We start from the raw sequence: 144,179 nt of genomic DNA on the forward strand, positions 1-144,179 counted from the left end.
CCTATTTCCCAATAAGGCCACACATGCACCAGGGCCAGGGTTAGGACTCTGGGAATATCTTACTGGAGGACACGATTCAAACCGTCACATGGGCCTTCCCCTCCTGGAAGCACCCCGTGCTTCCATTGCTTCCTGAGCAGCTCTGACGGTCATCACTAGGACAGCGGCAGCCACGACCACCAGCAGAATGAGACCAACAGCAGCTCCCGAGGATGACCTCGAGCAGCCTGATGTCGCTTTATTCCAGAGGTGCTCACGCTGAACAAGTTTGTCGCCAAGAGTGGAACCAGGAACAGATCTCTGCATCTTGATTTTATTAAGGTTATTAAAGTTAACAAATATGTCTTATGTAATGCAGCTACTTGCTGCAGAGGAAATAATCTAATATTCATTCAGACAGAAATTTCGGGGAATTGGTGTTTTTATCTAATGATGGGAAACCTTGCGGTAAAACGCTAGGTTGAGCAGCAGGGGGCTGGACGGGTGTTTCCAGCACCCACCTGGGAGTCTTTTTTTTTTTTTTTTTTTTAATAAACATATAATGTATTTTTATCCCCAGGGGTGCAGGTCTGCGAATTGCCAGGTTTACACACTTCACAGCAACCCACCTGGTGTTCTGCACGTGATGCCAGGAGGGGGTCCACTGTCCAATCTGCCCGTGGCCGGCGTCTGCTTTTGCAGTTCTTCTCTCCCAGCGGCTAGAGTCGGAGCAGAGCCAAACTCTGATTCCTCCCTTGTGAGACTCACCAGTTCCAGGTTCCCCAGCAAGCTCAGCTGGGGAGGTAAGATGGCTTTAGGTAGGCTCATTCTATGGGCCTGGGGTCCGTAGGCTCGCGTGAAGGCAGGGGTATTCACTGTTTATGTGTTCGATGGCATTGCTTTTAGAAGTTGAGAACCCAGAAGGAATAGGTGAGTGGATGTGTCTGAGCCCACCTCCCTCTCGGCTTCATCCGACAATCACGTAGACCTCGTCCACCACAGTCATACACCACCTTGTCCTGGCTCTCCTGGAGGGTCCCGGACGTGGGAACTTTCCATGTTAGCTGGCTTTTCACCCGTAATTAACAGGAAAATTTAGGAAGAAAACATTTTCTGTCCCTTTACAAAAATTCTGAACAGAAGTTAGCACTTTTTTAAAAAAAGAAGAGTCTAAAAGGTTGAGAGCATTACAATGGTCTGTAAAGATGCAGCCTGGACCCCCTTCTGGGGGAAAGCAGGGCCTAAGCCAGCCCAGGGAGGGTCAGGAGCAGGAACCCCCCGGCGGTCGCCGCACTACCGAGCCGAGTGGGGGATCGTGGCCAGGCTGATGCTGAAGACACGTGCATACGGGATCCGTCTATGGCACGGGGTGCGGGGCCGAGACAGCACGTCACGTCACCATTTCTGAGTTGAAACAGCTTACTGCTTTTGAAGGAGCGACCACAAGCATTGTAGGTTTTTAAATTGGGGGTTTATCTTGTTCGGTTTTTACCTATTTTCTCTGTGCAGGGAGAGGGCAAGCCAATTAATACATGAGAGAAGAACGTTTTGTCACCAATTCAATTCATTCATTCACGCGGTTGATGCCCATTTCAGGATGGACTGACAGATGACAGGCTGCCAAGGCCCCAGGCAGAGGAAGGCCACAGGAGCAGTGCGGGTGGTGTCCGCCTTCCAGGGGACCTCTCCAAGCCTTCCTCGTGTCTCATGACCACGGCCGCATCATGGGACCATCCCCAGATGCAGCAGGGCCCGGAGAGAGCCGCGGCTTCTGCTCCTACAGTTGAGGCAGGAAGCAGGCGTCGGGCGTCAGCAAAAGGGGCACTTCTAAGGGGGAGGTGCCTCAAACAGCCCCGGAAGGCCAGAAGGAAGCACCCACGGAAGATGGGGATGAAGAGAGTTCTAGGCAGAGGTCAAAGCAAGGACACAGGCCTGGCCTGGGACTGAGCGTGGCTGGATGGAGAAACACAGGGCAGCTGGGCTTAGTGACCACAGAGAGAGCGGCAGGAGCCGAGGTCCGACAGGTGGTCAGATGACCATCAGGAAGGGCTTTCGGGGTAAAGATTCTGGATTTTGTTTTTCTGAGTATAATGGGAGACAGCTGGAAGATTTTAAGGAGGGGGTAAGCTGATCGGCTCTGAGTCTGTGGAGGTCATATTGGCAAGCTGCTGAGTGGATCGGATTGTCAGGGAGCAGGACGGAGGAAGGGAAAGCGATTAGGAGCCTCTCTTAGGAGCCTGGCAGGAGATGATAATTCCACAGACTAGAGTAGAGAGAAGGTGAGGAGAGGTAGATGGATTTGGGACTTAATTTAGGGGCAAATCACAGAACTTGCTGGTGGAGTAGAGTGTGTAATTTATCGTCCAAACAGCAACAGTTTTGAGGGTGGAGGACGAGCACACCTAAGTGACTGTCCCAGGCAAACTGGGACAGGGCAGAGGTTGGGGGAGGGGATAGAGAACAGCTCCTGCTGGGGGAGGGGCGATGGCACTGGACACAGGGCAGGGGGTCAGCCAGGCTGTGAGGGTCTGAGCTAGGCTGACTCCGAAGTAGCCTTTTGTTAGTCAGGATTCTCCAGAGAACAGAGCAGAAGGAGGTAGACGGCTACATGAATGAATGGAGAGATACATAGACAGGTACATTTCTTTCAAGGAATTCAATCCATAGGGCAGGTTGGTGGGCTAAAAACTCAGGTAGAATTTCTATGGTACTATCTTGAGCAGAATTCTTGCTTTCCTGGAATCCTCAATTTCTTTTCTTCTGGACCTCAACTGATTAGACAAGGCCCACCCACAATATAGGCTTTACTTAAAGTCAACTGATTGTAACATGACATCTACAAAATCCTTTACAGTGCTGCCTATATAAATATTTGATTAAATAACTAGATACTATAGTCCAGCCACATTGATGTGTAAGACTGTCCCTTGAGTAGAGAGGTCGGATAGAGGGCTGGATGCGCCAGGAGCTAGCTCACAGGTAGAGATTCAGTGAAGATATCTAACCTCTCTTAAAGCAAGAGAAGAGCATTCGACCTTCTAGAGACAGGGAGTACAAATAGGAAAAAGAATGTAAGATGAGCCCTCCCACATTCGATGTTGGAGGCAAGAATCGTGAACCAGGGGATGGGATCGAACTAAAATGGAAACAGAAAGAAAAGCAAGAAAGTGGGATTTTGTGAAAATTGAAGTAGAAAGTGTTTTGAGAAGAAGGGGGTTGGGCCACCTTGTTAAACGGTGCTAAGAATGTCCCCTAAAATGGGAAACGGCACTAACCATTGGATTAGCGCCATGGAGGACTTAGAATGGGGATTTGTTTGAAGGGAAACAAGGAAGGAGCATATTATGGGAAGGAGAAGACCAGAGAGATTTTCATAACACGTTCATGATCACACACCTTAGCCCCTGGGCAGTGGGGACCTGGGGAAGAATGCTCGCTGTGGACAGGTTGGGGTTTTCACTGACTTGCTAGGGTGACCAGGGAAGTGGGGACCAGGGGCGGTGGGCTGCGGGTGAGGTAACCAAGCCTGTTTCCAAAGTAAGCAGAGATGCACCGCATTGGCCTGAAGGACACAGCGATGGGAACCCCCTTTCCGAGCTAAAACGATAGCGTGTGGTTAGACGAAGACAGTTTCACAGTTGGATATCGAACCCTGAGATTCTGGGGGTCATCTCAGCTCAAGTCACGTGCCTGAACAGGACCCATGGTACCACGGGGTCAATGATGCAATCCTGACTGGTAAGGACACAGCCCTGGCTACTTTGAGAGCCTCGGACGCTCGTGGGGAGTTTCTGATTCTCCGACGCAGACAGGGCTGCGTGAGATCCGGCTGATGGAGGCAGCTTTGCGGTTGATGGGAAAGGAACCCAGAGCGGAAAATGATTCCGCATCAGCCAACAGCTCGCATTTCTAACTCTTGGTCCCCCAGAGTTAACCAGTATGTGGCTCCTTTTTTATGTCTGGCCTCCTTGCTGCGAGTCTTAAGTGACTAGTAACCTGCCGCAGTTTCGATAGCGACCTCGACGCCAAGAGGGTTAGCGGCCGACTTTAATGGGTGGGGCGTTGCTGAAAGTCACCTACTAGCTACGGAAAGTGGGTCATCCGTTGACATGCTCATTTTGTGTTGCCAAACTAAGAGCAGCCAAGAGTTGAAAGAAAAGCCCAGAGATTTATCAGACGGCGTGTTGTTCCCTAACCTCAACCGAGGGGAAAAAACGAAGAGTTTTATTAAAGCGGCGAGTTGCTCTTAAGCCTTGGTTCTTAGCCTGCTGCATCCCTGGGGCTGCCTGGGAAAGCTTGCTGAGATGGCACCAGTGTCTAAAGCAAGGGGGTGCTCTCTTGGCACGGATCCCAGAATCTTCCTGCACAGTGTGCTTGGTGGGGAGGTTGGGAATGTGGCTTAATTTACACGGTTGGAAGAATGATGGGTAGAACAAGAATGAAATCATTTCTTCACTTGGGCCCTGGAGAAATACAGCTAACAACTCTTGATGTCTTTCACTTCAGTCTCTAAAAAGTGGCTGTGGATTTGGGGGTAAACACCGTGTAATTTGGGAATAAAGTATGGGTAGCTCTGAGGGTCGAGGTGAGGGCACGCTGACCGTGGGCTGGCCCTGACCGTGGGCTGAAGTCCTAAGGTTTCCAGCAATGGGAAAAAGGCAAGCCATAGGTTCCAGTGAACCAATATGAGCAAACTCTCCGATGACACCAAGATGAAAAGCTGCAATTCGGGAAAAAAACCTAACTGTCTACTTTGAAAGAACTACAGGTGGAAGAGACAACACAAAGGAAAGACACTATTACAAAAACGTGGAATTTCTGCACCTATACTAACTTGTCTTTTACATTAAAAAAAAAAAAAAACCCTCAGGAAGGTACACAAAAGAACAAAGCAAACACCAGTACGATTACTACCCAGATTCAATAAAAGCCAGCATTTGCTGGTTTTAGTTTTTTTTAGAGAACGTAATAAAACATTTGGATAATGAGAACTGTCCCTTCCCTCCTGCATCCCGAGTGCCGTCCACAACGCCCTCAAAGGTGGTCGCTATGGGGATCTGGTGTGTGTACTTCCCTCACGTTTTATACACACTCACATGCACACACACACGAAAGCACGAATTAGACGGTGTTGCTTTCCCAGTGTGCATATAGATAATATTGCTTTGTGCTGTAGAATTCTACACCTTGCTGACCGGGGTTCAGCGGTAGGTGTTTGAGATCCATGCACGGAAATACACAGCCATCCTATTCATTTCAGTGACTGTTGACCCGTTTCAATCTCATTGCATGAATGGACCAAATCGAGTTCTGTCATTTCAACCATTGCACATGCCTCTTAATTCCATGAGACGGATACGTGACAGGTGTGCCGTCCATCCGCGGTGCTGTGGGGAACCCCCTTGCTCCCATCTCGTTCTGAGCATCCGCCTGGATGGGTCTGGGACAGACACGTCACAGCCGAATATCAGTACCTGAGACTTCAACGGCAGTCACCAGTTTCTCTCTGAAAGTACTGAGTCATCCAGCTGCCCAACCGAACGCAGCAGTGGTTTTCGGAGCTCTCTGGGAATTCAAACATGCATCCGCTGAGCAGCAGTGCTTGCTACACTCCCACTCCGTATTAGTTCCAGTGAGGGTGAAGGGAGACGCAAAGGAAGGTAAACCACGGTGCCTGTCTTCCTGGACCTCAAATACACACGGGCAAAGTGGGTACAAACACGTGGAAAAGCATCTGGTGGCTCTGATAAAAATCAGGCGACAGGTACAGATGGAGAGGATTTCCGGGTGGCCGTGGGAGCCCATGGTCCTTGCACAAGGTCAGAGGGCAAGTGGCAGAGACCAGGATGGGGCCCGTGTTCTTCTAGCTCTCCAACACAGCTTGGAATTTCCAGATGCAAACAGGCAGCCTGGGGGCCATCTGCAACCCACAGACACATTTTCAGTGTTTTTCTTCCTTTTTTTTATGTCATAAATAATGAGGCAACATGCCTCATAGAAACATAGAAACCCAGAGGGTTTCTATGAAAATTCCTCTATCGGGCGACTCTGAGCATGGCATTCCCGGGGTCCCAGGGCTGGGGTGGGGGGAGCCAACAGCTGCAGGAGACGGAGTCTGTCCCGCCGCATTCGCCAGCCAGACTCACAGATGTGAGGACAGACAGGCTGTCGCTGCATGTCCTCACTGATGTTCCCGTCAGTCCTGGGGGCCCCTTTCTGACCGGCCAGCGTAGGGATCCCACACAGATGCCATCTGCATCCCGTATGCATGAAAGAAACACCCAATTGGATGCCTAATGCTATTTAGTTCCCAAACCGTCCAGTGTCCCCCGGCCGGCACCTGGATGCTGGGTCCGTGTCTCTGACCCCCTCTGCTACTGCTCTCCCTCCTCACCCTCAGCCTCTAATCTCTGTTTATCCTTCCCTTGTCATTCCCATTTGATGCATGATCCGCCTTCTCCTCTGTGGTGACCTCAGCTCTCCTGTGTCTCTGGCTTTCATCTCTCTCCTCCGACTCTTTGATAAAACAAACAACCTTCCCGTCAACACCCATCCCAGCCTGGCCCCTGGGACCCAGCTCCCATCAACAGGGGCTCACGGGCAGGAGGTCGCACCCACTCTGCTGCCACAGTTCAATTTGTATTACTTTATGACTACTTCACTGATTTACTTAATTTATTATTTTGGCTCACCGATTTTCAGTTATTTTCTGAAACAAAAATTCAGAAGAAATGCAGACGTCGTAAAATAATCGAAACAAGAAAAATAGAATAAAAATTAACAAATGAGGCGACTCGGGGATTATTGTATCCAAAAAACTAAGGCTAACCTGTAGTTATCCCGAAGACACTTCTAATAGTTCTGAGCTTTGTGGAAACCTTGGCAAAAACAAAGAACAACCAAAAAATAGCTACAAATTAATGCAAGTTATATGCCTTAATCATCAAATGAAAGAAGCCTATGAGTCCATTTGGAGAAGAGTTTTTCTGCAACTGCTAAGAAGTAATGAAAGAAGAAATTATTTTTTGAAACAATGAACCACTTCTCTGAGCATTAAACAAAGCAGACCCTTCCCTCTAAGGAAAATTTCAACCCACAAGAACAGAGCATTTGGATGAACTAAAAAAGTGAATTCCCCTTTTCAACCTAAAAGTGTTCTCTAGTGTTGTAAATATCAACTAGGCTGAAATGTTCTATCCCTGGGAATTGACACTCATCCTGACCCCTTCTGTGGGCTTTGACGTGATCTAATTTCACTGAATGCTACTATAACTTGCTAACTTTAATTACCACTTAGCACCTGAAAATTGATACTTTGAAGGCCACTAAGGAGAGCTTCCAAGTCTTCCTCGGAAGTGACACTATTTTTCTTGACAGGTCCATTGTGTGAAATAGACTCATCGTTTCATTACTTCTGGACCTCAGATTGCTGGGAGCTTGCGCTCAGCCCCCTGTCAGCGTGTCCAGGCCTGACAGCTCCTTCACAATGGTTTTGAAATTCCATTATCACCAGTGACCCCTCTGACCTGCCCTTTGCCGGGGCTGGCATCTCCCCTCTGCGGGTGTGGGGGCTACCTTAAACCTTTCCCTTTTGGAGCCTTTCAAATCTGTTCTTTTAGAAGCCAAACAAGCGTTGGGAGCCAACGAGTGATGTACAGAGAACATCTTCTTTCAACTTTCCCTAAATTGTCCAAGTAGACAAACCAGCTTCCCCCGGGGAAGAAGTCAGCAGAAAGAGCCAGGTTACCATCTAAGCCTTCCTCCACCCGGGAACGCGTCAGAACTGGAGTACGGAATAAAAGGCAGATTTTCAGTGGCCCCGGGCACATGCCAACCTCAGGCACGAGCCCCCCCTTGCCAACGTGAAGCTGGGGGTTCGCATGGCCGCGATGCTCCGATAGGGCTGATATCCTCAGAAGTATCAGCCAACCAGAGAAGGCACCTCCGAGTCCTGGGTGACGCTGCGGGCTGTCAATTATCACTCGGCTCTGGCCAGCCTGTCGGTTGGTGCCGAGGCCACCCGTCAGCCACCTCCAAGGGGCGACCCAGCCAGATCTGTGAAGAGACACAGCAGTTAACAGGAGAAGTTAGCATACGTGAATGAGAGCAGGGGACTGGGGAGCAGGGGCGGAGGGGCTCCAACGAGGCCAACCATCCCCCAGACTCCTGCCTCGGGGACAGATGGGATGTGGCAAAAATGTGAGAAGCAAGTTCAGATCTGACTTTTCGAGGAAAGTTGCAAGCTCTTCCTCCTGTGTCCCGATCTTGATCTTAGATGTGGTCTGGCTGCGCTTGCCCTGGATGTCTGTTTCTGGAAGGATCATGTGGACACCTTGATCGTTTGGGATCCGAGGCCAAATATATTTTAGACGAAGAAACACGTATGCATTATCAAAAAGAATAATGAACCTAACAATGCCGACATGATTCTCCTCAATTTTCATTTCCCGTGTTGCCTGGGAGACCTGACCAGATACACTTAAAGCTCCCCTTTCTTTAGGAAACTGGGAAGGACTCTTGTCACTGGTTATCAACGCACAGCGGAGGTTGCAAGTAATCCTCACTCATCCCATACAGAAAACACCTTTTCCTTGCAGGTGTGTGGGCAGGATTCACAGGTGCTTCTGGAAACCTAATCTGGGCCCAGGGCGTTCTCGGTGCGGGCACATGAAAGGCACAGGGCCCTTCACTTAGAGCCACCTGCCGGCAACAGGCCAGCCCTTGGCCCCGGCCCTGGCTAGGGAAGAGCCAAAACACGAGGGGATTTGCCTGCGGAGAGACCACGCTGATGGTGATCCCGGATCCCGCAGCAGCACCGAAGCCGGTCCCAGCTCAGTATGCGGAGAGACTCGTGTTTCTGACTCGGCACAAACGGGGCTTCTGAAACCCAGCCTTCACCGCTCAAGGAGACACGTTGTGCGGGCTGCCCCGCAGACACAGCCCTGAGGGGAGTGCAGGGGCTCCCCCCGTGACGGGGGTGAAGGAGAAGCTGGGATGGACGGAGGCTGCCCTGATCGCAGCTACGCACAAGTCCTTAGCTCCTCCTTTTGCGGACAGACTGAAGAGCTGAAAGGAAAAAGCCAGAAAGTTCAAGACGCGGAGTGTTTCTGAAGTTCACGCGAGCACTCCACTTGTGAGGCTTCAGATTTTCCCTCCAGATTCTACATACAAATACGTCCTTCATTTTTTTTTTCTTTCTTTCTTTCTTTCTTTCTTTTTCTTTTTTTTTTTGTCCTTTTTTTCTTTCAGAAACCCTCAACATGCAGAAAACAAGTCTCGGATTGACTGGCTTTTAGGTTCGTTTTTATTCTTTTGAAGAGGAGAGTGGCCAGAGCGTGGCCGGGCCTCGCCGGGCGGTCAGGCAGAGAAGCGGGACAGGTGCGGGGTAGGGGAGCCCAGACAGGTCAGGAAGCCAGAACTGAAGGCGGAACGGTGAGGACTATTGGCCAAGTTTTAGGGCGTCAGAGTTCATAGGACATAGGAAATACTGGAACAAAAGGAAAAATCAAAGAAGAATTTTTTTAAAATTTGTGTTATGTAACTTTTCACACACATTCGCAAATAGAACTGGGCCGTGAACCACCCCACCAACGCATCACGGAAATTTAATAATGATCAAGGTTCTGTCCTTTTCGCCTTCTCTGTACCTTTTTTTTTTTTTTTTCATTTTTTTCTTTGCTCAAGTATTTTATAGGAAATCCAGAAGCACACATCACTGCACTTTGAGTCCGACAAACACACTGATGCCTTTACGGGATGACAATGCCGTGAGGACCGCCAGAGTGCCCATGCCTGTTGCCCCATCTACCGCCACCCCTTCCACAAACAACTTCCGCCAGCTGTCCCCAAAATGTCCTTTTACAGTTGGGTTGTTCAAATCAAGCTCCAAACAAGGTCAATGCCTTATATTTGGCTGCGGTGACTAGTAAATCACATGCCATCTGGGGTATCTGCCCCATTTCTTCATTTGCTTGCTTCCTTCAAATTCTTGACTTATGTGGAATTCCCATTCTTTTGCCTTTAAAAGTCCCATATTTTGGATCTGTGATTGCTTCCTTGTGCTGTTTTTTGTTTTTTTTTTGGTTACAGCTTTGAGCCTAGATGATTTTGAGAATTTTAAATACACTGCCAGAAATAAAGGAAATTTCAAGGAGAATATTGTAGAACAAACCGTAACTTCTGTTTTGTTGTTTGTTCTTTATATAACTGTACTTAGTTTTAAAGATGTTATTTATTTGTTTGAGAGAGAGAGAGCGTGAGAGTGAGCATGAGCAGGGGAGTGTGGGGAAGGGCAGAGGGAGTGGCAGGGTCTCTGCTGAGCAGGGAATCTGATGCGGGACTCTGGGATCACAACCTGAGCCAAGGGCAGACGTTGAACTGACTGAGCCACGAAACTTTATTTTTTATACAGGTAGTTGTGGCTTCAGAGCAAATTTGAGGGGAAGGTGGAGGGATTTCCCAGGTAGTGGATAACGGGCCGGTATGAGATGTGCCTTTTGCAAATGTGTCCCCCGGACTGTGTCCCCCAGCCTGTGCCTTGTCTTTTCGGGCTCTTACACAAATCTGTGTCTTTCACAAACCAGAACTGTTTTTTTTTTTTTAATGACGTCCAGCTTGTCAATTATTCCTTTTATGAATCGTGCCTCACAGCCCCGACAAACCCAAAGCCACCCACCTGCTATGTCCGAGCAGTTTGTACTTTTGCCTTTTCCACGACGTCTCTGATCCATTCCAAGTAAATGTTTTAAGAGGCATAAGGCGTGTGTCTCGTTTCCTGCTCGAGGATGAGGATGTCCGGTGCTTCCCGCTCTTCATGGGAAGCCGGTCTTTCCTCTACTGTACTGTCTCTGTGCCATAGAAGTGAGGCTTTGAAAAGAGCCTTTTAGACCCAACCTCCAGAGTTACTAGATGGTGCCTGCAGATCCGAAGAAAATCTTCCCGATTTCAACAGCAAAGGAAACACAGGACCGGCTAAGATCCCCGGCCTCTGTCCGCGCCGCTGGTGAGCGCAGACGGCTCAGCCCCTCGGCTTTCGGAAAGCAGAAAGCTCTGTGGGGCAGGGGCCCCTCTCCGATTCATTCTCTCTGTTTGTGCCCAACTTTTTAACATGTTATGAATTGTTCTGAGGAAAGTCGGATGGAAACACTTCCGCTGTGAGTATGTCAAAGGGACTTGAAGCAGAAACGGTCAGCGCGGTTTCTTTGCAAGCGTCCCTTTCTCTATTTCCGCAGGAAATAGGTTCGTTGAAAAATCCAATTCCTCTTCCTTCCAGTCGTGCCGGTGACCCCCGCAGTTCTGTGGTGCTCTGTCCCCAAATATTTCAGCGCCTTCCCAGGATTTGGGGTCCTGCAGGCCCCGACCCTTCTCCGGTTGTTACCGGGGGTCCTTCCCCAGTTGGGGCCCGGTCCCTTCCTCAAAGGCTCTCTCTGTCTGCTTCCTAAAGGCCACCGACCCTCGCTGACGTCCTCACCGTGAATTCTCTAACACAGCTCGGCTAAGGCCACTTCTGCAGAGAAGCCACCTAGGAGTTCCTAAGCGAATTCTAACTCCCTTACCTTCTTGTTCCCTGGAGCCAGTGGACAGTTCCCTGAACTGCAGACAAGAAAGGGGTAAGACGGAGGGGTCCAGAGCAAGTGCTCAGCCACATGTCCGGCACCTCGCAGGCGGTCTCGGGCTCTCCTCGGAAGCCCCTCGGGGGTCTCTTATGCAGCAGCAGGAATGGAGGCCAGGGCTGGTGGGGCAGTTTCCCTTTCCGGGCACCGAGTGGGTGACCGAGCTAGGATTCCAGCAGCGGGTCTGATGGCGAAGCCCCACCTCGTACCCAAAACCATCAGTTCAAGCCATTTTTAATATTGCCACGTGGTAACTTCCCTCCTCAAAGTTTTTCATTTGGGAGCTGCGATGCTTGACTCTAAGTCAGGGAAGTCTCGCACGGGGACTCCGCAGCCTCTCCCCACGAGAACGCGCGGCCTAAGTGCTGCCAACAGGAAGGCACGCAGGCTTCTACCTCACGCCTGTATTTTCAGAACCAGATTTCAGGATATTTGGTTTCCTCTGATAACTTAATTTCACTATAATTGGTTTCTTGGGTGTCCTATGTATTTTATTTTATTTTCCAAATGCAAGATATTTACTCCCTGTGAATTTTTACAGCATCTGTCATTGGCAGGGGTGCATCCCCATGACTTTGATATTTTGGGGCTCTCTGTATTTTGTGTTATAGGCTTTACAATTCTGCTCCTTGTCAGGGCCCTTGGGCCTCACCAGATTGCCGAAGGAGTCCTCAGCTCAAAAATTGGTCAAGAACCCCTCTTTCAGGACGCCTGGGTGGCCCAGTTGGTTCAGCGTCTGCCTTCGGCCGGGGTCATGATCCTGGGGTCCTGGGATCAAGTGCTGTTTGGGGCTCCCCTACTCGGAGGGGAGTTTGCTTCTCCCTCCCCCTCTACCCTTTCCTCCAGCTCGTGTTCTCTGTCTCTCTCTCAATCTCTCTCTCTCTCTCATATACATAAAAAAAAATATTTTTAAATGAATAAAAAACTAACCCCTCTTTCACTGCCTCTCCTGGGCACAGAACTCGTGCCCCCAGCTGTGAGGCAGCCTTCTTGAGAACACGTACCTGGCTTCTCCCTCACAAAGCCGAGTACCTCTCACAGAGGTGAAGTTTGGCTTTGGGCCGCAGGGGTGAGGCCAGCAGTCTGCAATCCAGCTGCTGTCCCCTGGGAGGGCGGCCCTGCCTGGGCTGAGTCACTGAGCCCAGAGCCCCGGCAACTGACCAGGTGGGGACACTCGCTCCTCTTTACAGGCTCCTGGTGCTCTGCTCCAGGTCTCATCCTGACGTCTGGTTTCCCAGACTCTAATGGATTCCTGCCCCTTGTCCCCACTTCTTATCCTCGAGTTTCCTTCTCTGCTCTGACTCCTCTTCTGGGGCCTGACGCCTGGCCACCACAGCTCCTGTTCCCTGCTCCCTGACTTAGCCATCTCTCTGGAAATCACCTGCTGACCAAGCTGAGCCAACTCGGTAGAGAGTGGTGCTGGATTAGAGTCATCCTGGGAAGGGAGAGGTGCAGTCGATGATGAAAATGCTTCTGTCTGGGGGCGCCTGGGTGGCTCAGGGGGTTAAGCCTCTGCCTTTGACTCAGGTCATGATCTCAGGGTCCTGGGATTGAGCCCCGCATCGGGCTCCCTGCTCAGTGGGGAGCCTGCTTCTCCCTCTCCCTCTGCCTGCTGTTCTTCCTACTTGAGCGCTCTTTCTCTCTCTGCCAAATAAACAAAAATCCTTAAAAAAGAAAAAAAAAAGGAAAGAAAGGAAAAGAAAATGCTTCTGTTCGCACTGGGAGTTATTCTTTGTTTTGTTTTTTGTTTTTTATTGATCTCTTTCTCCCATTTCTCCCGCCCCAACCCTGGCCTCTGGCAACCACCGAGCTATCCTCGATGAGCTTGTTTTGTGTTTATTTTATTTCAAATGTAAGAGAGATTAGATGGTATAAAGGTATAGTTTTTGTTTGTTTGTTTGTTTCGTTTTCTGTTTAAGTTCACAGGTCCCTAAATAATGTCTATAAAACCAGCCTGGGTGTCAAACTCCAGCTGTAGGTGACAGGAAAGAGGACTCGTGTTGCTGGGATCGCTCATGGAGGGTGAAAGGGCTCCCGGCTATGCTCGTGACTCAGGGTTTCTCTAACAAGGCTACCTTCCTTTCAAGCTTCTTTAAATGCCCCTTAGTGAGTGTAGGAGTTCTCCAGGAGGGTCTGATGTGCACTGAACAAATTCCTCTAGATGACCAGGACACCATCACCATTTTCCTTCTTCTGCTCTGACCAACTATAAGACACGTTCTCCTGTTGCTAAGTGACCCAGTATCCACCAAGGTCCCCGCTTTGTGACAGCCTTGCCCATGGTGGGACCACTGTGGCCACTGCCTGAGAGGGTCCCCAGCATGGAAGTTTCCGCGGCTGGTGTCTGGTGGCTGGCCCGGCATTGGCAAAGCTGAGCCTTTGGAGGCAAGCCAGACCTGGTCCCTGGCTGGTGGTTGGCTTACTTGGATCTTTTCTGAACTGGAGTGAGATCTTGTGTTCTCACCAGACAGCAGAGATGTTGGTAAAATTCTTCTACTTTGTCCATTGCTTTGATAGTAGTCCCTTGGCCAGGAAGGACTCTGATGAGATCATGGGAGGGGTGGGCCAGGGGCTCTCTGGGGCAGTGTTATGTTCTGAGTCATGCGTCCCTTGGCATCCCGGAGCCTGAATCAAACTGGGGAGCCCAGTCTCCTTCTGGTTCTCCAGAGATCCTCTCCCAAGGAACTCTTCGGCTCCTCATAGACACAAGCATTGGGCAGGCCAGTGTCCGGGTCCCCTCTGTTTCCCCATCTTCTCATGTTGCCAGCAGATGGTACTGTCTGCTGTCTATTGTGCAGAGGGCCCCTCCTCTCGCGAGCTGGTTCCCCTCTCCTCTGCCCCTGTCATGGCCACTCATGAGCAAGACCAACAAAAGACCTTCAGTTGGGAAAAGAAAAATGCACCTAGGATGTAAGCCTGTCTTGGAAGGAGTTCAGCCTAGATCCCACCCATGTGTGAGTGGCAACGTACAGTCTCAGAACTGAGCCTCTAGCTGTCCCAGCAAAAGTGTTGATTGAGACTTCGGGGGAGATCTTCATAACAGAGATGGGGGTTTCTCTGAAATGAAGAAAGGCTTGTCAACATTCTTTCCCTGGGCACGTTGTCCTACTAATAGATTACTTGGAAATGGTGTCAATGGCAAGTCATTGGCAAAGATTATTAAGACAAACCCTGTGGGGGCCGCTCATTTTCTCTTATGCCTTATAATTGCAGTTTTTCATGCCTGCCCTAAAACGAGAAGTCAAAGGAAGCAAATTTCATTCTCAGCTATGGTTTTTAAGAAATTAAACAATTATTTTGAATACTGTAGGTTTTGCCGTATATGCAAATATAGAGTCGTTACCTTACATAGCCAAAACTAATACAATGTTACCTGTCAGTTATGTCCCAATAAAAGTAAATAAATAGAAACTGTATCTTTCCCTGGTCACTACATCTGCTTTACGTAAACACAACAGCAGCAACAGCGATAGAAGCTAACTGTCTTACCGTAGATGGTATTGTTTTATGTGCGTTATTAGTCCATCTAACCATCACAATGACCCTGCAAGATGGGCCCTCTTACTTCCCTCATTTACAGATAAGAACACTGAGGCACGGACTGTTAGAAAGCCGCACTCATCCTGAGGCAAGATTTAAAGAAGGGTAGCCATGCAGATGTAAGAATAGTGCTCACTTCATTAATTCCTTCAGGACTTTAACTTAATGTCCATATTACCCTCAGCTCCCCTGGGGAGTCCTACAACTCCTCTATCAGTGATTTTCAAATTGTGGGCTTTGACCCACAGGAAGTTGGAGGAAATCGTGAAATACTGTAATGAGTTAGATTTCTTTTTTAAGCATACAATAATGGTAATTGTTGTTCCGTGAAACTTTCAATTCGGTTGTACAGTGTGGGAGGACTGTGGGGGCATGCTAGGTGATGGCATAGTGTGGAACTGGGCTACCATCGAAAGACCTTGACAGCATCTCCAGGGCTGGCACTCTTGCTGAGCTAACTGGAGCCTGTCTGGAAATGCCCAGCTGCTTCCCGATCCCGGTCTGGGCGAAGGTATCACGTCCCCCTGCCTCTGGAGCACAGCAACAGCTCTCTGTCTGCTTCTTTCATGGTGATAGCAAAAGGAGCATATTATCTTCATGGCATGAGTTAGACACAGCCCCCGAGAGACGAAGCTGCACACACCTGTGAGTCACTTCTGATGGAATCGCGAGGCAGCCGTGGCAACAGGACATCCTCTCGCCCTCCTCCCTCAGATGGCTGGCTCCTCCTGATCGCACTGTGTCCACCATCACCTTCGCTAACCTGGGGGGGGGGAGGGGATGGGGATGGCAGCTGTGTGGGAGCCTCTGTAGGGGTAACTTCCGGGGGGATGTCACAGGAACAGCGGCTCTCACGGAGTCCCGACTGCACCGTCCCTTGGGCACCCAAGGACACCGACCAAGAGGTCTGAAGTCATGGGATGGGCTGAGCCATCTTCATCCTGTATCCCTCAGGCTTCTGGCTTAGATGTCCGCAGACTTGCAGGTCATTGTGCAATCTGTGGAGCTTGCTTTTGGTATGTGCAGACATTTTGAGGCAGAATTTGAACAGAACCATTTAAAAAATAAAATTAGGAGCATCTGGGTGCCTCAGGTCATGACCGCTGAGACCCAGGATCAAGCCCCACATGGGACTCCCTGCGCAGTGGAAAGTCTGCTTCTCCTTCTGTCTCAGCTCCTCCCCCCTGCCGGTGCTCTTTCTCTCATTGACTCTTTCAAATAAATAAATTCAATCTTTAAAAAATAAAAAATAAAAAAACAAAATTAATAATCGCTGCAAAGACAGGCATACAAAGTACCTAAGACCTAACTAGCGTGCTTTCAGACTGGGTGCATTCATAATCAGCAGAGATCTGAGCTAAGAAATCCAAAGCAACCCTAAAGAAGACAAAACTTCTGACTTCGTAAGCCCTATCGTTTCAGGCCACTGTCGCAATCTGACGCTCACACGCCTTCTGGACTCAGCAGTTCCTCCTGGTGTGCTGGGTGCGGCAGAAGCATGGCTTGTCCCCATCCCCAGCCCTTGGTGGGAACGGCTTTGTGACTGTGTGTTTTTGTTTCCAAGTTATCATAAAAATTGCAAGTATGAATCATTGGCAGAAAATTTGCAAGGAAATTCCCGGCTCTTATCAGGTTGGGAGATATGAAAATGTGAGGCTTTTGGCCAGGATGCCACTTTCCTGCCCACTGTCCTCTCCAGGGACGAGATGCTGCCACCCAGACAAATTTAGAGTAGGGTAAAGCTTTTTCTGGCTTTGTTGCACACACCCTCAAACTCTCTGTGTCTTCATTCTTGTCTTTATAATAATACCAGCCTGCATTTACTTAGCCAGCACGTGGTTTCTCCTGCTCTTAGAAAGTGCTGCATCTGTATTGAATCTTTCATGTGAATGGCTCGTATGATTTCTGGAACACTTCCCGAGGTAGGAACTACCATCACGCCCACCTTACGGTGAGAAAACTCAGGACAGCAGAGATTGCGGGAGCTGCCAAGGTCACCAAAATAGAAGGTTTCATCTGCAATGTGGGCCAAGATCATTGAGTTCCAGTCTCTTGTCACTTTGTTTGATTGCCCGTGTCCCTCTGGCACCCATCAACCCAGGACAAAGAAATAGCCCACTACATCAAAACTTGATTATTGGGGCACCTGGGTGGCTCCGTCACGTAAGCTTCTGACTCTTGATTTTAGCTCAGGTGGTGATCTCAGGTTCCTGAGATCCTGAGCCCAGTCGGGCTCTGTGCTGAGCGTGGAGCCTGCTTAAGATTCTCTCTCTCCCTCTCCCTCTGCTTCTCCTTCCTCCCTCTCTCCCCACCTCTTAAACAAACACAAAACAAACAATAGAAAAAAAAAAACTTCTTACTCACTGCTTCATACACTTGGGCTTCCCTGCATTTTTGTAGGACAAAAGAGCCAGAGTTTTTATCTGCCTGGATGACATAACCCCTTCACCAGGGTTAAAGCAATCGTTGTCTAAAAATGGGTCGAATCCTCACTCTGAAACCAATATGAAAATGGGCACACGTTAAAGATTACACTTAACGCGTTAATAAGGGAACTGGTAAGAGGCAACAAACGGCTTACCAAAGAAAACCAAGGACAGACACAATCTTATGTCAGGAATGTGGAATGAATGAATGTGCCGAGGAAGGCAAAACCAGCCTCTTCCACAACGGAGGAGGAAAGTCCACTGAACTCCCGCCAGAGGGAACTGATGGCCTTGTCTTCAGACGACACTGCATTGCCATCCGTCATCTAAGGCTTACAGGGTCGGAAGCCAGTCAAAGGCACAGAAAGGCATGAATGGGTTCAGCTGAATGCCGTGTTCTGCTCCAGGGGGCCGCAAATGCAGGCTCCCACCTGCTTCTGGAAAGTTTATTGGGACCCGGCCTCTCCCTCTTTGTTCCCTGACTGGTCCACAGCCACCTTCCCACGATGACAGCAGGATCGCGGGGCACAGCGGAGAGCTCACGGCCAGCAAGCTGAAGGTTTACTATCCGGCCTTTTACAGAAAACATGTGCCAGCCCCTGCCCAAGACCTTGTCTGGTTTTCTACTGAAGCATCTTTCTTCCTCATACCGGCGAAAGTTCACAGCTTCGTATGTTGTAGAAAGCAGGTGACGAGGCGTCCAGGAATTTCTTTCAGCCCAGTAACTAATTACAGCACATTTTTGGTGTACTTGCTGCTGGAGCTGATGTAACGAAATACCAGACACAGGGTGGCTAAGCAAGAGCTCCGTGTTTTCTCACAGCTCCGGAGGCTCAAGTCTGAGGTCAAGGTGTTGGCAGGGTTGGTTCGTTTTCAAGCGCTAGGAGGGAAGGTTCTGTTCCTGGCCTCTGTCCCTGACCTGCAGATGCCCGTCTTCTCCCTGCGTCTTCACATCGTCTTCCCTTTGTGCATGTCTGTGTCCAAATTCCCTCTTCTTAGGAGGACCAGTCCTATCCGCTCAGGCACCCCCCACCCAGTGGCTTCCCTTTAACTCGATCGCCTCTGTAAGGACCCTGTTTCCAAGTACAGTGCACCTGGAGGTGCTGGGGATTAGGACTCAAAATAGGAATTTGGAACAGGACACAGGCCAGCTGACAGCACGTAGTTGGAGCAGAATTTGCACCTTCACTACATGCGCTGTGAAGATGGCCGGGTCCTCTGGACCCTGGGAGGAGTCCACTCCTGTGGTTGTGTCCGGAAGCAAACCTACCACAAAGCCACTGATGCCGGAACTCAGTGGCTATTTGTCAACACCTCCCTCCCCCTTGTGTGCAGAAACATTCTGTGCTCCGGCCGCAGCCCCCAGCGTGGAATGCTGGTGGGGGAGCCGGAACATTAGCACTGAGACGCTCGATGCCCGAAGTGTATCTTTTCATTGTGAGAGGTCGACTCAGGTACAAACCAAGGAAGACAAGGTCTCCCTTCGGGTCTGAATCAGTAGCACTTTAATATAAAGCATACGTTGGCTTAAATAAAAGAGGCATAACCATGAGGGGCAAACAGAATTTGTTCTTTCATTATTCTGGGGAAAAAACTGCTAAGGGTTCTCCCTTTCGTTGAGACACATCTAAAGATGTTGTACGTGTGCATATGCTGCATAATGGCCATTAAGAGGTGTGGGCTGAAAAAATCAGCAACAAGGATCACGTGTGGTCAAAGCAAAATCTATCACAAAGCCAAGACTTCAGATCAGCCATGTGAAATACGGAAGCACTGTGCACAGATCATCACCGAGTGCCTATTATCTTCCAGGACTATTTACGCGTGCTATTTCCACTAATCTTCACAACAGCTCTTCAAGGTGGGTGTTAATAGACCTCTTTTCATTGATGAAGAAACCGGGGTCTCGGGAGGTTAAGTGGTCTTCTCAAGAAGCTTCGGGAAGAAGCGGCAGGAGCAGATTCCCACCGCCGTCCCTTTCCAATGCAAACTCGCGGGGTTCAGCTCTTTCAAAAAAGCGGTGGTGTACAATGAATTTTGGAGCACTGAAAAAAAAAAAGATAAATAAAATTATATTTTAAAAGAAAGAAAGAAAGCAAGCCAGCCATGGTGGGATGGCATGGCGTTTTTTTTGCAAGACCTTCTTCACATTTCAAACCCTGCATGGTTTGGATTGAGCAGGAGGGCGGCGGCTGGCGGATTTTGCCCAGGAAGTAGCGAAGATTTGATGAGCGATGTTGCTTGGAGCTGCATTCCGCCGGATTCTCAGCTCAGGGGGGGACGGCCCCGGCCGGGCCAAGCCTGCTCTTCCTTGCAATTTGATCTTTTTCTAATGTGTTTTGATAATGCTCAGTGTAAGCCTCCCGTGGCTCACGTCCTCAGGACACGAGCCCTGGGAGCTATTTCCCTGCCTGTGGAAATTGGCAAAAGAGAAAGGGGAGGAGCCTGAGAGAGAAGAGACAGATTCCATTTTCTCTCCTCTTGGTTCTCACCGTTGGCTACGGATGGTGTGCGTGCTGAACTAATTAACAGCCTCGCCCAGTTCTTCAATGCGTATAAGAAAAAAAATGGAAGTGTGCAGGGTGTGAAAAAGAGGAACGAAGAAAAGAAAAACAGATCCTGCTTGTCTTGTGCTCACGGGTCCGGGGAGCTGAGGCCCAAGCCAGCCTTATCTGGACAGGGAAGGCACAGGTTGAATGTTACAGAGAAGCTTTTATTGCCAAAAAAAGAGTTCTCTATTGACTTGCTCCAAGCTGACATTTTATTGGGAAAAACAAGAAAAATGAGCGTAGTCTTCAGAAGGCACGAGTTTAAATAAACCATGTGTTTCCTGAGCAAAGCCTTCCAGCCTCTAGAATCTGTTCATCAGAGTGGACGGTGGAAATGTGGCAGAGAGAAGCTGAGATACTAACCAGGTAGACCCCGGTGGGTGTGGTTCAAGCCAAAGCCGACTCTGCAGTGTGGCGCTGGGAGAAAGGGGTTCAGCCGGCAGGAATGCAAGCCCAGTTCCTGGGGGACACCCCAGGGCTCGAGGTCGGGATGGTGGGGAGGGAGGATGAAGCCAAGGGGCATGAAATCCAACCAAAACAACCGAACACTTCTCCGAAGGGCTCATCCATTTGCTAGCGCCTCGGCATCAAGTCCCTGGTGTGTTGGCCGCGTCTCTGTTTCTGACCCATCCTTCATATGCGCAGACAAGTGAGGCCCCGACGGGCATTGAGGAAGCTGAGAGAGCAGGTGTCTAACCAGGGATGCAGACCTTGGAGCCTCACGCAAGAACAGTGGACAGCCACACACACAGCCTGACCTAGGGTTCCAGCTCCAAATTTGAGTTCTAGCTCTAAGGAGTTTTTAATTATTGTCTAAGAAAAAAATATACTACATGCATATCTCCTCATATCCATTGCTCCTCCGTATCTGGCGGCCGGAATTATGGTAGAGCTTTTAAGCCTTCTCGCTGAACACACGGAGCCCGCGACAGAGAAAACATCAAGCTGTTATCAGCCGTATATTCGTCAGCGATCCTGCATACCTGTTGGGAAAAAAAGGATTCTTGGGCTCACTCAACAGTCATCATGGAATCTGGACCTCTGGCTTGGGGTACGGGAAATGCTGTTTTAAAATGGAAAATCAATGTTTCTGGAACTGCTTTAGTTGAGAGTCGTAATGCTTAGAACAACTCTTAGTTTTCCCCAAATTTTATTTCTCTTAATAAAAAAACTTTTTTTCTAAAAAAGAAGATGTTCCTCTTGAAAATTAAGGTTTAAGTACTAGGCTGCGAATGCTCCTTCAACAGAAGCTTTATCTTTGGTGCTTTCCATTTCTCCTTCTAAGCTTCCAGCATATTTTAGGCAAATGAGGAGTCATTTGAGGGAGTCGCTCAGTATATAATGCCCATGTCTTGCAATGTTTCCGTAGAACCTTCAACACAACCTCTGACTGGTTCTGGATCCCTGTCCACATGCACGTAGCAAAAACAAAGCCGTAACAAAGCAATTCATGAGGGAATGACTTGCCTAAATCTTACTAGTTGAAAGTTACATTATGTCCTGGATACTTAGTAATACAAGTTTGCTTTAGAGCAAGGCATCTGCTCTACAGGAAACGAAATAGAAGCCTGCATCATGATCTCAGCTCAAGACCAGTCTGGACGCGCCCCCGCACACACTGGGTCCCGCACACACTGGCCCCGTGTTAATTTCAAATACACTAACGAACACTGATGTATAGACAACACACCCTTCGGCTCTCCATCTTCCTCATCCCATTTCCCTCGTGCAAGTTTTAAAGGACATCACAGAGTAAAAATGCAAACAAACTGGAGAAAAGAGGCAGTGGAGTGGAGTGCAAGTTATAATTTAAACTAGAAAAAAAAAACTTAAGAGAAAATCAAAGGTAATCGAGCAGTATCTATCAGAACTCCAGATGTGCATTCCCTTTTATACAGCGACACCACCGCTAGGAATTCAGCTTATGGAAGGATACACTTGGGAAAATACCATAAGATGTTAAACACGTATAAATCACGGTGGGTAGGCACATGCTGTGATGGCAGACCATCCTCCCCATCTTCTGTCTCAACATGGAAATTCGAGCTCTCCTGCAGAGCATGGAAAGCAGCACAGATCAGCAGGGGGCTCTGCTCCACTTCCACTTGGGACCCCGGGCCCATAGAGTTCCCACCGTCTTTGAGCTGCACCCTCTGGACCTAATTGCAAGTGAGGCTGAGAAAAATAAGAGAGTATGCAAATTATCTGATGAGTTCTGCTGTCTCTGCCTCGAGATGTATTGTGTGTAGGAGCTTAAAAACCAAATTTTGCTAGTGGGCGACGATTTAAAAGAACTGTGGCATATTATATAGCTGTTAAAAAGGGGGGTTCTGAATGTACCAATGAAGGAAGATCTCCAAGACGCATTATTTATTTAAAAAGCATCATGTAGAATAATGTGTACCTTGTAATCTCTATAGAGATTTTTAAAATGCATATTTATTTTTGTATAAATGTATAAATTTTATAAATGTATAAATTTTTAAAAATTTATATGCAAGAATTATTTTTCTGAACGGATAAACTAGAACCTGTTTATGATGGTTATTTTGAGGGATGGAAAAGGGGCTTGGAAAGGAAACATATATATATATATATATGTTAAAATATGGAATTATATTTATATATCTCTATATACCATATATATCTATATATATGGAAACATATAGAAATATATATATGGAAATATATGTGTACATATGCACACACACATATATATATTTTTTAATTTTTACTTTGTTATTTTAAGGAAACATCATTTTTACCAGATGTAGGTATAGTACTATTTTTGTCCAAAATAAGAAAGCTAAAGAGATAAATTTAACAGACTAACTGATTATATCATGAAATTCTTGGGTTTTTTTTTCATCAAGCTTGATCATGGTATTATGGTTACATGAAGGGGATTCTTTTTTCTTAGATGTTAAGATGTGGGTCAGGAAGTCTGTGACTACTTTCCAATGCTTAGCTAAAGAATTGTGTGTGGGGGGCACCTGGGTGGCTCAGTGGGTTAAAGCCTCTGCCTTCGGCTCAGGTCATGATCCCAGGGTGCTGGGATCGAGCCCCGCATCGGGCTCTCTGCTCAGCATGAAGCCTGCTTCCCTTCCTCTCTCTCTCTGTCTGCCTGTCCGCCTACTTGTGATCTCTGTCAAATAAATAAATAAAATATTAAAAAAAAAAAGAATTGTGTGTGTGAGGGCGTGTGTATGTGTGTGCCGTGTGTACACAGAGCACGGACATAGGTACAAAAGGCTAACCGTCGCATTTACATGGTAGATGTATGCCAGCTTGTTGTTCTGGTCTTTCAGCTTGCACTCTATCTCTAAATTCCCCTAGTCAAAAGCTAAGGAAAATAAAGTGAAGCAAAGTGACAAAAAGCATACCACTTAAGAGCAGAGAGGCTCACGGATCTCCGGTCTTTCCACCTTAGGGTTCCTGTAGATGGAGTCCAGAAGTAGCCGTATTAAAATGTCAGAAATCAGACATCAAAATCTGAAATCAAGACACATCACAGAAAACAGTGGTGATGATGGTCTGCTGTGGGACGAGTTCTCCAAAAGAATTTCTGTGCAGGCCCATAAAAAGCCGGGCGACCTTATTAAGCAGAACCAGACTCTTTAAACTGCTTAATGACCAATAATCACAGTACCTGCTTGGCTGGTGATGTTGCTTAAAAATTTCTGTTGCCTTATTTGAAGCACTTTTCCAAAATCTGCTATTAAAGTCGGCAACAACGAGACTCTTAAAAAACAATGCACAGGGGGATGAAAGCCCTCGGACTCGAAGCCCTTCTCTCTTGAGTCCTGGAGGTAGTGCTGACTCAGGGAGGAGGCATGTCCCTGCACGTCGTTCTTCGGGAGGTGAGGTCCGCTGCCGTTCCGGTGAGTGCTCACCACACACAAAGCTGTATGAGCCCTGCTCGCTGCTTTTTGCACAGTCTACGATTGGTTTCCCGCACTCGGAATGCCCCGCAACCAAAACCCAGAGCCCTCGGTGCGGCGAGGGAGCGGTAGAGAAGGAGCCACCAAGGCGTGCTTGCCACTGCCATTGTCTGCCACAGGGAATCGTCGCTTCCTCTTTGGCAATGGGGACCAGTGTTTCGACCTCGTCTGGGAGACATTCCGAACAGACCTACCCGTGACTGCCATATACGCTATGAACCACGGACACATACGCTCCTGGAAAATGGTGTGTTCTAGTCTTTTCTTGACCCTTGGCCAGAAGGAGGGGAGGAATAAATTCTGTGACGTTGGAGTGAGATTAACACAGTCATTATTTTTATCTAAAATATTTAAGGGGGTTGGTAGGAGGAGCTTCTTATCTTTCCTCTCCCCTTCATGAGCAGGACACTTGAAAGGCAGACACCCGGGTTTCTGCAGGAGCAATCCTGTGTCTGGTCCTCTGAAGCGCTTACGTTGCACGTAACTTGTGGGTCACTCTGGCAACCAGCCCAGATGGTCAGACTGCATTTTTTTTTTTCCTGGCTGTTTTTGAGTTCAGTGCTAACTGCTGTTAGCAGACATAAAGCTCTCTGCAATTCTCTCCTCAGAACTGGCTACAAGAAACCTACCAATTATAGCCAAGAAACGGCCTTTCAAATACACATACGCATTGTAATGTGGGCTAGAAACCAATGGGAAATGTTTTGATTTGCCCTTTAAGGCCAGAGGCAGGCACTTCAGGCAAACTCCTAGGATGTTTGGAAGAGCAGTTATACTAAATTTAGCTTCCTAAGCAGCCCGTTGGCATATATGCAAGGAAAGATTTAAAAGGAACGAAATTTAACCCGCAGGAACAGAAGAGGCAGGTGGATGGAAAGAAGTCTACTAACAGACTCCACTTTTTTAGGCAGAATAAAACTTACAGTTTTATTTATACGGAATAAAACATACAGTCGCTAGAATCATTCTTCCTTCCTCTCCTACGCCCATGCGAGCTGTGTCACTGTTCTCCGTGCTGGAGCAGCGCTGCTGACCCGACTCGGAGCCTCTCCATAAGGAGGGATTTTGTCTTCCACGTCGCCAAGCCCCATTCTCAGTGCATAGCCCGTCACCCACGCCGTGCTAACTAGATGCACGTGGGATGCAACCGTGTGTGTACTCCCTGGGCAGAAGCTTCGAGGCTCGGAGATAAGCCCGAGTCTGCCCACGTGGGCTCCTGGTTGGAATCACTGGCCCAGTCTGAACGAAGGTCCCCTGCTGAGGCTGCTGGACGCCATGGTCTTCCGGCCCCTCCGCCGTCCGTGCTCACCCTCTGCTAACCTGTGCGCGCTCCCCGATGAACAGCCAGATAGTACTTTTTGACTTGTGTTTTTATAAGCTGCACTTCAGAACCGGGCACGTGTCATTGAGTCAAAGCCTAGGAAGTCCCCACATTCCGATGGTTGGCCTTGGTGCAGGGGCAGCGGTGGTTGGCCTGGGGACCTGCCAGGAGCCAGGAGTCCAGACAGAGGTGTCCCCGCTGCCTCGGGCTGTAGGCTTTCTCCACATCATCACAAGGATGCAGAGGAATCCGAACTGCACTACTTTACACATGTACAACATAGAGCCTGGGAGTAATGGTTAGAGACTCTCACGTCACGCTCAGCATCTTAAGTGACATGCGGAGTCGCCAGGTGATAAAGAACGGAGAGACCAGGTACGTAGGGACCCGAGTGACAGATGTAAGAAGCCAGGACCTCCTCCTGTAGCATTTGTTTTCACTTCGTTTTAAGTTCTCCGCTTCCTGGAGCTTAGAAGTAGACATGAATGCCTACCACTTTTTTGGGTCTTGTTGTAGGTTGTGTTAACGAAGCCACCAAACACAAATGCTACACCTGAAGGACGATCTTGTTGGGTCTGGCTTCAGATCTCAGGTGATTTTAAGCAATTTTCTTTGATGACATTTATCTCCCCTACTGTTCTTGGACGTTTTAAGATAGAGTCACCATGGATTTAAAAACAAAACACACACACACACACACATTTCTAGTCATTTTCTTAGGTATGAATGGCACTTGGAGAATAATAGCTCTGTTATCAACTAAAGGACATTTCTCCAGTCATACAACTCCTTGCCTGCAACAACAGAAGCAGAAGTATAAACTATAAAGGAGGTACACATAACAAGGATGTGTTCCAGGTACCAGCGTGAAAAGAATCAAACACCAAGCAAGTGCATCTCAAGCCTGGGAGGAAGATGAAGGAAGGTGGGCTTCCCTAGCCGGTGCAGAGACCACTGCCCACGCCTCACCCACTGCCTGGCCCGTGGTGGCTTCCCCCGAAGTATTTCGGTAGAAGCTGGGCCCCACTTGCAGTGGCCCGAAACTATCTGTAAAGGAAGAAAAAAAGATCTGCTCAGCGATTATAAATAAAAGGCTGAAACCACAAGAGCACGGCTCCCCGTTCCACCAGTATGTATACATTGCTAGTTATCGGACCTTTTTGAATTTTCTTTCCATGCCAGGAAGGAGTGGGGGGGGGGCAGCAGGGCCCAGAGCCCCACATGTGAACTTGTTGCAGGCGGTGGGGAGATGGTCAAGTGCAGCCCAAAGGCGGCGGGGTGTGACTGTGCACTCCCGTAACCCTTCAGAGCTCGACCCCAGGGGACCCCGGGATAAAGAGCTTACATCAAGGCACTTCTGTACAGCCTTTCAGCTGGCATCTTCACTTCAAATCCAGCTAAAGCTAAAAGTGACCTTCCGTGTGTCGGAGTCCGCCCTCTCCCTCTACAGGCGAGGCTGTACAGAACGTGATGGGATGTGCGGAAAGACCGCGGAGCCGTGGGCAGCAGAAAGAGCTGCGAGCGAGGTCTCACCTTCCCTGCAATGAACACATTCAGCGGCGTCTGTGACTGGTCATAAGCTCGGCCGGCATGATTTCTCTTGCGCTGTGTCCTTATACATAGGGGCATTTTTTTTTTTTTTTAATGAGGGTGTTGGTTGTTTTTTAAAACATTGTTAACTTCATGTGGAGAACTGGTTGGAAGAGACTTCGTTAATGATCGTATCACAGCATAAACATCTTGAGATGAATGCCTCTCTAGCTTCTGGGGCAGAGTATAATAACTAAAAAATTGATCCAACCTGGTATGCTACGTTTTATTACAGATAAATACATTATTTTAACCTCTCCCCCGTCGCCGATAAATGAAACCAAGAACAGGCAAGACTCTACCTAGAAAACCGAGAATAGGCAAGACTCTTCCATTCAGCATGGAAAAGTTGCCTTCAAGCACATCTAGAGTGTAAAGACCGCAAATGTCATCCCAGATCGACTGGAAATACAAAAGCAGCAGAACACGCAGGTTGGAGTCTTTTGGACAGTACCCACTGTGTGTCCTTTGATTCTCCTAAGACTCATTTACTACCCAAGCCAATCACCCTTTTGTACACCCATTAGGGAAGTGACTTTTCCTCCTCTGGGTGGTTTTTGCCTTTGATTGATCCTTCTCTGGGTCGGGTCCCGAGACCGACAGCAAGGTGTATGACAGCCACTACTGATACGTGTATGTATTTTTTTCTCCTTTCTACTGGGACTCTTTCTCCCAGTGTTTGAAAGGGCAACTCTTATACCAACAAGGAAAGTGACATTACAGGGGAGCGGACCGCAGACGGTGGGGAGAGCTCACGACCCAGGCAGGGACTCTCCCCGCAGGAGCAGGCTGGCCCTTCAGACAGAGAAATAAGAAGCATCTGAGTGTGACCTCCTCTGCGAGAAGTTTCCGTGTTTCCTTCTCACCCATTAGAAAAGGGTAATGGCTGGGGTGGGTTTTATTTCTTCATGGAGTTTGGCCGACCCAATTTGGAGAAGTTAGTTTCAAACACTAGGTGGGAACAATGACATGGTGTCTTTGGTCATTATTTTGCAATAAAGGCCACAGTGTCAGCTGAAAATGCAACACTTGGCTCTTCTTTTGTTTCAGTCCAGACCGCCCATTAGCGACCTGGGTCTGGAGGGTGGAGCCTCCCGCTTAGTCACTCGGCTGTAAACTGGGCCCAGGAGCTTGGATTTGCCGCGACAGGGCGGTTAGGTGCCGTGGAATGAAAAGATGGAGTAGATAGCATCACCTGAAACTGTGGGCTTTTGGAGACTTTCTTTTTTCTTTCTTTCTTTCTTTTTTTTTTGAAGAAAAGCATTTATTCCACAAACCTTTCTTTAGGACAAGTCTGCCAGGAAGGTGCCACCCAGATCGCGGCTTCCAAAACCAGCCTTTCATGGGAACCTCCTGGGACTTGGGGGGGGGGGCTTTTGAAACCTACAAATTCTTCACTGGGCTGGGGCTAGGATTGGCAGCAAGTCAGTCTGGCCTGCAGTATCTGGCTCCACGGATGGGGGTCTTTCTCATCCCCTCCCCCCAAGTACCTTTAGTACCCCCCTCCTAAGGGAAGGACTAGCCCAAGGTAATGCAGCCAGAGATCTGGGCACCTTTTAGTAACCAACAGCTGTTTCCACTTGGACTGTGGTTCTACCCTGCAGGCACCTGCGGGTGAGGAAGATCTCTTCTGGTGGGGGTGGGGGTCTGAAGATGGTCTCAGCCAGAGCAGGAGCAAGTCCTCACCTGCCCAGGCCACCTTCCCAGTGCAGACAGACCAGCATTGAAAATGTGGTTCCAGTCACCACTCTCTTGCTTGCTTGCACCAAGTTATCACAAAACACGATTTCACCGGTGTTAAAGTTTGACCGAGATCATCTGACTTTCTTTCCTTCCTCCTGGGACTTTTTCATGAAGACCAACGAAGCTGTCTATGGCTAACTGCTCTGCTTGAGTGGAACTAGATCAATCTGGAATTCGGCACTGAGATAACAAAGTGCATCTCCCTCCCTTTCCTCTCTCGCCTGAATGAGATCACGGCTCAGTTGCTGTGATCCAGGTGAAACTAGGGACGGTTTCTCGTGGGGATGCTCCGGACTTGATGAAAACTTACGATAAAATATTATTTGTGAAATGCGAGTTTGAGTTTTATGGGAAAACCAACGGGCTCATGGCCCTTTGTGAGATTAATAATCGCACTACGTGCATGTCCTGATTTGAAAAACGGGCACACAAATGCCCATGGGCAGAAGGCCCGGGGTAACTGTAATTATAAAGAAAACGGAGTAGAAAAGCAAATTAAAATAACAAGTGAAAAAGAAAGAAAAAAAAAAGAAAAAAGAGGGAAAGGAAAAGACTTTGAAGGCACTTTTTCCATAGGAAAAAAATATTTTATTTTTTTAAGAACAAATTCAGTTTGAAACAGACGTGGAATGTGACCTCACGGGTTTCATTTCTGGGGGCTGACTGCAATGTGGAAGTAAAGCAGACTGAGAACCTAGGACAGGCTAGTAAAATAAAACGAAGAAAGAAAAAAATATTTATAACTCAAGCATAATACTGTGTTACTTACAAATTGGACAACGAAATTTTAAATAAATATCCATGGTACATAATTACGGCACAAATATGCAGCAATTTGGCAACCTTTTATACCATTTTTTCCTCATTACAGTGCAAAGGGGAGAATGACACTGCCGTTTAACAAGCTGTAGCTAAATACATTGCAAAATTCAGATTTTATACAAAACATCTTGCTTAGACTTTATAAAAAACCAACATTGCTCTATGTACACAATCTGGGTAAGAAAAGCCATTTCTGTTTTGTTTTCATGTGTATTTTTATTAAAAAGGTGAATAAGGCTACTGTAACACCCCAAATCCATATACAGCAAAATCTGAACCTATTTACAGCATCTTCACTTAAACATTATGGTGCAAATTCCAAAGTCAGGTGACTAGGGATGATAATACAAGCAAGGCATTTACAGTAACTTTTCCAAAGCTGAACCAACTTCAAATAAAGGGACAGTTGGTAGATTGTCATATTCTGCACCAGACACAAAACAGACGCACAGAACACTTTTCAACTGGTTGCAGGTAACTCTTCATCAATTCTCTGATTTCACAGTTTAGCGTATAACCAAAATGTAGCCAACTGATGAGACACACATTTGATTTCATTAAAATCAGACTATTTCCCATTTTTCCCCTTCTTGCCCCTCTCCCCCATCCTCAAGGTTAATTTTTGATGGCTTACAAGAAACTCTTGTGTGGATGCACGAAAAGGAGAGGGTAGGGTGATGGAAAGAATCACATATGGACTGTGGCTGGTCGCCATGGCAACCCTGCACAGAACTCTGATAGAGATATATATAATATATATTGCAGATATATATTATACATATATGTACACACGTAAACCACTCACCCACTCAAACATACACACACGCACTTTGGACCAACATCATTTTCAGGTTCAGGAAATAGAGAAGGAATAATTTCTGTGACAACTCGTTTTTGCGGTATTCACTGGAGGTTTGAGAACCTTAAAATGCTGTTGCTACATTTTTTTTTTCTCCCAATTCAGAAAGCAAAGTGTTACCATGGTAACGGGACTATGTTAAAGATGTCTGTTTTGCATAGCACATAAAAAGTAGGTTTCCTGTTTACTCGTTTTGTTTCCCAGACGGGAGGGGACCAGGGGACTGGGGAGGAGGGTGGGGGGTGGGGCGGGGCCTGGAGCTGAACTTGCCGCCGCAGCCCCTCCACGTGACCAGGTGGGTTTCAGAGAACACTCAAGGTTGAGCCCCAAGGCAAGGGGAAACACGACACAGGGAAGAAATGCCCGGACATCTTGCCACTGTTCAAAATATGGTTCGGTCACATCCATTTCCTGGTGTTGGGGGCCTGCATTTCCTAGTCTAGGTTCCGTGAGATGCCTTCAGAGGACTGGGTTATTTTTGTGTTTACTCTTGTTATTGTTGTTTGGGGAGTGATGCTGTTTCTTCCCAGAAGTAGCTGTCGATTTTTCTTTTTTAAGCACTGGGCGTTGGGACCACGCAATTGCCACGAGTGAATTTCACATCCTCTAGCGTGATTTGTGTGCAATCTTAAATATATATTAGTAAAAATCTTTCATTTTCTACCCCTTGTGTTCTATATACCTATTATAAATACGTGCTATCTTCCTTCTCCCCCTCGACGTCATCACCGATTTCCCGCTTAAGGACCCCAAGGGGTTCCCCGTGTGCTTCGCCCAGGCACAGAGCAGCCTGGCTGTGGCCTCGCTCGGTACCCTCCCCTGGCCCACGCGGCAGACAGGACAGCACCGCCAAAAACCAACGTGTGGGGAGGCGCCAAAAACCAACGTGTGGGGAGGCTCCGTGGCGGAGGGGATGGGGGAGGGGCACTGGGGGGAGGGGGCGGGGATTCTGACCTACCTTTTACATAACAGAACTCCTCAATAACATCAATGATGATGGAATTACAGCCTGTTGACCTTTGGCTTTTCAACGTCTAGGTCAGATTTGGCTCTCTGCTATTCTCCTAAATGCTTTCCCTGTGTTTAATAAAATGTGATCAGGATAGCAGCTGAGTCCGCTCTAGACCTCATCCAAAGCAGACCGACTCTCCTACAGCTTCCAAGCGGTACCTCTTACTGCCGGCACCACAACAGTCCTGCCCGAATCCGTCATCAGCGCCCACGGCTCCCTTCCCTCCTGGCCTGTTCCTCCCCCAACAATGCCCCTTTGTTCTCCCCAGCGAAGAGGACTCTGGTTTTCCTGCACGTTGCCATGCGATCAGGGCGGATTCCTTCAAAGGCACCCTCCTCCACTGTGAGTGGTGTTGTGTCTCCTACTTGCCTCCTAAAATCTCAGCCAAACCAAAGTGCTGTGCTACTCACGGGGCTCCCCCCCACCGGACTCCGCTTTGGAGGCGGCAGCCTGGAATTGCATCTGCAGACAGCCCTTTTCCCCAGCCCGCCCCCTTCCGCGAACTCCGCGGCCCACAGCCCCGCCTGGGGCGCCTTATTAGCAAACACCATTTCTAGAAGTGTATTACCCATTCCGTGGTAGCCGTGGCTGCAGGTGCGCGGAGCAGGAGACCCCCAGACGTGAGTGTTCCAGCAGTGATGCAGAGTGCAGAGGGAGAGGGGCTCTCCCGGGAAGCACGGCAGAGCCCCGGAGATCGGGCAGGGGCGCTGGGGGGACGGGGTGCCATGGGGAGGACTGGAAGCTGGACCTCTCGGAAGCCTCCCCCAGCCCGAGGTCTGTGTGTCAAGTCCGGACGCTCCGCAGCAGGAGCGCCCGAGGCAGAGGACTGCAGGTCCAGGCGCGGCGGCCCGGGACTCCTGCCCTGCCCGGGAGGCTCGGTCTCCCCCGGCTCCCCGCAGGCCCGAGTGCCGGCAGCGCATGGCTTGGAGGTGGAGGGGTGGGAGGCGAGCGCCACAGTCCCAGCGGGGCCCCCTCTGCGCCCCCCGCTCCCCGCGGCCGGCGAGCATCTGTCTCGGCCGCGGCCGGGGCGCTCACACTAGAGAAGCTGTCCAACTCAACAGGGCTCTCCCGAGAAGCGGCGTTCCCTCTCCCCCGCTGCGCTCCAGTCCAGGCGACGCGCAGGGGGTCATCAAACCCTCCCCGGGCGGCCGCGGGCCAGGACGTTTCCTCCGGGAAAGCCAAGGCACCTCCGAGTCTCAGACCTTGTAGTAAATGTTCGCAGGGCTCTGGGGGGGCATCTCCTGGACTATGTACACGGGGTGCCCGTAGTCCCCGCTGACCTTCTCGTAGTGGGGGCAGAACACACTGTCCGCAGTCCGCAGCGGGATGATAATGTCACTGGGCTCCGAGCCGTTGTTGCCGCCGCCGCGCTTCGGGGTGGCCAGCGTGCTGAGCGACAGCGTGGCCGTGTGCTGCGGCGAGTGTTTCCGGTGTCTCCGCCGGTACTTGAGCAGGAGGACCACCAGCGTGATGATGATGACGATGAAGATGATGCATCCTGAAGCAATCCCCGCGAATAAGGCCACTTCGGAACCGAGGATATTGTTCCCGGAATGTCCGGCGCTGCTGCCGTCTGTGCTAGAACCTGACCGGCGGGGAGAGAGGGACACGGAGCAGAGGGGTTACTGCCGGGCCGAGCGCGGCCGGCGGGTTGCGAAGCCACACCAGCCGTGCGGGGGGCCGCCAGCCTCCCCCCCCCCCCCCGCCCCCGACCCCCCAGACCGCGCCCCTCGCGCCCCTCGCCGTCGCAGAGCCCAGCCCCAGCGGCCACCGCCACGCGGCTCCGGCATCCGCACGGGCGACCCAGGTCCGGCCGTGCCGGCTGCTCCCAGCCACCCGCGCCAGAGGCGAGCTTCGGCGGGGACACACGCAGGGGGAGGCCCCTAGTCCGGGCAAGTGATTCCTGCCCCCGCGCGCCCTGCTCTTCGCCTCGCTCCCGGGCACCGGCTTCGTGGGAACCTCACGCTGCCCGCGTTCTGGAGACGAGCCCTGCCCACTGGCACCGCGGCCGGGGAGCGCCCGGGGACTGCTGGGGCCTGGGAAGACGTTCAACTCCTAACTCGTTTGTATTATTTGATTTACACCTAAAATATATTTGGAAGGCGGCAGAAACTCTCACACGGAACAGGCTGCCAACCCAAATGTTAAGCACGAAAAAAATCGCCTGGCATCATTATATGATCCATTTATCAGTTTGTCACAAGAATTTGACACATCTTGTCATTGAAAGTTAGAAATAACAACTTCCCTCCTTGAGGCTCAGAAAGAGGGGGGACACGGCCGCAGATGCCGGATTCACACAACCACTAACCAGGCACACGCACCCCGGATGCGGCATGGCTGACGTCTGTCCAGCCACCGCTACACACAAATGTCATCCCCGTGCAGACAAACACGCAGCCAGCTGTCCAAGGACTGCGAAGAAAATGAAGTTCAATGACAGCCAGCTTTCCCTGTTATTCTACACTGTGGCCAGGGATCCCTTTGGTATTTTATTTTACACTGAAAACGCAAAAAAAAAAAAAAAATTCCAGCCATATAACCACCTGAAAAACACGGCATTATTCAATATTTTAAGATGCTGCCACCTAAAATGTAGAAGGAGATCAATCGGGCTCTTTGTGGATTAGATATAATTAGATGAGGGATTAGTACATTAATTACATATACATTAACATCGGCTCTAAGCTAGTGTTGCAACCGGCACAATTAAGTGTGACCAATAAAAATAACTTTGGTCTGAATGAGCGGCGCTCATAATTGGTCCCTACCTCTGATGAATTCTGCTCTTCTGAATGTGAACCTTTCGTGGGAATGAGTTCTTTTGTTCTAACTGCGTAATGAATAACAACCAACCGAGAACAAAGATTAGCGACTCTGGGAACTCCAAGTTCACCCCACTGGTGTCCAAGTGCTCAGACTCTGTTCTACCTCTTGGGCCCGGAGGCACCCGGGATGCACAGACCTATCCACACCCCCTCATGCTGCTATACCTGGATTTGGTTTGACAAAGGGACTTGTCGTTGAACTTCTTCCATTTGTACCGGCTTCTAGTTCTGGGCGTCGTGTTGGATCATGATGCCTGGTGGACCCAGCGGAACTCGCATCTATATGAGAAAGAATAGATTACTTACAGCCCAGGCGTCTAATGCGATCTAGCTCTAGGAGCTTCTGGATATATATCTCAAGAGGCATAAATAGCAACGAACGTTAAGATTCTTTATGCAAAGTGCTGTGACATACAAGAATATAATTTTCCTTTTAAAACAAAACGGTTATACTAGTTATTTCAGAGGTTTGGATTCTGAGGCCATCTGTGCAAACTATAGGGATTCTTGCATTTGGCAGGCAGAGCATTGCAGATGACATTTCAATTTAAACGAGCAAGTTGATTGACTACTATACCAATTTCTAATTAGAAGAATAATTCTGCACCATAGGTTATCTGTATGTGAAAAGGCTCAGGAGCTCAAGTCTTCTGTAGTCAAGAGGCAGAAATGGGCAAAATGGCAGAAACTTAGTTTTCGCTCTGGGTATCTTAATTTTTGGATCAAAGAGGTGTTTTGCTTTTAAGAAGGAAAAAGAGTGTATATATAAGTATATACGTTAGATGGCAATGGACATCGTAGCTGGCCGACCTTAACTTTTAGAGGAATCTCCAATAAAAGAAGTGTGTTACATTGACTTGAGGCAATCTGTCAGTGGCTCAAGGTATAGAGAAATGTTTGCTTTCAAAACTAAGCTACGAGGGAGTGAAGGCGGGCAGTAACGGCATTGGCGCCACACTTGCTGGGGGCCGAACCAGATTACAGTGGCTTCATGAAGCAGCAGATGGTCTTTACCTTGTCCAACTTTCATGAGGATCTTCATGGCTCTTGTCTGGCACACCCCTCCCTCCTGGTTATCCAGGCCCTCCAAAGACCCATTTGATGTAGCTGATTAAAAATAAAATGGACAAAACAAAAAAATAAAGAAAAAATCAGGAAATCAATAAGCCAAGTTTACATGAACATGAAATGTCTGAAAACAATTTGAAAAATAAGAATTCACTCTTAGTCACAAGTTTTCTGAAAGTATGGAATGCTGAAAGCCAAACATAAAAAAAAAAAGAAAAGAAAAGAAAGAAAAATGGAGACTGTCAACACATGCTATCTGGTTTCAAGTTTACTTAAGCGCTTCCTCCTTCCTTCAGAACCAACTGATTTAGTAGTAGTCCGTACATAAAAGGGACAGCATCATCCAAAAAGCTACTATTTCAGGGTCAAAGTCAAAAGAGCACGAGAGTTAATACACTCACTTTAAAATGTGGTAATCATCCCACAACACCTGCTTCCTCGACTACAGATTTCCTGCTTCAAGAACAATTAGCTTGATGCTCCTGTGTGCCAAGCACCCGAGTTCGGTAAACACTAAAAGAGGACACTCCCACACCCGCTTTCCTTCTTTCCCAGCCTTATTCGAGATGAAGAAGGAGGCTGAGACTCAGGCCTTTCAAATGCTGAAGTTTCTCTCTATCATTCTGTACTGGACCAGTAACAGCAAGTCTGTTCTTATTACCGAGAAGGACCTTGGGGAAACCCTTCCACCCAGCTACTTGCTAGAGGACAACTTGACCGACAGAGGGGACCACACATGTCCTCTGCTGGGTCAGGGCCCTGGGGCAACAACCCTGGGGGGTGTGAGAAGGGCGTCCTGCAGCCACTGGCCTCCTGCTGACCAGCTTGATTTGCTTCCCACTTCAAGAGGGGGGGAGGAGAAAGGATGGAGCATTTGGCCATTTTCAGTACTTTAAAAAAAACAGCCTATGGTCTACTGAAAAACATTGCTGTTCTGTCTTCTTAGGGTGGTGTGTCCTCTGATTAGCATTGTAACTAAAGCTGTGAAAAGACAGCCTGCCAGGGACTTTGCTGAGGAAGAGGATTTAAGTTACAGGTCAAGTTCCAGAAGAGAAAAGAAGGTGGAGAGCGCTAGACATTTCCATTCCTCCAAAGTTCAAGGGACAAGGAACAGAAGTGTTTCATATACATTTCTGCACTGTAAGTCATTCTCTACTTGGATTATCAAAGGCCTGTCTACTAACACTGTGCTTTTCAAGGCATGGAAGCAGGGACGGCATTTCTGGTAAAAATAAATCCAAAGACATGCTTTTAATGGGTTGTTTTCCAAATGGCAAACAAGGGCTACATGCCCGAAGAAATATGCACGCTACAGATAATTGTATTAGCTGCAAAATAAGACCGACTTATTTGTCTTTGTGTTCTTGAGTTACTGACTTTTACTTTCACTGTTTCCCTTAAAAACAATGGCTGCTTCTTGTGTGTATAAATATCTCTTTGCTTATGTGAGTGTTTCCTTAAAGTTTACAGTCTTAAAATCGTACCTCCCTCGTCTGCTGATGCTGGCACTGAGTTTCTCCTGGGAAAATGGGCAACACTGCCATCATAATTTGGGGGGTAAAAAATAGACAATGTAGATTGTTGAAAAAATATCTGGCAGAAGAGTTAAAACAAGTACCTATAATGAAACTTTATATGCCTCTGTGAATCTAATAAAATCTTTTTTTCTCCCAATTTCTCCATCTGCTTTCCCTTTTCCCTCCTCTAGGCAGGTTTCTAAATTTTGAAGTGTCTTTGCCTCCTAAAGGCATAAAACAGTGTGATTATCTATGACCAAGCACCCTTTTGAGGAGTGCTAGAATCTTCACTTAGTTCAAGTTCTTAGTTGATCTTTCTCAAAAATGAGGAAATGTTCTCATGTAGAAAAATGCAGAAAGCTGAGGTCTTTATTTGGCCAATGGCTTCAAAAGTTAAGTTTACTTAATTCAAATGGAATCTCCATGTTTTCTAAGTCATATGCACATAAATGTACCCACATGCAAAAGTGCACCCAAATGCAGTGAAATGACTAACTTTTTCCAGCTAAGGGCTTAACAAATATGTTAAAAATAAGATCTGAAGGGTCTTGCACAGAAAAGGGGGAGGCTATGGAGGTTTGTTTATTTTAACCTTGAAGTAATAAGGTCAGAGATTCAGATATAAAAGGAAAAAATAAATAAATAAAGGAATGAATACCAGAACCAAAAAGGATAAGACCAGGCAAAGAAGCTTCACCTGGGAACAGAATTCAAAAGTGCTGACTGCTTCTCCTTTGTAAGTTTGGAAGCAAGCACAGAGGAGCGCATCATTGGGTGATTTTTTTTTTCTTTTGATTTTAATTTGTAGTCAACGCCCTTTCTGAATATCAGTTCTTTCACGCGGAGCTCCTTTTGGTTTACCCTAAATGTTGTCCAAATAACCCCCCACATAAAGAACTCAAGTATTCAAATTAAATTGCAATCTATAACTTAGCATCTACAAACTAAGACGGGAGGAGAGAAATTGTGCAGCAGGAGAATGAACCTGCTTTGCATCTTCAACAGTTGAAACTTTTTTATTCTTTGGGGGCAGGGGTGGGGAGGGGGCTGGGAAGAAAGCCTTCTGGCCTGAGTTGCATAGAGGGAAATGGAAGCTTGTGCCTTTGCATGGTTCTTGGGGTTTCAGGACACCAGAGGCCGCTGCAGTTTTGGAGGGGTGGGGGTGAAGGGGGAGGGTCGGCCAGGAGGCAGACTGCTGTGATATGCATTCCAGACTCTGCTTTGAGTCAACTTGGGAGCAGCAAAGTTTACTGGAAGATATTGAAAAATTCATTACTAGTGTTAACATACCATCCCCAATACCTGGTTGTTTAAGAAGGGGATAAACTCCATAATAGAGTGAGATGTTCTGCCATGGAAAGATTTTTGCCCTGCCCTCTGTTAGGAATGACCCCAGTGGTCACAGAGAGCCCGGTTTTCAGACGTCAGCACCTAACTGAAACTTCAGAAAGTAAACTTCTGAGCATCTTTAAAATAACTTAGAGGGACTTGACCTTATTTTATTTTCGATACCACAGTGAAAATTAATCTCACTCTTCCTACCATACCACCGCATCAGGGAGTGTAGGGAGTGTGGTTCTCAGTGTTGAGGCCCCCCTGTCGCTGCCTTGACTAAGGACCCTGACAGGTGCCCCATCCTGACTGCACCTCCTTTGGGCAATGAGCTCTGAAATAAAGCCACAATTGATTTCTGGTTTCTTCCATAACATCCAGTCACCAGAAGCTTTACAAACAGGCATAGTAGCAGCCTGCTTGAAAAACGAGAAATTGCTCATGCTTGGGGAGAAAAATCTACTTGCATTTCAGGAGACAATGTTGCAATATTTTTACTGTTGATTTGAATGTATTAGGAATTTTTAACTTAGAGAAAGAGTAAAAATAAATTGTTACCTCATTATACTTAGTTTTTCTTTGGGTCTCTCTGCCGGTATTAGCTAATGCCACCACAATTACAGTATGACTAAATGGATGAAATTGCATTTAATCATTTAGAGACAGAAAAAACCAAAACAAAACAAAAAAACCAAAACACTGATACACCTAAGCTTTTAGTGCCCAGACATTTATCCCCCATGGCCTAGAGGGGGAAAAAAAAAAAAAAAGAGAGAGAGACTTTATAAAATTAAAAATTACTAGAAAAGTTTCTCCATCCAGTTAGAAAAATAGGTTTAATAAAGATACATGGGCATTTTATGGCCTGTTTTTAAAAGCCTCAGCTTTGGGGATCTAATTGCAATGCCGTAAGTATACTAAAATCACTAGATTGCTCCCCTGAGGCCTGATTTTCAGTGGGTGGAGATCATTGCTCAGCAAAAAAGTACCCTGAGTTCACACTGCCTGTGAGACGTTCTTCACATCTGAAAACGGCGCTGGCCACCATCTGTGGTTTCCCGTGAATGTGCACACGGACTTCCACTTTGCTGCAGTTCTGACTCGGGCAATCCTACGCTGGTTATCAGAGTATGGAAAAGAGAACCGGTGGATAAAACGGACTAAAGGGGTAAGAATCTTCCTGGCTGTGTTTTCTAGACTGTGCCCACGGAGAGGAAGTAATAGTGCATTTGAACATGGCTTCGTCTGATTGTTACTGCCCTGCACCCCGGGGGGCTGTTTTTAGTCTATCACATTGGGACCGCTGTGCTAATCAGATGGAGAATTCGCTGCTGGGTTTGTGCGGGTACACGGGCCTCATTCGCCAAGAGGTCAGGAATGAGGGCAGCACAAAAAAATTCTCCAGGATAATACACAGCTTCACTCTGAAGCTATGAAGAAAAATTCTTGGTTATGCAGGAGAAAATGAAAAACACACTCCTACACTCCTACTCTGGAAGATATTTCAAACTATTTTAAAATGTAGCTTGTTGGAATGGGGCACAGCGGGGGGCGGGGGGGGGCAGGGGGACGGCACAGGTGACAGACAGACACTCAAAGGCAAATATTTTTATCCAGTTCATCAAAGCACTCAACCCAAGAGAGACAGGTAATAAGCATATCGGGTGAGTAAAGCCAGAGTTCAGTTGACTGTTAAGAATAAAAACCAAAATTATCTAAAGCTACATGGGACATATTTACTCTTTTTTGATTATGAAACAAACAGCATTTTCTGACAACTCTCTCTCAGTGTCATTTTCCCTACACCACTCTCTTCTACCACGTCATGATACGCCGGCCCTCCTAATTTTGATTTCTTTGGGCCGGTCTTCCCATGCACATCGGTCTCTCCATCAGCTCAACCCCGACTCAGAAGAACCAGAAGCCTATCACCTGACAAACTAAGAACTGAAAGAAGCAGAATCAAGAGACACGCAAAGGGAAGCCACGAGATTCAAATAAACCCAGCGCACAAACTAGGTTCTTGCCTTGCACCAGGGCTAGGAACCCAGAGGGTCTAAAGGAAGAAAAAAACCAAAAAAGATGGAATGAGATCACGAGATCTGCAAGTAGGAAAACAGGGAGCCTGATGACAATGCAGTCGGTTACTGTGAACGCATAACCCAGGAAACATAAGACCTAGGTCCTTAACCCCTGGACACCAGCTCCTATTCCCAGTGGGGACTACGAAAGCAGGGACTCAGTCTCTAGATCTTAGGGCAGATTTTCATGCCTCGAGTATGAGTATCCTTTCAGATAATGACTGAGGAGAAAGAGTCCAAACATGGAGATCATAATGTTCACTGAATGCCAAAAATAAATACCTTTTTCTGTAATTAATAAAAACTTCTGAGACAGAAACTGCTGTATCATGTGCCAAAAGGAGGAAAAATTCACTTCTTCTAACTCCTTTTTTGTGTTTTTCTTTGTGGATTTAGAGTGTAAGAGATGAGGAATGTGTCATAAGTTTCCCAGGGCTCCATTATTTTTGTTTGGGAGGATGTTTAAAAAAAAAAAAATCAGCATTATTTCAAAGCACATGGCATTTCATTCCATAATATCAAATTTGCCTTATCTTTGCTGTAGAAATGCTTCTTAAAATGGCCTCAATTTGGAAAAGAAAAAATACAAAGGAAGGTATTTTCAAAGTGAAATAGAGATCCACAAAAAGGTTTTTTGTTTTGTTTTAATCTCTTCTTGATGAGATAGCCCTTGCTGGCATTGGATTAACTGATTTTAGTGTGTGGGGAACAGGTCACAGTTTAAACACTGTATAAGGGACTAGTGAGGTAGGATGTGTGGGTTTCTCAGCCAAGGAAACATTGTTCCAGTATGATAAGAAGAATCACTTGAATTAAAACCACATCACTATGGTTGTGTTTTGAAATTTTAAAGCAGTAAATCATGCATTAAGAATTAATAACTGGCTTAGCCCCAGTGACTTCTACACAACACAATTAATTAGTTTCTCTGCTAGACAGAATGATTTGGAAAAATGAATTTAAAAGTGGAGTCACAATTCAGCCCTTCCCTGTAGCATTCTAGCATTAAAACGTGAGTAAAGATACCAGGTATCAAATATAAATGGATGCTCTGGAGTGAGATAGTGTAATTTCATTTCCTCATTTTCAAAGTTTCATCTTCAACAATGATAGGATATTCTGCTGACAGCTTGGAAATAAGAGGAGGAGTAACAACCTTGAAACAGTTTAGTCAACTGTCTTTGTGCATTTACTAAAAGATTTAATGACATATATTACTTCGCCTCTTTGTATTAATTTTGGGGGAAGGAGGAGAAGACAACCGGCTACTCTATGGAATGCCCAGTATATTCACTGTATCTCCTGTTTCGTGGATCACGTAAGACTTGGGACATTGAGGGAGGCCAACCTATTGTGAGAATAGTAACAATATAAAGTGACAGTCACCACATCTAGAGCATAAAAAATTCTATCACTGCTTACTCATAAAATCTTTGAGCCATCAGGAACTGTATACAAAGATGCAGGTCGTGACCATCATTAAAGATGCTCAGAGCCACAGTTACCTTTGATAACATAGTCCTGAGGAGTCACTGATGACGTACAACCAGACTGCAAAGGAGGGGGTGGGAAGCAGTGAGTGTGCGCGTGCGCGTGGACACCCGGGGATACGGGGCAACAAAAGACCAAGCTCCAGCAGTGCAGTGACATTTTTCTGAGAAAGATCAAACAGTCCTAGCAATAAGTGACCAGTCTCTCTTTTCTTTCCCTAGAGGCACACGAACGGCAGGACACTGATTACAGAGTGGTTCACTCTATTTCCCCTGAAAATATTGCTTGCAACGCCTTAGAGTCTCAATTTTTAAGGAATTCTGCTGAGGGAAAACATCCCTTTCTAGGATTTTATGGTTAAAAGTGACGATGATTTATGCAGGTGGAATCTTTCATTAGGTAAAAAAAAAAAAAATTCAGTAAGATCTCATTTTAAAAAAAGTTTTCATCTAGTATGCTTTAAGGGAATTCATCTTATTGTTATAGCAATTCAGACAAAATTAACATCCTGACTATGTGATGGTCAACAGTGCATGAGAGTCGACCTTAATACGGGCCAAAATCTACTGAAAAGAATTACATTTTAAAAAACAGGTGGCCAGATGACCACTTCGATGGAATGACCAAACTCATGCCGAAAAGAAAGAAAAGAAATTTGGCAAGAACTATGTCAGAGTCCTAAAGATAAAACGTCATCCCCTATTGTCTACATCACCCTTACTTAAGTGTTCCGATTTGTAAAACGGAGATTTCCCGGTCAACAGGCTGTGACAATATGTCACTGAGACATCCTGAATCATGAAGAGGCAAGCGTCGGTGTGAATGGTTTCTAGCCCACAATCCACTGCCCACTCCTGGCTTTTTAACAGTCTTAATCATGAAAATATCTGTGTGGAGATACGGAAAGGTCCAGATAGCAAAGGGGGTCGGAGTAAAAAGTGGCTGGCGGGGAGGGCCCCCGTCCCACAACTTCTTGCTCATTCTACTGTCCCTAATCGCTGCAGTGATATTAATGGCCCAGTAATTGGGCGTCTGCAGCACTGACGTGGAAAATACCCATCTGAGGCAGGGTTCATCTCTGGGTGGTAAGACTTCACTACTGACTGAATTAATGTTTGCTGACAGTTTCGAATGGAACACTGCAGAGGAGAAAAGGCGCCGCTCTCCATGGCGGGAGAGTTTAGATGGACGGGACCTTATTGGCTTTGACCATCCAGAGACCGGGGTAACCCCAATAAATGCCTGGTCTGAATGGGCCCTACACGTGAACCCGATTCCATTCAGGGGACACATTCTATACTCTAGGAATCCAGAGCAATTTTCCACATGTTCGCTTCAATAAAAGAAAACCTTCATCTCCTGGCTGAACATCAGGAACAATGGAACTGGGCTACTTCACTCGTGCAAAAAGCCCTTTTCGAAGCAGAACCCTCGTTAGTAACACACGCCTGGTTCCCCTGTAACATCATCAAATACGCTCGTGCCCGATAGTGCTGCCCATCCGTGCATCTGTCCGTCCGTCCAGCCGTCCATCCCAAACGTAGCACTTGTATTTGACTAAGAAAATCGGAAGCCTCATCACCTCAGTTTGTGTATTTGAGAAATTTACAATTCTTACAATTTGGCTATTTAGCAACGTTCCACTGAGGCGCCTGAAGGACTTGATAACTTTTTACACACAGTAACAGAGTCTTATGAAGACACGGCCTTGGTGAAAAGATGGAAAAGCAGAGAGGAAATGCGGAAGACCCGACACGCTGCGGTTACAACCCCCTTTCCCCGCGGACCCCCCTCCCTTCCTGATCCTGACCCAGATCTCCTGGTTCAGCTCCAGGGACTACGCCCTGAGTCAGTTCCAGGCCACACGCTACAAACCAGCGTGCAGGCCCGACGCGTTCGGACAAGCACAGCGATCGCCGGTGTCTGAACCATGTGAACGTCTTCATGCTGCTCCGTATGTGCCGTGTGTACCCACGAGAGTCTTCACGTCACCACATGTGTGCGGGAGCGCCACGCACACTCCCTCTACTAAACCACGCACGGGACGGAACACGTATGTACGTGACCTTTCATGTCACGAGGGATGCCTGTGCACACTCGGTGACCCAGGGGCACCGTCACAGGCTGAAGATGCTGGTCTAAGGGTTCCCACGGTCCTGGCTGGAGCCTTGACCTTTGCATTTCATGGCAGGGTGAACCGTACGCGCCATTTAGGAACTCTCAGACTTTCTACGTTCTTGCTTTCTCACAGTGATAAAAACTTCTCTACCACCTGTTTCTGAGACTGCCAGGGGACACAGAGTATGTGAGGCCATAACACTTCCCTTTTGAAGTCATCAAACACCTAGCCTGGGATCTCAGAATTTTAGGAACAAATGTGTGACTCTTAAGAACTACACAAATAAGTTTTCTCAAAGTGATCTTTTTATGTCTGTCTGTGCCTCTTGGCTATTTTTTTTAAGTGCTTTATTTTGCTTTTAGTTTTCATCTTCAAGGTGAATATTAAAGGCTATTAAGAAAGAAACTATCTCTCGCTCATTCTCTAGTATTATTCCATTATTTATAAGGCTAAGTGAACTTTAAAAAAGCTATAAATACAGGCACTGGAGATATTAGCATGAATCTTATGAAACTGTAAAGGCAGTTTTACTCTGGGCAATTCACAAAGAATTCCTTTTTTTCCAAGTAATCCTCATTTCATAGGGTTTTCAGTCTTTCCCTCCCGTCTTCTCTTCGCTTCACGAAATCATTCTTCTTCTTTCCTTGGTGACTTTTGGGAATAAGGAAGAGCGTCGCAGGCCTCTCACTACTGCCCAGGGGACACCGTTGGGTGTGAACAGAGTCAGTCAGAAGCTTCTCAGTCCAAAGCAGTTAGGCAGAAACTGAGACTGTAACTTCCATGGAAAGAACGTAAGCTCTATTCGTAGGAAAATCAACCAGGAGACTTACTGTTACACTCGGAAAGAGCCCACAGTACCGTCAGAGGAGGATTTCACGTTATGTTTAAAATAACAGAAACAACACTTCTGATGATCAGACTAATGAAATGCTCTTCCCCAGCTAGCCTCAGTGACAAGGCGACCCTGACATAATTTTTTTTCCTCTGGGAAAATACACTACATTAGGAGGCCGCTGAAATTATCAATAAAAATACAGTGTTTCCTTTGTGTGCTGGGAAACGATGAAAATGCTCTGGCAGGGCTGGTGACAGGCCAAGCGGGGAAATGATCATACGCACAGAATACTCCTCCCGGTCTGTCTCTTTCGGGTCTTACGGAGGATCTGCTAACAAGCTCGGGCAATTCCACCAACAAAAAGATATATAAATGCAGGTTTCTTGGTCGAGGAAGCCCAGGGACAAAAGAACTTTTATAACACTCTAAGACAAAGAGCAGAGATCTTATAATTAAGTTATGCAGCCTTACTGAAACTTGTAAACTCTCTGGAGTTTCATTTTATGGATGGTTTGCAAATAAATTACACTTTGTGGGTACATCTTCGCCGCCCACTAGCTTGCAGGAAGGCATGGCTTTGCCCTTGGTCTTCTGACCTCACACGCTCTGCTCCAAGGGGACCCCGTGGTTGTACTCATTAGGAGCCAACCTTGGAAATGAGCACTTGACACGTAACACCCACTTAAGCTCATGTCGATCTGCGGAGGCAGGTCCCGACAGCTTGTCCAGTTCACAGATGAGGAGCTCCAGGCCGAGGCAGGAGGCGTCCCTTGTTGAAGGACACTCACGAACCCGTCTGTCGGACTCCGGACTCTCACCCACCGTGCTTGTCTGTCACCCAAAGCGGTGTGTGTAGACAAGGGTCCAGACACCCAAGAGTCTGACGGACACTCCATTACAAAGAGGACAGTTGTAGGTTAGAAATAGAAAGGTGTTTAATGCCGGAATTTGGCAATTCTATACAAGGTCTAAAACATAAATCCTCACCCCAAAGTCAGGGACGTAAGTAACAGGTTGATACTGTCCTATCATTAAATTTAAAGGAAATGAAGCTTTTGCTACGTTTATCATATAAATTAACTCATGACAGAAAACCCATAATCATTACACAGGCCACACGTTCTTATATATCTGAAGAGAAATCTACACGTGAAAGGTTATTCGAAAGCTCCCACAACTGTGCTGCCGGGGAGAGGTTACAGTACATCCCATATGTTTTCTGTCAGTTGTCAGACCTACTTCCTGAAATAAGCAAATCAGAAACATGAAAGGAAAACAAACCCAAGTAAATGAATATAAGTCTTAAAAAATATACATATACACATATATAGTTAACGAAAATGCAGGAAATGAAATCTGCTGTTCCTGTTTTGATTCGTGAAGAATAGCATTTTGTTATATTTGTATATCTGTATATTTGTATGCAAGCATTTTAATTTATTTTGCAATTTTGCTCAGAAGTGAACTTTTTAATGCCTAAGAAACAGCAAAGCGAAGCTGACTGTGGAGGCTTCCAATTTCATATGCTCTGATTTTTAGAAAATTGCTTTGGGGAACTAAACCAATGACCTAGGAAATCATAACTCAGTCAAGCTAGTTCAGCCTTCCCACGGCAAAGAAAGGGAGGGGCAGCTTGGGAAGGCCCACTGTCGGTACGGCAGGCATACATTAAAAAACAATCTTTAATCCAACAACTGTTAGAAATAGCGTTCAGACTTATTCCATACGTCCAAGACTCAGCTATGGGTTTGCGGTAAAATACCATAGAACTTACAGATGGCTAAACTGGGAGGGGCCTGTGCCCGTGGCCGCCTCTGTCACTGAGCTCAGCTGTGGCCACTGCTCACTTAGAAAGTACTGACACAAGCACTCATTTTCCATCCGTCTCTGACTCACACATCTCGGGAGAGTGAAGACAATGTCTTTGTTGGTATTTTGCAAGGTTCCGCGCTGAAGTCGCACAAGCGACCCTTCATAAGGTTGGATGTCGCAAAGGGCGGACAGACCAAAACTGCTGACTCATTCGGCCCAGTGCCACACACCGGAAGTGTCTACCAGAAAAGTCACTGACACAAACACGGACGAAGGCTGAGAACACAGTTGGATGCTCCCCTCCGCGAACTGGAGTGTTTACCGAGCTTCCCTTGAAAACGGGCCCTTAAGAACATATAGTTACTTCATAAACTTGTTGAAATCTTAAAGACAAACACAACTGTAGGTTATGTAAATGCTTACTATGCTCTTAAGGCAATTAAGAATGTGAAGGCCATAAAGAAAGGGGGAGGGGGGGTTTTTCAGACCAAATGGCACTAACATCCCTATTTCTGGATCATTTAAGATTAGGAGTTTGATGATGCAAATCAGGCCTAAGGCTAATTACTGAAATAGGTCACTTGAAAAAGTCAATTCTAAATATTAAGAAAACCCACATATATCATTTTGCCACATGTCAAAGCAAATAATCATCTATGAGAAGAGCTAATGAGGAAGCGCATCATTTTGTCATGTCATTTCCTAAGGGAATTTAGTGGATACTTGGTAGGTTTAAAAATATACCTGCAATTAAAAATTAATATTTACTTCCAAAACTCCAAAGCCTGATGACTATATTCTAAAAATCTGGTAACACTGTAAATCAAATTAAAGGTCTTAGAATTCACAGCAGATTCCATCCATTTCGACTGGAGAAGAGAAACACTAACAAGAGATCCTACGCGGGATATATTTATCCAACCATAGAATGGTTTGGAACTACAGGCCTCCATCACGGGCCTTAAAAAAAAACGACAAAAGAGCTTTCTAGAAAAGAAATCAAAATTCAAGAGATAAGGTGACGTTCTCCTCAAGTGCAGGCAAGGCATTCGACCCCAGGTCCCCAGGCTGCTGGCCCATTGCTTCTGGGATCAGTTTCCCTGGGGTGTTACCCAGCACCCGGGCTGACTACTGGCAAACTAGACTGTTCCCATTGGGGGCTAGCATGACCCCATACCGTCACTTCTCTGGTTCCTGCCCGCGACAAGGAGCCAGCTCACGGGGATGATGATGTTAATACGCATACTCTTAGTGATGAAGGTGCTTAGACAACGAAGATTCGGAGTTGGGATACAGGGTGTATAGCCGCATCTCCCAAACCCACATTATTAACGGTCTCCAAGTGAACTGAGGGCCTGAGGTGTTCGAGATACATTTGTGAGTCTGAGTGCTCTCCATTATGCGGTCCTGAATCGTCCTCTTTTTTTTTTTTTTTTAAAGATTTTATTTATTTATTTGACAGAGAGAGATCACAAGTAGGCAGAGAGGCAGGCAGAGAGAGAGAGGAGGAAGCAGGCTCCCTGCTGAGCAGAGAGCCCGATGCGGGGCTCGATCCCAGGACCCTGAGATCATGACCTGAGCCGAAGGCAGCGGCTTAACCCACTGAGCCACCCAGGCGCCCACTGAATCGTCCTCTTTTAAGTCGAGTGCGACTCCGGGGTGTATGGTGAGTGAGTGTGCGATGTGGAAATCAGAGACTTCTAAAAATCTTGGAATTCTCGCAGAAGCAACGGAAAGTCAGCATTAACTTTTTAAGCAATTGTAAAACGTGTCCCGTTCGTCTGTCATCTCCTTTCCGGGGAAAGCTGTCTATCAGTGAGTGAGCCCTGCTGGCTGGGGTCGGGCATGAGAAATGAGCTTCTGGCTTTTCCCAGGTACCTACAGTGTCTTCCTATGTCTGTGGCGTGGTGGGATCGCTCAAGGGTCTGGGAAGTGTCTCCCCTGGCTGTTGGCCAGCCTTCAGCCCTGGACACTCACCTGGCCGGCAGCCTTCCAACAGCCTCTCACTGTTTCACACTCTATTTTAAGAAAGATTCTCTTATCCCAACTACCGTGAGGTTTTACCTCGTAAATCGTCCCTCTGAGGCAAGTTCTCGAGGTCAGGGGGGCTCGGCTACCTGCCACTTAAACTCATGATGAGTTTTTACAGAAAGACTAAGAAGAGATGCCGCTACTGTATCGATTAATATTGGAACTATAAATTAAGTCCTGCCTCTAAATACACACCTGGCACATAATGATGCCTCGTAGTTACGCAGTGCTCGCTCTGTTACACACAAAGGTGATGCACCCCACCTCAGAAGCGTCCCAACACCCCACCTGCACTTGGGGGGATGCACACTGTATGAAGCCATCTTCATGAAGTCATAAATGAAAATAAGAGGACGGAGTCTGGGTCTGGGGCTTATCTGCAGGGAAGAGCTGGCTGGAGCACCAGGGCGGGACACACGGTTCTTGGGACAGATGCTGGGAACATCAGGTGTTGGGGGGCTCTAGAGCACCACCTGCCCCAAGGCACCATGGGAGCTCTCTCCCACCTGCCCGGGGGGCACAGCCTTCCTTGGGAATTCATCAGGTCCCTGCACTACACATCAGTGTCCTTGGCAGATAGTCTTGCTTAAAAGGTCTTTAAAATAAACAAAGAAGCAAGCCACTAGGCTTCCGATATCTTCATGGGTTTTACTCAATAGCTATCTTTAATTTTCAAAGATTTCTCTACTATTTTGTACACTTACCATCCCGCCTCCTTGTTTCATCCCTCAGAATGCTTTTATTTTCATTTTATGATAATTATTCCTTTAAATCTATAATTTCCCACTTTCCCTTTCTCTGTGGCACTGACTCTTGCTAAGCCACTCTCTCTGTGTCAAGTTGGCTTCCAAATAGGTTTTCAGGCCCTGGTGTTTCAGGTTTGCCACAACGATGAGATAATTAGACAGCTATGACCATCTTTGTCTTAACAACTCATGTAGTAAAAAACAGGGTATTATTGAGCACTAAGTAAGTATCCAGTGAATTCCTGACTTTGCCTTCTCAAGAGCGGCCAGAAGGCTTGAGAAAGCCATTTTCCACCGGATCACCAAGAGATGGTTTGGGATCCCAGGACAGAGCTCTGCACCCCCAATGAACCGATGCCGGGGTTCATCACGTGCGCACTCCTGCCCGGTTATGGGCATAGTTTTACACCAAAGAAAAAGAAAACCTATTTCATGGCTTGAGTGAGAATAATCATGCAGACTGCGCTCGGACAAAACCCTGGGCCTGGAACAACCCTCTCTTTGTGCCCACACATCGCGTGCTCCTGGCAGGCATGTGCTTGGATGCCTGTTCCCTTTGCCCTCCGTGTCATGAAGGGAGCAACAGCTCAGATATGACCCAAAGGGTATCTAGTACCTGTTTCCTGCAACAATGTGTCATATTATTGCGCAGATGGAAGGAGAAGGCAACTCACTGAACAAACCCAAGTCTTATACTTCTAAATCTGGTTTTAACATGCCAGTGTGTAACTCTGTTTTGCCTCTAACCCCCTATCCTTTGACTCTATGGGCTCCACAAGGAAAGGGCACCGCTACACCACCTTGTTCACCGTTCAATCCCTAGCACTTACACACAGCTTCTGTCATAGAGTAAATACTAAATGACTAAATGCGTGAGTGAACAGATGGACGGATGGACAGATGGATGGGTGAAGAGAAAAGTCATCGCATAAGATTTACCTATGAGATCTCACCAGTGGTCCTTAAAAATGTTTTGTCAGTAGAGATGCTGAGTATATTCATAAATATCCATTTATTTCAATACTATAAAAACTCTAGGAGGGTTTCTCCTCTTTGGGTATTTATATTATCGAATAATATTGGTACAGGGTCCTCATTCAATTAAGGTTTCTTAAAAAAAAATGGACAATTTTCAGCAAAGATTCTCACCAAATTATTTGCCACAGAAATAATTTAAAAAATTGATACAGACTTATTTAGCTTATTTTAATTTCTATAAGATAAATGAATAAAATTATACTTACATATAATGTAATAATCTCTGTTCTTCTGAAATTCTAGACCCCAGAGGTTAGGGCTGAACTCTTGAAACTTGATAGTGAATTTTACATCTTGGTCTGGTCTGGCACAGTTGAGAAGAGGGGTATTTTCCTTCTTAATAGTGCATCGGTCTGCCTGGTCTTTATCAACCATATAAACTTTATAATATTCATACTGGCCAACAGTTTTAGAGTCCACTTTGGGGCAAATAATATCCAATTTGTCTCCTATCTGTGGATATAGTACCAGTCCTTGTCCAGGTAGAAATCTAAAAAAGCATAAAAAAAAAGCCATTGAGTTGATAAAATTAACAATTTTTAACGATAATTACAACTTAGCCAATGTCAATAATTCCAAAATACAATTTCATAAATCCACATTTGTATTTGCCAAAAGTATCTTAGTTCAGATCAGCAGGGGATGAATGTATTTAGGAATTAGGCTCTGAGAAAGAAAGAAAAGAAAGAAGGAAGGAAAGAAAAAAAAGAAAAAAAGGAAAGAAAAGAAAGGGAAGAGAAAGGAAGGGAAGGGAAGAGAAGAGAAGAGATAAAAGAAAAGAAAGGAAAGGAAAAGAAGAGAAGAGAAGAGAAGAGAAAAAAGAAAAAAACCCTCTGTCTCCTTACTCTATGCCACAGGATCAGTCAACCTCCTGACACTCCTTTCTACCACCCCCTCGCTTGTAATATTTCAGTGCTCCTTTGTATAACTTCACAATAACTTTTCCTAGGTGGTGAGTCACACCTTCACACCTGTTTGTTATTTTTCTAGCCCTCGGCAGCTTTGCTTTATTGGACGCGCCACAGAAAGATGGCGTCAATTCCAAAGAAAGTGGGTGCACTAACACTTTGTTGTCCTGTTAGTTTCCATTTGCTGTTGATGTTAATTAACAGACAAGTTTCATCAAGAATGTTTCAAATTACTTATCGTAATTAGTCAGTCACTGATCAGACAATGGGTTTTTTATTACACCGAACAAAAGAAATGTCTTACAAACCCATAAAAGATAACCAGAAATAACTCCCTCTCCTATTGATTCAGCTGCAAGATGAGAAGTCCTCCCAGGGCAAGGACAGCATCCACTGTCCCTGCTCCACAAACCTTTTTTTTCCTGCCTTGAGATGTATTTGCTCCAATTAATTCTTAGAAGCAAATCTTTAGAACTAAGATGACGGATACAATATCCCCTTAATGCTTACAGCTAAAAGCTCCCCTCCTCTCCTTTCTCCTAGCTGCTTGCCATGCTGCTGAAAGATCTTTCCTAATGGGGAGTTTCTCTGAGTAACTGGAACAAGAGCTTTCTAATGAACATCCATCCACAAGTGCGAACACTAACAACACACTCAGAAACCCCATCTAGTCCCTCCCTCGGTCAGCAGCCAAGCCTGCAGGCTCATTAAAATATTAAAGCCCAAGAACAAAGCATCACATCTGAATCCTTCCAATCCAGTCCTTTATTTTATGGGGGAAGCCCACCAGCCATGACAATTAACGGGTCATCATTCACGAAGAGAGAGAGCAAGGGAGCTCCTGGAGGATAGGGCACCTCCAATTTCAAGCCCAGACTGAGGAAATGGGTTATGATTTATGCTAATGAATGTATTAATTTTCTGAAAAGTGCAGGAGGTTGTTATGAACCATCACAGAACATAACAAATTATAGTGTAGATTTATATTAAAAACCAATACTCTTTATGGCAGGAAAAATTCATGCCGCATGGTGGTTTGTCACCTTCTTTGGGAATGTGTCATTTATAATCCCAAAGAAAGTGTGGTTCCCCCCCCCCTTTTTTCCCCCAAGCTCCTTTAGCAAGGACATAAGACATTTCATTGACAGACAGAAAGAAGGGAAGGAAAGAAAAGTGAACAAGACACATTTAACAAAGTCTTTCTCAAAATGAAATAAGAATGACAGATTCCAAACAACCAAATGTGCACCCTTGAAGTCTATTTCTAAAACTTTTGACAAATGAGGACCACCACTCATGAGAGCCTCTCCGTGACGGTCTTGGCCATTCATACAGTTTTCTGGGGAGATGCTTTGAAAAGTCAACTCCCAGCCCCCACCTCCTGACTGCCCATGTCATCTCCGTAGGCCATTCTGTCTTTCTTGCAGGTAAAACACAACTCTGGGTTCTAGGAGAGGATCTGAAGGGCTGAACCAGAATGTTCGTGGATGAAGTTCTGTTGTCTTTACTTCTGCCCCTCACAGTGATTCTACGTGTCCTTTGGGTTAGGAAGTGGGGGCAGGTTGCCCAGAGGAGGGCATGAAGGAAGTGTGGTGACCATTACGCGGCTCACCTTCTGAACACAATGTTTTCCTCGTGTCTTATTCCTTGACATTATCAGGAAATCTTCATTGCATCCAAGAACCAGAGGCCGATCCCTGCTGGGGGCCCTCCCCACACAGCACACTTTTGATTCTCAATCTGCTCCTTTGGGAGCCGGCACAGCGTGAGCAGCGTGCAGTAGACTGTGTCAGAAGTGTCCCCAAGCCCCAGCCGAGGTCTGCGGGCCTGTGTCTGCCTCCTCTCAAAGCTCTGGCCTTCACACCCATCCACTTTTGCCCCAGGGCCACTTCTCCAGGGGCTTGCCCAGGCTTTAGAGATCAGGATCCTTGGCAGCCAGAAGGACCCATTTTCTTGTGCATCCAGTCAGTTTCCTTAAGGAAATGCACCAAATGCATCAGACCTGCCAGCCGCATGCGATGGCTGTGCATCTCAGAACTCTCCCACATCACACCCCGTGCGTCTGACGTCCGGCTCACCAAGCTCTTTCTTCATTCAGAATGCTCGCTAGAAACTGTTCCCTTCATGAAAGAGTTGGTTTTTTTGTTTTGTTTTGTTTTGTTCATGCTTAACCAAAGGATCACGGGAATTTCCAGCCAGCCATGTAAGTAACTGCCTATGGCTGTCTCTTCACTCACCAAATCTGAGTTATGGCTTCTGCTGATGGGGCTGAGGTCAAGAACCTCCGACCCCTGGGCTAGTCTGGCTAGGAGGACCACCATGTTTTAGACTGTATTTTCAGAAGGCACAAATCATGCAAAGAGTGGTAGCTGTCAGTGATGGGGAGTGACGGATGCGGAGGGTGAGTCATCTGATGGCTTGGCAAAATGAAAGGGGAGAGGAGAAATCTCGAATTTCAATAAGCATATTTGATATCTCCTAAGAAGTAAATCTCGATGAAACCCACTATTCCAAATGCTCCATAAAGTGTCTGTTTACTTTTCAGAATACATTTTGGCAAAGAGCAAGGCAAGGGTTTGATCCTTTTCCCTGAAAAAATAATTGTTTCAAGAATTCCTTAAAAAAAGACCCAGCACTTGAGTGCTTTAAAGGTTTACTTAACCATATGTATACACAGATACACAAGATACATATATAGAAATGTAGATATGCATATCTACATATAACCTGGTTTACATCTGATTTACACAGAACATGCTGTATATAAAAATCTGCAAACACGTATTTAAACTGGTTAGCGCACCAGTCATTCGATGGATGAGATTACAGTTTTCAGCAAAGAGTGTGGCTGAGTTGAGAGTCTGAATCAAGAATTTCTTGCCTACATTACCACTGCGCACAGTCAAGCCCCCCCAAACCCCTTTGCTCCCCAAGAACCCTGTTTCTAAGGCAACATGAGAGCAAAAAGAGTCAAGCCAGCGTAACGATGAAAGCATCTGTTTTGTGCTCGACGCCCGAGTGACAGAGGCCTAAGGTGCTCGTGGTCAAGAGCGTGTAGTCCAGCTCCCTGAGGGCAGGCAGAGCCCATGTGTCTGGTTCAATGTTGAATGTCTAAGGGCTGACAGATAGTAAATGCTCATAAATAATGCATTCATTGAAAAAATATGAAAGAGCAAATGGAAGGGAAGATATACACAAATTTAAGTCAAATTATGCGCCATAGATTTTGCAGATTTAGGCAAGGAAGAATTCTGCAGATGGGCCCAGCTAATGTTGGGAGGACAGGGGTGCGCTGAGGGCAGAGACGGAATTTCTAGGACGTCATTCCAGGCACGATGGGTATTTCTGAAGAGCAAGGAGCAGTGCAGACAGAGCCTCTGACCCGTTCTCTCTGGAAGGATGTGGGAGTGTGGCAGTCTTCTACGGTCCCTTCCCATTCAAAATGCAGTGCAGTTAGCCCCTCCAGAACCACTAATAACGAATACACAGCTGCTTTTGAGAACTTATTCTCCGCGAAGCACCGACAGAGGCCCCTTCCACCATATTATCTTGATTTAATCACTGCACACGTACGTAACAGGCAAAACAGATGAAGCCCTGCTGTGCCAAACAGGAGACACGACAGGAAAAGCCCCCTTTCTTTGCACACTTTTCAGTTCTCACTGCATCACATTAGAGCATAAATCTGGTTTTGTGAAATGCAATTTTTTTTCTAAACTGAGCTTTGCATAGATAAGCCACGAAGTTCAGGAAAACGAAGAGAAAGTGAAAGGCCATGCAGGCTTGCAATCATCCCATGGAGGCTAACTCCATGCCAAGCATGTGCCTGCTGTGGAGGCTGCTCCAGAAGCAGTCCCTTCAGACCATAGCTCACAAAGGCAGCCATCTGGTAACCCAGCCTTGCCCCAGGAGGCTGAGAACCCATAGGTGGGGAAGAAACCAGCCAACCATGTAAGATCTGTGTTTTAATTATAGTGCTACGGATGGTCTTCTGACAACTTAGGAGAATCCAAAATGTAAGTGAAAATGAAACGGGGGTGAATTTCTTAATAGCACCACTTCCGAGTGGAAAACGATTGTGTCCCATATGTTAAAAAGCAAGTCAGTAATCATAGGCTTAAAACATAGACAAAACCCTGTTTTTGAAGCTAGGTCCTTTCTATTGGGATTTGATTACCTCAAGATTGCCAAGAGATCTTAGTAAGTCAGACTACACAGTGTAACTATGCCCTGAATATTTTGTAATTGTTAGTAATTCACTTAATCCTGTTCGACCTAGGAAGTATTCAAAACAAGAGGACACCAAACAACACAAGGGGAGAATTACGGTGGTGACCACTGGCTAATTTCAGATTTCTAACCTGGCTCTCCACGGTGGAGGTCAAATACAGATTTCTTTCGATGTGATGAAATAACATTTGTCTTCTAACCAAAAGGAGCATAGAAATATATTACATGCCACACAGGTGAGGTTGTTTTTGTGAAACTCTACCCAAACAAAGAGTAGTGATGGGCATCATTTCATAAAGTCTGCTGGTGTGGAATCCCAAACAAAGACCAAAGAAGGCCTGCAGTGCTTCATGTCCTATAGAGGACAGAAAACAGAGCCAGGCCACTTTCCTTTCTGAGTCGGGCTACCAAGGGGCAGAGCAGTCACCCTGCGGCCGTCCTGGGAGAGAAGCCATACCCTCCTCTCCATCAGGAGACCTTGGCTGAGGGCTGCTTCCTGGAAGCCGGTGCTGGGTCCGTGCCGCTCACTGCAGGGCCCCCCAGAATGGTAGTAGAGGGGGCCTGCTGAATACAAACAGGCAACTCCTCTGTTTTCCCCAGTGAGTCACTTTCAAGCAGGACAATGGGTGTGAGTGCTCTGAATCAAATACAGAAACAATCTGGAATAAAACAGTTAACCCGCCTGAAATGAAATGATCTGATACCAGAATGTTTTTATCTTCTGATTACCTATCAAATGTAATCCAAGTTTTTTTTTGTTTTTTTTAAATTATTCACCACACCAGACTCTAACCCTTCCCACGGGGAATGCTCTGAATCAATCTAATAACCTAAATTAGACATTAATATTTAGTAATCTAAATTAGATCTCTAAGAATCTAAATTAGACATTCCAACTTCATATTCATTATTGTAGAAACTATTTATAATACAGTCCTTATGCGACATGATACTCTGTAATGTTTTAATCCGCACTAGGAATCCATGCTTTAAAAAACAAAAATAAATAAAAATAAAAACCCCTGCATGACGCACTTAAAGTACAAACCAACTACTTGGGAGCTCAGGTCCCAGCACGCAATTTTCTACGCCAGACCAGAACGTCACGCGTGCGAACGGAGGTCTGGGTTCCTTTGCTGACCAGCACCGTGTTACCAGGTCTGCCGAGGGCTTGTGAAATCAGATGGGGGCGGCGGGTGTCCCGTCCACTTCTCACCTGGGCCAGATGGAGGACGAGGGTCCACGGGAAGCCGGTGGCTGAGATTAGCCTAGGGATCACTGTGCAGGCGGAGCTCACAGCTGCACTCCCGACCCCTCCACAAATGGCCCATCTTCTCCCCTACCGGCTCTTGCCTTTGTCCCTGATTGGGACACCTACCCCTCAGGACAAACATGCCATGACTTCTTATGCTTTTCTTCGAAGTTGTCCAAAATGAACCTAGAAGAAAGGGCAACTCGCCGAGGGGCTCCCTTGATGCTGACAGGGTCTGTGAAGATACATACGAGCAACAGGAGGCCCTGAGGTTGGTTCCCCTGAGGGAAGCACTATATGGAGGTAGATGACGGAAAGACACGCCAGACCACCAGCTACTCCAGAGCAACTCGGTCAGCGGCACCGAGCGCGAAGCACCACGCTCTCAGAGAGCTAAGAGATGAGAAGAAGACACAGGCAGGAATGACCCAGGTCTTTGTCTAAACAAACAAGCGGGGCAGGTAAACCCCCTTTAACCAGACACCATGGCAGTGCTCCCATGTGAAAAAGTGTCAGTTGAGGTCCAGAGCCATTTCCATTTACTAGTTCCATAAAACCTCTTTCAGTATCTGGTATTTCCACCGAGAACAGGCCCCAGGGCTCTGTAACAGGACCAGGACCACCGCAAGTGCAGCCGCTATGTAACCTTGGGGGACCGGGGACCCCCACGGGATACTGCACTTCCGGAGAACCCTGCTGAGCAAAATAAGATTTGTAAACAACACAGACGCTCCTTTTTTCATGGGGATTTTAATCTTTCCTTTCTTCTCAAAGTTCCATTGGAGTAAATGATTATTGCAAGTACGTGGCTAATTTCAGTTGAAAACAAGCACAGAGACACAAGGCGTGGTAGGATTCTACTTGTTTGGCTGACGACACGGGAAACACACACAGATGATCAAACGTGGAGCCGGTACCTGCGACTGCGTTCAGATACTGGATGGTGATGGACCCAGGGCGATTTCTAGCTTTCTGTGTTTTTCAGAATTTTGTACCATAAACATTAAATGCTTTTGTGATCACATGGAACATTCTTTCCAGTGTACAGCTTCAAACAACAAACGATATCATGTTCTTGAGCCATCTTTCCTAATTCTGATTTTAAAAGCAGCATTTAAAACTTGTAGACATTTAAACTTTTTTGATGTATTTCCTTAGAAAGTAACTAAATAAAGTTATTGTGGTTGGAACTGTAGCCTGCGTAACAAATCAGCTCTCGAGTGCACCAAACCCTAGTAATTAATGTACGACCGGTTGATCCAAATAAATGAAAACTACGAGATGGATACAGTTTAGGCTTAATCACTGCACTGGAAAATTCTGGAAGTTGGCTAACGTTTCAGGGGATCTGAATGCCAACTTTAGGAGGAGGTCACCCTAGCAGTTGGCACCAAAAATCATTGTCCTTTCACAGGATAGGTTTCTTTGCAAGCCAGAGCTCTATACTAAGTACACTTGGAGTTTACTATATTTTGGAAAACATGTACTCTTCCCACAAAATGCTTCTATTTCATTTTAATTAAATCTCAAGGGCTGCAGAGAAAAGGAGCAGCCCGTTTGTAAATTAGTCCAACATTCTGGAAGACGAGCACGTGGCAGCTGATTGGGCTTTCTGGTCACTTCCTGACAAAAGACACAGGTTGCTCTGGGTAAGCCCAGACCCGTGACCCAGAACCACACCGTGCACTGGGGGCCTTCCATGGCTCTACGGGGCAAGAAGAGCATTAACACAGAAGCCCCAAGATTCCTTTCAGAAACACCCTGTGCTCCAAGGAATAGAAATAAGTCCAGAAGCTGGACTTAAGCTGGACTTATGTGAATTTCATAACTAAGCAGGAATCTCCGCTCATATCACTTCCGTGGAACGCTACGTTGCTGCCGCAGCTTAGTAAGATGGTCCCTCTCTCAGCAGCCCAAACAGAAGAGTTTGTTCCAAAGGGAATAAATAAAAAGCAGGGCCCACAATAGACATAGGCAATATCAACCCTGAGAAATATTTGGAGAAAGTTTCCTTCTTGTGGATAGCACTTTACTGCCCCCTTTTGCACTTTCCCATCAGAACAAGATTCTGCACAAACCTCTGAAACCAGAGAGAGAATGGGGCAAAGCTACAGGGTGTCAGCTTCATACAGAATTAGGTCACCAGATACCACTGCTTGGAGTAGCAAGTAATTACCTTAGAACTTGAAGCCACTGTACCACTACCTTCTCAGTGGCTTTAACCCTCCAAGAAATAAGGTAGTAATTGGAGGCTTTAACTGACATTTTCTGCTTTAATTCGAGGGTGCTGGAACAATCGCTGATTTTCACAGGTGCCCCTTTTTTCCACACTTGCCTCAAACAAATAACATCAGCAACATGAACCTGATTTATTCAAGGAAAAGAAAAGGGGCATAAAAGCAGGCTATACAATCTGGGACCATTAAAGTGTTATAAATCTGAGAACTAGGGGGTGGGTGGGGGGGCGGTGCATTTCAAGCTTCACGCCAATGACAAGCAAAATCTTTTCCAGAAAGATGAGAAGCACAGAAACGCAAAGTGCGCTGTAAGCCGATGGGCGCGCAGACCAGTTCAGCAACTTTTCAAGGTGAGGCGCGACCATGTTTGTGACTCTTCGTCTGTGCACACACGTGGAAAACGTTGTAATCTTCAGTCTAGAGGATAGTTTTATTAGTAGAATCCTAATCTGCAGAGCCAGAAGCCTCACTCTGGTCGATGACCTCGCCTTGCATCTGACAGTCTGTGTGTAGCTGGGGAGCACACTCGTATTTAAACTTAATCCGTTTCCGTGTTATTCTGCAATTACTGTACGAGTCAAAATAATATTAAGTTTCACAGCCTATGATGCTGCACAATTGAATGAAAACGGACTCCTTTTGATGTTAATCTTGTGTTTTATTTGTGACATAATCCTCAAACAGTGGTGGCTAAAGAAAGTTTTATTTTAAAACACTCAAAGGTAATATCCTGTAGTTTAAATTTTCATCGAGGAAAAGAACACAAGTTATTTAAGTTTTATCTGTTCCACTGAAATACAAACTTCCAGTTCACAGGAGAGCCCAGAGCCAAGCTGAGGTTGCGACAAGTGTGTCCATACCCCAGTCACGATGAGCACCGAGCCTGGTACAGAACCGCTGAGCCGCTATGTCATACACCCGAAACCAAGGACGACACTAAGTGAACTACACTAGAATTAAAATAAAAAACTTCATTAAAAAAGAGAAGCGATCTGCACGTTCACAAGTCAGAGACTTTTATGGTGTGTGACACAGAGACAGCACCATTTTCTTTGCTGGGTTCCAAGAGTCTAGTCCATCTCGGCTGTGGAATTAAAAACGAAAAGCAGCCACCCACCTCAAAACAAAACACAGAGGTTTTTATTTATGAAACTGATCTAAGCACCCCCTGTCCTCCTCAAAACTTTCCCCAAAAGTGAAGTTTGTAGCCAGAAAAGGCCGAACTGGGGAGCTGAAAGCGTAAGGCAGGGGCACCGGGAGGCCCAGTGGGAAACAAGAGGGAAGAAGTGAGTCAGTCCGGCCAGCTCTGTCTGTCGTGCCGGCCCATCCACGCCAGCCCCATTATCGAAACAGGGATTTCATAACCCGCGGAGGCAAGAGACGCTGCGAGCTTCTTTCCCAACTGTGATTTGTTTGCACCTGTACGGTCTTGTCCAAACCGCGCTTTCAGCAAGAGTCTGTAAAGGAAGGTGGAACTCTTGTTCTTTACAGGTGAGGCACTGAGAGAAAAGTGGCTTTCATATGGGAAGAAACTGAAGGGGCACTTCCAGCGGGCTGTCCCCTCGCCGTTCCAGGTAGATGCCTGCAGACCCATGTGCTCACGTGCCTGAGTGCGACGTCACAGAGCTGGCAGGTGCATGTAACTCACCGAGGGAGGGGGCTGGCTGGAAAGGAACGGAGCCGAGATCTCCATGCCCAGCCATGTCACAATCTAGTTTGGGCGTCTCTTCTTCTCGTGAGCCTTCCCATTCCTTTCGTTCCTATCATCACCCTTTTTTTTAATGCCAAAGAATCTCGCCCATTTAGAAAAACAATCCACCCGTGTTTTATGGGTGAACAAAACCTCTCCCCTTTGGTGAGGAATGCAACACCAAGAGAGAGAGGCACACTAAAGGGGTCCAGTTCCTGCTCCTCAAGTGGGACTGGGACCCTGGGACCGAGCGGGCTGTATTCCCTGCTGGACTCCAAGCCCCCCATCCCCTGCCTTGCACAGAACCGGTGCTCCTTGGGTGTCGGTGTCATTACAGAATGAACACTTCGATAAGGACAGCTGAAGAAGAGACAGAACTTTTAGTTCTCCCTGCCAACGGAGCACAAGCCTGCCAACCTAAGTTACACGGCTGTGTAATCATTTTACAACCACCACCTAAATGCCTGCCTCCTGCACACTTCCTTCTTCCCAGGCTTGGGAGCAGGGTCAGGGACAAATCTGCTCTGGGCCTATAACAAGAAACATTTTCCTGCACCTCTTGTGGCTTTGGGACAGCCCAGGGAGTAGGAGAGAGGAGAGGGAAAGAAATAAAGTGGGCATGACAACAGTCAGGTCTGCCCTGCTGACATCACAAAGACTCAAGCCTGACTTGCTAGAGACTTCCACACAGATCCCCCAAAGTGTCTAAGAAAAGTGCGTGGGGCGTCCTGTACCTGAGGACGGTTACATATAGTTCCCGCTCGGTCACCACAAGCAGTCTGGATAGAGCCTCACCAGGACACAAACATGTGCAGAAATGAAATACTCCTTAGTTATTCAAACAGGCAGCTACTAAATTAAATGGAAGGAAAACCTGGCTGAGACCTCCAGCTCGCTGCTTGGTCAACAGGGAAGCGGACACTCAGTCCCAGGAAGAGGCAAGCGGAGAGGCGCATTCTGGAGGCCAGAGGACCTCAGGCTGCCCGGCTTCCTCAAACAAACTGCTCCAAACTTGCAGAACATCAAAAGCCAGATGGGATATACTGAATGAATCCACAGGCAAGAAGCCAGAAGCCCAGTTTGCTGTAGAAATAGGCCTGGACTTGATTTGAGTCTTCTCAGCTCTGACAAGCTGGAAGCTGGCACGGATCCCAAAATCCAAAATAAAATGGCATTTAATTGTGACTAGACTCTAAAAAAGATGTCATACTATCTCCTTAGCTTGACACACGCTCAGCACCTAACCAAATGCAACTCTCTTCTAAAATCTGACCTCTTTCTCTCCCAGAGAAACCATCAAATATTTAAACACTTAAAAGGAAAATGTGAATGGTCAAAGGAATAATACTCACTAAATGCATGACTATTATATACTTTTATAACTATCAAGTTCCCATTGGGTAGAACCTTGTTATCAAAGATTCAAAGAACCCATCGAGAATAGCATATCCATCATTAGAAAAGTTATAAATAATGACTGACAAGGAACAAATTATACCTCAAACTTGTTTCTTTTTAACCCACCTTGTATGCATGGTTTTCCGTGAATGTATGTATGCTTAATTTAGTTCTTCGATTTCCAGTTACTCCATGCCATAGCGTAAGAGAGAGACAGAGCATTAAGAGGACGGGTTCCAGAACCAGAGTAATCAGGTTCAAATGCGGACCGTACCACTTATTAACTATAGGACTTTGGGCAAGTTAATTAATGTGCCTTCGTTTCCCCATCGATATTACAGGAATCATACAAGTAGCCCTCTCAGATGGTTACTATGAAGACTGAATGGGTCAGTATTTCTTGAACTGTTAGAGTAGCATCTGGCATTCAGTAAATGCTCCCTAAGTGTTGTTAAATAAACTGTGTCCAGCAGGTGAGTTAGTTTCTAAATAAGAAATAACATGTAACATTAACACAAGTGATGCTACTCTGCCCATCCCCGACACACTGCGGTCATGTTTCTGTTCGCTAACACGGTCCCCTCCTGTATCCAGTACTAGGTCACACAAAGTGGATTCAGCCCAGGCTCTCCTCAGTCCCTGGGGGATAAGGGGTTTTCTCTTATATGTTATAAATGTTACATCACGGGTAGCATCAAGGGTAGGGAGCAGAGGGGAGAGCATGGAATTTGCAGTAGAGGGAAAATAAAAGCAGAGGAGCCTTAAAGAGGAGTAGAAGCGCGGCAGGTGGACAAAGTACAATGCGGCAAACTCTAGAAGGTGAACCTGCTACGTTGTAATCTTCATTAACATGTCATTTTTATTTATTCTGCCTTTGTACATGGTAGGCAAAATGAACCATAGCCAGACACACAAATATTCAATTAATTTTATTAACAATAGGTGACATTTATTGCTTCATTGTGTCAAGCACAGAGCCAAGCTCTTTTAATCCTGACCACAACTTTATTACTCTTTTATTCAGCGCTATTAGACTATTGCCTCCATTTTAGAGATGGGATAACTGAGACATAGAGGGTACTCCCCCTGGTTACACAGTGGGAAAAAAACCAGCTACACTGGGATCAGGCTCAAACAGCCAGATTCCAAAGCAGGTACTCTTTGCTAAACTTGGTTGTCTTTGCTAAACCGAATTGTCTGACCTTTCCATGATCATCGTGTGCATCTTAAAAACCCCTTGGTACTGCTAATTCTCATAATCAGAAAAGTAGCTGAGATCACTGGGTTAGCTAACCCACAGGGTCTATCCGCCTCATTTGCGGGGTCTGCGCTATGCTCAGATGTATGAAATAATGCGGATGCCTACAGACGCACACTCCATACACACATACTGCTCTTAGCTGAAATGTTTCTACTGGCTTATTTACTGTGTTTTTCAGGTGACCACCAGGCCTGGGTCTTCCCTGCCCCCACCCTAGGACTTAAGTCACTTGAGGGTGGAGGCTCATCTTTCTATTATCTGAGCCTAGTAACGGGCCTCACAGTTAGCAAATGCTGGATGAACAAGTCAATGCTTTAGCAGCTCTCAGTGACCTAGACGATCTCTTGTGGCCTCCAACAGGGCAAGCACGGGGCAGAGCACAGCAAGGCAAGGACCACAGATTCCTTCAGAGATTCCAAAACAGCCTCAGTGGGTGATGAGCTAATGTTGAGCTGTTTCCAAGGTGGTGGTGGTGGGGTTAATTTAGAGCAATGGTTCTCAAGGTGTGTCTCAGTGTGGCACAGCATCAGCGGAGAGCTCCTTAGTAACTTCAAGTCAACTTCAAGTCCCACCCAGATCTCAGGAATCTGGAACTCGGGGGTGGGGCCCCGCAAAACCCTGTTTTAACAAGCCCTCCAGGTGATTCTGTGCCCTCAAATTCTAGAGCCACTGCTCTGGCAAGGAGTGGGGGATCTCTAGTAAGAGGTGACATGTTAATACACCAGAGGCAGCCATAAATCCACATCTAGACTGTGTTCACTGCACTGATTCCTACTGTAGGCCATCACCAGCTAGTACGCAGAGGTTGCCAAAATGCAACAGCTCTGTCCCTGCCTCTTAGGGACAGGGAGGGCAATGGCGCGGATTAAGGCTTGCATATGAACCACGATGGTGCAGTGTATAATGTTCTTTCTACACCCTAGGTATTTAACTAAAGTGCTGTGGGATTACAGAGAAAAGATTTAAAGAAATTATGTTTGATCTATGTCATCAAGAAGGCACTCATCTAAGGTAATTTGTAAACTTTATTAGACAGTCCATTATAATGAAGATCCATTTTCCCATAGACAATGGGGGACTCAGGGCTTCCAGGAGCTTATTTGCATCTAAAATGTACCCCAAATTGAGTTCCAGTAGTTACGTGAAAATTGGCCTTTTCTAACTTCTTTGGCAGGCCCATTCTGAGCCCGGCCCTGACCATGACTGGCCTGGCCCCACTCACACGGCAGTTCTGGTGCAGGACAAATGTTTTCAGGCCACAGTGAGCCAGGAAGAGCAAAGACCAAGACTCGGGAACATTTTGTCATGCTGGGCCTCAGGTCCTCGGTGGGAAGCTGGGAGGCCGAAAAGATGCTGCAAAGGGAAAGGTGCATTTGAGACCCTCTGATAGGGCAGAGGTTAGGGACCCTTAGAGCCAAAAGTAGGTGTTGGACTCGAGACACACACACACACACACCCTTCACATGCTCCAAACTAGCCAAAGCCTTAGGAACAACCACAGTCCCATTCCTCCAACGCACACACATTGACTCTGTTGGTTCCAAAGCCGCGAGCAGTACTCGTCAGTACCCTGGTGTGACCTGGAAGGAATCCGTACAGGAGAAGTACACGGAATGCCTTGGGGGCCAGAGGGACTTGCCCAGCAAGTACTGGGAAACCCATATACAAGGTCTGTAATTAAAGGAGACAGCTGAACTTAAACTGAGAAAACACACTGGATCATGTCATTGTGTTATACAGGAAACATGAAGAATCTATGGGACTGAGGGAAATGAAAAGTTTTCAAAGCAAAGTTGATCACCAGTCCTTCCTTCCGAGCATCCCGCATGTCTGCCCGCCACTGCGTGGTTAGAACCTTCACCTACCCATGCTTTTAGAGGAAGAAAACAGCAGACTACAAATACTTCACTACAGCCCTTTTTTTCTTCTTCATATTCTGCGTAGGGAATTACTAAAGGCAGAAACAGCTTGTTTTTCTTTAATGGAGCCTTCTCCTACTATGTTTTGCTTTCAGGTTTTTTGCTTGTTTGTTTTGTTTTGTTTTGTTTTAGCAAGTATGCTCCACCAGTCCCACTCCCAAAGTGCTTTCAACTAGAATTACACGTTTGAGTTTATACAGGAAAAGGGACATTAAGAGCCACTGCTGATTCTCTGCGGGAGCACGAGAAACAGGTTCACCTGGCATCCAGTGTGCATGGAAAACACTTCATCTCCAATCCCCTCCTGTTTCCCCTGGTGCACCCGATCCAACCATCCTTATCCTCCGGACCTCCGCACTCTTTTTCTGCAGGTAGACAGGGAAGCCGAAGGCTGCCGGATGGTCAGTAAACTGGAGGCTGGGCTCCCCTGCGTCTCTCTCTAATCACTTTAACCCTGTTCCTAGGAGAAAGCTGGAGGCCAGGGCAATTCAGCTTCTTCTTTTGTCATTTGCCTGCCATAAATATGCACCAGTCTGCATTTCAAAAGCTGAAGGAGGCCGCAAGCTTGCTGGACATTTATCATGCTCTGTTCCCTGTTAACAAGCAAATACTTTAGCTGAATGGGCCATTAGCAATCATTGTCAAATGTAGAATGCAAGGTGCTTGGATGTGACCAGCTTGTCAATTAGGGGGTGTCCCTTCTCCTTGGTGAATCTAGACAAATGCAACGGGTCTTTCCATAGAGATTACTGAATTAGGGGTACAGTCGCAGGCACGGGGTGTGGCAATCGTTTTTAAATGTTTTGGATCTATGAAGGCTACATACTAATGACCAGAAAAGTAGGTGACGAAGGTGATAAACGCCCACCCCAAACAGAGGGTCAAATGAGCTGCGAATGAGGAACCAAACCAAAGCAACGGGTCTGAAAGCGAATACGGGGGATTTGATGAAGATCTCAGACACAGAACTAGTCAGTCAAGAGAGGCCCCATGTTGCTGTTCAGAGAGCAGCCTGGGGAGCTCCCAATCCACTCCATCAAGAAAGACACTGGGGGTGTTTGCGGCTTTCAGTATTGTCCGTGTCTTAAGAGTTTTCAGACTTTCCCAAAGAAATGCTGAGACTTTTCTAAAACGCCAAATAGGAGGCAGGAAAGCAAATATTTCCTTTCTGGCTTGACCCAATTGCGGATGTCACTCTGCATGGAACCCAATCATGGTTTCAATGGCTCGTTTTGTGTCATGACTAAAAGGGAGAGTGCGGAAGGCCAAGACAAAAGTCCGGTTGATTCACAAGCTTGTTCAAGACAGAAAGCAGTAAGATTCCAAGGCATGGCGATGCTTTTTTTTGTTTTTTACTTGGAAGCGAGCAGTGCTAACATTTTCTAATCCTGACTTTACACGAAGGGCGCCCATCCCATTCAACTCCAAGGTTAAGACTCACGTTAAGGAGGAAAATATCATCTCGATAGAGCCCACTGGTTTGGTCATGTTGGATTACTGTTGATCGGAATGAAAACAAAATATCCTTCCCTTTTACTTATTTTATTATATATTCTTTTCCAGGGCAGGAAGGGCAAAACTCAGAGAAAGGCTCTCTGGCAGAGGGGGACAGACAATGGGTACTGTTTACCTTTGCTTCTCTCCCACACGGTGTGAGATGGCGCTGGGTCTGAAACAGGGCTGAAGTCCAAAGGTCTCTCTTTCTTTGCAGGGAGCTCCAGCCCTACCTTCCCCTCTGGTCTCTGTTCCTGCCCAGCATGGCCCTGCCTGAAGCCCAAACAGATTAAGGCGAGGACCGCCAAGTGCAGCTAATCCTACAGAATGGTTACCCCTGTCAGGCCAGGAGTTAAAAAGGAAAATCTTGCAGGCCTTAACAACTGCAGTGATCTAAAGTTTTAATCAGCCCCATATCTCAACCTCTAAAAAAGGCAGCCAATGAAATCTACCTTCACCATATTATCCGCCACCAATGAGCAAGAACTGAGCAGCTTTTCTTTCCTGCTTTCACCATCCCAGGCCACAAGTAGGGCTTTCATACTTTCTAATCCGAGTTTCCAAGTCTGTGTGGTTCTCACATAATAGCCAACAGCCTAGAGCAAGGGCCTTCGCTTCTACACCCTTTTCAGAGACGTGTCATTTCCAACATCAAGCTAATCTATATGTTGCCATGGCTTCCCCCTTTATCTGCCTTTCCATCTTATGAACTGCATGGATTTACCACATTATTTTTATCTGAAAGACAGAAAATGGTGGTTTTATTGCCATACAATCAGATTACTGCTGCTAGTTTCTCTATGCCTTTTTACCGTACTTCAATCAAAAGGGATCAGTTTCTTTATACTCTGCCCTTGATTTACATTACATCTGTAAAGACCTAGTCTGGGTTGTAATCCCCTTATTAACTATGACCAGGGTTGATTTGCCTAAAAATAAAAGCAAATTGTGTCAGACCCTTTCACTTTGTTTTTGATTCGGAACTACAAAATGGATTACTAAAGAAATCTTCAGAGTTCACACGGCTAGCGTAGCACTGAATTTAAAACAAGAATTAAACAAGTTAAACAGGGGGCCATGTCAACGGTTTACATTTTCCATCATGGGAGAAGGGCTGAGTTGCTTATGTCTTTGTATTCTTTGGCTTTACAGAGACAATGAAGCCACAGGAGTTTTTCCAAGCTGTTCGAACACTGTCCCATTTGCCATCCTTCCTTCTTTGCTTTTCTTACATCCTTCTCCCAGCCCCACTCTAATCCCACCCCTTAAAAAAAAAAAAAAAAAGTGGTGGTTGGGGCAGTGCTCTTCCCTGAAAGAGCTAATTCCTGACTAGAAGCTTATAGTTCTATGGGTTCTGCATATTTTAATCAAAATATTTTAAACAGTTGAACACTCCTATTTAAAGCTCTACTCCGCTACACAAAGGCTGAGCTCATAAGCAAATCTATGTAGATGAATGATAAGTGACCTGAAAAACAGGCTCTTTATGTCAGCAGCTAAGGAAAGCAGAGGCTAGGCAGACTGGAGGACCATTTTCATCATTATTTTCCTTACAAGAGTGCTGCTTTTTGTCTACTTTGGGATGGAACAGTTTAAGAATAAAGTTTTCGTAAAATCACCTTTCTAAAAAAAAAAAAAAAGAAAGAAAGAAAGAAATGTCCTTTTTGCTGAGGGTCTAGTCCGTATTTCCTTTCCCTGCCACTCCCATTCCTCTGACGCATCACTGCAGTCATGCTGGGCTCTCAGACCGTCTCCCATTAGGCGAGCGCTCTGGGAAACATCACGCTAAGGTAGGTGTCACACTCAACCTCTTGGGAGCCCAGAGCACTTCAGAGGAAGGCAAGGTACCACGGGTTTAGTTGCTCCAACTGCAAAGTCCCTCCGAGGATAACTATCGCACTGATCCACCAACCAAAGGATTTCCCTCAGTAAATTTACAGACAAGAGGTTTTACAATAAGTAATCCCAATATACTGACTGTGCCGCGGCTCACTCCATCTGGAGAGGCCATTCCAGTCTGCAGTTTTCAGCTGGTCCGGGGATGATGGTTAATTCACCTGTCCTTCTCCTTTGGCCTGGGAGAGTCAGAAACGTTCAGGAAATTTGCAGTCATTTGCATTTCTTTACATCCGTAGGACAAGTGTCAACAGCTGAGCTTTGTGAAAGATTTAGAACCAAGTGCTTAACAAATCATCTTAACCTCCAGCTCCCGTTTCTGAGGCTTGAAGCTCTAATTGCCGAGGTTAAAAAGTGCAGTCCCTAGACACACGATTCCCAAATAAATTCTCTTCTCGCCTGAAAAGAAGGCGACCAAGCATGTTGTGAGCTATCACTTCGGCTCCGTCTTTGTGTTCTCCCTGGCTGGGTTGTCCTGTGGAACACGACAGTCCATTACCTCTAGTTTATCATCCTGACAAAATGTGAGGAATGTGCTTGGGAAAGGACGAACAATCCCACCCCTGGTGCTTTGTGCTTTTTTCTCTCTATATTAAAACCGACAAGATTAACCCAAACGCAAACTGTGGAGCATAGTTCAAGGGGCTATTCAATCAGTGTTGAATGTGCATTTGTTTACCTACAAAAATAAGAATTTCAGACACAATGGAAGGCAGGCTGGCTTATATATGGTATTGAATGGACTGTTCAAACAGCACTATCCATTGTAGTTTATTTTATCAATCTCTGACAGGTCCGTATTTATTCAGAGCCTGACTGTGGTGGGGCCCACGTATTATAGGTTATCTGGATTTTATCCAGCCACTCTTTTGTATCAAGTCAATCAATATCAGGAATTCAGTATTAGGCAGGGAAAAAAATGACCTGGGAAAAGCAAAATGCTTTGTTAACTAACTAGTATATGGTGCAAAGGGAACAGTACCCCTAGACAGAAGGAATTACTGCTCGGCCGAAATTTCCGACAAAGTCCGTGTAATTCATTACAGAGCACCATATACCAACACAGCCTTGCTCACTCGAAAGTGGGTATTTTTTTTTGAAAAGGCAACTATTCATTGTGCCTGGAAAAATCATTCTACATCAGTTAATTGGAAATGAAAGCCAGGCTTTGCTATTCTCTGCCGAGTTGAAAGGGGAGAGGGGAAAAAAGCAGGGGGGGGGGCACTCAACAACCTAAGGGACCACAACTGAGGCCACACTGCCGGCGCCCGTGGCTGCAGTGGGAGTAATCCACCTGGCAGGGTAGTTGCTAACGTTTCAGACCCAGAACTTCTTCGGATGGCTGCCTAGAGTCTCAGGGATGGGGGCATCAGACAGTGTGATTAAAGGAGTTATGGAGACGGAGAATTTACAAAGGATTTTCTGGACCCTGCGTCCAAACAGCTGCTCCTGCTCCCTACGTCGACCACCTGCTAAAAAAGCTGACCTCCGAATGAAACAAATCTAATTACTGATGGCGGCTTCATTACAGATGAATTGTTCCACAGTTCGGATGAACTCGTGTGAAACCTCAGTTGCTCTGATCACCTTCCTGCCACATCATGTCCGTGGACTGAAACTTCTCACTGGAAACAAATATGCAACTTCCCCCAAGAAAACAAGCCCTTGGCACTAGGGGTTTTTATTCATTCTCCAACTTAGAAAAGGCTCTTTCATATCACTCCTCCAGGAAGAAATCTTTCTGATGTCTCAAGCTAGCGTTCAGCTGCATACTTTTTTAAGTAGACCTTTTCCAGGGGCAAATTATCCAGTCCTCCAGGCACGCCATTATCATGAGAATTTTAAAAGAAATTCTACTCTTGAGGACGGGAGCAATCATGGCAACAGAAACCTCATCTGTGCAGGCAGGCTTCTCCAAAACGCAGGCCTCCAGCAGGTCTCCAAGCCTGCGGCGGCAGCAGAGAAAAACCGAGGAACCCTCCTCATCGGGGCCGTGAGTAAAACAGCAGTCACCTCCCCCCACCGCAAACACCTTAGGAAAAGAGGATACTGATGTCTGTGGCGGGAACAGTTACTGCTGTACCTTTGCTTCCGAGTAGGTGTTTCTAACCTTCCTCCGGATCACACACCAAGTCATAAGCGGTTAACACGGAGTTGCACATGCTGAGTTGGCCAATGGATGGATTAATGGGAATGTCTTCAAACAAAATTCAAACGTAAATATTAAACCGGGGGGGGGGCGAGGGGGCGGCGGGAATCAGCCTCCCCAAACAATCCGTCGGCGAAAGTGTGAAGTGGAGCGGAGCCGACAGCCCCGGGGGGGAGAGGTGAGGGCTGGCGCCGCGAGCATTGCGCGTGGAAGAGTGACCTCTGTAGGCGCAAAGCGAGCACTGGCTGGCCTTTTCCCGGCCCGCCCAGCCGGGGCTCCCGGCCCGCCTAGCCCGGCCCGCCGCGGCCGCACGCAGGTCCAAGCCCGGCGCTTTCCCGCACCGCCTGGTGCCCCACCATTCCCGACCCACCGTGTAAGGCTGTCACTGCAACTGCTGTCTCGGCAAACACAAATCTAACCTCGAGGAAAGAGTGGCCCATACAAGACCGGGCTGCACGGAAGAAGGCTGCATTAAGCAACTTTTAAATGCGAGCCGTGTTGGAAAGTGCCATCCGGCATCATGCAAGAATGTGTTTAATCCGATTTACGGCTGTGACGTTTCTCGCCCTTATCCTGAGAAATCCTTGGTAAAACATGTTGGTGAATTTGAGATTTGCCACTTTTAAAAGAATGGATATAATTCTTTAATTAAAACGTGATCTGTAAATCAATTCCCCGTCTCTGTACGCCTAAATCCATGGCCAACTTGCTTGCCTTCAGTTAGGCCACTGGTTTTCCTTCTCATCTCAAACGCTTACTCCAGGAGCCAGCCAAGGTCTCCACACTTTTTCCAAGTTTCCCAAGGCTAAAAATTCCATGATTCTGTAAAATATTTTTGGATCTGACTAGAAATGTGTTCCAAGAAGGAGCTAAGATGCAAAACTGAATGCATAGGTAAGCAATGAGGCGTCATGGCCATACGTGCTTAGGGATGAGTCGCCTTTTCTAAATTCTCAGTGCATTCTATTTTGGTAGCTCACGCTGAAAGTTAATCTCCACAAGGCCTGGCTTTCTCCTGGCTACACAGTTTGGTAAAAACAATTCAGATTCAAGGATCCCATTCTTGCCCAGGCTCCAGGAGCTGTATGGACAGGGCAGGGACTTAAGCTTTTGAAGAAAGCGTCCTTAAAATCAAGTCAGCTATCAGGACCACAGAGTTCGGGGCCACAGGTTTAGAAACGAAAGGGGGAGACGACGTGCAAAGGTCTCTCCGGGAGAGACCTAAGGCCGGTCACCCCGGCTGGGAGGAGAGGGCTCGCCGCCCGAGTTCTCTGGCGAAGCTGGCGAGCTCCCCGCGCACACTCGGGCAGGCGGCGCGGAGGCGCGCGGGCTCCGGGGCGCTGCGGGCGGACGGGGACCGCAGGCTCCCTTCCCCGGGGTGCGCTCCTCTGCCCCGGGCTCACAGCCCCGGCCGGCCGGCAGGGATCCGACCGCGCTCCGGCGCTCCTCGAGAGCGCAGCATCCCTGCCTCCCTCCGCGGCCCGCCAGCGCCTGCGCGCCGGCCAGCCCTGTTTGTGGCCATGTTCTCCGTCCTCGAGAAGAAGTAGGGGTCAGGTATCGCCATCGGACACTTTCCCGAACGTGACACCCGAGCCGCCAGGGTATTTTTTTTTTTTTTTTTTTTTTTTTAGCGCCCGGGAGCTCGTGGGGAAAGGAAAGCGGGGGAGAGCGCCCCTAAGAACCGGCGCTCCGGCTGGAAAGCCGAGGGAAGAGTTCCATCAAGTAAAATGTGGCGAGGGTTGGGGACAGGGAACTTGGGGTGGGAGGAACCGGGGTTCCAGAAACAGAATCCGAGGCGCCGCGGCCCAGCCCTTCCTCCCGCCGGGACGGCGCGACGCGACGGACCCCAGGCGGGGACCGAGAGGGATCGCGGACGCCACTTACTTGGAGTTCGAGGAATTCCAATAGATGGGCTCTAAAACTATCGACCTGGAAATCGCAGTTCTGCATAAAACCATCAAAACTCCCCAGCAGTACTTCCACACGGAGTCCCTCCTGGCGGCCATGGCCAAGCCGCTCCCAGCTCCGCACACTCCGGACGACGGAGGCACTGGGCGCGGGCCGGAGCCCCAATCCTCCGGGCAGACAAGGGGGAGACCGCAGGCAGCTCCGGGGCGCGCCGAGCGGCTCCAGCCGTCGCCGAAGTCGGGGGCGCTCCGCTCGGAGCCCTCAGGGCGCGGGGCGGGAGCGCACGCGCAGGGCGCGGCGGCGCGGCGGGCTCGGGGCTCCGGAGCGCCGCGCCGGACGCAGCTCTGACGGCAGGCTCCCGTGCGGCTCCAGGGTGCCGGGCGCGGGCTGCAGGGAGGGCGCGCGGCCGGGACACAAAGGCAGAAAGACGACTCGCGCGGGCGACGGACGCTGCGCTCCGAGCGGACCGCCTCGCACTATAGATCCAGGGGGGCGGGCAGCGGCCCGAGCGCGCGGGCGCCGCGTCGGCGCGGTTCCATGTCCCGGGGCGCGGGGCGCGGAGCGGCGAGGGGCGCCTCCAGGCGCGCGGGACCCTCCTCTATCTTCGCAGCTCCCGGCCCGCGGAGCAGGCAGGAGGGGCTCGGTCCCCGCCACGGGCGCCGGACGCGCACGGGCCTTTGTGTGCGGGGAGGGCGCCGGGACCCTCTCTGCGCGCAGCTCCGAGCTCCGGCCGGCGTCGCCGTCCCCGCCGAGGAGAGTCAGCGCGACCGGCCCGCTGTCAGAGCACTATAAACGCGGGGCCCCGCCCCGCACCGCGCAGCCTATTGGCCCGCCGCCCAGCAGCCGCGCTCCGGTTGGGCGGCCGGCCCGTCCGTCATCCGCCCCCGCCCGGCATTGGGCGCCGCGAGGCGGGGCGCCGGCTGACAGGTGAGCCCCGCCCCCGGCCCCGGGCGGTGGCGCAAAGGGAGCTCAGCCTGGACAGCCAAAGAGGGGAGGGGGTGGCCAGCGCGTGCACCGGCGCCCCTCCAGCGGCGGGGCGGGGACACAGTTAGGGACGTCCGGGAGGGGAGCGGGAGCAGTCGGGGGCCACCTGTCCCCGCGCCCAGCACGCGCCGGCATTGCCCGGCAAGTGTTCTAACTTCGGCGGAGGGACGTCGAGGGCGAAACTTTCCCTGCGGAGCGGAAGGCCGTGGGTTTGCCGTGGGTCTTCCTCCGCTCGGCGGAGCGTCTCCGTCGCAAGCCGGGCTCACACCCCCGCACGCGCATCCCTTCGCTGCCCCTCGTAGGCCTCGGGGCGATGAGTTCCACACCTGATTTCGGTTCCTAACCTCAGCTGGGGCCTGACCAAAGTCGACGGGGCCGAAAGATGCGAGACGACTCCCGGCGACGTGGCTGCCGACAACGGGGCGCAGCCGTCCCGGCCCCGCACCCTCCGCTCCTCCGTCCCCGGGAAGGCGGCGCCTCCAGGCGCTCCCCGCGAGTGTCGCCGGCACACCCGGGCTCGCCGCGGGACCTTCTCCTTAATTGGTCTCTGGGGCACACTCACGCCATCCCAAGGTGACCGGGAGTTTAGGGGTGACGGTGACAAATAGCGCCCAAGTGGAGAGGTGGCAGGAATTCCTCACTGGTTCTCGGCAAGTGCTTGCCCAAAAGAACGCCTTGGACGCGCGCCACCGCTTCGACGGCTTCCACGGACCCACAGCGCCCACTAGCGGCCGGCTCGACCTCGCTGCGCGAGCGCGCCAAGGCCCGCCCACCCGCAACCAGAACCCCAGGAACACAACCGCACGGAACGTCCAAAGCGGAAGCTCGCAAACTCACCAGCAGCACGGAGAATTCGGCGGCAGTGAGGCAGAGTAGTAATGCACAATTCACGGTTTTGCAGGGGGGGAAAAAACCCGTATACCCACAACATGCTTAAAAAAATCCTGTCTACTCCAGGATTTAATGTTTCCAACCCAACGAAGCAGACGGCATTCCTACAAATTGTATTTCTTTAGCTATATTATCTACTAAGCTAAATTAAAGAATATACATTGTAAAACATGTCATTTAGATACCAGTGTTTCTCTCACTCTTCTTTATAACGTTTCCAGATTTTTACAACTTATTAAGTATTCCTTTTTGGAAATATTAAACATAAGCTAATGTACATTTCAACTGGAGTGCTGACATTTTGTTAGGACTAGTTTGCTAGCACGCTAAGGCATGGGAGTACTGAATACATTATTCGTATTATTCCAGGTAAATTTTTGAGAAGAAAACAACTTAATTTTCCCGAATTGCTATTTTAAAAAGCCTCCAACTTGAGAAAATCTTTAAGAAAGGCTCAAAGATTGCAAACCGATTTGAAGTCATGACCAGATTCTCATGAGGACTAAAACATCAGGAAGGGGCAGGTAGTATTATTTATAACTTTCTCACAAGGGTAAAAAGGAGTGGTTTTTAGTAAGCCTAAACATTTAAGGAATTCATTTGAAATGTAAAGGTAGCTTAATAATGTCCTACAAGAACTAAGATGGAGTATCTCAGTACTACATTTCATAGTTGGTGCACTTATTTTGTGAAGTTTAAGTTGTGACCTCTTAGCTCCTACATCCGCTCTCCAAGTAAACTAGAGGAAATAAAGGAAATTTGCATTGTCTGAAAATAACCCTGGTTTCCATTTTTAGTAGATCAGATATTCACACACCCAAAAAGCATTTTGCTTTGGGGAAAATGTAAATGTACATGTAAAAACGACCTTTCTTTTAAACAAACTGTGTATCTGACCAAAAAATAAAATCCCACACCAAGATTCCTCCTGTATAACTTGAGTGTGAATATTCATGAATTTACTTTCAGCAAATAAGGATTCATTTATCTGTAAAGAGTAGGTAAAAAATCAACAGTAGCAACTTCAAGATGATAAATGTTCCACTACTGTTGAGATGGTCAAGTTCAGTTCTGTTAACCCATTTATGAGCTAAGGAAAGAGTAAGAACTCCCACCACCCGGGTCAAAAATCCCTGTTTAACTTTGGACTCCCCCAAAACTTAACTATCCTGTTACAGAACTCTTACCAAAAATGCAAAATCAATCAACACATATTTTATTGTTATATGTGTATTCTGTATTCTTAAAGCTCAAGAAAATGTTAAGAAAATCTAAAGCAAATACACTTGCAGTACTGTATTATATTTATTGAAAAAATAATCTGTGTGTAAATGGAACCACACAGTTCAAACCCAAGTTGTTCAAGGAGCAACTGTAAAAGCCTCTCTTCAAGCCATTCTACTACTGTATACAGGCCAGGCAAAAACTGTTACATCAGCATGTACAAAGCAAAATTGAAATTTTAATGCATGCCAAACCAGAAAGAACCTATTACATTGGTTTAGTACATATTTGTATTTGGACTTCATTTTATGACTGAGTAGTCAGGAGAAACGTGCTAATTTCTGAAAATCCGTAATTTTACCAGCACAGCTTCACGCACACATTAAGAAAAAAATTGAAGTTTTATCTCAGCTAATTACTTCAACTGTTTCTAAAGTTAAGGAAATTTCTGAAAGTAAAAATTGGGGGAATTCCATATAGTCAATAAAAGTTGATTAAAATGTTTAAATATATAGTGAAGTAGCAAATGTAAATAAAGCTAGGTAATTTCAGTTGAAAAAATTAAGATGGCAACCAATTTTGCTCTAAGTGCACCTTACTAAAGTCACTCCTGTCACCCTTTGAATTCCTACGCATGCTTTGGTCTTTATGGCTGTTTCTTGCACAGTAATCCATTAATTCTTAGATGTACTTCAAAAGACATCTTTAACATAACTTGTGTAAAAACAAAGAACAGAAGCCTTATCTAAATGTAGCATTACAGAAAAATTACTGGAATTTGATTTCATGTTGAGTAAATGTTGTCCAAGCCATGAACTTTCTATGTAGCTAATGTTTCCTGGCATTGCATGCACTTTATTTTATAAGTCACTGAAATTTCTAGAACTCTTCTGCAAACGCACTGCTCAAATTCCTCAAAGGGAAGACCTTTTATTTTTTTACTTTTATTTTTTTTGACAGAGAGAGATACAGTGAGCGAGAGAGGGAACACAAGCAGGGGGAGTGGGAGAGGAAGAAGCAGGCTTCCCGCCGAGCAGGAAGCCCGATGCGGGGCTCGATCCCAGGACCCTGGGACCATGACTGGAGCCGAAGGCAGCTGCCCAACAACTGAGCCACCCAGGTGCCCCAGGGAAGACCTTTTAAAATGGAAGTCAAGTAAACCTGCTCTCAGTAAACCTTGCCGTACACTCTGGCACCACCTACTTCTACAATTTAGCTTCCCCACTGAAACACCTTAAATTAGCATCTACTTATATTTGTAAGTTTGGTAGGGACAGTATTAATTACTACACTGAACTCTCAGCCAAAAGAACATTTTTCCCTTTGGGAAGTTCGGTGACAACTGACCTTATCGACTGTAATAATACAGTCCTTATGGAACTAAAACACCACCATTTTCCACTACTGCAGTCATTTAAATCTCTACGTTATCATCGATCGTTGCTTTTATATTATGAATGCAAAAACGGCGTATGTGTAAAGAGTACAGTTATGGCTCCCGCTAACTTGAGCACTTGGCATGATATCTCATTTCCTTATTTACAAACTAACAGGTTTTAGAGAATGGGCCAAACTCCTGTCACCCTTCCAAATTGGTCTAGGTAGTTTAGAGATAAACAGGTTAACAGCTGTGCAGTTTTGGTTTTACCATTCATTACTACTAGTACTCTATAACCTCTCTGTGTAAGATTCCCACTTTCTGGACTGACAATATAGACACAGTATTATAAGAAGTTAAATTCTGCTTCAAACATATAAGGGATTCCGCTGACATATAAGGGATATCATGTAAGGGTATCACTGACAGCAATCATAAGATACATACAGTAAGATATTCAACAGCACTTAAAAGAGGCTGCAATTGTGTATTCCTGTTTAAACTCCTTGCTACTTGTTGTTTTTCAACCCATACATTTCCATAAGCCTGGAATATGAGGAAGAAAACAATCACCCAAACGTATACAAAATAATAAGCCTATTTTATTCTAATGCCTGTAAGCCAGGTTTAGAAATTACCAGCTGTACTGACACTCTTCAAAACACAACACACACTGTGTGCCCCCACCCCCATATTAGGAATTTCCTGAGTGAGAGTGAAACTGCTGGACCATTAAAAATTTTACTCTTTAACTTACTGGCTTCATAGTAATAGGCCCAAAGATATATGTAAAATACAACTATTCAAACATCCTCTGATCCAACCACTGCATGCTTTGGAAAAGAACAATCTTCTGCTTATCAGTTACTCTAGTAACTACAGATACACAATATATCCTAGATCAGACAATGTGATCCCACCATCTGAAAACCATCGACAAATCTGCTTCAAAACGTCCTGTGCAGTGCATTAGCGCATGCAAATCTCCCAGATTACTGAACCAGCAGCAACTCTGTAATTACAGACAACTGAACGTTTAAAAACGAAACAAAACAAACAGAACCAGGAGTAAACAAAAAGGCAGCAATAACAAAGATGATGAAGGCATCTAGGCTAAGTGGCCAATTCAACCAATGAGAAAGCAGACCTCCTGCACGGGCTTCAACACCCATCCGAGACTCTTAGATTGAGGCCCTTGTCCCTTTAGTGCTCCTTTCACTAATTAATAACATTTGAGTGTTCCTAAGACTCCTGGAGAGAACGGTTAAGTCTCCAGCATTAAGATATCCTGTCTTCAGAAAGTCTCATGGCTAGTAATCCGAAACAGAGGGGATGGTTCTGGGTGTAGAAGAGCAGAAAGTGAAGATCCCTGGAATCGGCAGGCAGCTCTAGTGAACAGTAACAGCTTTGGAGAAATTTTAGTCAAGTGACAAATGGAGGGTGCGTGATAGAAGATGAGGTATTCGAAATGATACATGGGAGTTCAACAAGCCGGCACTCTATGCTGATTTTACTCTGGAAAATTAAAAAGAGGTACAACATCACTGAAGAATTTTAAAATACTGGTGGCCATACAAAATAGCTGTAGACATAGCCTACGCACAACTACAAGACTGGGGTAGTTAACTGAAGACAGAGCCTACTTTGCTGCATCTTCATAAGGGAAACTGGAGAGTAAATCTTTACCCCTTCCCCTCTTTGCAAGCATTAAAGAGTCCTCACACCAAGCTAATTTAAAGGTTTTGTTTATACAACTGATAATTCTGCAAACTCCACAATAAAAATCCAGTAACTACATATTTTAAATACTGTAATAAAAATAAACAAAAGCCATTAGTTAATTCTATAATGCATTAAGAATAACCTAAAAAACAATTTGTGAATAAAGCATATTTAATAAATTAGGGAACATCTGAACTGCTAATAAATTGGGAGAGAATTTGAACTTTTATAATATGTACACAAAGGCAGTGGAAACAAATGAAGAAAACAAATTACTACACATTGTTGCAGCACAGAAAAGATTGGGTGTATTTTATTAACAATTACATCCTCTTTCCCGTAGCCTGGCACAGGAACAATTTCATTATCTGATGCGAGTCTCCAACAGCAGATACTGCGATGTCACTAAGCAACTTACTGCGATTTCACACCATATGTGGCAGTTAAGAGATTCTTTAAAAATTAAAAGGCACGCATAAGCTGATTTCAGATATTAAGTCCAGGCTACTCTCTTAGATACAATGTTTATAACACTTGTAGAGCAAAACATTTTTTAAATAAACATTTCCCAAAACTTGAATACACAGCCTAAGAACAATGGATCTGCACCAAAAAAAAAAAAAATAAGGTACATTAGGAAAAAAAAAAAAAATCAGGAAATAGAGCTAACCTCTATTTAAAGGTTAAAAAAAAGATTCATTAGCAACCTATATTCTTTAGGTAAATCAAGTGATTGTTTTAGAGTAATAGGTTATTGTGTTTATAAGGCAGTTCTCACTACAGTTCATGCCTACTTAAAATTCTACCTTTAAAGATATTTAAGCTGATAGTATTGTTCCTTACCACAATTAGACTCACTGAAGAGCTCAAACTAAAGCAACAGCATTTTTCTTAGCATGCACACACAAAATAATCTACCGTTAGTCATCTCATTAGCTTTTGTTTCACTTGGAAAGAGTGATCAAATGGTCTTAAAAATACTGGAGAACATTCTCTCTACTTTGATGACATGTTTATGCATCTCAGGTATATCTCTCTCTTCAATAAATGTTTTAATACCAGTAGACTTAAAACAAACATACGTAAAGATAAATGAGGCAGAGTCTAGTGTATAAGAGTCATCCATAAGGTATCACATGCAGAAACAAAACAAAAACTGGTAAGAAGTTTAAATGTGTTTGTCCTGAAAATAAACGTGCAGGCACCCTACAATGAAGAGGATTTGACTACCTTAGCCTTTCGTGAGAGTACAAAGCTAAGTTCTTTCTGATGGCCCACTTGGAAAATAATCTAAGATTCTATAAATTTTTAGAAGCATTTTTCTAGTCTTTTATTAAGTAATAATTTGTGGTAGTAATACTTATATCCTAAAACAGAGGCACAGGATTGAGAATTTAAATCTTCTGGGTGCTTCGTCTTTCTTACAGGTAATACTGAAGTCTTAATTGCCATAGCAGCATAAATTAGGTATTTGTAAAAATAGCCATTAAATACTAGTCCAGGAGTATATTTAATGTACATATAAATCCTACGTTAAAAGTATAAATGAGGAAATAGAGCATAGTTCTAGGATTTCTAAACTGTTGACCATCAAAAAGTAAACCACCCTCTTTAAGACTTAACAGAACTTTAAAAAAAATTGCTTCAACATATGAATTTAAGACTTTACTTTATTCAGCAAAATCATTTATTTACACAATGGGGAATGCTGGTTTGATTTTGTCAATGAAATAAAAACAAACTGAACAGAGACAATACTGAACTGTATATATATTTTGTACCAGAGCTGACCAACTGTTTCCTTACCTGTATCAGGAACATCAAGAGCAACAGTATCACAAGGACACTGGTTTAACAATACACCACAGAGGTCCAGTAACACCCTGGGAGCGTCCAATGTAATTCCCAACTTTTTCTTTTTTTATAAATATATAAAAAAACAAAAAGTCAGCAAAACCAGCATTATGATGTAATAGACAGAGTATAACTCTGAAGTCAATGGGTCAGTAAAAACCTTATCAGACCATCCAGTTTACAAAGTGATCTGCTCTTCTTCAGACCACTAATACAGAATCCAAACAGATGAAAAATAGATCACTTTCTAGAAGACAACAATGATCTGATAAGGATCTGACTTAATGGAAGTTTAAGGGGGGGGATAAAAAGGAATGCAGAGCATAGCCCCTATTAGAACAAGCTAACTTTTCCAGATTTTCCGAATTTAAAAAAAAACAAAAAACAAAAAAAACAAAAAACAAAAAAAAAAACAAAAACAAAACAAAAAAACCACTTCAACATGAAGCTACCATACAAAGTTTTTCCATTTTTCTTTGTAAAAAGTTCAGTTTGCGATTTAATCCTGGGTTTTTAGTGAGAAGGACAGTTTGGGCCTGGACTTCCCCTTGCCCAGGATAATTTTTTGTTCTTCTTTTTGTTGACGTTGTCGTTCTTGTTCTAGTTTCATCCTTTCCTCATGAATCTTTCTTTGTTCTTCAACAATTCTCAACTGCTCTTCAGCCTGAAAGTAAAAAGTAAACATTAGAACCTTCTGTGAATTTGTCTTCTAATAGTAATACTGGGAGACCATGTGACCGCTTACAAACAACAGTATATTGAATAAAACCCTCCTAAGGTCACACAAAAAGTGATCAAGGAAAAAACAACGAGGAATTAGAAAAGAACTCCTTATTAATTCTGCCTACATTTTCCGATTTTGTTATGAAAAATCGGGAAAAAAAGCACTTACCTATTTTGAAAATGGCAATTTCAAAATCATGTTTTAAGATCAGCATAGATTTTGTCCTACTGACACTTTCAGTGCATCAGATGAAGAGATTTTCAATCATGAATAAAGGCATCGATTTACCCAAAGAGCAGGTCATCTATCAATTACTACAGATTTATCATTAGAAAGACATAAAAGAGTTTTAAGAGAAAAATCTCTACTGGGGCTACATTACATTATCAATATACAACCAAGAAATACTAAAGACCCCTTTCTCTGGAGAGAAAAAACTTCAAGACCCTTTTCACGTAGGTGACTACGAAATGCTTTTCCCTTTCAAGCGGACACCGGCACCATGAACTTCTGCAGGGCTTCCACAACCAACTCTCTTCCTGTGCTGTGTTGTACACACATGTCCCGTCTTCACCAAAAAAAAAAAAAAAAAAATACAGGCAATTCTCCTTCTCCCTCCTCATCAAGTCTCTCCCTGCTGCCCCCACCAAACCCCACACCCACAGCCTTATTTCTCACCCCTCCCATCTCAAGGAACATTAGGCAACATGTGCTGGTGATTCTCGGTCACAAACGGTGTGCGGGGTATGTGTGAGGAGGTGGCGGGGTGGCTCCTGGCATCTAGCGGGCAGAGGACAGGCATGCTATTAAATATCTGACAATGCACAAGTCAGCCCCCCCCACCGCCGCCACCGCCACCAACAAGGAATTATCTAACCCAAAATGTTAATAGGCCTAAGGTTGAGAAAACCTGCTCTAATTTGGGGTTTTAAACCTCAGGAAAATCACTATCTGACCTTCACTTTAAAAACATCCACTGCATCCTCTGAATGCTTTCCTATTCCCAAAGTCAGATTTTAAAGTCATTGCTTCCATCTCCACTATTCTACTCAAATGATTTTCTAAATGGTCAGAACGACAATGCTTAATGACCTCTTTTTATTCATTCTTCTGTTCATTTGAACTTAGGTCTTTCAAAGATTTTCTCCCCTCCCACATTAACACGAAACATTGGTGACTCAAAACATAAGGCTCTCCACCCGTTCACTCGTGTTTATCTCCACTGATAGGCTTTTTGTTCAGAAACGGTAACATTCAATGTGACTGCATTACAGGCTTTATGGCAGAGGACAGGAAAGGTAACGGACTCTGGTATGCAACATAAAATGTTTGCCAAAAAAAAACAAACCAAAAACTTGACTTTTATATACCAACGTAACACAAAGAGGTCTGTTTTACTTTAAGATGGTGGGGATGTAGACAAAAAGGTAGACAGACAGTAAGGCAAATCCACTGTAACCAAGTAAAGGTCAAAGATAAAGATCCAAGTTTTTAAAAAACTGGGAATGTGGTCAGCTGGCAAGATGGAAAACCCAACAGACAGATGAAATAGATCTTCCATCTCTCAGATCCTGTCCCTAAGCTACAGCTGGCTAATAGGTGTAGCTACTGGACACACACCAGGGAGACCTCTGGGAACCTTCAAAGTTCAACATGTCCAAGATTCAAATGCCCTAACCCAAATTCCCTAACCCAAAACCTAACCACAGAATAAATTAGCCCTTTCTATGACCTTCCCTACCGCCACCCATATTCTGTAGCTGTCTTCTGTCTCCTCCTCCTCCCTGACACGAGCAAACAGCCACCCCGTCGGTTATTACCGCCTTCATGCTCTCACCTGGAGCTCCATCTGCACCGCCACCGCACCAGCGCGGGGCCCCACCTCCTTCAGAGACTTCACGCGATTTCTGTGTTCCCAGTCTCCTCATCCACCCTACAGAATATGCTACCAAGTCTCACCGTTTTGGAACATCATTTTGTTCCTACATGCCCTCAAGCTTCCAGCGACTTCCACCATGTGCAGTATATGGACTAACTTCCCAAACAAGCAAACTATTTAAGACTTTCTATAATCTGGCTCTCACTGTATATACACTATACACTGTTCTTTCTCAAATTATGCTTGGTTTCTATCTTGCCTCCCCCTCTCCTCTGCTCGTGCCGTTCCTCCCACCTACCGAAGCCTTACCTGTACACCCACTTCAAACCACCACTCTGGCACTCAGACTTCCACTGATAATTACAAGAGAAAAGAATTAACTGCCTTTGATCATCTTTAGGAATTCATATGCCAATTCCTTTATCCACTTGTAACAAATCATCAGACATTTGGGTAAGAGTTTGGCAAGTGCAATTAAATCAAGGTAAAGAATCTTAACTGTGTGTCCGTGTGCCTGAGAAACCCTTATGACTATGAACACTGAGACTCACTCTTCCCTACTCTTCCAACTCAGCCCTTAGAAAAGCAGGTTAGAACCTTGAGAAGGATCTGAACATCACACCTAACCCTTAAGAGAAATCTAAAATTACTACCACACTGACAAATTCCAGAGATACACACTGCTATCTCATGAAGAGTACTTCGGCACCACTTACCAAAGCTCTATCTTCATAATGCTTTTACCCAGCAAATGAATTTCCTGGAACAGAGCCTATAAATAACACTTGCATACATGCAAAATTGAACAACTTTTTTTTAAAGCAATGTAGCTTGCAAAAGACTGGAAACACCCAAATATTCCCCAACATGGGACTTCTAAACTATGGAAAAATCTATACAATAGAATACCGTGTAGTTAAAACAAACACAACAAAAAATAGGAATCACTACATACTGAAATGGAAAAATCCCCAAGTTACACTGTTAAGAAAAACAAAGTCCCAAACAGTCTATATATAGTATACTATTTCTCTGCAAAAAGGGGAGAATAAAAATACATGTATTTATATCTGCTAAAATATGCATTTTAAACTCTAAAAAAAGGACAAAAAACAATTGAATATACCCTTTAGACATGGTAATGAAAAGTAGGTGGATGGGGAAAAAGATATAACCGCTTATTTTTCTGAAAAATTAATTTGAATGATGCGATCCCATTACCTAAATTAAAAACAAGCAAGATTTTTAAAGCAAAATCATTTCCTTCATAGATAGGAAATACTAATTCTACACTGAAATTAACTTTAGGTTGGGTAAAGAAAAAGCAAGTTTCAATTTCACTGACGTCTACAAATACAGGAGATAAAAGAGTGTGTGTGTGTGTGTGTGTGTGTGTGTAAGGGCTGCCAGAATTTCTCTGGTTCTCCCTTAGTGTTAAGCATATAGTGCCTTTTGTAAGTACCTGATAATGAAATGATTTTTAAAAATGAAGAGAGCAGGTGAATATATCCTGTCTTTATGTATAAATATTTTGTTCCATTACAGCTTTAAACGAAGCATAAATGCTATTCAATTACACCACAGCAAAGACAGACTAGCTAAGCAAAACCCAAAGCCCATTTTAATATAGTGCTTTCTCAAATGATGAAAATCCACCTGTGAGGTCTGAACCTACACCTTCTCTGCTAAGTATTCTTCTAAACCTGAGCCTCCCTCTGTAATCTGACATGCCATTTCCTTCCTGATGACCCCACTTGCGAAACATGCACTCCTCTTCCTCTAGCCTTCTGTTGTTTCAAACGTATGCCAAAGCAAGCACTATTCCAGGGGTGGGGGTAATGTGTATGGGTCCTCATACAGACGGACAATACTAAGCTCTGTTACATGGATTCCATGATGGACATTACGGAGGCTCAAGAAAAAGCGAACATCCACCATACCAGAGCCACGAAATTAGGGTAGGCCTTCCTACACCATGAGTCCAGAACCCTCACAAAGGGGGCCTTCAACCTTGCACCTCCATTCCGAAGAGTGCCTGGTGAGATGAAATACCTGAGAGCAAAACAGACCATTCTAGCAGAAGGACCGATTTACTCTCCCAGTACCTTCTGCCCCACTCCCCCTTTACCCAGAGGGCCCAGTGCCTTTATTAAAATTACTCATTTCTGGGGCACCTGGGTGTCTCAGTTGGTTAAGTGTCTGTTTGCCTGACTCCGGGGTCATGATTCCAGGGTCCTGGCATTAAGCCTGCATTAGGGTCCCCGCTCAGAGAGGAGCCTGCTTCTCCCTTTCCTCCCCACTTGTGCTCTCTCTCTCTCACCATCTGTCTCTCTCAAAAAAATAAATTAAATCTTTAAAAAAATTACTCTTTCCTAAGCCTTTTCCTTCTCACATGTTCTAGAATACTGTGCATCAAGGTGATCCTTAGCAGCAGTTTCTCTCAGTAAATAAGCATGTGGAAAATCTACCCTCTATTCAAAATACATATGAAATTTTATCAAGTTTTAAAAATACAAAGAGAGAAGTATTTGGTATCAGAAGGAATTACAAAAACGATAGGAAAGAATGAAAAGTATTACAATTAGGAAATCCTGCCGCTACACAGAAATAGCAGTGGGTTTCTACATTTTAACCTTCCCAGACACATACCTATTCCACTCCGCCGTTTATAATTCTCTGATTCATCCTCCCCTCTATAACAAGAGTAATGTATATCCCACTTCAGGTAAGCAATGAAAAAATGTTAAAAAGAAATTTGATATAATTAATTCTGATCCTTAGCAAACTACAGATCAGTAGAATGTTCTAAACTTACTAATATACAAGGTTAAAAAAGTAACACACAAAAGGATTAAAAAAAGCAATCCCAACCCATGGCAACTTGGTTATTCTGACAGTTAACTCTTACAGTATATACTGTCATCATAAGATAGTAGCTACCATCTAAAAAGAATGCCTATCACCAGCCACTCTTCCTAGCCCCTTTCCTTCTCCATTTAATTGCCCAGTTATTAAATATATTTACGATCTTAAATATATTTTTGGAACTTCAACCCAGTGTGACATCTCCTGAGATTCAGTATTACCTGAAGTGGAGACAACGGCTTCAAGAACGAAAGGACAAGGAATGGACAACTGAGATTGACACGGGATCCTCGGTACAAGAATCCCTGTCCTCCAGAGGTCTGGAGACAGCTCTGGAAAATTGCCAAAAGAGCAATCTCAAACCTTCGGGATTTTATCATTTATGTCCTAAAATTTCACAAAAAATGATCTCATCCAGATGTGGCTCTTTTAATCTTTTATACCCCCAATTCTCTTTCAACTCAGTTCTTCCGTTTGTCTTGGTCGTTCTTTCCCTTTTGTGGAAGTTTCTAAAGTGCTTGCTGACACTTGGCTGTCAGCAAGATGACATCTTCTCTGGTTCCTATACCAGATTTTCTCCCCTTCCTTTTTCCTCCACTTCCTCCTTCCTCCTCCTCTCACTGTATCACTCACCAAGTTCATTCTCTCTTTAGTTGTTCCTACAGCCACATTACCAATCCAAGCCCCATCTTCGGATGGGTTTTTCAGTGGGTTTCTGGTTGACAATGTTTCAAGCCACCCTATACGACGCCAATACACTAACATCCAAAAGTTTTAAAAAAATTGTTGCCGAAAATACATTAAGGTAACCTTAAATGAGCTTTTCATATTATCAACTAGAAACATGCCTCTCACTGACTACACATCCTTCCACAACTCCCCCATTTCATTTCAAATTAAAATATTTTTTAAAAGATTTTATTTGACGAGAGAAAGAAAGAGAACGAGCACAGGCACACAAGCAGGGGGAGCAGCAGGGGTAGAGGGAGAAGCAGACTCCCCACTGAGCAGGAAGCCTGACACAGGGTTCGGTTCCATGAACCCAGAATCCTAATCTGAGTTAGAGGCAGAAGCTTAACTGACTGAGCCACCACCCTCACATTAAAATATTTATCTTTTTTTTAAAAAGATTTTATTTATTTATTTGACAGAGATCACAAGTAGGCAGAGAGGCAGGCAGAGAGAAAGGGGGAAGCAGGCTCCCTGCTGAGCAGAGAGCCCGATGTGGGGCTCGATCCCAGGACCCTGAGATCATGACCTGAGGCAGAGGCTTAACCCACTGAGCCACCCCGGCGCCCAAATTAAAATATCTGATTGACATTTACATTTGATGCCATGCCATATTTGCCTGTTTCTTACAATGTTTAAATACATCAATATTAACTGTCCTAAATACTGTGCTTTTAACTTTTATATGCTCACTGTAGTAAAGAAGGTCCGTTCTCTTTCCGATTGTATTAGTTTCCTGTAGCCGCTGTAACAAAGCTGCACAAACTGAATACCTTAAGAGAACAGAAATTTATTCCAGAGGCAAATAAGTCCCTAATCATTATTACTGGAACAATATCAGGGTGTTGACAGAGCCACCTTCCTCCTGCAGGTTCTCAGAGGGAATGTGCTCCTTGCCTCTTTGAACTGATGGCTGCCAGGACTTCGTGGCTTGCCACATGTATTGCTCCAATCTTCAAGACCAGCATCTTCACATCTCTCTCTGTTCTGTGCTCACGTCACTATTCCTGTGTGGAAGTCTACTGGGAATCTTAACAGTCTTTTCATCATTGTGTCCTCCTGTCCTTTTCCGTCCAAGTTGGCAGGGTTTCTGCCGATACAGCAACCTTGAAAACACTGTGGGTCTCCCACATCTGGCAGGCCATTAGACAAGAGGTTCCTCAACGATCTTTCCTGGATAATCTCATTTACTCGTGGCATTTGCTAAAGTGGCTGAGGGAACCTATGAGTCACATGCATAATCTCTTCAGCCCTTGCAAATGGTTGTCCAGTCATAACCTTGGTCTTCTTTCCAGAGTTTTTCTAACAGTAATAACCAACTTTAGCATCTTTTGTAATCTAGATAGGTTGAAATTTCCTCCAAACATCAAGTGCTCATTCCTTTTTAGTTTATCAGTTTATTTATCTATTTATATTTATCTATTTATCTCCTTGAATTTTACTATCAACTATCAGAGGAATGCAGGCTGTACGCAACACTTTACTTAGAGTATATATGTAAGTATATATATATATTTACTTAGAAATACCTTCAATTAAATATCCAATTTCAACCCTTACAAGCTCCACCTTCCACACAGCTATAGAGCACAGTTCACCTGGGTTTTCTACCAGTAGACAATGAGGACCTCCTTTCCCTTCTAGCATCCAGTAACATCTTCATTTGTTGTCTAAGCCCTTACCAGAAGCACCTTTGAAGTCCGTATTTCTACCTACAGTATTTTTTAAAGCAGTCTAGGTATTTTCTATCATATGCCTCAGAACTCTTCCAACCTCTGTCCAACTTCAAAACCACTTCCAGATTTTTAGGCAACGAATTTCCACAAACTATGTAGCTCAAAATAATATAAAATTATTCTGGAGGCTAGAAATTCAAAATCTGGATCACTGGTCCAAAAACTGAAGTGTCAACAGGGCTATGCTCCCTCAGGAGGCTTGAGGGGAAAGCCTATTGCTTGCTTCTTCCAGCTCCTGGTTGCTGCCTGGATTCCTTGTCTTCTGACCGCATCACTCCAATCCTCAAGGCCAGAATCTTTAAATCTCTCTCTGCTCTGTCTTTAGCCTTCTCCTTTGTATGCACAGTGTGGTAAAAAAATCTCCTTCTGCCTTCTTCTTGTAACGATACATATGATGGCATTAAGAGCACGGTGGATAATGTGGGATTAACTCAAGATCTTTAACTTGATCATAACTGCAAAGACCCTTTTTTTGGGCCACATTAGGTAACATTCACAGATTTCAGAGATCAGGACATAATAACACATGGGTTTTTTATTGGTGGGGGGGTTATTTTCCAGAGAAATTTCTAAATTGCAGAGTGAGATCTACCTTAAGTTTGTGGAACACTTTTCACATATAATCAACTTCTACAGATGGTCCTATTTTTTTTCCTTTCTCAAAGGAATGATGAACATGGTAAATCCCCTATTTGACAAGTGGGTAAGGAGAAAACTATTTTCATTATCAAGGAGCAAAAATACACTGTAGACTTATGATTTGCATATATTTTAAAACTTCGAGGGCATGTGGATGGCTCAGTCAGTTAAGTGTCCAACTCTTGGTTTCAGCTCAAGTCATGCTCTCAGGGTCACCAAATCGAGCCCCCATTAGGCTCTTGTGCTCAGCATGGAGTCTGCTGGGGATTCTCTCTCCCTCTGTCCCTCCAGCCTGTGCACTCATACTCACTCTCTCTCCCTCAAATAAATAAATCTTAAAAAAAAAAAAAAATCAAAAGTTCCCAGTTAAAATTAATTTTATATCATCATAACGTAATAATTTTTATAACTGTATTAGAAATTGTCAGACTCTTATTATAGTTCAAGTATTCACATGCAAATTAACCAGGTTCATTTTACTACCATCTTCCTTCACCAGTGAATAATCTGAGGGTCATTTTTCTACTGATGTAGCCTCCTGAAATGACATTTAATTCCAAGCAAATCCTATCACTTTTCTTAGTCTATTTCCCTTTCTGGGTAAGTAACATTCTTACACATTTCAAAGTAATACCTGGGCTTTTCCCAGACACATCACAAAAAATCTGTACGGAAAAGAAGAGCAAAAAAATTTTTAGGTATCATTTTTAACATTTCTTTAAAAAGTTTAAATTCTCCCTTGTATTAACAAGGGCCTTTCAAATATTTGAAGATAGTTGTGTACTGCCAATACTAAGCCAGAACTAGAAACCAATCTGCCAAAAGGCCAAATCCAGTCAAGCCAAACCACGTGTGAATTAATTCTTGTTTGATGTTATGAATAAAACGTGGTCTGTTGAGTAATATTCTTTTGCCTCCTACTGAACCAATAAAATCAAGCATCCTGACAAACAATTTGGAATGTGCACTAAAACTACCCTCGGTCTGGAGCATCTCATGAAAATTTTACATACGCGGGGCACCTGGGTGGCTCAGTAGGTTAAACGACAGCCTTCGGCTCAGGTCATGATCTCAGGTCCCGGGATGCAGTTCTACACCGGGCTCCCTGCTCACAAGGATCCTGCTTCTCTATCTCCTCCCCGCCCACACTCTTTCTCAAGTAAATAAAATTTAAAAAAAAAAAAAGAAAGAAAAGAAAAGAAGAGAATTTCACATACAAGAAAGCCCATGTGGCTAAGCTAACGCAGTCCTCATTACCGTCATTACTGCAATCAATGTGAACATTTGTCACAAGGACCTACTTACAAGTCCATCAAAGAGTGGTTTATATTTACTTTCGTAATTATTTTTATGTGATCATGAAAGTGATGTATGTTAGTTGTATAAAATATAGGAACTGGAGAAAAGTATACAGTTACATATAAGTCTCGCAATAGAGACTACTAAGCATTTTGGCATATTTTTCCATCTACTAAACTGTGCAAGTATACTTTTCAAATTAGCAAGCTCATGTATATATAATTTTGTTTTTAGCCTTTTGCCCTGTATTACCAAATACTTTTAGACTACTGAAAAGCCAACTGTAAGCACAGGTTATACTTCATCTAAAAACCTGCAAAATTTTCACTATTCTAAATAACATGGTGAGAATTTTTTTCTGTATTACCTTATTTGTATCTGATGCAGTTTTCACAAGATAAATTCTCAGAAACAGATTTAAGGTTGCTGATATTTACTGATTCGGTGCTATTTTCTAAAATGGCTATGGGCCATTACACACTCCCTCCATCACCATAGAAAAGGTCTCTTTATACCTTATTCTTGCCAAAACTTGGTGCTAATGAAGAAAAAAAAAATATTTTCTATTGGTATTTACTTCTACAGAAAAAGAAAAGGGTGTGTGTGTGGCGGGGGGAGTCACTTCTTAGTTTTCCTACAGAAGCTGGGATACTGGGATGTATTTTCAAGAATTGATTATAGCACTCTTCATTCTTGTATAAATTCTCATGTATATCTTTCACTTTTTCTATTGGGGAGTCAGTCTTCTTTATTGACTTGTAAGAAATTGTTGCATTATTCTTTCATGGTTATGTTGTTTAAGAAATCTCCCCCAGGAGATTTCCAACCCGAACCTGTCTTTAATCTACTTTCAGACAGCGTCTACCATTACTTATCCCACAAACTTCTTACTACATAGAAATCTGGTTTACCACCATAGCTGTCACTGTGCCTAGCCCACCATCCTCGGAGAGCCCACACACTCTTGCCTTTAATTCTACAAAATCCTCAAAAGGCGTCTGCCAGGCTTCATTTCCTCACACTCCTGCACCCACTGTAAATTCAATGCCTCACTGGCCACTGAGGTTGGGCTCATGGGTGTTTTTTCCAGGAGGTTCCCAGGCCACCCTGAGGCAATTACGCCAATTACCACACATCCCACTACCAAATACTTTCGTATTACTTTTAACTTTTCTTGGGATTGTCCCTGTCTCCACCATTAATACATTAAATCCTTCAAGAGAACTTAAGTTCTTGTCCATTTTTATTTCCAAATTGCTTTTTAGACATAATAACTTCTCAGTACAGATTATGTGAATAGTTAAGCTTGGCTACTGCCTCCTCCTCCCTTGCCCTCTAGAAGTAAGAATGCATCACTTTCTTCTCCTCATACAATGAAGCGGTCCACACTTCTAGCGTATTTATGATGCCACAAAGCAAACAGAACTGCTGGTGCAACAAGATAAATGACCACTACCGACACAACCAGGACAAGTCCCATGCTACCTTCAACACTAGCATACTCTCCTTCCTTTCTTAAATACCTACTCTTCTAAGGGCACATTCAACACAGACCATGTAATCTTTCCTAATAAATAGGTAAAAAGATAAAAACAAACTTGCTCGAAATCGAGAGGATAAGGAATGAACAAAAACTAAAGAAATCTCCATATGTGCCTGGCATCTTTATGCAGCAACATTTCCTTGTCTTCTCCAACACAAAGGATGCTCCACTTTCCCTGCAAGCCTATGACTCACTGCCAACAGAACCAAGTAAAAATTAATTTTCTCCAACGTGGACAATAATTTCTTAAACTTCAACTTTATTATATATAGGAAATAAAGGAGTTCTGTCCAAATCCTTCCCAAATATTCTCAAATTCAAACTTCGTTTCTCCAAGGTATCTTTTCACTAACGTCTACGGATAACATGCAGTCAAAATAATGTCACTATATAACCTATTCCATCAAGCTCATGTTCTAGAACACCACTAGTCTAAGTACAGCTCATGAATCAGCAACAGCCTGCAAATTGTAATGGATCTATAACAAGGTATGTAGAAACCAGAAGTGTTTTAGAAGCTTTTATAGCCACTTGACCTCATTTTTCTAGTAACTCATCTTAATTATATTTTGCAAAGTAGAGGTCTGAGACAAATTAGGATTAAAAGACAAGAACAAAAATTGGCCGATTACTACCACTTGCGAAGAAGCACTGCTCTAGAGTAAGCTTGCTAATCTTTTCCCAGTAATGACATACAGAAGTCATATTTTTAATTTTAAGATCCATGTCGGTAAACAAAGAAAGCTGCCAAAAGGAATATCAAGAGCCCAGCCAAGTTCCGCTAGGCCCCAGACAGCCCAGGTCAGAAGGGATCTCGGCAGGACCTAACAAGTTGAGGAGCTCTGCTCTGTAGGTCACCGGCATTCCAGGAGACCCAAAAACTGAACTCACCAGGCTAACGAACTTTTTATCACACTCTAAGGGGAATTCTGTTCCACCTGCTTGGCAATTCTGATTCACCATGATTTTTTGTTTTTTTTTTTTTTAAGATTTTATTTATTTATTTGACAGAGAGAGATCACAAGCAGGCAGAGAGGCAGGCAGAGAGAAAGGAGGGAAGCAGGCTCCCTGCTGAGCAGAGAGCCCGATGTGGGACTCGATCCCAGGACCCTGAGATCATGGCCTGAGCCGAAGGCAGCGGCTTAACCCACTGAGCCACCCAGGCGCCCCAGTGATTCACCATGTTAAATACCAACTATACTGTTCCTCCTTTCTGGAAATATCCGTGCCTTAAAAACCACTCTGTATTTACCTTTCAAAGTTCAACCTTCCAAACTCAAATTAAGGTTCCTTCTTTCCATCTTCCTTCCTTCCTACCTACACTGAGTTTTTCTTCTCATACAGCATTACTAAAAAGGGTATTATCACAGACTAACTGATGATCATGTAGTGATATGTCTTCTAATTACTGCTCATCCATTCACAGTGCATCATCATTCACAGGGCTTTTTCTACCTTAAGAGGTTTTAAGGTATTTTCATGCCAGCCTTTGTAACAGCCAGGACAGCAGTATTAGCGAAGAATCCGTAGTGTCATCATGCTAAGTTGCTTCGGGTATTTCCAGTACTGGCTTTTCTCTGGGGTATGCTATCTTTTAAAAGATTAATTGCTTTTTTAGAATTAATTAATTGCTCCATAGTTTTAAGTTTAAGTAAAAAGAATTAATTGCTCCATAGTTTTAAGTTTATGTAAAAAGAATTAATTGCTCCATAGTTTTAAGTTTATGTAAAAAGTTACCGTATCAACTATAGGACACATTACTTATGGTCCTTGTCCTTTACCCCTACTCTCCTTGGGATTGTCAATTAATTACTTAGCCCAACTCAGATCTTTTTCAGTGCCTTTGTGAACAGTCACTAGAATTTCTTTTTTCTAAATCATTCACCTGGTGCTTACAACTTGCTCCCCACCCCCCAAGTCAACAGTATGACTTGGCAGCAAGTGTCTTCTTACAACTGTATTAGTCTCAACACATTTCTAACTCGACAAAACTTCTGAAGATGTCTAGAAGCAAGACCCCCTCCTGGGCCATGTCTCTAGTCCTGGGCACTCGACAGCACTCATCCCCTAGTCCCTCTAAGAAATTCCTTCCATCTCTGACTTATATTCTTACTTCTTACTGTGAAAGAGAATTCCTATATGCTACCTTCAAGGGAAAAAGAAAGTTTTTCCCTCCAAAGCCCATTCTCTTTTTGTTTTTTGGCTTCCTTATATCCACAGTCCTTTAATTCTAGCTTACTTTATCATACAGAGACTGCTTCAAAGTATATACTCTTAAATGGAAAAACCTATGACATCAAAATTTTTGTTCTACTTTTTCACTCCACTTCAAATGCTAGTCTGTGCTAAAAACAAAGAAACAAACCAAAAACTCAGAAAGCACTAAAAAACAGAACTGAGAGGAAAAAGACAGATTAGCTCTTTTTCTATTTTTTAAAAAACTACCTCAATATTCTTACATTGGCTTCTTTATTAAAATGTTTACATTGCTCTGAATCACCTTTTATATTCCCAGGTTATAATTACTTCAGTCTCCATATTCCTTGCTAGATTTTAACTTGGAATAGGAAAAGAGCTTATTAGTCTGATACACTTACTACCAAACATATGCTACCTACTTTACCTAGTAAACAGGGTAACTAATGTGAAGTGAAATGCTGCATTTTAGTTTAAATACTTCCAAAACCTTTGTTGTTATTGTTTAGGCGTAAATGTAAAAGAAAAACTTTGGAATGGGGTTAGTCCAAATCTCCCAGAAAACCGGTCTTAAACACTGCAATCTTAGAATTTTCTCCATATACAGATAGAACTTCTGGATAGCCCCAGTAAGATTCCTCTGGAAGACACGTACTGAAATCTAGTCAACCATTCCGGCTCTTGCCTCAAATCCCTGAAAAGGGCCCTGAAAACTCCGAGAAATAGGTCAGCCACAGAGCACAAATCATCCCATAAAATCTGAAAAAATAGAGCAAATATAAAATACTTTTCACGTATGCCTCCTACATACCAGTTTGGCTTGTGCTTCGGCAATTTTTCGATTATTCTCTTCCAGTATTCGCTCTAGCTCCTCACGTTTTGCACGTTCTTCCTCCTAAAGGGGAGGACATGTTAAGATGTTAGAAAAACAAAATGTTTATTTTTACTGATAAATATTTACTAATCTTTCTCTGAACTTTTTTGATCTGACTTAGAGGGTAGCTATACAGCTACCTTCTGTCTGACAAATGATAAACTGTGCAGCCACTAAAATTTGTTGCTAGCACGAAATTTAAATCATCCCTCCCAGTCCAAACAGCAACCGACTAAACCCTCCCTAATGACAGTTTCCTGGCAATTATTACTAATACTTTAATATCACACAAATCAACAAGGACAACTACAAAACTGGATAGTATTTACCAAATTAAAAAAATAATATATAAAATATAAATAAAGTGAATATTTGTCTCACCAATTATGTATACCTACGTATTCTTTACCTATACTCCTTTAATCAGCATTAAAAGTTGAATATTTACTGTCTTGTCCAGTGTCCTGCAGAGTGTGCTCCTCGGCTGCCATACGCGCCAGCTTCCTCTTTAAAATGATTTGTACTGTTAGCTTGGCAATACCTGCATCAGCAGCTCAACCATTTATAAAGAAACAACATACAAGGAAGGCTGAGCTGAGGAATGCAGATGTTTATGGTAAGAAGGAACAAAAAATGTAATTCATCATTCCTAAGGCAAACAATTAATAAGAAAAATACATTTACTGTTAGTGAAAAATACAAATGGTAATCCATACTTCATGGAACTAAGGGCTCTTCCATGGGGAAAATGGACTTAACATTCAGATGTTGACAATTTATAAAGGCAGCTTATCTTGTCATCTACAGTCTGAACTGAGATTCAGGAATCCAGGGGGTGCATGGTCCGGAAATAAAATTCTGTAATTTATTTTTTATTGGAGAATTTAATGAGATTTTATAATGCAAACTATATGAAGATTGCTTGATGGTTTGGGCAGTGTTCAGATCACAGCATACATATTCAAATGATTTTAATATTTGGAAAGACTGTCAGAGGGTTGTGTCCGTGTAAAAAAAAAATTGTTAATATGAAACAAAAAGCAAACGAAGAGAAAAAAATCTTCCTATGATTAATAACTCGCTACAAGATAGCACCATTACTCCAAAATTATCTTCATTATCAAAAGCACTGATATGAATAAAATTTCATACATTCAATCGCACAGTCTGTGATAGCTAACAAATACAGACACATGTATCTACTTAAAGACAGCACAAGGGAAAATGCATTTGAAAAGCTAAGCTTACTGGAAAATAAGAGAGATTTAATACGATGCCAACTCGTCCACAATAAGGCCAAGATTAACAACGATATGAGACACATATTTTGAGTCAAACATTTAAGTTCAAGAAAATAGAACTACAGGATTTTCTATGGCATACACCAATGGAATTCATATTCATTATGCAAACTACGTCAAGGGACACTCAGGGCCGTGAAGTAATTTGCCTTAAGTGTTTCAGTGACTTTCAACAAGTTTTAGGAACCTGGAGTAATCAGTGCAAATAAGCCATAAAGCTTCAGTAGCAAATTACTGTCTCACAGAAAGACATTTTCAACTTCTGCTCCAGCTGCTGATAAAACAAATCATGTGTTTAGCTTGACTCCAGACAAGGACAACCTGTTCCTTCATAACTCTCTAGAGAAAAAAAGGAGTTGTTAGTAGATACTAAAAAAGTGGATGAATACTCTGGACATTTTTCCTAAAAAGATTCTTTGAAACACATTAGGAAAATGGAGGGCCTTATGATCAGAGTGCTAGAATTAGTCCATTGTGTCGAAGCAGGATTGAGGGTAGGGGTGAGGGATAAAAGGACCAAAAGAAGAGCAAGAAGACCTATGTATCAAAGGCAGGTGCTGTCACTCAATGTCAGGCCCTGCTCTCTGTAATCTGACTGAAGGCAAACGGCCTCTCCCAGTCGAGGCAGTAAGAAGGACACACGGAGAAGAAGAGTACACACCCGCAGGCGGCTTGTACCCTTTTCCCTTCACCACTCCCTGTCTCCCTCCGCCCTCCCAAAAAAGAACGTAAGTCCTGCAGCCATGGCAAAAGTTTCAAACACTTCTCAAATATGTAAGCCAGTTCCATTAAATCAAAGAGTATCCTTGAATAGGTTTTATGAGAATAACTTTTAAATATCAGTCAGCACTTCTGAATAAGGCTAAAAAATTAACTTTCGCAGCAATGTTAAGTTTAGGTGAGAAAGGAATTAGTCTGCATTCCATCTCTTTCTGAACTGAGCAGGAGGCACACCCAACACTGAAAGTTTTGCCATGGACTGTCTCTACTTTCCAAACGACCGAGCGTTACCTCTCTGGCTTTTTGGGCTGCAAGCTCAGCTTGTCTCTGTCGCTCGAGTTCTTCGAGCAACTGCTTTTCCATGATGCGCTTGGCTTCCTCCACCCTTCGGAGAACTTCCCGCTCGATTTCATCCTTCCTTTTCTCCAATTCTTCCTCTACCCTTTTTGCCACTAATTCTTCCACTCTTCGTGCTGTTTCTTCCTCGATGAGTTTTTCTTCTATTTCCTGCTGCCGACTGGCAAACAAAGGAAAAAACAATGACTCAGATAATAGAAGTAAACCTAACAAAACAAAACAAGATAGAAATCTGTCAAACACACAGCCTAATTTTAAAATTTTATAATTCACTTTCATGCAACATTCAAGGAAATAGGAGATACCAAAATTAAGGGATACAGAAATTCAAAGAAGTATGAAGTATTTCTGTTTTCTATCACTTTCTAAGTACAAAATGACTGGTATGTATATAAAAGGAGCTTAGTTCATTAGTTTTCATTTAGAAACTTACAGTTAATCTGAAACAAGAAATCTACTTTTTTGGTATCAACTTCATAATGAAAACACAAGCTGTTGTTAAGTGTACAGACTTGCTCATTTGCCAATGCACTTGGTCTAAGGGTTAAGCTACAGAAATCAAAAGAAAGTATTATGTACAAGCTATTCAGACAAAGTTCACCCCTCTCCCCCACTTCCACTAGAAAAATCAAAATAAATACAGACTAAAAAAGATTCGGACTGCTAAGGCAATGTAGTGTAACTTTTACTGAAAATACAGGCCAACTTAATTCAGGTCCTGAACCTAACACCTTTTACTGTACCTTTTCTTTCTTTGGTTAATTGATTTTTCAATTAAAAGCTCTTCAAGAGATGGGAAAGTGGATGAAAACATATTGTCACTTCTAATAAAAAGTTCAATGAAGCATGATACTGTTTTAATTATTTTAATCACATTTAGAGATTATGAAAACAACTTAATTACTCAAAACGAAATTCTGCACTGAAAATACTGACATTTACCAAGGCACGACAGTGTAAACCATGCACATTTTATACCACTGATACCCAGTATGATAGCTCCTTGGTCACATGTGCTTAGTCTGAACTGAAGATCACTATGAAGAAAATGTATAAGAAATCTAATAGCTATTTGTATTTGGTTACATGTTAAAATAACAACATCTTAAAAACTGAGATTATATTAAAATTAATTTCACTGGTTTCTTTTTAATGTGGCTACTGGAAATTCTTAAATTACAGATGTAGCTCACATTGTATTTTCTATTAAACTGCACTAGATGAGACAATAATTTGTGTTAAATTAATAAATTCAGAGGCTCTGGAGGTATATCTAATCCCAAGAAGACAATTTGTTATTAGTAATGCTTTCAACTTTCTCACAACCCACAAAATTAAATACAACTGTAACCTTTGTATCTTTTGATGGCTCATAAATATGTATGAGCCAGTCATTCAATTTACGTGTTTAGTAAAGACTTTATAGCATCTAAGTGACCTTTAAACACCCAAATCCACTTCAACTAAACTCTATTTTGGGGGGTTGATGCCAATTTGACTCAAGTGCTTTCATTCTCAACTTCTGTTAACTTATTCTCAGTGATACCCTATTAATACCAGTGTATCTCTAACATTCTGATTCATTTCAGTTCCTGCATTTATAATCTGTTTTTCTGTCAAGGAGATAGCAGCTACTTGAAAGAATACAATTTTAGGTTGTAGATATATGCAATACCCATTCTGAAGACTCTGGTGCTTGTTTCTTAAATATTTCCTCCCAACACTAAATTACTGGTGATTTTTATCTAAAAAAGATATGAAAGCCTAATACGTAACTATGCTCCTTTTCCTTTTGAACTTCCAAAAAAATACAGTTTAAGGTAGTTTCAAGGAGCCTTTATTTATAGCAGCTCAATCAAAGAGAAAGCTAGCTACTCCCAACACTAAAATGAATCGCTAGAAATATCTAAAGGAAATTAGGCAGTGATTTCAGAAGAAATTACACTACATTTCACATATAAAGATTCTGCTTCTTTACTTCATCCAAAGAGAGAAATATGAGCTGAAATAAGTAAACCTGATAATTGCTGAACAGGAATGATGGGTACATTGGGGTTATAATATTCTCACTACTTTTGCATATATAAGTTCACATAATACAAAGTTTTAGATGTATATAGGTCTCCCACAAACATACTTTCTTTGCTAGTTGGTTCTTATGGTATTAGTAAATATAAAGAAGCCTAAGAAGAAATTTTATTTTAAAATATCAAAAATGGTACAATTCAACTCTTAAGGACAATGTCAAACAGTTTCAACTAAAACTTTCAATATAAGGTAAAAGGAGAGCGAAAAACGGGAGAAGGCTTTAGGTTAGATTATCATTAGAAAAACTGCCAAACAACTTAGGAATTTGGTAGAGATGGAAGACACCTGATACATATTCAGGGTTTTTCAAGCAGTCCCTAGGTAACAGCAGTAGCACAACCGCTAACGGGGCCGCATTTCCAGAGCTGGTCAGCAAGGAGAAACAAGACTAAATAAATTAATTCAGTTCATTACTTACTGCAAAAGTCAGATCAGCATGGTGTGAGCTCTCTCTGGTCCCACTCACGGACACCAAACCCGAGGGGCCAGATGACCGCAAAAGTGGGGAGCAGTGGGGAGCTCTGCTGCTAAGGAGTCAATCTAAGGACAGCGCAGTAGTTTTACAGCCTGAGGGGAGGGAAGGGGAAAGTCCCAACCTCCAATGAAACTGGGAGGATGAGAAATGGCCTAGTGGAGTTTCTCACCAGGCTGCTTATCTCCCTTTGTTCCTAGAGGAACCACAGGACAAACCATCATGACCGTCAATAAGCCTTTCCACGTGGAGACAGGCAAGGTCAGGGCGCCACAGCAAAACTGCTCCCCTGCAGTTTTGGGGTTTTCTGTTGTTGCTGTTATTCTCAGTATAGTTAAAATTACTATTTCAGTAATCAGAAAAAAATTTTTTACAGAAATTTTTCAGTTTCTGCCCTGAAAAGTATTGCTTCAATTCCCCTCTCCCCTCCCTTAAGTAAAAAAAACAAAAACAAACAAACAAAAAAATGTACAACTGAATTAAAAATGAGCCTGTCATTACTGATGAAAAATGTATTATCATAATCAATGATAAAGTAGCTCTGAGACTCACTCTCGTAAGAGATCCTGAAGCTTTCTTGGAAAAAAAAACACTTGTTCGTAACTACTTCACAGAGTATCATTTAGTGTCACTGCCCACTGGCTCCTGCGAACCTTCCCCACAGGAACTGTCACTCTCTTGATGGTCAAGGTCCCTAAGCTTTTGCTCAGGCTCCTCTGCTGAATATATTCCCCGACTAAGAATGTGTACCACTAATGAAGGTTCCATTTTCAATGGAACTAGTATATAAAACATTAGGCACCCATTTTCTCCATGCTTTCAGAAATTTAAACACACCAGTCACAACCAATTTAAAATGTCAACTATTAAAACAGCAAGGGCCAGGCAATACAGTACGGAGTATGACTTTATATACAGCAACTGGCCGTATTATTATTTTAAAAATAATATACAAAGAAATAATATATAGAAATAATATACATACACAGACTCAACCCTAGGAGCTTACTTCTAGGAAGTGCTTCATAACATCAGCAAACAGCAGTAATTCGGTATTGACATGGGACCAAATACTGTGCCAACAGCTTTATACACCATGTCATCGATTACATCTCTGATGGTTCCTCAGGCAAAGAACAATTTCTTAGCTGGGCTCCAGCTCACAGCATTTTGCTGAGATGACTCCCAACCTAGGCGGACTCTAAAGCTCACCATCTCAAGCACCACACTACCCTACACTGTTTCTCCAGGACAAAAGTGAAAGGCAAAAGCATACGGGAAGATGTAACTACCAAATTGGTTGTTTAAAAAATTCATAAAAATTTTTTATCAACATCAACTAGATCTTATGCCCTAATACTTTGTCTTAGAGCCCTAACTTCCCCGAAAGGCCCAGTTCCACATACTGAATTTGCACATAAAAGCTGCTCTTTGCTCTCAAGATGAGCTCTTCAAGTATTCTGAGAATCACTCCTACAGATCCCAGTTCAGTTTAGTTACTTTAATTTAGAAGGCTCTTAATCTGTCATGCAGTTGAACATTAAGCATAATCAAACATAGATTATCACAGGCTACAGTAAATTATTATACCATTAACATTTACTGATTTGCTCCAAGTCATTTACAGCCACCCGTGTTTTTCAACATGCACAGTTAATACAACATTCATAAAGCATCTCAAAAGAATACATAAGAAATGGCTGGTACACAGAAGAGAGGTAGAACTTTTGAACTCAATTTTGAAACATGTGAATTAGCTATTCAAAAATGAGGAAAAAAAGTTTTAATGCTTAAGGTCTACCTTTCACAGTATTAATGTAACTCATAACTTCCTAAATTTACCAGGCTCGATTTGGTTCCATGTACATAAACTATATGACCCAACATTATTTACTGACCCACTGCACGCCAAGTACGCCTCAATACTGCAAATGCAGTATTTTTCTGATCTTCATAATAAGCAAGACCTGTATCTCCGTTTCAGGAAAAAGAAATCAAGTTCACAGATGATTTATTCAAGGTCTCACGACTATAAAGAGCAAAGCAATTTGGTTTCCAGTATTACCAAACTTTCTAATTGGTTAAGCCCAACAGAGTAATCTAATTTTGCTGTCTCGCGGTCTCTCATCTTACACTGCATCGCTTCAAGCACACGGACACTGCATTCTCCTGACATCCCTTCTCTGCTTCCAGGAAGCACTTGTCTTCCTCCAACAAACATTCCCTAAGGTTCTTTTAGTCCTTAGGAACCAGCTGCTCTTTCGCCTCCATGCTCTTCCTGAGTCATTTCATCTCCTCCCCCACATTTCTCCCAGGCCTCAGTCTCCCGTATCAACCTGAGATAACCTCACCATATCCAGATGGAAGAGCCCACAGTGCAAGTGACAAATGGAAGCTCCCCTTGATTTTTCCTTGTCTTCCATCCACGGGGTTTCTGACATTTTAACCGTCTGCCACACAGTTACTTAAACATTTGGTAGCTGAGGTGCAACAGCCACAATATAAACATGAGAGCCAACATTCATGTTTTATTTCCCTTATGTTCCAATCGTTTTATTTGCACTAAGTGTTTCTTAAATCTGTCCCTCTTTTCCATTCCAATATCCACCACCTCACTACACCTATGTGGCTTTACTGCAACTAGTTATCAATCCTACAGCATTCCGTGCAGGTTTTTGGGGGAGAAAAGAAAGCCCACACTGTTCACCTCCTGAAAACTTTTCAGGTTTCTAGGATGAAATCCAAGCTCCTTAATATTAGGCACACAAGACACTTCTCATAATTCCCAGCCACTATGTACCTCCCCAGTCACTCCATGATTGTAGTACTTACACACCTTGTTCCACTCAACGTTCACTGTTTAACCTCTCTTTAGGGCCATTCCCCTCTCTCCCTTCCTTTACTCTGCCATGAATGGAGGGGACTCCTCTTGGGCCCACAGGAACCTTCCTGTGCCTCGCCTGACAGTCTCTCTTATTTTCTCTTTTTCTACCACCCACAATGCTTAGAAGGTGCCTACCTATCCATCAGCTTTCTTTTTATGATCACATGATGATCACTGAATTTACCACACTGTGTTATAATGTAGCTACTTCTAAATCTTTAAAGCTTGTTGGGCAGGGATCAATTATCTTTGTATTAACAACACCTAGGATAGTATCTGGCACTTATTAAATACTCAATAAATTATTAGCTGGATAATGAGCTAATCTACAGAGACTTGTAGACCTACAACTACTTATGCCCATTTTCATGGCTCCAAAACCTAGGTCTTTCCATTGTTCCCTCTGTTATTTCCAAGACATTACACCAAATTAAGGAGTACCTACTGCATGGCGCAGAGGAATTCGGAGTATAGATGTCTGCTAGCTCTGCCCCCTCCTCCCTTCATAAATGCTAATGGCAGTTCATTCCTTCTGTCAACTTGGAACTATACAACTGCCCAATTTTCTCATGTAATCCCTGTATTTTGTCTCTACTATTCATGTGTAGCTTGCTAAACACTTCTAATTATTCTTTGCATACCAGGTTTCTTTCATTTTTCCCACAAGTCTTAGCTTTCTAGTGAATGGCAAATCATTTCTCTTTGGACATCTGTTTTCAAATGGAAAAATTCTCTCAGAGATGTCTTCAGTAATCTTTCAGATGCTCATCTGCTGACATTTGAGAGCTGCATTTTTACAGTGAAGGATCTTGTTCCAGACCAAAAAACCTGGATTCTATACAATCAAGGTTGTGAAACAATTACTTGTATTTGGTTTTCATATACAGATACATATATCAACAGTTCTACATAAAGAGAAAAAGGTATGCAGCAAAATAACTCTCCTGGTACTGCTTCCTCTGTAGTATTGTTAGTGTTCCAGTCCTATGCCTCTTAACTTTGCTTCTCAGAAACACTCTGCTGGGGACGCCTGGGTGGCTCAGTGGGTTAAACCGCTGCCTTCAGCTCAGGTCATGATCCCGGGGTCCTGGGATTGAGTCGCGAATCAGGCTCCTTGCTCTGCCGGGAGCCTGCCTCTCTGCCTGCCTGTGTGCTTTCTCTCTGTCTTTCTGACAAATAAATAAAATCTTAAAAAAAAAAAAAAAAGAGAGAGAAAGAAAATGAAAAGAAACAGTCTGCTGGAAAATTTACATAATACAAACCCAACCATATAAAAATTTAAAATCCCTAGGGGCGCCTGGGTGGCTCAGTGGGTTAAAGCCTCTGCCTTAGGCTCAGGTCATGATCCCAGAGTCCTGGGATGGAGCCCAGCATAGGGCCCTCTGCTCAGCGGGGAGCCTGCTTCCCTCTCTCTCTCTGCCTGCCTCTCTGTCTACTTGGGATCCCTGCCTGTCAAACAAATAAATAAAATCTTAAAAAAAAAATTTTTTTTTAAATATAAATCCCTAGACAATTCAGTAATGTATCTGTCCCAGGAAGATCCTAAATTCAGTTAACTTGCCTGCTTCATGTGCACTTTTCTACACATGAATTCAAGAACTGAAGAAGACGGTTGGTTAAAGAGGGAAAGTTTGCAAACTAACTTTGGGAAATGAATACCCAGAGAATCACAGGACCATGGTCTTAAACCAAAACAAAACGCCGCATTTTAAAACCAAAAGATCAGTTTGGAATTATTTGCACCTACTCTTGGATCTAAAAATACCTGAGAGATGACTCTTTCAAAAATACTTTTACCCAAACTATATTTCAAGCTGGGAACCTTACCGTAACGCTGATGTTCCCTAAATTAAGTTCTATATGTGAGCAATGTGAAAGTAAAAGCAAATACGCAAGTGCCTTTTAAATATAAGTATACTAAAAAGGAAAACGAACAGCAGGATTGCACTTAAGTTTGCCACAAAGGATTATAAAGCAACATAAATAAGAAGTGTAAGGATGCGAGTGAGTTTTGATTGGGATGGTGGTTAAGCAGGTGCCTTCAAGTGTCAAAACTCATCGTACTTGTGTCTCGAGTGTGTGCATTTTGTTTTTACAGCTCACAAAATAACAAACACCGAGCAGGTTCGGAAAAAAAAAAAAAGAAAGAAAGAAAGAAACGCAACCGCGACCATCTTTAACAAAAGGAATGCACTAACAGAAAAGGCATCTGGGGGTGTCCTGCGGGACCCCCTAGCGTCTTGTTCCCGCGGAAGCCCTGTCCCAAACTGAGGCTCCGGTGCGAGAAGGCTCGGGCCGGCGGCGACCTGCTTCGCGCGGGCGCACTCCTGCCGGCGCCGCACCGGCCGGCCCGCAGCGCTCCGCACGCCGTCTCGGGCGCGCACCCCCGCCCTCCCCGGCCCGGGCCGCGCTCCCACCTCACTCCCAGCTCCACCCCTACTTCCGGCACTCGGCTCCTCTCGCGCCAAAATCGCGTTCCCCGCTCCGAGCCTTCCCCGCGCAAGCCCCACCGTGTTCCTCCCCGGCCGCCTCGTGGGTCTGAGCTGCCCGCGGCTTCCCGCTCGGCCGCGGGGCGCCCTCCCGGCGGGTCCCTGCGACCCCTCCACCCCGCCGGCCCCGCCGGCTCCCACCCCGCGGCCTCCCCGCCCCTCCCCCCGCGGGCGCTCACATTTTTCGCTGCCGCTCGAACTCCGCTTTCTTCTCCTCCTCCTCCCGCTTCTGCTTCTCGTCCAGGCTGCTGCGCTTGCTCACCGTGCGCCCGAAGATGTCGATGCGGTCGGGCGGGGACGAGGCGCGCTCCCGGTCCCGCTCGCGCCGGGACACGGCCGTGTTGGTGGAGCGCGAGCGGGACCGCGACTCCCGCCGCCGGTTTCGCTTGCTCTCCCGGGATTTGGAGCGCTTCCGCACGCGCTCCTTGTCCCGGGACCGCGACCGCGAGCGGCTCCGCTTCTTGTTGTGTTTGCTGCTCTTCGTGTGTTTGGAGCGGGACGAGCTCCGGCTCCGAGACCGGCCCATCCTTCCGGGCGACGCTGTGACTAACCGCTGGCCTCGGGCCCCGCACGCGTCCCACTGCCCTCGCTTCCGCCTCCGGACGCCGGCTGGCCGTGCTGTCGAGACCGGGGGAAGGAGAGCTGTCAGCCACAGCTCACTTTATATCGCTCGCTTAGGTCGACGGCCGCCTCCAACGACAAGGCCGCAACGCCAGGAGTTGCAAAGATGGCAGCCGCGGCAGCACCGGCCGCCCTTCCCACAATGCCCCGCGCGCAACGCGCCGCTACGCGAGCCCCGCCCCCTGACGATGGTCGCCGAAGGCCGAGCGAGCGCTTCCGAGCGCACTCGGCTCCTTCCGCCAGCCCTCGCCAGCCCTCGCCAGCCCTCGCCAGCCTGGCGGTCGGGAGCGGGAGTCCCGCACCTCAGCTTTAGAGCACGTCGGCTTTCCGGCGACATGCCGACGCCATGAGAATGAGCCCGTCCCGTTTTGGTGGGAATGAAATCGTGCTTCGGCAGGAAATGACTGCATTATTTTCTAGGGGGTGGATTTGTGTCACGCAGCCCCAGATTGTGTCAGATTGACCCCGGGCGGCTGCCTGGCTTCGGTGCGCTCGGCTTCCTCACGGGCGCCGTGAAGACCAGCGCGCCCCAGGCCGCGGCCGCGGGGCTCACAGAGATGACGTCGGCGCCGTTGAGGGGAAGCCGACGCTCCGTCCAGGGCTCCGCGGGCCTGGGCTTGCCCTAAAGGCTTGGCGGTTATTGACCGGTGCTCCGTTCTCGTTTGAGGGGTGGGGACGCTGAGGTCCCGCAGGGGAAGAAGTTAGTGGCCCGCGTCGCGCCGCTAGCAGGTGGCCGCGGGGCTGCGTGTCTGTGGGGCAGCGCGGGGCACATCCCGGGGAGACCGCGCCGTCCTCGCCGCGGACTCCGGGCCCTGCGTGCTGCGCCGCCCGGACTGCCGGGCCGCGGAGGAGGAGACCTGGCCAGCCAGAGCGCACGGGAAGCCTGGAAAACCGGTGCCCCGGTTCTAACGCGGCGCAGCGAAAGGCCTACCTCAAGGGAGGGAAGGAGAAAATTGGAAATACCCCTTTTGATCAAGTAACAGCCTGGGGCGCCTGGGTGGCTCAGTGGGTTAAGCTGCTGCCTTCGGCTCGGGTCATGATCTCAGGGTCCTGGGATCGAGTCCCGCATCGGGCTCTCTGCTCGGCGGGGAGCCTGCTTCCTCCCCTCTCTCTCTGCCTGCCTCTCTGCCTACTTGTGATCTCTCTCTGTCAAATAAATAAATAAAATCTTAAAAAAAAAAAAAAAGAATGAAAGAGTAAAAGAGACTTTATCCACGATGGCCACCGGAAGTATGAAGTACCTGGAATAACCATGAACAAGTACCGGCTCCTCGCGGTCAAATCCCTCAACCGTTGCGGAAAGGCAGAAGCAAGACCCGAGTAAATGAGAAGTGCGTGCCCCGTGCTTGGATCGAAATTCCGCCCGTTCTCTCCAGTCAAGTCACAGGATTGGCGCAGTTCCCACCGGAGCCCCAAGTTCCCCGAGGGGTGTGCTGGAACTAGCTGAATGATTTGAAATTTTGTAGAAAAGATCGCATGGCTGTGAGTTATCAGGAAATCCTTTACAAAAGGGTAGTAAGCATTTGCCGTACAAAAACTGAGCACCAAGATACTGACACAGCAATAGGAAAATAATCAAAGGAATAGGAGGACAGATCTATTAGTTTTCTTCAGGTGCATTCAAGTAAAAAAAAAAAAAACCAAAAAACAAAATAAAAAACCTTAATTATGCAGATTGTATAGCACTTGTCCCCATGACACCGTAAATCATTTTTGTCAGTCTGATATTTATACACACACACACACACACCCCTGTGGGATGCCCATCTAATGTTAGAGATAGTTATTTCTGATTAGTTAATATATTGGTTTCCTGGAGCACCATGAACTGATGGCATAAAAGAAGAAAAACTTACTCACTTACGGGGTCCAGAAGTCCTGAATCCAGATGTTGGCAAGCTTGGTTCTTTTAAGGTCTTTGGGGCTGTGTGGCAGGGGCGGATCTGTTCATGCTTCTCAAACGGTGGTTGCCTCCAATCTCTGTCACGTTCATCACATAGCATTGACTGTGTGTCTGTTCTCTTGTAAAGACACTAATTATTGAATTAGGACCCAACCTAATCCAATAAGATCTCAACTTAATTATCTGCAAACACCCTATTTCCAAATAAGACCTCATGTCCAAGGTGGACTTGAATTTCGGGGGACACTAGTCAACCTACTACAGGTTGGGTTTAAAACAAAACAAAACAAAACAAAAAACTCTTTACTGTCTTTCTACATGCTATGAATTCTTTATAAATCTACAATATTTTAGAAAAAAATGAGGCATGTTTCTTTTGAAAGCTACAGGAATGTGAGAAACTCTAAATGATAAAGAATATTCTTTAGTGGAAAAAATGGTTTATTAAATACTGTTGTTATAATTAAAGAGATTAAAAATAAAATGCAGTTAATTTAAAAATTTTGCATCCTAACAGGAGCGAAAGTAAATTTAAGATGGATTGAAATCTAAATATGTTCAAAAGCATATGCTTTTTTAAATAAACATGAAAGACATAAAAATAAGGCAAAGAAGCAATGGATATACAACTTGGAGATTTGATAAGACACACAAAATTCTGTGTATTATCCCCAAACTTCTCATACAGTGATTGGACCCTCGAATCTCCATTTTTAACAAGCATGCCACATGATTCTCCGGTAGGTACTCTACCAGCAACAGTTTGATAAACACTAGTGTAAATGAATAGGTTAATATATTTGTCCATATAAATAAAATTTGAGACTTTAGGAGAACATATTTGTAATATTTAGCAAGCAAAGCATTAATATCTCTACTATATAAAGAGTTTTTTAAAAAGAGTTCCTAATAATAAGAGAAAGACAACTCAGTAGAAAAATGACCAAAGAATGTATACCTGCAATTCACAAAGGAAATACAACCAATTAAAAAAAACTGATAAAAGAATCTAAACCTCACTAAAAACCAAGCAAATGCAAATTTAAATAACAATTATTTGTGTGTATGTATGTTTTCCTTTAAGACTGACAATTATTTTTTAAAATTACTAATAAAGTAGTGTGACAAAGGGTTGATTTAACCATGCCTATCAGCATTTTAAGCTTTTACATCCCATAAGCTGGCAGTCTAACTTCCAAGAATTTGTCTCACAGATACAATAACACAATATGTATGACATACTGTTGGGTAAGTATTTTCATTGGGGCATTGTTTGGATGTCAGACAATTGCAAAGAAACGTGGAAGGATGAAAAGTCTGCCGTACATCCACAAATGTAGTACAGTACAGATTTATATGGACTGATTTGCAAGTGTGTTCATAGTATAATTATAGCCAGTAGGTGAAAAAGGAAAGTTGTAGAAGGATGTGCAGGTTGCAATCTCATTTTTGTTTCTCAGAATATGTCTGTGTGTTTATATTTCTATGTGTGAATGATACCTCCATCTTACATAAAAGGATATAGAATTGGAGGAGTAGTCTGGAGATTTAGTCTGATTGCTTGCAAAGCACACTATCTGTTTCGATGATATGTATTCTGGGGTTGGCTTAAAGATCAGTTTTAGAACTTTTTTAAACTCAAATTTTGTTAGTTAACGTACAGTGCAATATTGGTTTCAGGAGTAGAATTCAGTGATTCATCACTTGTAGACAACACCCAGTGCTCATAATAGCAAGTGCCCTCCCTCACCCCATCACCCATCCAGCCTATCCCCCTCCCACCTCCCTTAATCAACCCTCAGTTTATTCTCTATAATTACGAGTCAGTTATAGCTTGTTTCTCTCCGTCCTTTTTTTCTTTTCCCTCTTGCCATATCTTCACCTGTGTTCTTGAATTGCCCATGAGTGAGATCATATGGCATTTGTCTTTCTCTGACTGACTTATTTCACTTAGCATAATACACTAGCTCCATCCATGTTGTTGCAAAGGCTCAGATTCATTCTTTTTGATGGCTGAGTAATAGTTCATAGTATATGTAATTACCATATCTTCTTTATCCATTCATCAGTTGATGGACTTTTGGTCTCTCTCAATAGTTTGGCTATTGTTGACAATGCTACTGATTTATGGAACTTTTAAAGATGATATTTATCTCACTCAAACCATGTCTTTTTGTTGACCCTGGGCCGCGGGGACCTACCAAAAAAAAAAAAAAAAAAAAGTGCATCAAGCCCCCTGCCCCCAGCCAAATTACTAGGGGTTTTCTCTGAGGGTGCAGGGAAAGCATGGGGGAGGGGCATACATATTTCATGCCCCTGCTTTATGATATGATCATTAAAGTCTCAGCATTCACACTCCCTAAACTACCTTGTTTCCTTATTTATTTACTTGTTTATGGATTCCCTTCACCACTGGAATCTGAATTCTAGAGCCCTTTGCTGCTTTGTGTTCACTGACACCCCTCGATTAGTATGCTAACCTTGGTAATGTACACTGAAAACGTGTTGAATAATGAGGATTTGAGTGCATTTTACTTTGAGTGTGATTTTGGTTTTATTTGTTTAGCTTGCAGCTTCTGTTTAAATTTCCCACCTCCTCCAATCCTTCCCTCTCTTCATTTTTGAGTAATCACGATAGCCAAATGTAAATAACAGATCCTTTAGAAGCAGATCATTCTGAAGCACAATCTCCTAATATATAAAAAAAAAAATGCCAAAGAGCTGCCTACATATATCTTTCATCCTAATTCTTAGATTAGTAATCCTCAACTCCTTTTGCCAGCTTTTCAAAATCTAAGGTGTGTCCTGTAACATGTTGATGAAGCCACATTTATTCTGGTCGTGAATATTGAGTATGTAGTTTGTGCAAAATACTGTGTGAATTGCTTATAGAGTCATACCTACATTTCCAAGTATAGGCAGAGTCATGGGCACCAGGTGCGAATCTCCCCATAGGTCATGTAACAACCAATTAGTTTTCGTTTTTGTTTCTTAGAAGATCTGCCTAACTTGCCGTGAGCTGACATCCCAGCCATACTCCTCCCTCCCTGCCCCCCTCAACTGTTTACCCCTTGGCAGGTTAGTTCTTCTTAACAGAACTATACATATTTGTAATTAAAAAAGAAGAAGAGTTGTTTAGCGAGCTTCTCTAAGGTGGAAGGACCACGTATGATTTGTTTGCTGCTGTTTTCCCATCATGCCATGGGACTTTCACAGGAGAGGCATTTAATAAATTAATCTGAATGAGTAAATAATCGTGGGATGCATTGTCTGGTTTCTCCTAGCAACCCTAAAACATGGCTTCTTTTTAAACTGCTTTTGACAATTGAAAATTACAGAATGTTACATACTTTGAATATAGAGTAAACTGATTTAATCCCACTTCTGTTAATAAAATCAGCAAAACTGTAGCTTCCAACAACTATTCTGATTCAATTAAAAATGTTCTGTTCTATACAAAACATACCATCTTTTTTTTTTTTCCCCTTAGACAAACGTTACTCTAATTCTCCACCTAAAAGTCTTGTCAGGAGGCCCTATGCTAGACAAGGTTAATTGTAAAATTGTAAGTGCACCTCTGTGAAAAACAAAAACAAAAAAAAAACAACAAAAAACAACAAAAAAACCAATGTTTGCCTAAGAAACAGATAGGGAATTCTTTATTCAGAAAGAAAGAAAAAAAACCTTCAGACTAAGAGAACGCATACAGACAGCAACAGATGCAGAGATTGCCTTTCTGCTCAGATGCCTGAAGAGGAATGCCATAAAAAGTCTTGGTGTTGTGAGCACAGAAGGGCCAAGAAAGCCCCTCCAGAAATTTGCCCAGACTGGATAGTGACTAGATCCCATCTCTGAGAGATGAGAGCATGAGATTGACAAGCTCTAACATGGAGCCAAAGCAGAGCAGAGACCAAATTCCATGTCATAAAAGAAACAAGTCTGAACTTAAAAAGGAGAGACTTTACTCAAAATAATTACTGCAAGGGGTGGGGTGTGGCATGTGGGGGATGAAGCCTATTGCAATGGGGGATGTGGGGACCATGGAGATGGGGAGAATGTCATGACCATAACATCTGCAGGAGTCTCTAGAGTTAGGCAAATAGGGGTTTCTTTGATAAAGAGGGATAAACAAGGATTGAAGGATGTTGTTTTGTGGGGAGTGGGTGAAAGGGGAGCATGATTGGATTGTACATTAGAAAATATTTTAGTCTGAGGTCAACCTAGTCTCAGAAGGGGTTGCCATCTGGCTCAGGCTGAGGGTGGACCAAAGGATGATGAGCAAGCATTTTGCTCCCATTGATCAGTGAAGAAAAAATAGGTCAGATCATTTATGAGGCAAAGAATGGGAATTTGGAGGGTCTATGTCTGGTCTTGTCCTAGATAATTAAGGCGGGGAGAGGGGTTGTTGTGAGTCTTCTCTAAGTCATATGTGGAGGACGTTATTTTTGTTGTTGTTTTTGTTTGTTTGTTTTTTGTTTTTTTGCAATATGCCATTTCCCAGGAGGCAAAATCTGGGTGGGATATCTCTTTTTCTTTGCTGTTTTCCAGGAGCATGGGGTTCAGTTCAAATTCAGTGGCTATTGGTAGTAAGAGCTTCCTCAGAGTCTTCCTTTATTCCTTCTCGGAGTCCTTCTTTCTTTACACAGATCTGAATTTCTGACTCCTTTATCTATTTCCTTCTCTTTGAAGAAACGTTCACATTTCTTGCAGTCAGTTCTACCGATGACAAAAGCCTTCAGGTTTTATCTGAGAAAGTCTTTATTTCTCCTTTACCTTTGAAGGATAATTTTGCTGGGAACAAAATTCTGAGTTGGTGTTTTTGTTTCATTTTGTTTTGTTGCTTTTAAAAATCTGAGTATTTTTTTCCACTCTCTTGCTTATATGGTATTTTATGAGACGTCTGATGTAATGCTTGTCCTTGTTTCTCTATATATGAGATGTCATTTTCTCCAATGGGCTTCTTTCTAGATTTTGTCTTTGTCTTTGGTTTTCTGCAGTTTCAGTACAATATGCCTAGGTATAGATTTTTTGGTATTTATCATACTTCTTTTTTGGGTTTTTTTTTTTTTTGAACTTCTAGAATCCATGGTTTAATTTCTGTCAATAATATTGGAAAATTGTCAGCCTATATTATTTCAAATATTTCTTCTGTTTCTTTATCTCACTTCTTTTTTCTGGATTTCCCATTAGCTTATGTTATACCTTTTGTAATTGTCCCACAGTTCTTGGATATTTTGTTCAATTTTTTTTTCCGTTCTTTTTTCTCTTTGCATTTCAATGGGAAGTTTCTATTGACATGTCTTCAAGCTCACTGATTCTTTATTCATCTGTATCCAGTCTACTAAAGGGCCTATTAAAAGCATTTTTCATTGGTTAGAATTTTGATTTCTGTGATTACCTTTGAGTTTGAGTCTCCATCTCTCTGCTTACATTACCTGTCAGCTTCTGCATGTTATCTACTCTTCTTAGTGTGTTTAGCTTCTTCGTTTATGATTATTTTAAATCCTCAATCTAATCATCGCCAGATCTCTGCCATGTCTGGGTCTGGTTCTGAAGTTTGCTTTGTCTCTTCAGATTTTGGTTTTTTTTGCCTTTTGGCAAGACTTGTAACTTTTTGTTAAAAACTAGATGTGATGTATTGGGTAATAGGAATTGAATAGATAGGCCTTTGATGTGAAGTTTATTTTTATCTGGCTAGGAATCAGGCTGTGTTTACTGTGGCTATAGGTTATCAGAGACTTCAGTTTTCTCTAGTGTCCTGGTTTTTGTCTTTCCATTGTATTTGGGTTTCCCTAAGAACCCCTCCTTAGGTAGAGCCAGCCTTAGAGTTCATTTAGCTGTAACCCCCTGTTATTATATGGGGAGCTTATTGATTTGGTGCTAAGGGGGTGGGGAGGGGAATCATTGTATAATCCTATAATTAGGTCTCACAGTTTTGCTGAGTCTGTGACCTTCATAAGAGTTTCTCAGTTAATTTTCCTTCCCCTGAGGTGAGATGGGGAGGCTAGAGGAGGCTGGCTGGAATTGGCTAACATTCCTTTCTCCAAGAATGCTCTAGGTAGGTCTTTTCTCTTGATAGGTAGGCATTTATTGTGGGGTATTTCAGAATGGCTACTCCCCTGCTCCACACACAACCAGACATGAGGGCTTTTTCTCCTGTCTTCACCATTAGAACCCACTTGGGGGTACAGAAGTAAAACTCTGTGAAAATGTGGGGGATCCCCGCTTAAACTGGCCCTCCAGGATCTTTTAACTTGTAAGTTAGTCCACCTCAGTTTCCAGCAATTTCTGAAGCATATATGTGTTCCTGCCTGTTCTGACTCCAGCGGCTTCTGCTTTAGATCAGCTGGTCTGTGGTCTCTGCATTCACCTGACTCTCCAGTTTTCAGGGTGCTGGTTTATGTCATGACCTCATTTCTTTGGTAAATATAAGAAAAGTCATTGATTTTCTGTTTGTTCAGCTTCTTTGTTGTTCTGAGGGAGAGACATGACTTCCAAACTGTGGGGGGGGGAGGTGGTTGTTTATACAGTTAAATAATTTTCAAAATTCTAACAAAAATTATACACCAGTAATCTCCAAATTAACTATTTCATTCAGATACACAGTGTTTTTTTAAGATTCTATTTACACAAGAGAGAGAGGATGTGCAAGCAGGGGGAGGAGTAGAGGGAAAGGAAGCAGACTCCCCACTGAGCAGGAAGACTAACACAGAGCTTAATCCCAGGACTCTCGGATCATGACTTGAGCTAAACCCAGATGCTTAACTGACTGAGCCACCCGGTCACCCCTCAGGTAACACAGTTTGAAAAATGTGTCTGAACCCTCTCCCTTTTCTGGATTCCATTTTCCCATTTAGTGTGACCAATATTTTCTTAAATTAAAAAAATATATACTTTTTGAAATTTTCAGAGTCCTAATAGTATCTCACTACCAGCCTATTATTGCTAGTCAATTTCTTTTTGGGCAGTTTAAAAATGGCCTACCCTTGTCCTTTCTCTCTCTCTCTTTTAGTATTTTAGTCCACAGTTACTAAATTAAATATTAATTTAATTAATTTTAATATTTTTAGTATTTTTAATTTAAATTCAATTAATTTGCATATATTATAGTATTAGTTTCAGAGGTAGAGTTCAGTGATGCATCAATCTTACACAATACCCAGTGCCCATTATATCACATGCCCTCCCTAAGGTCCATCACCCAGTTACCCCATCTCCCCACACCGCTCCCCTCCAGCAGTCCTCAGTTTGATTCCTATGATTAAGAGTCTCTTATAGTTTGTCTCCCTCTCTGATTTCATCTTGTTTCATTTTTCTCTTCCTTCCCCTATGCACCTCTTGTTTTTTAACTCAACTGTTTTATTGAAGTGCTTTTATAGTGTTTTGGGGTTGGGGTAGCATTTATTGGCAAACTATTCCATCCCAAGGACTGTGTTAAGTGCTCCTCAAACTTCACTGTGCTTCTGAGTCACCTAGAGATTTGGTTTAAATGCAAACTCCAGCTCAGTTGGTCTAGGCTGGGGTTTGACTTTAGCATTTCTCACGAGGTGATGCCCAGGCTGCTGGTCTGGGACCACAGCTGTCTCAGTTAATCCCCACTTGCATATAAGTCCTCTGAGACTGTGGGGATACATAGCTATCACACAGCTTCTTGGTTGGTCAGGATTTGAATCCAAGTTCTAGCCATGGAATGTCTTGCAGTTAATTATCCTGCCATCCCCACAGCCACAGCCCTCTATTTAGCTTTGTTTAGGACACTGCTATGATTTGAACAGCGTTTCCCAAAAACATGTGTTCAAGTCCTGAGCTCTGGGACCCACCAATGTGACCTTATTTGAAAATAGGATCTTTATAGATACAATCAGGTTAAGATGGGGTCATCATGGAGTAGAGGCCCTAAATGCAATCTCATGGATGTCCTAATAAGCAATGGGAAGGAAACACAGACACGTGCACAAAGAAGGAGCCATGTGAAGAGAGAGGCAGAGAGAGAAGTAAGGCTACCACGTCTCAAGGGATGCAGAGTATTGCCAGCCAGACACCACCAGAAGCTAGAAAGACAGGGGAGGCTTCTCTGCTTGAGACTTCCGGGAGAATGTGGCTCTGCCTACACCTCCACTGGGGATGCTAGTCTCCAAAACTGTGAGCAAATAACATTCTGTGATCTTAAGCTTCCAAGCTGAGGTAATTTGCCAGAGTGGTAGAAATATTGAATACAGTTCTTTGGTTTTCCATGTTTCTGGATGGATTGTCATCCGGCAGGTTCAGGGGCTGCTGAGAAAACTTCAGACCCACTCAGGGCCTTGCCCCACTTCACTGTTTATTTTGCTTATGAGAATCAGGAAAAAGTAAGCGTGTTTACATAATGAAACTAAATTGGCCATATTGGACTTTAGAGCAGAGAAGCCCCTGGTTTGTTTTTCTTTTCAAATACATTTCAAAGCAAAGCTGTATTTTCCAACAACAACAAAATTTTCTCCACAGGAAAAATCTTGTCTACCTGTGATTAATTGCCTGGGTATTTGCTTGGGAATTGGATTGCTAATCAAGTGTTTATCATCTGAAAATCTCCTGGCCTTTAAAAAAGACCAACCTCCTGGAATTGCCTTCTATTTGTTCCCCGAAGGCTCTATGCTACCAAAAGTTAAAATTCAAAACCTGGTTTTATTTCATTATCTTCCCAAAGCAAAAATAGTATTTTGGCCTCAAGTGAAGGTAAGCGAGACCAGGAATGAGTTTTTCTTCTTCACTTCCCATCTAATAGTTGTTAGCAGTAGGAAGAAAACATCAATACTGGTGCTCCTTGGAGGTGATCAGCTGTCTTACCTACACGTGGCCTCCTCCTGTGGTCTGGGCTTCCTCACAACATGGCGGCCTCATGGTAGCTCAGTGCTCCAAGGTGAGCAACCCAAGAATGAAGGTAGCAGAAGCCAGCCAGCCTTTTCTCACCTGCGTTGCTCACCTGTGAAGCCATGTCGCTCACTTCTGCTCCATGCTATTGCTTACAAGGGAGTCACTAAGGTCAGCCCAGATGTAAGTAAGGTGAGGAGTCCAGACTCCACCTCTTGACAAGAGTCTGAGATGTGTGCAGGCGTGTGTACAAACCGTCCCAACACCTTTTACGAATAACAAATGTTTCACATGGCATGCAAGGACGATGGGGAGGCATTGAGCTAAGGACATTCAACAGTTTCTGTCTGAGTTGAGCAAGACACCTACCCTGCCTGGTACTCACGTTCCTTAATCCTTAACTGCAGAAGAAGAGGCCACAGGAGGTCCACTGCAGAGCTCCACGCAGAGCTCTGATTTTTTTTCATTTTGTCATCTTACCAGCCAAAACCTTAGAGGTTCTCATTTGAATTGTGCGGCTGATGTTTATCTGAGAGGAAGCTATCACAAAGCAGAAATGTGTCTGATCTCAGTCCTTCAACTCTCCTTCCTATGATGGTTACCAGCAGACATGGCCACCATGTTCGCAAGTGCCAGAGGCCACTTCTTGGTCTCCCTGGCTGTCTGTACTCAGAGCAGGCCCAGCCTCAGTGCTTCCTGAGGGGTGGGTTTGCTCAGGCCCACCCCTCACCGTGGGGACCTCCACTCCACCAGAGACCCCGAAGTACAGGTGGTGTGGTTATCCACCCCAAAAGCGGTCAGGGGTGGGAGGTCGGGCCTATCCTGACTAACCAAAATCCTGTGTCAAGTGCCTTGCCACAGACTTCTAACCAGGGGTATTGGGAGTATGTCACAATTACTGCAGGGGACCTCCTTATTGTAGGGGACATCCGTATACTAAAATAATGCATTGTTTATCTGAGATTCAGATTTAATGGGATGACCTATATTTTTATTCGCTGAATTTCATCACACTAACAGCACATCCTTCCTGGTTTTCTTTCTGTCAAGGCAGTTCCTTCTGCACCCGTGAACTGTGGGGGCCTCCTGATCACACTCCACGGACGTGACAGAAATGCTTCTGGATTTGCCAGCGTGGCTGCCTCCACCGGGAGCATTGTGATTGTCCCACCAGCTCTGTAAGAGAATCACTTTCCCGCACAGTATATTTTGAAAGTTGAGAAGCTACTTCCTGTTTGGTGAGAAACTGTGCATCTCAGTGTAATTTGTAGAACTAGTTTTCTTCTCATGGCTGAGGTTGGGCATTTCATACGCATACGGGTTATTGGCATTGGTGTTGCTGTGAGCAGTCCACATCCTTCGCATGTTTTTTTTCCCCCACTTTTTAAATTTTTTGTTTTTTCCCTCAATTTCTCAGAATTCTTTCATATCAGGAAGCTCAGTCCTTTGTCTCAGACATAACTGAAAATATTTCCCCCCAGTTTATTGATATATTGGGTCTTGATAATTGGTGCCTATTGTTGTCCTGTGAAGCTGACACACATTTATAGTTGAATTAAAATCTCTCCCTGCTGGTGGGTCGTGTCCATTTCCCCTTCGGTCTCCTACCTTTTCTCTGTGAATGTTGCTGCTGGGTATTTAGTTCATTACGAAGTGCTCTTCTTGTCATTTCTGATGATTTGGGGGCAGAATTCCAACCTGCCTGACTTCCCATCAGGAGCACAGTTTTCTTTTTATGTGTATATACTTGGCTGTACTTTGCTCCTCTCTTTAACTGAACTGAATCACCTTTATGAGGTATGTCTCTCTGAAGAGTCGGATTTTGCTTTGTGATAAAACCTGAAGATCTTTCGCTTTTAGTAAGCGATTTAATCCTATTTTCATTAACAATTAACACATACATTTGATATTAGTGCTGTCCCATTATTTTAAGTTATATTTCAGTTTCTAGGGATTTTTTTTAAAAAAAGACTCTATATGGTTTGTTTTCTTTGCTTTCGGTATAGAGTCTTTATATTTAAGGTATCTAGTCTCATTTTATTGGCTACTTGTACAAATATATTTTTTTGAAAGATTTGTTATTTGAGAGAGAGAGAGAGTGGAGGGAAGGGGCAGAAAGAGAGAATCTTCAAGGGAACTCCCTGCTGAGCATTCACCCCTGCCCCCAGAGGTGGGGCTCTATGCAGGGCTCCATCCCAGGACCCTGAGATCATGACCCCAGCCGAAACCAAGAGTCAGATGCTTAACCCTTATATAAATATAATATTACCCACACTTTTGGTCCTTCCATTTTTCAGACGGCATCGATGACATTTGAATCTCCCCCCTCCCTCTTTTCGTCTATAGCCTGATTTTGTTAGTCATTACATATTTTTCGGTATTTACATTTGAGCAGTAGACTCTGCTCATGCAGACCCCCAGGCACCACCAAGGCATTGCCTGCCCCTCCCATTCTCATCCCCCACCTGGCCCTTGGTCGAGTGACCTCCACATCAGCACGTGTGGCTTGCGCGTTGCTCTCCTCGCCCTTTATCACCCCCTTCAGAACCAGTGCTTCCGGAGAACTGAAATTCCTCCTCGGAGAGTTCCTCGGGAATGTCTCCTGGGAGTCACCGTCTCTGAATGTGGGCAACTTCAAAGGTGCCTGTCGCCTGTGTTTGAAGGACAGCTTGGTTGGAAATAAAATCCTTGTGTCCTGCGCTTTTTTGTTGTTGTTACTGTTTTTAATCTTCTCCTTCGTGCTTTATTGTCTTCAGAGTTACTGCCACATTTTCCTCAGGGTCGGTCATTGCTGTGAAATAACCAGAAGCCAGACGATCCTTTTGCCCACCCTCCCAAAGCTGTCTGTCTTTATCTTCACGGCTGAGTAACCTCACTAGGATGCACATGTTCCTTGAAGATTCTCATCAGTTTCGCAGACACAGTGTGGGCTTTTGGTATTTAAAATCATACATTCTTTTACATCGGGAAATTTTTAAAATTATGTATTTAAATATATGTCCCATTTTACTGTGACTGTGATTACTGTCATTACAAATAGGCAGAGTCTAGCCACGCAGACGTTGTTTTCTGATGTAGTCTTCGATCTCTTTTATCTTCTCTCTGATCTTTCTAAACTTCCAATGTCCGTTCTTCACTTTCCTCATTTCTACCTCCTGTTTCTCTCCGTTTTTATTGAGTATCTCATATCCTTTGTTCACCTTCTAATTGATGTTCATTTCTGTTTGATTTTCCCATTTACTTGTTTGTTTGTTTATTTAATCACGCCATTTCTTACTTATGGTCCTTTGTTTCTCTTAGGGAGTCTTTCTCCATTTACTCTTAGAGACTTTTTCTTTAGAATTCTTTTTTTAAGAATGAGAATGTTCCTTAGTTACTGGTATTAAGTAATCTCTGGTCTATATTAAGTAAAGAAAGCGACAGGCAGACCTCTGTGTCACTGATTATATAATAAGGAAAAAGAAAGAAGAAATATAGGTGTGTGTACAGGCATAAAATATTTCTGATGTAATATTCAAGAGATGGTGACATTGTGGGCCTCCAGGTGGGGGGAAATGAGTATTAGGGAGATACTGACAAAAGGGAGAGTTTTTTCATTTCTATGCCTCTTGTAACTTCAGAATTTTGGACCATATGAATGTATGATCACTTCAAGTGGAATGAACTTGATACAAGTAAAAATAAAAGAAAAAACAGGTCAGTTGGAAATACATATGTTAATTTTTAAAATGAGGACTAAAAATAATGTTAACAAGATTTCTCCTGCTTTATCAGACATTAAAATGTTCCACAGATTTATGGAACTAAGTGGGTTTAGGCTAGTGTTTGAGCCACACATAAATGGGATGGAACAGAAAGGAAAGAAGCGTCCTTGCCCTGAACACAGCTCAACCCCGTGATGGGTACAAACCCCATCCTCCCTTGTTCCTGCCTTTGCCCCTCTTATCTGCATAGCTAACTTCTTCTTTCTCCTGAGTTAGTTCATGAATGTACAAAGATGATGGTTAGCTCCCATTAAAAAAGCAAAGCAAAACAAAACAAAACAAAACAAAGCTCCATGACTACATGCTTCTCTGTACACCCCTCCAGATGCCTGTTTCTATCTTCCCTTTGTGTCTTCACGCCTGCTCTCTCCAGCTGGGAGCCCTGTTCCTCCACTGCAGCAACTCTGGCCATGCCAATGACCAAACCCAAGGGTCCTTTTGCAGTGCCCATTTCACTCCTCATCAGCTTGCAAGGAGCAGATCTCCCCTCCTTCGTAAAGCACTTTCCTTTCTGGGCTTCAGGAAGCCATCCCGTGGCCTCCCGCACTGGCTGTTCCTCTGTGTTCTCCTTCCCTCCCCAGCCCTCTGAGCCTCATGTTTACACTTTGTGTTCAGGAGACCCTGGGTCCCTGCAGACTCTGGAATGCTACTGACCCTCCCAAACTTGTATTTCCAGCTGGAACGTTCCTCCTGAGGGAGGTCCTACCACCACTTGACAGGGAGAAAGAATTCCAACCCTAGCATATGTAACACAAAGCTCTGGATGTTCCTCCCTGGAGCTTTGATGTAGCTCAGTCTTTAGCACCTCAGTTATGGTATCCAAATGCCCTTCTTTTACATCTAGCAAATCACCCAGTCCCGTAAGCTTGAACGTAACTACGTTTGAGTTTGATCACTCCCAACTGTCCTCAGAACTGCTGCCTCTGTCCCTCTTGAATGACCCCAGGTGCTTCCTAACTGGTCTCCCAGCCCTGTTCCTGCACGCCTGACCTCCAGGGAGTGCTCCACAAGGGTGCTCTTTTCAGCCGTGGAAATCCAACCACACTCCGTAGCAACAGACTCTTCATCCCACAGCCTGCAAAGACCCCCATCTAAATCTCTAAACTTCTGCTCAGTGATTTCCATCTAGCAGTTTTAGCCTTTTTGCTCCTGCCCCCACCATACCAAACCTGATCCTGCCCCAGTGTCTTTGCACTTGCTGTTCCTCTGCCCCCAGACTTTCACGTTTTTTTTTTCCTCTACTACATGGGGGACTCCCTTGCATTTTTCATGTTCCTTTTGCTTCTTTCAGGCGTCTGCTCAGTTATCATTCTTCACAGAGGCCTGTTCTGATCACTTTTGCTAAAATAGCTGTCTTCCTGTCCACACCGTTGCTCTACTGCATTACTTGGCTTTGTTTCTCCTCTTCCTGTTTATCCCCATTTGTTCATTGCCTGTGATACTTGTTGAACAGAAATCAGAGAAGGCCAGGGTCTCATCCATTTCATTCAGTGCTGCTGAATCACATGTGCCTAGAACACAATATTTCTTCAATAAAAATTGGTTGAGTGAATAAAGAAAGAAAGGAAGGAAGGAAGGAGCATTCAGAAATGAACTCAGGTTTATGTAAAAAAATTAGCATATACTGAAAATGGCATCACAAAACAGTAGACAAGTAAATGATATTTATTTACTGGTATCAGGATAATTAACCACATAGGAAAAAATAAATATCATTTCCTACCAGTAGGCATATAAATTAAGTAAGTAAGTAAGTAAGTGATTCCAGGAGATTTAAAGTTTTTAATTTGTTTTAAATTTATGTTTTTATGTTTTTTGCACCCTGGTGTATTTTTTTAATTTATACTTTAAGTATTTAAAGTATAAATTTTGATTAAAAATCAAAACTATGCCAGTGCTTTGAGAAATTATATTTTCTTACATGTGTATCCTGGGTGATTGTTTAAACATAATCCTAAGGAAAAACCAATAAGGGAACACATTACTTAATTTTAATAAATAAGAACTTAAAGCTTCTTATGACAAAAAAATTTGGAGATAATGTATAACGTTATATAACTTGGTAAAAAAGATTTCGGTATATGTTGCAAAGACCTAATACCCTTAGTATATAAGGAGAGCTTATAAATCAATAGGAAAAATGAAAATCCAGTAGGTAAAATGAATACCCATGAACGGGTACTTCTCTAAAGAATTAGACAAATATTAACCTTTTTTTTACTTATAGTTAAAGAATGATACATTAAAACAACATGATTCTATTTCCCTCTTACCATATAACAAAGATTTTTTTTTTAATGCTAAACTAATTTCCTTGTATTGAAAGGGGAACGTGAATTCTTGTATACTACAAATTCAAATTAGTGCAACTTTTCTGGAGAGTAACTGGCACTACTATAGCTTTTTAAAAAACATAAACTGATCAAATCCAAACTTAAAATTGTTTCTTAAAATTGTTATTTTTAAAATTAGAATACAATATAAATATCTAAAAATAGGGCACTATAGGAATTTAATACATCTGTGCAAAGGAATAGGATAAAGTCATTATGAATCCTGACATAAAACTATGATACTTATATGGAAAAATCTAATATGTAATTAAAAAGTATGCAGATTGAAAATAACATAGTTCAATTTTTGTTAAGTGTGTGTTTATTACACGAGATCAAGCAAAAAAAACAGGCATGTTACGTGTTACAGTAAAAATATGTTATCAAGGGCAAATGGGAATTACTAAAAATTAATTTTTAAAACGTAGAGTAAGAAAAATGAAAAGCAAAGAGGAAATTAAAAAGATGAACAAAAATATGGACGCTTACCACAAGTACTACAACAAAAATATCAGTTGGCAACTGGAATCATTTGCTTTATTTTTTATCTACCCAAGTAATTTGTGAAGGCACTCTTGTTAAAAATATTCAAATAATATGGTTGGAACATGGTCTCCTTGGCCTTTCTGTTTCCAGAGATAACATCTATTACATCTGGTACACAAGCCTCTAGAATTTTTCTTATATTTATCAAATATATTTTTTTCTTCAATTTTTTGCCTTAACCATATGTCTTAGAGTTTCTGCCTGTCAGTGCATATAGATTTAAGTCATTTTTTTAGTGTTACATAATATTTCAGAGTACATATACAGACTTATTACTGAGCTATTTTCCCTTTGCTGGTTCTATTTATTCACCCAACCAAAATGCATCCTGGGTTCTGCAGACGAAGCAATGACAAGAAGGACAAGGCTCCTGACCTCAGTCATTCTGCTCGCAGAGTCCACGATGGGGCTAGAGCTGAAGAAGCCCGGAGTCCTTATTTAAGTCCATCATCTTTTTATTTTTTTAAGATTTTATTGATTTATTTGAGAGAGAGAGAGAGAGCGAGAGAGAGAGCACAAGCCGGTGGGGGGAAGGCGGGGGAGAGGGAGAGGAAGAAGCAGACTCCCCACTGAGCAGACGGGGACTCAGGATCATGGGATCCCTGGGACCCTGACCTGAGCTGAAGGCAGACACTTAACTGGCTGAGCCACCCAGGTGCCCCTAAGTCCATCATCTTTAAAACAAAGCAAAACAAGAAACTGAAGGCTCGTTGTTATTGTTCTCTCCAACTCCCTGGAAACTCTCTACCCCTTCTCACACCCATTCTGCTTTTTTAAAAAGGCCTTTGCATTTCCTATCAGCAGCACCACTAAAACCTATGACATGGGCTCACCACACCTTCTTTCTGGTATTGCTGAATGGGTGTGTGTTTGCAGAGGGAGCGGAGGGTAGTGGGTAAGGGTGGAAGGCGTGAAATTGCCAAGTAGGAGTGGTAGCCTCAGCAGCTTGGGAAAGCCGACAGTCACTTCACCCTTGGAAAGCCTGGCATATGGCAGAAAATGTCACTTTCGAGATTCATCTGCAGGAAATACTGCTTTACAGATTCACCTGCAAGGTGTCCAAAGGCTGCGGCAAAACCAGATGCTATCAGAAATTTAAGTCTATGATTTTCTTATTTGTTTGGATGAGTAGGGACTCCAGCTCATTTTTAAGTAACTGACTTTTCTTTCCACTGCTTAAGTTTGTCTAATAAAAGTTGGTTCCGCCCGATAGTGATGGGATTAAAATGCAAAGTCATGCATGCTTAGAGTCAATTTATATCTGTGTGGAAAGTTATTATTATTTCTGCCTAAACAGACTGTATATCATGCTGGGCACTCCTACTGCCAAGAGTCTGAGATCATTTTATTTGAAATGTGGTTCTCCTTGGTTGGTCTCAGAAGCTCAGCAGCGCACGGGGGGGGGGGGGGGGGAAGGGGGGGTGGGGGGGGGGTTGGGGGGGTGGATATGCAAGTCAATGCTTTTGTGTGCGTTTATTGGGAAAAACTTAGAGGTTGGAATAAAGGCAAAAGTTTATTCAGATGAGAAGGAATAGGTTTCATCATTACTGTTACCTAGACCCCTTTGTCATTTCCACATTTAAACTTTATTTTAGACTTTGTTCAAGTACAGAGGAGTCGGAGTAGGTAATTACCATCCCCCACCCACCTAAATGCCAAGAGAAAGACAACAAAGTCATTTTAATGCGGGGCGCCTGGGTGGCTCAGTGGGTTAAGGCCTCTGCCTTCGGCTCAGGTCGTGGTCCCAGGGTCCTGGGATCGAGCCCCGCATCGGGCTCTCTGCTCAGCGGGGGGCCTGCTTCCTCCTTCTCTCTCTCTGCCTGCCTCTCGGCCTGCTTGTGATCTCTGCCTGTCAAATGAATAAATAAAATCTTTAAAAAAAAAAAAAGTGAGAAAATCCATGCCAAATGGTAACTGGATGAGTTAGGAGAAAGGCAGAATCAGGAATCTTCGTATTTCAAGAAGGGGACCTCAGAAGAAGCGAACCAATGGAGGCGGCAGGTGTGACGGCAGATGAGACAGGTCTGGGCTGGGAGGGCAGGAAGGGCTGACGGTAAGCACAGTCACTCTGCTGGTTTCTTCCCTTGTCACAGACTCTGCAGGAGGCCCAGCCCAGCAGAGACTTGGGGGAGGGGACGTGACAGATGGAGACAAATATCTTATGACAGAAATATGAATAAATTAAGTTATATTCCAACCAAATGTAATTTGTCTGGAATATAACTTACTTTGGATCAGAGAATTAGGTGTTTACTTTTACTTTATGCCTATGATTTGTGTTGTGTGTGATGTGTGTGTGTTTTGTATGTGTGGTATGGTGTGTGGGTGTATGCGAGTGTGTGCTGTGCAGTTATATGTATTGTGTGTGTTGTGTGTATGTAGGCCGTGTATATGTTGTATGTGTTGTGTCTATTGTGTGTACTTAGGATATATCTTATGTTTGCTGTGTGTTGTACGTGGTATATGTGTTGTGGTATATTTGTGTGTGTGTATTATGTGTGGGGTGAGTGGGTTGTGTGTGTTATGTTGTGTGTGGTATGTGTGGTATGCGTATTGTGTCTGTTGTGTGTTGTGTGTGTGGTGTGTATGTCGTGTAGTATGTGTTCTGTGTGTGGTGTGTGTTCTGTGTACCATGTCTGTTGTGAGTGGTGTGTGCATGGTGTGTGTGTTGTATCTGTTGTATCTGTTGTGTGTATAGTGTGTGTAATGTGTCTGCTGTGCGTGGTGTTGGTTTCATTTGATTTCTAACCACACTGGGCATTATCTGTTTCACGTTTTCTAATTGGTTGCTGAACATTGTTTTCCCTTTTCCATTGATCTGTATGTTTTTGGTGACTAGTGAGAGTGAATGCTTTTTTTTTTTTTTTTTCCTTAATGTTCAGTAACTTAATATGAGATGTTAAGTGAAACCCTCCCACCTTGGTGAATGACACAATGCTAGGTGTAGAAAGCATCCTAAGGACCTTCAAGGGCACTGGGGAGATTGGGGCTCCCTGGAGGCTGGGCTCTCACGGAACAGTAGCAGATGAATGCATGAGCGGACTTTGGGAAACACTACAAGATGAAGAGCCTGAGCTTGACCCTGCCTACGCCACGGACCCAGCCCTCCAGCTCTTCTGCAGCTCCACCTGCCACAGGTTACCAGCGATTTGGGAAAATTACACACCAAGGGTTTTCAGTGAACATTCATGACCCCAGGCCCCACGTGGGCACTCAACACTCCGTCACGCTTCTGCTACGCTCTCGGAAATGTTTCCCACTGTCTGAGCCCTTCTCGAAATCTTAGATCCTCTCCTGTCCGCTTGCGTCCCTTTTAGCCTCCAGCCTGGACTTCCAAGAAGTTCGATCCTCCTTTCTTTCTTTCCTTTCAAAGCCACACACCCGTCTGGCCCTCCCACCTGCTGTAAGAGCAAGACAGCAGCGCCTTCTTCAAGGGCAAACTCCTCCCCTTCCCGGCCACCCTGCCTGGCCACCCACCTGCTGGAGGCTTGTACTTCCGAGCTCGTCTGCCTCTGCTACGCGCCGTCCAGAGCTTCTGCTCCGCGGGCTCATTCCCACGGGCACCTGAGCAGGCTGTCTGCTTTCCACCTTCAGCACCGGGGTGGCTCAGTCAGTTAAGCCTCTGCCTTCAGCTCAGGTTATGATTCCAGGGACCAGGGATCGAGTCTCACGCAGGGCTCCCTGCTCAGTGGGGAGTCCGCTTCTCCCTCTCCCTCTGACCCCTCCAGCCCTACTTCTGTGCACGTGCTCTGTCGCTCTCTTAAATAAATAAGTAAAATCTTTAAAGTCTCAGATAATTAAATACAATCTTCAAGGACCTACCGTACGTGTCTAGCTACAACACCGTTTCTTTGCTGTCTCATAGCAAAACTTTCTGAGAAACTCTACATGTGCTTCTGTAACTATTCAACTTAGCTGATCCCCCGTATGGTGTTCCTGAGTCATGTAATCCTTGCCCCCATGGAAAGAACCACCTTTTCTAGACTTTGTGATAATCATTTTCTTTACAGTTTTCCCCACGTTGTGTGTCCCCCTGCACTACATTTTCTACTTCGTCTGGTTTATAGGACATATTATTGTATACATCTTAAACTAGTTTTCTTTTTTTGTTTTTTGGGGGGATTTTTTCCCCTCAACATTATTGAATTTCTATTGTGTAGATGTGGGTAGCTGAATTGTGTTCCATGTCTAGTACGGCATTACATGAATATAGTCAAGCGATTTATCTTTTGTGCAGTTGAAAGATACGTGTGTTGTTTCCAGTTTTCCCCTATTTTATTGCTAATACAAAACATGCTGCTGTGAATATTATTGTATGTAACTTACTGTAAGAGGTTCTCTAGGAATTTAAGTGGTGGGTAATAAGCTTGTCTATTCCCGGGCTAACTAGATACTGCCAGCTTTTCCTGAAGGTAGTTCTACATGTTAGGTCCGTTATTAAACGAAACGAGACTGAGACAAAGTGAAAGTTACTTAAAGCTTTATTTTGTGGTAAGTATTAGAAGTCAGACTGGTCGGCCAGGGGAACGACACTGAGACAAGGTGAAAGTTATGCAAAGCTCTATTCTATGCTAAGCATTAGAAGTCAGACTGACCGGTCAGGGCCACCTCTGAAGAGAGCGACCCCTCCCCATCTTACCGATTACCTTTTAGAGAGCAAAAGCCTGGCCACACATAGGTGACCAATGAGATTGTAATACACAGAGAAAGTTGCGTAGTCATGTTAGGTCACATGCAGGTGGCCAATTGAATTACAGTTTACCCTATAGTAGCTGTTCGAACTAACCTATTACTCTGGTCAGAACTGGTGCTCAAGTTTGGCGCCCAAAAGGCGGAGTTTACATTCTTTGGTGGTTAGGGAGACAGTATGTGTGCTTTTACTGATTGGACGTCTCCACCTGGCCTGACTCGTCCTTGTATTCTGGGCTCTGTTATCAGGAACTGACCGACCACATTTTACTGGTTTCCCAGACTTGCTTCTAAGTAAGTTTCTCGGGGTGGGGAGGGGCAGGGTCAGTTTAAGTTTTACTGCACAAACAACAAAGTGGCTTTTAACCAAGATGGAGTCGCTCTGGCTAAATAGGTCCTTACACTACAGAGTCCATTACCCAAAACACTCCAGGAGAATTTCCCCTGTTCTGTGCTCTTGACAACCTTAGTATCATCAGACTTCTTCCTTCTCCAGCTGTTGGATATGGAATGCTGGGTCATTACAGCCCTGATTTGCACTTCCCATATTGCTAATAAGGTTATTCGTCTTTTCAAATGTTTATTGACATTTCAAATGTCAATAACATTTATAAACATTTCAAATGATTATTGAGTTTGTTCTTTTGTAAAATTCCTTGTTTACATTTTTTTTGGTTGTCTTTTCCTGTTGAATGGTGGGAGTCTTTTTATCCTGTAATATCCACGATATTATATGTATTGTACATATACCTTCAGCTACTATATGTTTTACATTTTTACTTTCTTTATGGCATCTTTTTATGAACAAATGTCTTCAATTTTAATATGGTCCAATTTATCAATCTTGTATTTTATGATAAATGGTCTTTGTGTCTTGTTTAAAAAAAAATGCTTGCTTATTTCAAGGTCGTAAATATCTTCCACAGTTCCTTTCGTGTTTCACAATTTTGCCTTTCCCAGCTAAGCTTTAATTTAGCAATCGAATGTAGGTGAGGCAGGTGGTCCAGCTGAAATACAAAGATTGGAATTTTAAAAGTCCAGTCACATGCTTATATTGTCAGAGTTTAACATTAATCAACGGCTTCCTCCTACAGCCCGACAGCAAGAAGACACAGAGGATTCCATCTCTTTCCAGCGGCGCCACTGCTGTCCCCCACGTTGCCAGCTCTGTGCTAACCGTTTTGCTCCTGATGTTTTCTTTCCTCTTGAACCTTCCATCTGGATCACCTTTTCTGCCTTTAGGATGCCAATGGCAGCTTCCCGGTCCTCGAAAATGTTTTCACCGTCTCCCTTGTTCTTAAAAGATGCTTCCACTGGTCTACAATTTTTGTGTGTGTAGGGGGTGGTTATTTCTTGACGGTACAACTTTCTGTCCTCTGGCCTCCATTGTTGCTTTTGAGGAATCATCTGAAACTCCAACCGCCACTTTGTTAAAGATGATCTGTCTTTTTTCTTCTGGGTCCTCTTTTTTTTTTTTAAACATATTTTTCTCTTTGCTATTGTTGTTCTTCGTTTTTTCTATAATGTGTCCAGGTATGGTTTTCTTTTTATTTATGGGGTTTGTATGTATTGGGTACGTGTGTGTATGTGTGTAGAGGCGGGGGAGGAGATGTCTTCATGGAAAGTTCTCAGTAAATATGTCTCCAAATATTCTTGTCCCTCACTCTTTCTCTCCCCTTGGCTTCTGGAGCCCCAATTAAACATACATTACTTGTCCCAATGTAACTTCCGCTTCTCGTTAACTTCTCTTTCATCCTTTACAAGAAATGGAAGCAGGCGTCACCGGAGCAACGTGGGCAGGTGTAAGGTGTTTCAGAGGGAAGAGTATGTGGTTTCTTGAGCAAAGCTTAGAGGAAGCTCGCATGCTCTCGGAGTGAAGGGACAGGTGTGACAGAATGAAGGGACAGGTGTGACATGAAGCAGACATGGCGGGGCGGGCTGTGGAGGGTCTGCCACCAAAGAGCAGTGGGGACCATTGCAGGGTTTCGAGTGACAGCAGCAGGATCAGATCTGTGTGTGGAGAAGCTCCCTCAGCTCTTGGAAGAGAGAGTGGACTGGATGAAGGCCAGGCGGGACGTCAGCTTGTCCTAAGGTGCTGGGAGTGGACATGATGAGATCCAGGTAGAATGAGATATTTAGGAGACAAATACCAACGTGCCCCGGGTCTTGGGGCAATGAGAACGTAGCAGAAATAAAGGAGGGGCTGTGGCACAGAAAACAGATGAGAAGCCGTTACTTTCAGACCGTGTCCCCAGGGAATCTCACATCAACTAAAAACCTATTTGCGTGGAGGAAGTTATGTATGAACTGAGATTTTCTGGTTCTCCACACTCTCTAGGTGCCTGTTGCCCCTCTGTTCTCTGCTCAGACCTCCCCCGCCGTTTCTCCCGTCAGCCTCACTCTGTGCTCAGGAGCGGCAGCCTCCAGGGTATCTGCACGCGCCCCATGGCCGACCCCACCCGCCTGAAGTCGTCGCTGTCCTTCCCGTTCCAGCAGGTGCGCTGTCCTCGCTAGGGTCACGCCTGCCCCCCGGGCACTGGCTTCTGGTGCCTTGGCCCCTCAACCCTCCCCCTTCTCTCAGCATCACTACTTTCCCCCCTATTAGATTCTCCCTACCAGCCGAGAAATACGAAGTCACTGTTTTCATTTAGAGACCCTCTGAGCGCAGGTGCCTACCCAGCCACAGCCCCGCGGCCCGGCAGTTTCTCTCTTCTGTTCTCTCTTGAATGCGCTCAGGAGGCGTGTGCTCCCGCCCAGCGCTGGACCTGCTGTCATTAAGGTCGTAAGTGATAGCCTGGTTGCTAAATCCACGTGGCCCGTGGCTGAGTGAAGGGCCCCGGGCTATAAATCACAGCCTCTGCCTCCCGCTAGGGCAAACTCTGAGCGCAGGCTCCACTCCCAGGCCTCCCTGTGGCGCCAGCCTGGAGCCCGTCTCCAGGAAACCACATTCTTGCCTTGCTTTCCTCCTGCCCTGTCCCGCTGCCCGTGCTCCCCTTCCCCTAAGATCACCAAGTAAGCCTCTTGAACCAAGATCCTCTCTCAGGCTCTGCTTGCGGCAGCCCGAGGTAAGACCCTTCCTCTATCCCATCACGGGATGTCCGGGGAAAACGTTCCACATCTGGGTCAAATATTAAATGTTCCTACTTTCGTAATGTACCTTGACCAAGACGTCGGTCTATCGTGTGTCTGAAATTTTTAGTTACATAAGAAGTTCTGCCCGGGTTCTTCTGTCCCCCTCACCTAGTTTCACACAAGTGAGCATATCTTGCTGTTAAAATTTTAACTAGCCTCCAGCACAGATCTGGCACAGGAAAGGTAGTCAATAAATATTCTGAATGAAGGAATTCTTTAACTCAGCCCTCTGATGGGCGGTACGCATTTGCCTCATATTCCCTTTGTTTTAGTTCGTGCCTCTGCTTCCTGGGATCTATAGGCGTGGAGAGATGCTGACTTCTGCCTCCACATAAGCGGGACGGGAGCGAAGAAGACAAAGCTTCTCCTGTTCTGAAAGATACGCTCGTACAGAATGCAAAAAGCATTTAGATGCCTTCTTACAAGCATCTCCTGCGGTTGGGAGGAGGCTCAATGGCCCTTTATTCCAACCACTTCTAGTGCTCATCTTCCCGTCACCTGATGAGGCAGCGCGAGCAGGGCCCGGCGCAGACACGCAGGGAGACGACCCATGTTATTCTAAGCCACTGAATTTGAGGTAATGAGTTCCCTGGCAGAGACACTAACCGTCCACGATGAACTGGCGAGACGCTTGCCTCTGCTTCTAGGGAAGCATTTGCAATCAAGAGATGGGAGATCCGAAGTCAATCCGTACGGAAAGCTCAGGAGCAGGAAAGAGCAGAGATCCAAGTGGACGCTGATTAAAAACCACTGTCAGATTAGAAACTAGCTTTAGGAAAACCAGATGTATTCCAAGGATACTAAAAAAAAAAAAAAAAAAAAAATAATAATAATAATCAGTCCCTTGACAGGCCCGCGATCTTCATGCCTCGTACTCTAAGTTAAAGAACTAACAATGAGAGTAACTGGGCAGCGCAGTTTTGGTTGACCAACTGCCTTCGGCTCAGGTCATGATCCCTGAGTCCTGGGATCGAGTCCCACATCGGGCTCCTGGGTCCGCGGAGAGCCTGCTTCTCCCTCTGACCTTCTCCACTCTCATTCTCTCTCTGTCTCTCCCTCAAATAAATAAATAGAATCTTAAAAACAAAAAACTGACAATGAGATCCTGGGATTTCGCTTCCCTGGACAAGCACAGTGATTTATTTTTAGAACCTGAATGTTTTCCTGAATAGATACTGTAATCTTTTGAAAATGCGTATTTCCGATACTCTTTTAAATGCCTTTCTTCCCCCTCAACTGTGTGCTAACTTTTCACAGCAGCTGCGGCTTTTCCTCTCTGCTGAGCCATCAGGATGTCACCTCTTCCCTGTGGACTGTGTGAGGCCCCTCCTTCTCGGATGACCACGGGGGGATTTCTTGCAGGGGCCTCAGAGTCTGTGGTCTCTCCCCCACAAGGGCATAAAATACAAGGATGGGGGAAATACCCTTAATTGGAGTGGGTCCGCTGATAACATGTCAGGACACATCACAGACGGTGACTCCCGAAGTGAAAAATGAGGAAGTATGGTAATCTTGTAAATGAGCTCAGCTTTATTATTTGTAAGTGAAGGGACAAAACAATTTTCTTCGTTATGATACGGGTCACGGTGGCGACGGCATCACGGAAAACAAATCTCTTTGCAACTTGTCTTGTTGTAGAGCCTATATTCGGGCTTAATTCTGGGTGAGATGTATGGAAATTGTGCAGGCTGCCCTGTATCAGGCAGGCTATCCGGCGTCCCGCGCTCTGCCCACTAAATGCCAGTCATTCCCCTTTAAGAATCGTAGCAATCAGAAATACTCCCACAGACTTTCGAAACTGCCTTCTGAGTGGCGGCGCCATCATTGGAAATCACCGCTCTATTCTTTAAAATTCATCATCAAGTCCTGAGGACTCTCCTGTCAAAACAGATCCTGCCATTCCTAGTGGGTGATTAGTCCTTGAGCCAGACTCCCCCCTCAGCTCAGGAAAGGAGCATAAAACTTAGCCTCACTCAATCTGTGTATTGTACCCTCTGGTGACATGGTTGGTTTAGGGTCCATGACTCACAAAGGAATTTTAGCCTACCATCTTGGGAAAGAGACTCTGGTCTGCCCCGGGCCACTTGAACAGCACACGTTGTAGGGCGTGAGACTGCTCTAGTCATGTTCCCTCTTTTAGAGCCCGTAGGGAAAACCACCCAGTGCAATGCAGGGTTGGCTCTGGATGACCTCTAGATGGTTCCTTCTGTGCTGTAACTCCTGCTGCCTTTGAGAAGGAGGAGACTGTATTTCTATTTTACTCTACCCCCAGGTTGGGGGCTGCCTACCAGCCCGGTCCAGGAAGAACTTGTATATGCAATCTGTGGTGCTGGTACTCTCATAGAATATTTTTCTAGTCCTGCCTCGATCCCTGAACCAGTCACAGGTCACCAAGCCTCCATCCATACTCTTCAGGAGGGAGGGGAAGGCAGGGTCAACACAGAAGGGCACAAAGCCACTTTCCCAGTCCTAATTATTTTCATTATTCTCTGTCTACCCCCCAATAGAATCTAATTTTCATCAAGGACAAGAATATTCACCCGTTTTGTTCACTGCTGTATTCCTGGTGCCCAGGACAGTGCTGCAGACATGAGGAAAAGGTAAGTCTTGGTTTCTTGGTTTTCTTTCTTTCCTTTTTTTTTTTTTTAAGATTTTAAAAATTTATTTTAGAGACAGAGCATGTGCGCAAACAAGGGAGAGGGGCAGGGAAAGGGACAAGCAGATTCTGAGCTGAGCATGCAGCCAACTTGGGGCTCCATCTCACAACCCTGAGATCATAGCCCGAGCTGAAATCTAGAATTGGACACTTAACCCCCTGAGCCTCCCAGGCGCCCTGGTTTTCTGTATTTGCCACCCAGATGGCATTGACAGTCACTCATATTCACTCCCTTTCTGTTTTTTAACTTTTTACTATGGCATATTTCAAATATATATCAAGTAGAGGGAATATAAATGAAACTCCTTGTGGCCGTCAACCAACTTCACAACTGCAGAAGCCAGTCCAGGTCCTGTTTACCTGCTTCCATGTGCCCTCTCTGCCCCTCTAACTGCATTCTATTAAATAAAACCCCAGAGACTTGCACACTCTCCTTTTAGCAATTTCTCTTGTTTCTGGGATCCTACTTCCATGTTTATTGTATCTTTTCTTTCTAACCCCTCTTCCTTAGTCTCTGATCTCATGGGGCGCTCTGGAGTTGGATGGTGTTTTGGCGTTGTCTCACCCCGAGGTCGGGGTGGGTCTTTACTATTCCTCTGCCCTCCTGGACCGGTCATGGAGTCGGGGCTCCCTGTCCCCCACCCCGGGCGGGCCATGCACTTGGGCGCAGCTCTCTTCAGCTGATGGACGGTGGCTCTGCTTGGCTCCCGGCTCCTGTGACAGTCCGCTCCTTATGCTCTTGTATCCATTACCTTCACAGAGTGGTTCTGAGCACAGCTTCCTCAAGACTCTGCTTCATTTCTTTTCTTAGACGTTATAAGAGGAAGGTCAGTGGGATGTGTCTTAGCCCATCTGGGTTGCTGTCACAGAATCCCATAGACCAGGGGCCTTATGAACAACGGGGATCGACTTCTCACCGTCCTGGAGGCTGGAAGTCCAGCCTGAAGCCTCCAGCAGATCCAGTGTCAGGTGAGGGTGTCCGGGTTCTCAGTCGGCCGTCTCCTCACTGTGTCCTCATATGAGGGGAGGGCCCAGGGAGCTATGAGGGGTCTCTCTTCTAAGGCACTAATCCTATTCATGGGGTCTCTCTTCTAAGGCACTAATCCTTAATAATCACCTCCCAAAGGCCTCACCTCCCAGCACCACCCCACTGAAGGTTAGGTTTCGACTTGTGAATTTGGGGGGACACAGACCTTCGGCCCACGGCAGGATCAAATACAGACGCTACAGCTGATCTTGAGACTATGACGGACAGTCATCGTCTCCTCCTCTGTCACAGGTTCCAGGGGGCCTGCCCCCTCCGTCGGCCCCCTGCTGGGACGAGTAGCTTACCTGGTAAAGTGACCTCCATTTCGGAGAGGGTTATGTGTTTGCTCACAACCCTTCTTCGGCTATGACGGCTTCGTTTGTCGGCTTTCCTGTAGCACCGGCCATGAGGACGCAAAGACCCCACAGTGGATTACCTGGGAATCGAATATATTCTTCTTGGTCCCCACGGTATCAAAGCAGGGCACTGACTGTTCATGATCACAGTCAAGGCTCAACCCCTCTGGCAGGACAATCTCTCCTTTTCTTGCCAGATGGACTTACATACGGCACAATGAGACTAATTTGCCCGGGCACCTCTATTCTTGAGCAGTCCACTTTCCCAGTACATGATTTCTTAAATAAATGACCAGAGATCTCTTTGGCAAAGGACTATGGGACTCATTACTGTATTCGCTTGCCACTGGGACTCCTAAGGACCCGACCTCCCTGTCTTTTGTGGGTTCTGGGACAGAAAACTGGCCCAAGGATTGAGATTGATTTGATCACTTCTTACACTATCTGTGCCAACCGTTCTGGCATTTCAGTCTTACTTAGTGTGGACCATAATTTTCTCCAGTGTCCCAAGAGTCCAAGAGTCCCAGTGTGGAGACCTCCCTGCCTCATGCTCGAACGAGGGACGAGTGCAGCCTCAACAGGGAGGATGGGACCCACGTGGCTCTGCATGGCGTTTCCAGACTTCAGCCATCAGCACTAACTCTGAGGTCCCCATCCGGATCGTAGGGTCACACTCATCCCGGCCTGCGGCACGGAGGAGCAGCACTGCCAGGGCCGGGGGGGTCTGAGTCTCAGAGTGCTGCTGTCCTCGTACGTGGGCCCTGCTCATTATCCTCGGCCTTCTCTGGCCCCGACTGTGTAGGAGCTCTTCAGGTGCTCTCCATGAGGCTTTCTAAATTTCACACTTTACTTCCGGCCGTGATTCACAGCCCTGGGCCCCACATGTCATTCTCTAATGTGTCAGTGACTCAGCAAAAGCCACCAGCTCCCTCATTCCCATGAGTGGCAGCTTTTTAGCGTCTCTCAAAGGCCTGGGTATTGTACCTCCCAGCCATCCGGCACATTCCCACTCCTTGTATCCCCTCGAAGCCCATCCTGGTGAAGGCTTGGACAATCGTGCTTCTCTGGAGAGCTGGGGGTCGGGGGGTGTCCGGGTTTCGCTTACACCAGGGATGGGTCTTCATTTCCCGGTGGCAGGGGGGTGATCCAGCTCTGTGTTCAGTCTGAGCATTTTTCCTCGGGTCCCTCCTGGCACCAACTGTCTTAGGTCAGGTTCTCTGGGAAACAGAGGTAGAGATCAAGATCTGTGTGACACAAGCTTATGGAAGAGTGACCTCGGTATCTATGTAAAGGAAGGACAGAAGTAACCCTGGGCAGAAGGAGAATCTGAATTTCGTTGTTGAGGTCATAAGGAGGGCCTCAACCCATCCCAGTGGGAGACTGCTGTGGGGTGGGCCTTCCGAGTGTCCTACCATCAGGGAGGGGCCGGCCCCCCGTCAGCCACCCCTTTCGTCCACCAGTCGTTGGATGCGGCTGCTGTGAACTTGCAGGGTGGCTCTCTCGGCCGAGAGCAGTTCCCAGAGGGGCCCAGTGGGGAACCCAGAGCCACCAACACCCCCAGCTGCTGGGGGACAATACATGGGACCCGGGCACACGACCGCGGCCACCGTGTCTTTGTGAGCTCCTCTTGATCCCAAATGCCGCTCCCCATTTGTCCCTCAGCCATCTGCCCTGCCCCCTTGCCGCGGACTCTGGCTTGTGGCTTCCATGTCCCCCCAGCTCGGGTAGCACGACCCATCTGGGAGCGGGAATGGGATGCATTACTGCGAGTGTCCTACTTCTGGTTTCAGGATCCAGTTTTTCCTCTCTCCTCCAAAACCACAGGCCATCATGCACGCTGCTGCTGGAGGACACTTTCGCAGGTACGAATCTTTTTTCATGCAGGAGTCCTTACTGAGCGCTGGCAGTATCCTGCCTGGGTTATTTGCTGGGGATCCGTTGGTGAACAAAACAGAGGAAGTCTGCGTGGCTCAGTGGGTTGAGCCGCTGTCTTCCGCTTGGGTCCTGATCCTGGGGTCCTGGGATTGGGTCCCGCATCGGGCTCTCTGCTTTGGTGGGGAGCCGGCTTCCCCCTCTCTCTCTCTGCCTGCCTCTCTGCCTACTGGTGCTTTCTGTCTGTCAAATAAATTAAAAAATCTTAAAAAAAAACAAAACAAAACAAAAACAACAACAAAACCACAGATGAAGTCCCTCCCACCATGGAACTTACATGTTAGCGAGAGAGACAGGCAATGACAATGAAGACATGAGCGTACAAGTAGATAATTAAGTATTAGTCGTAATGGCTGCTGTGTCAAGGATTAGGACAATCTGGCTGAGTGCTGATGGCACTGGTTTCTGGTAATATCCCCTGCCCAACTGAACACCACGGGCTTCCCACTGTCTTTGGGGTACAGTTCAGGCTCTGGTTTGGCACAAAAGACTCCCATGGAGACAAGTTCTGGGTTTCCAGTGAGGATTGAATTGGGGGTCCTTATGGCCCCTTGGATCCGTGCATTTGGGTGGTAGGCTCTCCCTGGAGGGTGAGGCTGTCTGCCCTGTGCACCTCCTTCCCTATCTCCTCTTCCTTCCCTTCTCCTCCTGGGATCCCCGGCGCTGGAGCAATATTGCTTATGAGCCAAAGCTACAAACGCCAGCTGCCTGGGCAGGTTTATCTTATCGGTGACTGAACCCAGACCATTAACAATCCATTTCAGCCGTGCCTTTTGCCATACTTGTTGGGAATTGCTGAATGGGCCATGGCTTCTGGGAGGAGAGATTCTTTTTCAGACACGGAGAGGCAATGCTCATTTCCACCGAGCCTGTCACTGGGGCTTGGTCTGTAGGCCTCATGCTTCTCACTGTCCCCTCCTAGCCCAGCACCCGGTCTCTAATCTGGGTCACTGAGGTTACGGAAGGAGCTTGTGTTGAGTACAAACACTGAACAGAACTGGGATGTGACCAAGCTGGTGTCAGTAGTGGGTTCCATGTCGTGGCTGATCATTCTTCCATGATCCGCATTCTTATCAGGGACCGGGACTTCATTCCCCTGCACTCCTGGGTGGGGAGCACCGATGAAGGAGGGAGCAGAAACCCCCCTTCCCTCGGAAGCAGAAGCTCCTGGCCATCCAGCTTCGGCAGGCTCCCAACTTTATCAGGGCTCCTAATGACTCATCTGAAGAACTCGGTGAATGTTACCTAAATATCCCTCACTCCAAGCCAGAGGTCTTCTTCCTCTTCCTCCAGCCTTCTCTTCTCCCCTTCCAGGCGCAGTGGCCGTCACTACCTTTCCCGCCCTTCCCCTTCTCCCCTCCGCAGACCGGGGTCACTGTTTAGCTTCACCTCCCCCTAGCGGCAAGTCGGATAAATCACCCGCTGGAGCGTGGCTTCCAGAAGCTCGGCTCCCCTGCTCCATCTAATAGAAAAAAAAAAAAAAAAAGCAAAGATAGTGCAGCAGACGAAGCTGAGCGTTAATCACTCCACTCATCTCATCTCAGCCACTGCACCCGGTCCCATCGTAAACACTGAGACGGCTATCCTTCGTTGGTTGACTTACATAGACACACGAAAAAGTACAACTCTATGAATCAGACTGTAACTTACACAGTCAAGCCTGAGGTATGTTTTCCTCATTAGACATAAATTATAATTGATGAAAAGCAAAAAGCTCTCATCTGAGCGTTTGTATCCGAGATGCACTGTAAATGAAGTTGATTCTGCGAGCTTGTTCTCGGTCATATGGACTGTCCTTTGAGTGAAGTCAACAGGCTTTACTGAAAAGAATCATGTAACAGCCAGTGATGTCTGCATATCCGAGGCTGAGGAAAGTCGTAAGGAGGATGGGCTGAGCCGCGTAATTAAAAAAAAAAAAGAAATGGAGGACCCTTGCTGTGCCTGAAAGTTTCACCCGTGTCACTCATCCCAAGGTGACAGGATTACCCTGGACTCAAGTCACATGTTCATATTGGTAGGCAGCTGTCCTCAGAGTCCATTAATGATCAGTTTTCTGTCCTTTCCATGGTTACACCTCTGAAAGCCTAACCCCGGGCCACGGGAAAGTCGGGGCAAGACCGTAGGGTAAGGAGCTGGGTCAAGGGTCACGCTACAGCCAGAACGAGCTGCAGGGACAGAGGACGGGGAACATTCTAGGAGGTGGAAAATGAGTGTGATAGCTTTATCCCCAGCTCTCCTTGGGCACAGCTTATGAAAATTGATGTTTTATGGGTCCTGAGGAAAATTTCTCCCCCAGAAATGTCAGTGGTCTAGTTCAAGAGCTGAAAGAACTTTGTGTCTTATTTTAGCTCCGTTACCTCCTTCGCGCCCCCAACAGCCTGGAGAGCGAGGCGCTGTTTGCCGCACAGGTAAACTGAGGCATAGAGAAGGTCAGGGACTTGCTTATTAGAGTCATTTAACCAGTGAGCAACGGGGCCGATGTCAGCCCTGGAGACTGGCGTACCAGCTGCAGGAGCTTTTCTGACAGTGGGACGTGGAGCCAGACGATGACTCAATCCTGTTACAGTGGGCCCTCCAAGATATTTGCGAGACTCTGTCAGTGCTATTGGGTCTGAAAGAAGACAGTTTTGCACCGAAGGTTCACTTGGTGCACGGAACTAAGTCTTATCCTTCAGGATTCTCAGCTGACGACTATACTGATGGGTTGGAATCCGGCTGGCCTTAATTTCTGTGGGTTTGCGTGGTTCCTGCCTCACCCCATGGACGACAATTCCATTCATTGCTTTATGGAAAACAAAGACAGTAAGATTTCTTTTCAAAAGGTCTTCTCGTGGTGGGTTAAGAGTTTAAAAAAAAAAAAAAAAGATCAGTTTAAAAATTTCACGGCAGCAGAAGCCAAGCGAACAGAGTTCGTGGCCTTGACTGTATTTCAGTCTGCAGCATACTATTTCGGTGGGGCTGAAGAAAGATGGAGGAAAAAACCCAATTCTGATGCTGAAACCCCAACTTACTTTGCACATGCAGACAACCCCTTGAATTAAAAGAACAATTAAAGAGAGCTCCAGCTCACTCTTGGTATAGTGATTTTTTTATGCCTTTTTTTTTCCCCTCTCCAACTGTGATTTTATCTACTATGTTAGCCTAAGCTCATGTGGTTAGATTGTTAGCAAGGGTGGGAGATCTCATTCCAGATCAACCAGTGAAAGCTGGATAGTTTCAACCACTGACATCTGCAAAGCTAAGTAAGACCCACCTAGCTTGCATTATGCACTGTTTCCTACCTCATTTCTGAAAATGCGTTCAATTGTCACATAGTAAAAGTAAACATTGGGTTGGTTCCCAGAGATGTTGGTTCTCTTGAAAGAAGTAACTCCAGCTCCTATGTTCTTTACAAACAACTTAAGTAAACACATGAAACAAGATTCCGATCCTTTCACCTCTGATGGCCGGTCCCTCTAAGATTTCATGCCTTGGGAACGGATGAGGAGATGAATGATATCTTTGGAAAGACTGTAAGTCTAGACTAGGGGGCAGGTCAGCTTTATGTCTTTGCATAGGAAAAAACCTTTGCTCATGCAGCCAGATGGTAGACAAAATTGCTCTACTTAATTCTGGAAGCTGTTCATGAAGGAACGTGCACTGGGTGCGCTGACAGAGATGAACACTTGGGAAAGAGCGTTCACCGAAAACAGAAACTTGATTTGTAGTTGAGGAGGGTTTGAGTGTTTCCTCCGTGACTCATCATTTTCAAGGATGGCTTTAAGAAAGGTGTGAATTGAAAATTAAATCTGAAATCACGAGATAAGTAACATCATCTTGGATTCTTACACGTTTGAGCATATGATTAATTTTTGGCCATTTAGCTGGATTTTAAAAACAAATCACAGTCAGAAATAAACTTCTCATACTTGTGTGCTATGATGCGTTTGCTTTTAGCACCCAAGGATTCGATTTTTGCCAGAGTTTGAAACAAGATTTGCTTTGCGAAGAGGAAATTAAGGGAGCTGGTATGTCACCTTTGTGAACAGTCCAGGATAATATTATGCTTCATATTGGGTAGGGTTAGCATTTTGTATTATGTGTTTGCATACGGAAATTCACGTATGTAACCTTTCTCTTTCCAAAAGTAATTAGGGCATTCAGGTAAAAACCAATTTTTGTGTGTATGTGTGTGTGAACAGTATATTATATAAAAGAGTTCTCTGTGTTGAACCACACACTGGGAGATGGTAAATCAGTGGTTCCTTCCAGGGCGTGCTATGTTTGATTACACTTAGATTCCATAATTTTTTACCCTTTTCATTTTGTGCTCATATTTTCAGTGGTTTATGAAGTAACAGACTCTAGATTTCATTCCAAATGGAAAGTTGGCATGAAAACTCTCAATCCAATTATTCCTGTACACATTTTGAAACAAATCATTTTGGCTTTTTTGAAGAATTTACAGGAGGTGATAAAAATAGGAAATTTCAGGTTTCGGATGTTTTATTGCATTCTTGTAGCATAATAACAGCTTCATTAAAAATAATTTTGCAAGACAATGTGAACTTTGTGAGATGTCTAAAACACATTGGCCAGCTCTCTTTTTAAAGCTTTGTTTGCAAGAGAGTTGTCTTATTTTACATTTTGTGTTTCATTTTTATTTTGCTAAGGTTTTGTGTGAGATATCGAATGACTACCCTCCCCCCCCCACAACGCATGACTGTAAGGATTAAGGCATCTGGAATGGGGTACGACCTTTGAGGGGGAGGGCTTGCTTACCAGCTGAGGCCCCATGCACGCAAAGATGTTAATGTTGGTCTCAGGGCTCATTGCGATCTCCTGACCTCAGTGCCCTTCAGCTTGTGGGATGGTGTGGAGGTGGTCATGGGAAGCTCTTCCCTAGAGTACTTGCTTTCTGCACAACTTTTTGCTCAGTCTTTAGAGACCAGGAAGGGGGAAGCAAAACCATCCCCCTCTCTCCTCCGATATGATTGTTTCACAGACTGAACGAATTTTAGGAGGGTGGAAAGAGATCTAAATGCTCACTTAACACAGATGTACTTTTGTGACTCGATTCTCCTCTCCGATATCCCTCTTGCCAACAATGCTCAAGAATCTCCAGCGATGGGAAATTCAGTCTCCAAAGGCGGGCAGCGCCGGCCGCCTGTGAACAACCCCCCTGTTACGGAGTTCTTCCTGCTATCGACCTGAAATCTGTCTTCCTGTCATTTCCACCTATTGTTCCTGGTTCTGTGCCTCAGACCCCGAAAGAAACAGGCCTGTTTTCCTTTCTGTGACAGCAGTTCAGCTCTCAGAAGGGAGGCTAGGGCTAGAGTGAGAAGGGTTTGTGGGCTGGCAGGGTCCTGTTCTCTCTGACCCTCAGTCTCCTCTTCTGCACGACAACAATTCTAAAACCTGACTTATAGCAAGGTGGTGAAGGTTTGAAAAAAAGTGACAGGGTTCCTGACCGGTAGTAGCTCATCAGTAACAGATTATCTGTATCCTTAGTCTTGAAGGTGCCTAGTAAATCCCTGTAGGGATTCCTTTTCTTTGGGTTGCAGCCTCTGCTTTCCTTTTGTTTTCCGTTTGCAGCCTGGGGTCTCTGCATCTTCTCAGTCATTCTGGATTGGCCCAGGACGTCTCCATCCTTGATTAGACATGGTGCTTGCCAGGGAATAGAATGGAAATGCTGCCCAGGAGCCTTGCCCCTGGTGCTGCACACACGTGCTTTGTCCTTACCCTTTCATTCAGAGACCGAGTACCAGCAAACGTCCACTAGAGAATCATGGGCATTTCGTGGGATAAGAGTGAGATTCACACTCTGCAGTATTCTAATGAAGTAGATCATACTTCTCGTGTGTGTCTTTCTGCCAGACACCTGCAGATTTCTTATCTGACTCACTCCTCACACCACCCAGTGAGGCCGATACTGTCTTTGCCTTCCTACGGAGGACCCCAGCAGATCAGACCCCTCCTTTCCCCACACCACCCCAGACTTCTGCTTTGCGTCTGTCCTCACTGCTTATATCTGATTCCCTTGACTGTTTGCCAAGTGCAGCTCAGAGCTTCCAGTCCCAAAAGGGTATTTCATAAGGCAAACAGAACTACCACGTCTTGGTTCAGAGTACTGTAATTACAGTATCTGTGGACCCTTTTAACATTGCTCTAAGTGGGCACTTTCAAATCATCTGAGAAATATTAAAGTTTAAAAATGCAGTAGAACCTCAATGTAGGGTTAAATGCTTAATAATATATAAAAAGCAAGTGGTTACAATGGGGGTAAAAGTGCCTACAGCCAATGTTCCCCGTGAAATAGACTCCCAGGCGAGTTCTAGAGGTTAGCTTCGGAAGGCCAGCATTGAGGCATCCAGCTTATAATAAATTCCCTCTCCTCCAGTTGCTTCTTTTCCAGGTCCTACAAAAACAAGTATAATAATGTATTGTGCCTTTAGGTGCCAAGACTTGTATTGTTCACTTCCAGACACTTTTCTTTATTATGTTCGGAGACAAAAGCCTGGCTCTCGTGTGGGGGAGAGAGTGTTGGGTGGAGACAAGAGAAGAGAGAAGAACCGGACGTGGGACACCGCCTCACAGAAGCGAGAGACATTCGGGGCTTCGCCAATTCCCAGGAGCCCCTCCCTTTGTTCCAACGTGCGCCATACGGCTCTCGTCTTGGAGAAGCCCCGTGTCCACCAACATCCCACCAGAAAAACGCTGGAATTTCAAATCAGGATGGTCCGGGGAGGGCGAATAAGAGACTCTTTTCAAAGGTGTGGGCGGACTGTTGGAAAGTCCCAAAGAACAGTGCAGTCACCAGAGTTCAAGAAACAGAGCTGCCCGCCCCTGGGCCCACTGGGACGTGGGGTGCGGCTGTTGCTGGGTGTGGGAGAGTCACATGGCGAGGAC

The 144,179-nt window shown here is 44.9% G+C and overlaps 2 protein-coding genes across 2 annotated transcripts; both read right to left on the reverse strand.

Moving 5' to 3' along the window:
- Positions 1–31,260: 31,260 nt before the first annotated feature.
- On the reverse strand, positions 31,261–72,855 carry EFNB2 (ephrin B2). Its single transcript, XM_044250081.1, has 5 exons — positions 72,611–72,855; positions 50,499–50,782; positions 35,237–35,329; positions 34,388–34,501; positions 31,261–32,979 (listed from the first exon to the last, which is right to left on the reverse strand). Exons 1-5 carry the CDS (start codon positions 72,730–72,732, stop codon positions 32,591–32,593), a joined length of 1,002 nt encoding a protein of 333 aa, XP_044106016.1. The 5' UTR covers positions 72,733–72,855; the 3' UTR covers positions 31,261–32,590.
- A 7,630-nt stretch (positions 72,856–80,485) lies between these two features.
- Positions 80,486–106,172, reverse strand: ARGLU1 (arginine and glutamate rich 1). The gene is made up of 4 exons (XM_044250082.1): positions 105,662–106,172; positions 97,484–97,709; positions 95,109–95,192; positions 80,486–81,351 (listed from the first exon to the last, which is right to left on the reverse strand). Exons 1-4 carry the CDS (start codon positions 106,006–106,008, stop codon positions 81,187–81,189), a joined length of 822 nt encoding a protein of 273 aa, XP_044106017.1. The 5' UTR covers positions 106,009–106,172; the 3' UTR covers positions 80,486–81,186.
- Between the last annotated feature and the right edge of the window lie 38,007 nt (positions 106,173–144,179).

This window comes from Neovison vison, chromosome 5 (genome assembly GCF_020171115.1).
Source record: "Neovison vison isolate M4711 chromosome 5, ASM_NN_V1, whole genome shotgun sequence".
In the NCBI taxonomy this organism is placed as follows: domain Eukaryota; kingdom Metazoa; phylum Chordata; class Mammalia; order Carnivora; family Mustelidae; genus Neogale; species Neogale vison.

Bases quoted from the DNA above. Each gene is read 5' to 3' on its own strand.
- ARGLU1 (XM_044250082.1), bottom strand. From the start codon at position 106,008: ATGGGCCGGTCTCGGAGCCGGAGCTCGTCCCGCTCCAAACACACGAAG. The intron at 95,193-97,483 runs GTAACGCTCGGT...CCTCCCCTTTAG, and splicing joins CAGCCCAAAAAGCCAGAGAG to GAGGAAGAACGTGCAAAACG. The intron at 81,352-95,108 runs GTATGTAGGAGG...TTTTACTTTCAG, and splicing joins CCGAAGCACAAGCCAAACTG to GCTGAAGAGCAGTTGAGAAT.
- EFNB2 (XM_044250081.1), bottom strand. From the start codon at position 72,732: ATGGCCGCCAGGAGGGACTCCGTGTGGAAGTACTGCTGGGGAGTTTTG. The intron at 35,330-50,498 runs GTAAGTATAATT...ATTTTTAATCAG, and splicing joins CAGAGATTATTACATTATAT to CTACATCAAATGGGTCTTTG. The intron at 34,502-35,236 runs GTAAAGACCATC...TTTCTCATATAG, and splicing joins CCTCATGAAAGTTGGACAAG to ATGCGAGTTCCGCTGGGTCC.